This window comes from Narcine bancroftii, chromosome 13 (genome assembly GCF_036971445.1).
Source record: "Narcine bancroftii isolate sNarBan1 chromosome 13, sNarBan1.hap1, whole genome shotgun sequence".
Classification (NCBI taxonomy): Eukaryota; Metazoa; Chordata; class Chondrichthyes; order Torpediniformes; family Narcinidae; genus Narcine; species Narcine bancroftii.
Window position 1 is genome coordinate 75,839,527 of NC_091481.1, and position 134,219 is coordinate 75,973,745.

Sequence of the window (134,219 nt, forward strand, 5' to 3'; positions counted from 1 at the left end):
AGAAGGGGATGGGAGAACAAGGGTTGAGACAGGAGGCATGGACAGAGCACAAAGATGGAGCGAGGGAGAGTCTCAGAGAGCTGAGAGCAAAGGTGAGGGGGGGAGCAGCGGCCATTAGGCTGAGTAGGCTTAAGCCTCAGGGCCCGGAAGGGAGGGGGAGCCCAACAGGTGTGGGGATCTCGGGTTCCCAGCAGGAATCGATATCGACCACTTTGGAGACCCCGAAATGTCACTTCATTCTATTCAACAAAGGGTTGGGCAGGGGTTGGGGTGCAAGGTTAGAGGGGGCCTTCCTGTAATGCTCAACTGTTCATCGTAGGGGCCCAGGTGGTAGTAATCTGCCATGGGGAAGGGATGGGGGGAGGTGCCTTTCATGAAAGAAAGGAATAGAAAAGATAAAACAGACAAGGAAAAGAGGAATTGTGGAAAAGATGCAGAGGGGGTCCAGGGTGGAGTGGGGTTGCACTGGGAACCTCTGTGCAGCAGGTCACTGGGAAATCTATTGGCAACGTCAAGGTTCATTTGAATGAATGGATTTGAAAATTTGAAATGCAGGTGGAACACTGAAGGGTGAGGGGTGGAAAGAGGAATAAATAGAGAAAGCAGGAATGGGGAAAAGAAGGATTGTAAAATATAAAGGAGGATGGATTAGAAGGGAAGGAATAAGTTAGAAGGGATGAATGGCCTCCAGTTGTGATGGACAAGGCCCTGTATCTTGTTGGATGAATGGCCTCAAGTTGTGATGGACAAGGCTCTGTATCTTGTTGGAGGAATGTCCTCCAGTTGTGATGGACAAGGCCCTGTATCTTGTTGGAGGAATGGCCTCCAGTTGTGATGGACAAAGCCCTGTATCTTGTTGGAGGAATGGACTCCAGTTGTGATGGACAAGACCCTGTATCTTGTTGACTGTCCGTCAACACTGAACCAACAGCAGAAATCAGGCACGGTTTGAAAGTGTCGGGCTTTGTTAGACCTGTTGTGGATCAGAATAAAAGGCTCCAGATTCTGCCAGGGAGAGGGTCTGTGGCCCCGTTTTTGGGACGTTTTATTGATGTGTGATGTAGAGGCTGTGAAGAAAAGAGGGAAGATTTCAGGTCAGGAGAGGCCAACCTTTTAATTTTTAATTTAGACATACAGCGTGGTAACAGGCCATTTTAGCCCACGAGTCTGTACTGGGGGTGTAGGTTAATTGGGCAGTACGCTCCCTTGGGCCAAAATGGCCTGTTACCCTGCTGTATGTCTAAAATGTTAGCCACCCCTGTTCCAGATCCTAATCCATACTTGAGATTACTGTGGGGAGAAGCTCCAAGAGGTCTCCAAACATGACCATTCGTCAAGGATAGTGGGAGGGGGCAGATGTCCGCTGTGAATTTGTAAACCAGAAACCTTTTTGCACATTTCATGGAGAAGATGGGGTGGAATTCATTGATGGTAGGGTTTGCTTGGTGTGTATCTAAGTCTGTGCGTGTGGACATATGTGCATGTACATGCACGTGTATGTGTGTCTGTGTGTACTCGCAAGCATAAATGCATACACAATTGTGGGTGCATGCCAGTGTATGTGTGTGTGCCTGCATATGTGTAAAACATGTTTCTGTGTGTGCACATATGTGTGCTCATCCAGGTTTGTGCTCATCCAGGTTTGTGCACATGTGTGGGTGCATGCATGCGTGTGTACGTGCCTCTGTGTGCGTGTGTGCCGCCGAGTGTGGATCCGCACAGATTTCTGGGCTGTTGGCTGCAGGGGTCAATGCAGGAAAATGGTGAAGTTGGAAGAGCCACAATTCCACTGAATGCAGGACAGCCTTGGAGCTGCCCGGCTACTTCTTACTTCCTGCTGTAGTGTTCACCACTGGTTCATTTTGACCGTTCGTTGGCCAGGCTGGGATGAGGAGGTGAGCCACTCAGAGGAATAATTCTCCAAACAAATTGTACCAGGTTGTACTGAATCTATCTCTGATGAACATTAAAGCAGCTGTGATCTTGCAGAAGTGACATGTCCACCTGCCCCTGCTGCTCCCTCCAGCAGCTCATTACAATAGACCATAGGATATAGAACACTACAGCACAGTACAGGCCCTACATCCCTCAATATCATGCTGACCTATATATTCCTAATAAAAAAAAAACAAAATCCTTCCATAACCCTCTATTTTTCTTTCATCTATGTGTCTAAAAGTCTCTTAAATGCCCCAAATATTTCAGCCTCCACCAATATCCCTGTTGAGGCATCCCAGGCACCAACAACTGTGTGAAAAAATGTCCCCCTGATGTCTCCCCTAAACTTCCCTCCCTTCACTTTCTACAGATGTCCTCTGGTCTTTGCTACTCCTGCCCTGGGAAGCAGGTGCAGGCTGCCCACCTTATCTATAACTCTCAGAACCTCTATCAGGTCACCTCTCACCCTTTTTCGCTCCAAAGACAAAATTCCTGTTAACCTTTCTCCATACCAATCCAGGCAACATCCTGGTAAATCTCCTCTGCACCCCCTCCACAGTTTCCACATCCTTCCTGTAATGAGGTGACCAGAACTGAACACAATATTCTGTGTGGTCTCGCCAGAGATTTGTAGAGTTGAAACATGATCTCTTGACTTGAACTCAATCCCCCTATTAATGAAGCCCGGCATCCCATGGGCTGTCTTAACTATCCTAGCAACCTGCGTGGTAAACTTGATAGATGTATGGATTTGGACCCCAAGGTCCCTCTGTTCTTCTACACTGTTAAGTATCCGACCATTAACCCTGAACTCAGTCTTCAGGTTTGACCTCCCAAAGTGCACTTATCCGAATGGAACTTCATCTGCCATTTTTCCGCCCAACTCTGCATCTCGTCTATATCCTGTTGTAACCCCTGATAATTTTCAACACCATCCACAACTCCTCCAACTTTCGTATCATCCCCAAACTTACTGACCCATCCTTCCACCTCTTCACCTAGGTCAGTTATAAAAATCTTAAAGAGCGGGGATCCCTGGGTAAAACCGTTAGTCACTGACTAGGTCCCTTCTCACTGCTCCCCACTTCATGATGGAAACCGGTGTAACCGTTGCCTTCAGCCTTGTCTGCCACAATGTATTTTGAAAGTTACTTAAAATTTACAAAATCTTGTTCAACGTTCGATGATTTTGAAAACTTGGCGCTCACTTCACAGACTTGTTGATTAGTTACAGCACACTGAGGGAGGCCATTTGGCCCACTGCACCCCTGCTGGTTCTCAATGAGCAACCCTCCAGTTGTGCCTCGTAACTTTGCAAATGTTTCACTGCAATATATTTATCCGATTCCAAGTGAAGCAAGTTAGACTAGCTGCTATTTATTGTCAAACTGCAGGTTATTTAGTCATGAGCTGAACCATTTCCTCACTCAGCCCCCCTTCCCGGCCTTCTCCCCATAACCTTTGATGCCCTGGCTAATCAAGAAACTAGCAATCTCTGCCTTCAATACACACAATGACATGGCCTCCACAACCACCTGTGGCAAAAAATCCCACAGATTTACCACCTTCTGGCTGAAGGAATTCTTCCGCAACTCTGTTCTAAGCGGATGCCCTTCAATCCTGAAGTTCTGCCCTCTTGTCCTAGACTTTCCCACCGTGGGAAACAACCTTTCCACATCTATTCTATCCATGCCTTTCAACATTCAAAATGTTTCAATGAGATTCCCCTTCTCATTCTCCTAAATTCCAACGAGTCCAGGCCAAGAGCTGTCAAACGCTTCTCGTATGATCACCCTTTCGTTCCCAGAATCATCCTGGTGAACCTCCCCAACGTCAGCACATCCAGGTGTAGGTTTGGTGTTTAAATGACCAGATTCTTATTTCAAAACACCAGAGTCATGAGTTCAATTCTCACCACAGCAGCTTTACCTCTGTGTAAAAACATTCAGACTCCTGTTAAATCTCTTCTTACCTCCCACAGCTTAAACCCCTGGTTACTGGTTCCCCTACACTGCATTCACCCTATTTATTGCTCCCATAGTTTTGTACAATCCATCACCTGCTCTGGCAAGGAGGTCTCTGGGTTAAAAAAAATACCCTCCCCTCAGACCTCCCCCTCCCCTTAAAACTCCTTCCACCCACCCTAAGCCTGCACCCTCTTATTTTCCGCTACCCTACCTCGGGGAGAAAGGATGGAAGAGGAAACCGGAAGGCAGTGGCAGGGAGAGCATGCGGCGCGGACGGCGGCATTGCATTTAGGGACGCGGGTGCATCAGTGCTACCTGCTGCACCATGGTTTCACCCAGAGCCGTGCAAAGCTGGTAACAGGCCCAGGCCAGGTGGGAAATGTAGGCCCTATTTCAGACTGCTCATTGTAATCAGTGCTAAATGCGTATGATTTATATATGTGTATGTACATGTACATGATGTACTTACAAGTACTTACAAGTAACAGAACAGAATAAAAGAGCGAGAATGATTCATAATAAAGGTGAGGGCAAGAAATTTTATTCAAAATGTACATAAGACAATAGAGTTCAGTCCTGTAATAAGGAGAAGCAAATAAGTTTATTCTGTATTCGGAATTTAAGAATGCACAAATGTTCATTACTTCTCGAAATTGAGAAATGGTTTCCGTGCTTTACCTTGGACAAATTAATCATTTACACCAGAAAAATCAAGCAAATTTGCCATGTTGCTGTTAATTGCTCATCCATTCAAATGTTCTAGCCCCATCGTGGACCAAAATTATGACGATTCATCTTCGGACACTGACACTCCCCTCATTAGTGGCCACTTATTGCTGGCGTTGGCAGAAAAAACGCGAAGAGGACCTTTGGGGAAACACTGCCCAATCTCAAGTTCAATATTTGACCATCAATTTTCTTTGGTCACACAGTAGCGAGTTTGAAATTCACATCAAAGAAATTCTTGGAAAGAAAAAAAAAAGAAATTCTTGGAAGACTCACTTCACTCTGAAGAAACACACAAATGCCGGAGAAACTCAGCAGGTCAAACAGTGCCTATATGTAGCAAAGATACAGAACCGACGTTTCGGGCTTGAGCCCCTTCGTCAAGGGGTGGGAGAAACTCAGCCAGGGACGCATCGTCACCTTTGTTGCCTAAAGGCACTGTTTGACCTGCTGTGTTTCTCTAGCATTTGTGTGGGTTTTTTTTTCACTTAACCACGGTGTCAACAGAATCCTGTGTTTTACCCCCTTCACTCTGAATGTCACTTGAATCATGGATATCCCAGCTGAAACGAATTAGCTTTTAGTAACAGCTCATTCTCCTCTAACGGCTTAAAGTGCAAGAAAAAAATTCCAAAAGTCCACCAATGTCCCTGACTGCAGAAAAGTGATGTGAAAGGCCATCGAATACAAAGATAATTCTGTTGAAGAACACGTTCACCCTGAAGTGATTTTTCGGAATCTTTCTGAGTTGGGAACTGCCTGCGAGTACCAAAACAATCCAGCACACCAACGTTGATGGACAGATGCCGCGCTTCCTCAAGAATAGTATTCCATTTCTCTCCCACTATCGAGATATCTACCCGCAGTTGATCAATGTTGTCCCTTTCTACATCTACGCGATGTGCATGCATGGTCATGGGAAAAGATATATTTTTATGTGTGTGTGTGTGTGTGTGTGTGTGTGTGTGGCCACCACAACAGGATACATGTAATATACTTGGAACATAACAGTTATCTGCATTTATTTATCTATATTTTATCTATTAATCTTTCATGAATCTTCTTTAAAATATTGATGTTTTGTGCTAAAGGATCCCCCCCGACTCTCTTTACAATATCAATATTCTTTAGCAAGGCAAAAGGTCCCGGATTTGCCTCTCCTGGGGGAGTAGGGCCCCTCAAAATCGTAGGCCCATGCCAACTAGCCCACCCTCTGTCCTGGCCTATGTGGACCACGTCAGAGTGTAATTGCATTGAGAATTAGGTTAGAAGCTTGCTCAGTGTTTGGAGAAGGGAACTGTAAAGAGTTTTGAGAGGGAATTCTGGACTCTGGGAGAACTGTATTGAATTATTTCACTCCCAACTGCAGGCAGTGATGAAACGGAAAGGAGTGGAGATTTGTGCATCGGGCGAAATCTAATACTGATGGAGCCCTTGATTCTTAAAGTTGTTCCAGCTGAGACAGAGTGAAAGAAAGATCTGCATTTCTATAGCTCCTTGCACATCCACTGGACATCCCGATCAGTGACCCCCCCCCCCACCCAGTGGAGTGGCCAACCATTTTAATTCCCCACACTGATATGTCTGCCATGGCCTCGTGCTCTGCCAAATCAGAGCCGTCGGCAAATTGGAGGAACAACATCTTGTAGTCCATCCCAGCAGTTTCCACCCAGATGGCATCAATATTGACCTCCGATTTCCGTTCACCTCCCTGCCCCGGTCGGTTTCCATCTTTACTTCATCCCCTCTGTCTCCTTTTCTCCAACTCCTCTCCCCCTTCCCTCGGGGTGATACCCCCCCCCCGTCCTCTCCTCCATCACTTCTCAGCTCCTCCCACCTGCACCCACCTCTCAGCCCATGCTCTTCCCCTGCCCCCTCCTCCCTCCCACTACCTTTCTAATCAGACGTCCACCTGATTCCTGGCCCAAAACACCTTTTTCTTCCCGAGGATATCGCGTGACCTGCTGAGTTCCTCCAGCATTTTTATGCATTGATCTACCTTTTGAAAGCATCCTGTCAGGGTGTGTCACTCCCTGGTGTCTGGAATGGCTCCACCCAAGAAACTGCAAAGGGTTGTGGCTCAGCCCATCACACACCAACACCCCCCTCACCCCCCCCCCCCCCCCCATCTACTCCATTCACAGCTCCCGTAGCCTTGGAAAAATAGTCAATGTTCTAAAACACTCCTCCCACCCCTGTCAGGAAGGAGATTCATGAATAAGATCACTATGTATCCCAGATTCTCACCATTAACAGGCTCTTGAATGAGATTATCAGCTTCTTCCCACAGGCAGTGAGAATGCTGAATGACCAAAGGAACCGTTCGCACTGACCACCCGAGACTCTACGATTTATTAAACTATACTTACTTATTTATATATATGTATCTAGGTCCTGCATATATACGGTTTGTCTGTATGTGTGTTATGTCTGGATGTGTTTTGCACCGAGGACCAGAGAACATTGGTTCATTGAGTTGTACTTTACATTTAAATTTTAAATTTTTGACATATAGCACGGCAACAGGCCACGGCAACAGGCCATTTTGGCCCACAAGTAACAGGCCATTTTGGCCCACAAGTAACAGGCCATTTTGGCCCACAAGTAACAGGCCATTTTGGCCCACAAGTAACAGGCCATTTTGGCCCACAAGTAACAGGCCATTTTGCCCCACAAGTAACAGGCCAATTTGCCCCACAAGTAACAGGCCAATTTGCCCCACAAGTAACAGGCCAATTTGCCCCACAAGTAACAGGCCACGGCAACAAGTCATTTTGACCCACAAGTAACAGGCCATTTTGGCCCACAGGTAACAGGCCATTTTGGCCCACAAGTAACAGGCCATTTTGGCCCACAAGTAACAGGCCAATTTGCCCCACAAGTAACAGGCCACGGCAACAGGCCATTTTGGCCCACAAGTATGTGCCTCCCAATTTATACCCCATTAACCTTATACCCCATTAACCTATAACCCTTGGTGCATTTAAAACAGGAGAAGGAAACCGGAGCCTCCCCCCCACCCCACGGGAAAACCCACGCAGACACGGGGTGAATGTGCAAACTCCTAACAGTGCAGGATTCGAACCCCAGTCCCGATCGTGGCGCTGTCAAGGCATTGGAACCGTGCCGCACTTGCAATCGGATGGTAATAAACGTGAACTTGGAAACCGTGTTGCCTCTTCTCAGTGACTACACTTTCCCAAGTGTAAACCACCTCTAACTGCCGATGACATTGAACTTGAATGAGGTAGGTCCTCTGCATTCTACGTCTATCATAATGTACGGGTGATTAACATCTCACAGGGGCCTCGATCTCCCTTTGCTCTCGATGCTGCCCTTGTCCCCTCCTGTGAACTTCCAGAGCTTTCCTCTTCACAGATACGCGGAATGTTACTTTGTACAGGGACCAAAGCTACAGGCCACAGCAAAATAGTGGAGAGGATGTTCAAGGCCATTCCTCGCAGGAAACTCTAATGAATGGAGATGCTGCAGTGTGTTTGAAGAACAGAAGGCCATTCAGCCCATTGAGTTTCAGTGGAATAATATGCAGGTAAAAGACCTTTTTAGAATGTTCCTGAACACAAAATACATTGACCATGTAACCATTGGTGTAAGATATATTAAAAAAATAACAGTGGCCAATCTGTGGTTGGTGACGTTCAGAAATAATGGCCAGGACGACGAGGAATTCTCACATGTCTCTTCAAAGGTGAAACTACATCCCCTCCACCCCGACAGTGTGGCACTCCCTCCTCAGTACTGCCACCCCCATCTGTGTGGTTCTCCCTCAGTATTGCCTCTCCCACAGTGTGACATCCCCAGTACTACCCCTCCCACAGTGTAACCCTCTAGTTCTATCCCTGCCATAGTGTGACCCCCCCTCGGTACTGACTCCCCATGTACTCCCCACCCACATTGACCACCCCTCAGTACTAACCCTCCCACTGTGTGTTCCCCTCAGTACTGCCCCTCCCACAGTGTGACCCCACATACTACCTCTCCCATAGTGACCCCCACCCCTCAGTGCTGCCCCTCCCAGAATGTGACCTCCCTCAGTACTGTCCCTCCCACAGTATGACCACCCCAGTACTGCCCCTCCTACAGTGTGACCCCCAGTACTGCCCCTACCACAGTGTAACCCCCTCAGTACTACCCCTCCTACAGTGTACCCCCCCCAATACTGGCCCTCCTACAGTGTGACCCCCCCTTAATACTGCCCCTCCCACAGTGTGACCCCCCTCAGTACTGCCCCTCCCCACAGTGTGACCCCCCTCAGTACTGCCCCTCCCACAGTGACACCCAGTATTGCCCCTCCCACAGTGTGACGCCCCTTCAGTACTGCCCCTCCCACAGTGTGACCCTCCCTCAGTGCACGGTCTTGGGAGTATGAGCTGGTGTTTTCTTACAGCTGTGGGGAAAGGGGGTGGACCCGTGCTGCCGCCCACAGTGGAATGTAATGCATAAAGATGGCAGGGAATGAGCCACCGGTTATTGTGACAAGAGAGAAGCTGAGTTCTGTGGGCGGTTGATGGCAGTGCCATGCTTACAACACACTCGTTCCACTTCACAACAGGCAGTTCAACATTCTCTCGACCACAGGTGGGTCCTGGGCCACTCCCTGCAATAATATATATAAAAAATTCTGAACAGTTTTGAGAGCTTCCTAAATCTGAAACACTGTAGAAGGTAAACAGGAAGAGTAGCCGCGAGAGGTGTCGGGATGTAGAGACCTCTGGGGTTGTGGCTCACCTCACCAACAAGCACTGCTCCTGGACATGGTGAGGCCTGGGGCACTGCTGCCCTCTTTTGGGCGCTCTCTGCATGCCAGTTTGTTGCAGGCTGACCTCCATCCTTCCCCTCCCGCAAGGCTCAAGTTTGCTGTCGCAGGTACCCATATGATGGGGGTTGTTTGGCAAGTGGGCCAGTTGGATATCTCTTCCAGAGGACAACAAGCAAGTGGGAACAAGGTGCTTTATTGGAAGGGGGCGGCGCGGTTAGAGTTGCGGCTAGCGCCGTGCCATTACAGCGCCAGCGGCCACGACTGGGGCTCAGGTCCCGCGCTGTCGTCAACGAGTTTGTGCATTCTCTCCGGGGGGTCCAGTTTCCTCCCACCATTCAAAACGTACTGGAGGGTGTAGGTTAATGGGGTGTAATTGGGCGTTAAGGGCTCATGGGCCGGAAGGGCCTGTTACTGTGCTGAATGTCTAAATTTTTTTCAAATTTAGAATCAAGGTTTATTGTCATGAACATGTCACAAAATTCGTTGTTTTGCGGCCTAATCGCAGGGCAAACATTTATATAAACCACCTCACAAAATAAATAAAAATAGTGCAGGAAAAAGTCAAGGTCAGGCAGTGTCTGTGGTTCATTGTTCCTTCAGGAATCTGATGACGGAGGGGAAGAAGCTGTCCTTGTGCCGCTGGGTGCTCATCTTCAGGCTCCTGTACCTTACCCGATGGTATTAGACTGAAGAGGGCACGGCCTGGGGTGGTGGGGGGTCCTTGAAGATAGAGGCTGCTTTCTTAAGACACCTCTTTTTTTGTAGATGGCCTCGATGGAGTGGAGGCTGGTGCCCACGGTGTGTCATATTGTAAAAATAAAGGTACATAATCAACGTTTTGGGCCTGAGCTCTTCATCAAGGTATGAGCAAAATGTGGGCAGGCGCCCACAAAATGGTAGGTGGGGGGGTGCAGGAGGAGGAGCCCACTCCTACAGGCAGGAGGTAATGTGTGGATGAGGGAGGGAGGGCACAGCTGCAAACAAGGGGAGGGGGGAAAGCTCTGTGAATGGAGAGGGGAAGGGGGTGGAGAGCTGGAGGAAAGGATGGGGAAGGGAGGGAGAACGGGGAGTGGGCCAGCAGAGACCGGAGACGTCGGTGTTCATGCCCATCCAGTTGGAGAGGGTGTAGACAGAATATTAGGTGTTGATCCTCCAGTTTACGGGCAGTCATGGTTGGACAGGATACGAGGCCGTGGACTGACACCTCAGCGCGGGAGAGGAGCGCAGAATTGGAAGGGTCGGCCACTGGGAGATCCCTGTTACTGATGCGGACCGAGCGAAGGTGCTCGGCGCAGCGGTCTCCCAGTCTGCGTCCGGTCTCGCCAAGGTAGAGAAGGCACCGGATGCAGTGTGCAACTCCCGCAGATTCCCAGGTGAAGTGCTGCTTGGGAAGGACTGTGTGGGTCCCCGAATGACAATGGCGGAGGAGGTGTGGGTGCAAGTGCGACCGTGGTGGGGTGGGGGGGGGGAAGGTGCTGGATGGGGGAGCATTTGGTGGGAAGGGATGAGTGGACAAGGGAGTTACAGAGGGAGTGGTCGCTATGGAAGGAGGAGAGGGGAAGAACGTGGGATCATGTTGTACCATGACCAAGACCCAGTAGAAAAGAGCATATCTGTTGATATGGAGCCGGGGAGCAGAGATTTACTATTTTTGGGGTTCATTCTGATAACGGCAGGAAAGAAACTGTTCTTGAATCTGGTGGTGTGTGATCTCACCCTCGGGAATCTTCTTCCTGACGGGAAGGGGATGAAGTGTGTGTGTGTGTGTGTGTGTGTTTGTGTGTGTGTGTGTGTGTGTGTGTGTGTGTGTGTGTGTGTGTGTGTGTGTGTGTGTGTGTGTGTGTGTGTGTGTGTGTCCATCCAGGGTGGGAGAAGCCTTTTAATAGGTTGACTACTATTACAAGGCAGAGGGAGATGCAGACACAAGGGGGAGTGTATATAATGGTCTGAAGCACATTTACAATGCTCTACGCTCTCTTGCGGCCTTCCCCTGCATTTTCCTTGCCTCCTTTCCATCAGCATAGAATCCCAAAGTTCCTCATGGCCAAGGACGAACTGTCAAAGTCCATGCAGTTCCTGCCATGTACGTTGCTTGCAGCAGATTCCAGCTTCTACAGGCTCCTTGTAATTGATCTTTCCCTCCATTTCTGGGATGCAATGCCTATCTCTGACTGCCCCTTCTGGGGGTGATAATGGCCCTCTGTAGTCCTGCGGGGGCAGATGCTCCCAGTACTGATGGAAAGGAGGGGTTTCTGGATTTAAACCCAATGACGACAATTCGGGAGTGTGCAAGTCTTTGAGTTGCGGGTGGTGGTGTCCCCTGCCCTTGCTGCCTTTGCCCTGTTACGAGCCCAGAGATCCCCAAAACCCCACAGCAATAGAAATTCACTAAGACAAATGGTTACTTAAACAAAAGTTGCTTTTAATTATCTTTAAACATGAAAACAGAATCACACTTTAACATCACTATTGACTTAACTAACCTACCTTAACCCTCTTCTAAGCGCACATATGTGTAATGTGTGTGTAAGTTCAGAAAAGTTATTTGATTCACAGTCCAATCTCACTTCTCATTCCTCCAAGTTCACAGGTTGCAGGCAATTCTTATTCTGTGCACAGAATTTAACAGTTAAAAAATTCACCAGGCTTTGGTACCTGAAAGGTAAATAGTTACCACTCAGGAAGGTTCTTGTCGGTTTTCAGAGAGAGATTTGTTGTACGCTGGACACCCACAACTGATTCCTTTTTAATCAGCCACTTCAGTGTCTTGCTGAAGAAACTTGTCCCCTTCAGGGTTCTCCAGATGATAACCTCTTTCTTTCAGGTCACCACAGAGTTCCTTTTTTTTCACTTATTTCAAGTGAAACATTAGACAGCCAGTCCTCTCCTCTTGGATGAACCACAAGGGCTTTGACCAGGCTGAACTAAGCACTCATAACCCGTCTTCCAAATGAGGTTTTCCATAAGCTTGCCAGCTTGTCCTGTTCCAGTCCCAGCTGCTGCTGCTGTAGAACTGCAGAACTGATATCTGACTGTTGGTCTCTCTCTCTCTGAAAGAAAAAGCCTGTTTGACTCTCTCTGCTTGCTAAACAACATGACCCTCCAAGAACAGCAAGTTCCCCAGCAAGTTCCGACAAGCTCTTTCATCTGTTGCCTTTTTTGTAAATACAATCCATTAGTGAAGTCTCTTGGGCACTCTCCAAAGCTTTTGCAAAGTCTCTAGGCACCAACATGTCTAGCATGAGCAGAGCTCCAGTATTTTAAATAAGATCTGTTTTAAAGAGTTTGTTTGTGACCTACACTAAAAAACCTTCCCCAATTTATCTCCCAAAAAAAATCTATATACAATACAAACACAACATCATCTGTTTCAGTTCTCAGCATAATTTAAAGTTCAACATTCAGATTTATTGTCAGAGTACATACATGACATCACATACAACCCTGAGATTCCTTTTACTGCGAGCGAGGCAAAATTTCCACTTGCTGGTTGTGCAAAAATAAGACTGTACACAGTGTAAACAAATAAATACGGAACAAATGTAAACAAATTGACTGTGAAACACAGAGAGAACAAAGAAAATCAATAAAGTTCACAAATAAGAGTCCTTAAATGAGTCGCTGATTGAGTTTGTTGTTGAGGAGTCTGATGGTGGAGGGGGAGCAGCTGTTCCTGACCCTGGTGGGTGGGAGTCTTGTGGCACCGATACCTCTTTCCCGATGGCAGCAGCGAGAACAGAGCGTACGCTGGGTGGTGTGGGTCCTTGATGGTCGCTGCTGCTCTCTGACAGCAGTGTTCCCTGTAGATGTTCTCGCTGGTGGGGAGGGATTTCCCTGTGATGTCCTGGGCTGTGCCCACTACTTTTTGCAGTGCTTTACACTCGGGGGTATTGGTGCCCCCCATACCAGACTGTAATGCAGCTGGTCAGCGCACTTTCCACCATAAATCTGTAAAGAATTGCTGTTGTTTCTGATGTCACACTAAACCTCTGCAAACTCTTGGGGATGTAGAACTGCTGATGGGCTTCCTTCACGATGATGTTGGTGTTTTGGGTCTAGGAAAGATCCTCCGAGATAGTGACTCCCAAGAACCTAAATTTGCTCACCCTCCCCACCTCTGATCCCCCAGTGATCACTGGATCATCCACCTCTGGCTTTCCTTTCCTGGAGTCAACAATCAGCTCCTTGGTTTTTGTGACATTGAATGTGTTGTTGGTGTACCATTCAGCCATGTTTTCAATCTCCCTCCTGTACGCTGACTTATTGCCCCTTTTTATACAACCCACTACCGTGGTATCGTCAGTGAATTTGTAGATGGTCCTGTCGTACTGAGTCACACAGATGTAGACGTAGGGGGCTAAGACCACAGCCCTGTGGTGCTCCGGTACTGATGGAGATTGTGGAGGAGATTTTCTTACTAATCCTCACTGATTGTGGTCTGGATGTGAGGAAATCCAGGATCCACGGTGGGGCATTGAGTTCCAAGTCTTGGAGACTGTGGAGATGTTACTCACTGCTGCAGGGGGCTATGAACACAGCCCTGTGGTGCTCTGGTACCAGAGTACCGGTAGCAGAGGTCACAGGTTGGGGAGGAGGTGTTGAGGAGTTTGAGTCACTGCAGCGCAGTTTGTAGACACAGCCACAGGCTGCCAGTTGTGGAGTGGGCGATGAGTTTGCAAAAATATACATGTATAAGCCGAGACCTAGAAATATTCTCATTCACTGCACCATGCACACTGTCCGTTCACTTACAATGGAGTCGCGAAGTCACAACAGTGTGGAACAGACCCTTCGTCCCAGCCTGCCAATACTGACCAATATGTCCCACCCACATTAATCCCGCTGCCTGTGATTCATCCGTACCCTCTCAACCCTTCCCATCTGTGTAGCCTTCCAATTATTTCCAAAATATTGGAGAGATACATGGGTGAGAGAGGGAAGGAGGGCTATGGACTGGGTGAAGGTCATGATGCTGGAGAAACACAGCAGGTCAAACAGTGTTCTTTATGGTTGTGGTTGACCATGGGTAATGCATCTAAAGTGAAGCTGGGGTGGCCACTCCAGGGCACAAGCCAGGGCAGAGTTGAGATGGAGATCCATCTGTTGCCCATGCAGTGGAGACCCCCCCCCACCCAATGCTAATGACGGGTCCAAAGTCAATACAGTTTGGTGCCAGCAGCACTGCAGGAGTTGCCATGCTGGTGCTGGGTACAGCAGTCCACTGCCTCCGGGACTCCGACTCCAGAGTTTTCCTCGGCGTTTACTCCCAAAGCCTTTCCCGTGAGCGGGTGTAGCCACAAGGCAGCGGAGGTTTGAAATCGGAGTCTTCCTTCTCCTCGATGAGTTACTATCCGTGGTTAATGAGCCCCATCTGCCCGGAGCAACCTGTGGCCAGTGGCCCCCACTGTTAGTGAGAACAGCTCTGCCGGGCATAAGAACTTCACCACTTGTGAAGGCCAGGAGTCGGACTTGGTTGTCAGATGTGAAGAGCGTTTGTCTAGCAGTGGGAGCTCGTCCCCACCACCACCCTTCGGCTATGACAACCTTTCGAGCCAGTGGTCTTTATAGGTAAAGATACATAACCAATGTTTCAGGCTTGAGCCCTTCAACAAGGTAGTTTATGAAGGCCTCAACCCTGAACTTCATCATTGATGAACTTCATCAATAGGTTGGCACAGACTAGAAGGGCCAAATGGACTGTTTCCTGTGAATAACATTCTATGGTTTGATTGGAATAGTCCCTGCCTCAACCACCTCCTCTGGCAGCCTGTTCCACACACCCACAACCCTCGATGTAAAAAGGTTGCACATTAGCTCCCATAGAGGCAGTGGGCGACTGGAATGGACTGGTGGTGCAGGGACAACTGTATCATTTAAGAAAAAAATTGGAGGAATACAGGGAAGGTCACTTCCTTATAGGAAGAATGTGGAAGCTATGGAGAGGGTTTGGGATGTTGCCTGGATTGGGAAATAAGTCTTATGAGGTCAACATTAGCAGAGCTGGGACTTTTCTCCTTGGAGTGTAGAAGGATGAGAAGAGAGTTGATAGAGGTCTACAAGACGATTGACAGGGTGGACAAGCCAACGCCTGTTTCCCAGGGGCAGGATCAGCAAACACCAGAGGACATCTTGAAGGGAGGGAAGTTTAGGGGAGACATCAGGGGTACCCAGTGAGTTGTGGGCGCCCGGAATGTATTGCCAGGGGTGGTGGTGGAGGCTAGAATATTAGGGGCATTTAAGGGAATCTTAGACAGACACATGGATGGAAGAAAGAGATGGTTATGGGGGAGGGAGGGTTTAATTCAACATTGAGGGTTGAGGGGCTTATATTCTGCTGTTATGTTTAATGTTCTAGGGATATGACAGGTTTAGAGGGGTGTGGGCCAAATGCAGGCAGGTGGGTCTAGAGTGAGAATGGAGGTTTTAAAATACTGTCTGGAAGGCAAAAGATGTCTGCATTCCATTCTTTCTTTTGAGCTGATAATGACCTTATTTGGCAAAGTGGTATTAATCCCTGGCAAACGAATCCCACGAGAAGTCTAAGGAATATGCACCTGTATGGAGCAGTCTGTTCACATTATTTGGAAACCTAGGGGAGGGGTCTGAAGGGATAAAGCCAAGAGGAGCCTCTCTGCGCAGCAAGATTAGCTGCCCATGGCAGTGCTTCTTGCTGTAATGGAATTCTCACACTTTGCAAAGTGATATGAATAAAAATTTGTTTGTGCAACCATGTTTGTGTTTGCTTTCAAACAACCAAAGGTCCACTTTCACAAGTGTGGGTGGGATAGGTTGGTCAGCATGAACATGGTGGAGCAAAGGGGTGACTATGACTTGAATGTCATTTCACAAGTGTGGGTGGGATAAGTTGGTCAGCATGAACATGTTGGGGCAAAGGGCCTGTTTCTCCAATGGGTGACTATGACTTGAATGTCATTGACTTCCTTCATTGTGATTGCAGTTCACCCAAAAAGGGAACTACTTCTACCACATGTTGGTGATCTGGGTCTTGTGATACGTCGCTGGAATTACCTCTTTCCATTGATATGAATAGTTTTGCTTTGTCAGACCCCAGCTTGGAAACTCCAGTTGGCAGGCAGATTGGAAATGTTCTCGGAACATCAGAATCAGAAATAGAAAATGCTGGAAGGTCTCAGAGGGTCGGGCCGCACACATGGAGAGAAAGAGAGAGAGGCAGAGTTGCCACTGAGGTCCGGACAGTCTTCGTTGGAACTGGGAGAGAGAAAGAGAGGCTCAAGATGGTGGAGAAAAGTTGCAAGAGGGGTGGAGAGGACAAAAGGATGGGGCAAGACCAGATCAGGTGGATTAACGAGGCTAAAGGCAAACTACTGGAGGAAACCAACGGGGCAGTGGTGAGACCGCACTTGGACTATTGCGAGCAGTTCTCAAGTCAAGTTTATTGTCATCTGATTGTACAAGTACAATCTGACAAAATGGCGTTCTCTGGTCCTCAGTGCAAAGACACGCAGATGCACAACCAGAATAACACACACACACATAGACGAACAATACATAAGCAGGATGATTATTATATCAATTAAAAATAAATAAATATTGTTTGTAAATATGAGCGTCTCGGATGGTGAGTGTGAGCAGTTCCTTTGGTCGTTCACCATTCTCACTGCCCCTGGAAGAAGCCGTTCCTCAGCCTGGCAGTGCTGGCTCTGATCCTCCTGCATCTCTTCCCCGATGGGAGCAGTTGAAAGATGCTGTGTGCAGGGTGGAAGGGGTCCTCAATGATTTTGCGCGCCCTCTTCAGACAACGATCCCAGTAGAACACGTCATTGGGCTGGGCTCCTCACTGAAGAAAACGTGTGCTGACGTTGGAGAGGGTTCAGAGGAGGTTCACTGGGATGATTTCAGGAATGAAATATGAGGAGCGTTTGACAGCGTTTGACACCTCTTGGCCTGTATTCATTGGAGTTTCGAATGTTGAAAGGTGTGGACAGAGTAGATGTAGAAAGGTTGTTTCCCACGGTGGGAGAGTCTGACAAGAGGGCACGACTTCAGGATTGAAGGGCGTCCGCCTGGAACAGAGATGCGGAGGAATTTCTTCAGCCAGAGGGTGGTGAATCAGTGGAATTTGTTGCCACAGGCAGTTGTGGAGGCCGGGTCATTGAGTGAGATATCGGATCTTGATTAGCCAGGATATCAAAGGTTATGGGGAGAAGGCCAGGCAGTGGGGCTGAGTGGGGAAATGAATCAGTTCATGATTAAATAGTGGGGTAGACTCAATGGGCTGAATGGCCTATTTCTGCTTATGGAGGGAAATAGTTGATGTTTTGAGTTGAGACCCTTCATCTGAAGTCATGGGGAAACAGTATAAATAGGAGAAGGGAGCTTCCAAGAGATTAATGGATCCAGACGAGGAGGTGTTAGAACATAGGATGTTACTCAAGACATAGGAGCAGAACTAGGCCCATCGAGCCGCTCCCCCATTCTAATCATGAGCTGATCCATCCACCCACTCAGCCCCACTTCCCAGCGACCTTGGCAACAAGTTCCACCCTCTGACTAAAGACATTTTTCCACATCTGTTTTAAATTTATGCCCTTTTATCCTGAGGTTGTGCCCTCTTTTCCTAGACTCCCCAACCATGGGGATCATTCTTGCGACATCTACTGTCCAGGCCTCAGCACAGTATAGGCCATTCAGCCCACAATGTGGTGCTGACCTAGGTAAACCTCCTCCACCACAATCTAATCCTTCTCTACCTTCCTCTAGTTTTTTTCCATCCATGTGCCAATCTAAGAGTATTTTGACTGTTGGAGCTTGGGGTGGGCTCATGAGTGGCACTGTGCCAAAGCCTATTTGCAGATATCCCACTGAATGCCAGGTGGAACGAGGGTCTGTGTTAGCTCACAGCTCTGCACCTTTGATCCAGTGAAAGTAAGTGGGTTATTCAACATGACAACCAGTTCGGGAACTGACGGAGCGTTTCTCGTGGAGGGAACGGGTCTGGCCTCTGTTCAGGGAAGAAGTACAAGCTCTGAAAGGCATAAAAGGGGGCTGAAGGCCACTCTGCCCCTTTTAACGTCCCATCACTCAACATTATCCTGGATTTTAAGTCTTAGCACCTCTTCTGAGCCAGTTCCACATAACCCTCAATTCCCAGGCTTTTAAAAATGTAACAAACACCCCTCTTTCCAGAGATTTCACACTCACTCCAAGAAGAATTTTCTGACCTCTTATCTTGAAATCAGTCTGATGCTTGGACCATAAGAGGTAGAGATATACTGCATTACTGATGTTTCAGGGCTAAGCCCTTCCTCAAGGTATAAGCAAACACAGGAAGGTGTCAGAATAAAGACTGGTGAGAGAAAGGGGGAGGGGTTCCACCCAACAGCTTAAAAGGTGTTAATTGGATCTGATAAGAGGATTGATTTTGGATCTGTGAAAGGAGACTGAGGGAATGGGGGGGGGTAGTGGGAGAGAGAGAACTAGAGGAAAGGAGACAGGGGAAGGAGATGGGGAGGGCGTTTAATGGAAACAGGAGAGATCGATGTTAATGCCAATCCGATTGGAAGGCGCCCAGGCAGAAGATGGGTGTTGTTCCTCCAATTTGCAGGTGGTCTCAGTCTGGCGGTGCACCAGACCAGGGACAGACATGTCAGCAAGGTGTACGGTTTGGGGAATTGAAATGAGTGGCCACTGGGAGATCCAAGCTATCGTAGTGGACTGAGCTGAAGTGCTCAACAAAGCTGTGGTGATATGACCACCAGCCACCTGTGGGGGGCGATCTCTGTACCTGCAGGAAGACCACCTAAGGGGCTGACTCCACCTGGTCAATCAGCCGACCTGAATATAGACCTGAGCCAGCCCCTCCTGAGCCAGTCATGCGGGAGCCACCAAAGCATGAACTGGTGTTCAGACTTTTACCTGAATAAAGCCTGTTTTGAGTTTTATGTTTGCTTGCTACTACCTCAGTGCACCACAAAAGTGATCTCCCAGCCTGTGCTCAGACTCTCCGATGCAGAGGAGACCATAACGGGAGCAGCGGATGCAAAAGACAAGCCCCATAGGTTCACAAGTAAAATGTTAAAAACCAGGATTGTTAGATTGGGAAACAGCCTCCTCCTACAGGCAGTGACTCTTGAACAATTCTAGAAACCCTTGTTATTTTAAATTATTTTAATATACTGTAGCGTACGCGCTACAACGAGTGTGGAAGGAAGGCACACATACGAAGAGTCGAAATCGAAGACTGCTTCATTGCACCGGAAGCTCTGCTTATATGGGCCCCTGGCACTAATGTCAGGGGCTCGCGTTGTCGAAGCTCCTACCTCGGGTCGGCCAGATTTCCCCGTTTTCCTGTCATGCAGAGATCACCTGGGGCGACGGTCAGTATCACCCCCAGGTTCGCGCAGTCACCACACTTGTTGGCCATTTTGCCAGCCGGATCGCATCTCTTGGTGTAGTGTCATGTCACTACATGACAACAACCCACCCACCGCCTCCCACCCTGAAGTGCCAGTTGATGAAGTAGACAAATAAAATGTGGTCAAACAATAACCATGGCTTTTATTAGCAGAAACTCATGGTATAATAATGAAAGACAATAGGTGCATATACAGTTATACCCAAGGGGAGTGTCCTTAACAGTAGAGATAATGGACAGCCAATGTTAGTACAGCAAGGCTCACCAGAGGGGAGACAGGCAACTTGGCAGACCTTCACCACACACCCCCAGAATCAGCGACCGGGGAATTGTCCGTAGCCTTAGGTGGCCTGCAGGGTTGGGGTGCAGACTGGCTCATTACAGTCCAGATATGCTGGTTTCAGGTGGGCAACAGTAAAGGTTTCCACTTTACCGCCAATGTTGAGGCCGAAGGTGGAAACATTGTCCCCAATGACCTTGTAGGGCTTCTCAGGATCGTTGTAAGGGTGGTCTGTGTGTGCCCCTCCTCACAAACACATACCGGCAAGTCCTTAGGTCATTCGGAACACTATGCTTGGGCTAGCTGTGCGGTGGAGGTTGCCGAGGTGCGATATGGATTCCCAGCAGGACCCAAGGTAGTTTGTCCACCCAGTTGCCTTGAAGTTCCTGTGGAACTGCTCCATCAACCCATTGGCCTGAGGATGATGTGCCATGGTGTGGTGGAGTTGTGTCCCCAGAAAGTTAGCCAGCGCCACCCAGACCCCGGAAATGAATTGTGGCCCCCTGTCCGAGGTGAGGTGCTCTGGGACCCCGAATCAGGACACCCATGTGTCAACGAGTGCCCTGGCACAGGTTTCTGTGGTGGTATCAGCCGGCAAGACCACCTCATGGAGTGGTCTACCATGGTCAAGAGGTATCTCATCCCATGGGAAACTGGTAATGGTCCCACTAAGTCAATGTGCACATAGCTGAACCTGCGACGCGCTGACTCAAAAGTCTGTGTGGGCATTCTGGTGTTAACCGGCACTTTGGAGGACTGACAGTTCGTGCAGTCTTGGCCCACTTGCTGACCTGTTTACGGAGGCCATGCCAGACAAACCTGTCAGCCACCATTTTAACTATGGCGCAGATGGCCGGGTGCACCAGGTTGTGGATAGCCTCGAAAACCTGGTGCCTACATGTGGCCAGAATGATGGGGCGGGGGCTGCCGGAAGAAATGTCACACAGCAGTGTCAGGTTACCAGGACTTCCTCCACCCTGAGACTGGAGCCGGCCGTCCTATATGCGTGGATCTCAGGGTCCTGCTGCTGCACTTTGGCGAGGGCCAAGTTATTGACCCCTTGGGACAGGGTGCGTATGGACTCAATCGTGGGGCGTGACAGGGCATCGGCCACCACTTTGTTTTTCTCTGCAATATGCTGAATGTCCGTGGTAAATTCGGACCTGTAGGACTAGTCTCTCTGCTGTCGGGCCGACCACGGGTCTGAGACCTTATGGAAAGCGAAAGTCAGTGGTTTGTGGTCAGTGATACCCGGAATTGCTGACCTTCCAAAACGGAAATGTCTTATCGCCAGGTACAGCGCCAACAGCTCTTGGGCGAAAGTGCTGTATTTGAGTTCAGGGTGGGGGGGGGGCAGAGGTGCCTGGAGAAGAAGGCCAAGGGTTGCCACTGGCCCTCGATGAGTTGTTCCAGCACAGCCCCTACCGGTTTGCTGGAGGCGTCAACAGTTAGAGCGCTAGGTGCCTCTGGGCTGGGGTGGACTAGGAGGGTGACGCTGCCAGTATGAACCTGTGGTAAAAGTTTATCATACCGGCGAATTCCTGCAGGCCTTTCACCGTACGTAGCGAAGTGCCGGACCGCCTCGAACTTCTCAGGGAGGGGTGTAGACCCGTGTCTGTTAATCCTGTGTCACAGGTAGTTGATGGTGCCCGGACCGAACTGGCACTTAGCGGGGTTGATGGTCAGCTCGAACTTGCTCAGCCGGGTGCACAGTTGTTTCAGGAGGGCGACATGGTTTTTGCGGCTGCAGCTGGCGACGAGGTTATCGTCCAAATAGATGAATCTAAATGGGAGGTCACGGCCACTGCGTCCATCAGCCACTGGAAAGTTTGTGCCACGTTCTTTAGACCAAAGGGCACGTGGAGAAATTCAAACAGACCAAAGTGGGTTATAATTGTGGTCTTGGGGACGTCCTGAACTGAGATTTGTTGGTACCCCCAGATTAGGTCCATGCCCTGTGCAGGTTGGAGGGAAAGTCTTGGATGTGGGTCACGGGATATCTGTCGGACATGATGGCCTCATTGAGGTGGCGGTAGTCACCGCATGATCTCCAAGCCCCTGCTGATTTGGGCACCATGTGGAGGGGAGAGGCCTGGTGACTGTCGGAGCATTGCACAATCCTCAGATCCTCCATCTTTTTTTGAACTCCCCCTTCGCCAGGCTGAGTTTCTTGGGTGGGAGTCGGTGCGCTCTGGCATGGAACGGGGGGCCCCTTGGTTGGTATGTGGTGCCTTATCCCATGCTTTGGCTTGGCCGTGGAGAACTGTGGCACCGCTATCGAGGGGAACTCCACTGGGATGCGGGTGAATTAATTGTCAGAGAGTGTTATAGAGTCTAGGTGAGGGGGTGGTTGGGTAGCTTGGCATCCCCCAGAGGCAGAGTCTGAAAAGTTCTGGTGTGTACCAAGCGCCGTCCCTTGAGGTCGGCCAGCAGGCAGTGGGCCCGAAGGAAGTTGGCCCCCAGGAGCGGTTACGCCACTGCCACGAGGATAAAGGTCATATGAAGCAGCTGTTACTAAAATGAAGGGGAATGTTGCGGGTCCTGAAAGTCTGAATGTAGGAGGTGTCAGCTGCCCTCACTGTTTGGCCCTGTTTGCCCCAGCGGGTGTCGAGGCCTGCAAGGGGTAGGACGCTTATATCGGTGCCAGTGTCGACCAGGAAACGCCGGCCCGACAGTGAGTTCCAGATGTGGGGGAGGCTATCACATGAGCCAACTGCCACAGACATCAATGACAGTTGGCCAGGGCTTTTCCAGAAAACCCTCAGGCCTCTGCACCCCATCACTGGTGATAGTAGCAGAGCTGTCCCGGGGTATTCACCTGCCTCTCCGCTGGCCTTGATCTCACCGGGGGTTGTTCGTGGGGCTTGCTGATGTGGTCTATGATGGTGCTGGCGTCCATCTTCGCTCTTCAGAGCATGTCTGTCCAGGTGGTGACCCTCCGAGGGTCGCTGAAGTCCTCATCTGTGAGCAAGAGTCTGATATCCTTGGGCAGCTGCTCCAAGAAGATCTGCTTGAAGAGCCGGCGAGGCTTGTGGCCCTCAATTAGATTGAGCATCTCACTCCTTAGGGCGGGCGGGGTCCTGTCCCGCAATCGGTCCATATGCAGCAATTGGACAGCGCGCTCGCACCAGGAGAGCGCGAAAGTGTGGGTTAACAGCTCTTTGCTCCGGAGGCTGTTGTAGGAAATCTACAACCTTTGCCGCTGTGCCCTGATCGAGGGCGCTCACGATGTAGAAGTAGCGAGTGTTGTTGGTGGTGATGTGGCGAAGCTGGAACTGGGCCTCGGCCTGCTCGAACCACATGTGTGGCTGCGACACCCAGAACGTTGGGAGCCTGAGGGAGACCACATGGATGGTCACTGGCTCCGTCTGGTCCGTCATCTTCAGGCCCAACTGCCCGGTTAGACCTGTCAGGGTCACCAATGTAGCGTATACACTACAACGAGCATGGAAGGGAAACACACACAAGGCATCGATATCGGAGACTGCTTTATTGCACTGGCACCTCTACTTGATGTCAGGGGCCTGCGTCATTGGAGCGCCGACCTCAGGTGGGCCAGAGTTCTCCATCTTCTCGCTGTGCGGAGGTCATCTGGGACGACAGCCGGTGTCACCCCCAGATCCGTGCGGCCACTGCATTCATCGGCCATTTTGTGGGCTGGTTCGCATCTCAAAGCGCGGGCCGCTACAATATCTTTCCCTATTCTGTATGTCCTTTGTGTGTAGGATGTACTCTGTGTGTGTGTGTGTGTGTGTGTGTGTGTGTGTGTGTGTGTGTGTGTGTGTGTGTGTGTGTGTGTGTGTGTGTGTGTGTGTGTGTGTGTGCGTGCGCGCGCACTATGGTCCAGAAATGTACAGTTTTGTTTGGTTGTATATGTACATGTACAATCAGATGTCAATATACTTGAATGAGCCTTTCCCACAAGTCAAAGCCCATTCTTCAAAACTTCAGCGACAACCTGCTTAACCTCTCTCAGTACGTATCTCTCAGGATGATTGGGTGAGTCGATGTAGGGATAGTATGACTAAAATTAGAAATGTAAGGTATCAGATAGTTCATTATAATTTTATTCATCAATTATATTAAACCCCGGAAAAATTAAGGTGATATAATTTAATTCTTTTTTACATTCTACTTGGTTATGTGAAACAATTAAACCTTTTTGGAATAGACTTAAGGAACTCTCAGAAGTTATTTTGAAAGTGAAACTTTGGAGCCTTTCGTATTTTTGTGGGGTAATATTTAGAATTAAGATTAAATAGCTTTCAAGACGCATTTTTGAGATTGGCTGTGGCTAGAAACTGTCTGGCAATTACTCGGTAAAAATGAGACTGATTTGAATATTCAGAGATGCCATATAGAGTTGAGGTACTCCGTTGGAGAAGATAATATATAATCTGCGTGATAATTATTTTTTCTATCGTTAAACTTGGAACCCGTATTTGGATTGTATGGGGCTGAGTTTTTGAACCCCCTGGCTGCACAGTGGTGGTGTTTCTCTAATCCATGGTAATTCACTGGTGAATTTTATTGTTATGGTCGATCTCCTTTCTTTCTTTTTCCTTTTCTTTGGATAGGTTAGTGGGGAGTGGGGTTGGGTGGGTGGGTAGGGGATGGGGGATTGTAGGGGGTTCGTTTAAGTTATATAATGTATGTTATTATTTTGTTTTATCTATTAATTGTATATGTTTGGCTTATATGCATTCATGGTTTAATAAATAAAATATTCCAAAAAAAAAATCCTCTCTCTGTAATACCTGATGGACCTGGTTTCTTTTTTAAAAACTTAATTTAAGATTTTCAAATTACATAGAAACAAAAACAAAATAAACTAAAAACACACCCACTCACCCTTCCCATCCCCCTCCCCCAAGGGGAGCTAAAAAAAAAATCAAATAATTACAAACTTAAAAATAAATAATACAGTATTTTAAAATATTTCTAAACCCATACATTCCAAATGAGGCAACCACATCTGGACAAAGAAAGAATAATTATCATGCAAATTATATGTTATTTTTTCCACATAAATACAAGATCTCAATTCATTCTCTTGCCACCGAACCATATTAACTTCTACATATTTCCGTGCCACTGATATTCCTAAGCGAACAAAAGCTCCCTGAAACTTATCCAACCCCACACCAGTCAATGAAACAGTATAACCCAACAGAAAAATTTCTGGGTCTAACGTTAATTTAATCTTAAATAATTTTTCAAAAATACTCTAATTTTTTCCCAAAATGCCTGAACTTTATCCACAAAACCAGACTGCATGTAAAAATGCTCTAGGATGTAATCCACATCTAAAACATACATCTGAATTATTAAAACCATATTGTAAATGGCTAATGGCTTACATTAAAGCAATTTAGTGACCCCTTTTTCTTTGGCTTGGCTTCGCGGACGAAGATTTCCCAATCCTCCTGAGGTATATCATAAGATAAATCACTTTCCTATTTATTTCTAAATTTCTCTAAATTCGGTTTATCCATACCATCTTGTAACAACACATCGATATCAGAAGTGAATCTAGTTTCTGATTTCAGATTTTTTGCCAGAGAACTTACATTGCATCACATACAACCCTGAGATTCCTTTTACTGCGAGCGAGGCAGAATTTCCACTTATTGGTTGAGCAAAAATAAGACTGTACACAGTGTAAACAAATAAAAAAGGAATAAATGTAAACAAACTGACTGTGCAACATTGAGAGGCAAAGAAAATCAATAAAGTGCACAGTTAGAGTCCTTAAATGAGACCCTGATTGAATTTGTTGTTGAAGAGTCTGATGGTGGAGGGGGAGCAGCTGGTCTTGAACCTGGTGGTGTGAGTCTTGTGCCACCTAGACCTGTTTACTGATGGCAGCAGCGAGCACAGAGCATGTGCTGGGTGGGGTGGATCCTTGATGATTGCTGCTGTTCTCCGACGGCAGCATTCCCTGTAGATGTTCTCGATGGTGGGGAGGGTTTTTCCTGTGATGTCCTGGGCTGTGTCCACTACCTCTTGGAGGGCTTTACGCTCAGGGATTTTGGTGACCCCCCATACCAGACCCTGATCCAGCCGGTCAGTACACTTTCCACCACACATCTTAGACATTTGCCGGGGTTTCTGGTGTCGTACCGAACCTCCGCAAACTCCTGAGGAAGTAGAGGCACTGACGGGCTTTCCTCACAATGCCATTGGGGTGTTGGGTCCAGGAAAGATCCTTCTAAGAACTTAAATTTGCTCACCCTCTCCACCTCTGATCCCCCAATGATCACTGGATCGTACCCTTGTTTGAACAGCCTCATAAGAATAGAAGCAGGAGTCGACCATCTGGCCTGTCGAGCCTGCTCCATCATTCCATGTGATCACGGCTGATCTAACCCATGGACTCAGCTCCACCCACCCGCCTGTTCGCCAGAACCCTTCATTCCCCTATTATTCAAAAATCCATACATCTATGTCTTAAATACATTATTGAGGCAGGCTCTTATACTTCCTTGGGCTGTGATGAATATGTAGAATTCTCTACCCATGAAAGCAGCAGAGACTACCTCAGTAAATATATTTAAGACATGGACACAGGCTTTTGATGAATGCCCCAGTTCCTTCCAAATGTTTCTGAAGAAAGGAGAACTACACTTTGCACAGTACTCCAGGTGTGGCCTCATCAACACACCGTACCTCCCCTTATTTCTAAAATCCAACTCCTTTTTGTTTCCTCTTGCCTCTTTCTCCCTTTGGCAACCTGCCTCTGTCCATCATCCACCTCTGATCCCCACTGTCACCTCTCCAACCTTTCCCTCCCTGCCACATTGCACCAGCTCTCTATCCTCTACACTCTCAGTCCTGATTTTATTGTCATGAACAAGTCGGTGTTTCGCAGCAGCGTCACAGGGCAAACATTCATTTTATAAACCATCTTGCAACATTACTATAAATAAAAACAATAATATTGCACGAAATGTCAGGCAGTGTCTGTGGTTCATTGATCATTCAGGAATCTGATGGCAGTGGGGTAGAAGCTGTCCTTGTGCCCCCTGAGTGCTCGTCTTTAGGCTCCTGTACCTTTTCCCCGATGGTAGCAGAGAGAAGAGGGCATGGCCTGGGTGGTGGGGGGTCCTTGAGGATAGAGGCTGCTTTTTTAAGACACCGCCTCTTGTAGATGTCCTCGATGGAGTGAAGTCTGGTGCCTGTGATGTCGCAGGCCAAGTTAACCACCCTCTGGAGTTTATTCTTGTCCTGAGAGTTGGCGCCTCCACACCAGACAGTGATGCCACCAGCCAGAATTCTTTTGACGGTACACCTTTAGAGGTTTACGAGAGTTTTCAGTGATATACCGAATCTTCTCAGACACCTCCCAAAGTGTAGCCGCTGGCGAGCCTTCTTTGTGATTGTGTCAACAGGACAGATCCTCGGAGATGTTGACACCCAGGAATTTGAAGTTCTTGACCCTCTCCACTACTGAGCCCTCGATGAGGACTGGGCTGTGCTCCCCTGACTTCCTCCTGAAGCCCACAATCATCTCCTTGGTTTTGTAGAGTGCTAGCTCATAATGTATCCCACAGATGCTGGTCGACCTGTTGATCTCCTCCAGCAGTTTATTGCCCTTTCAGATTTCAGATTTATTGTCAAGAGTACATGCATGACATCACATACTTTCTTCTGCGGGTGAGGCAGAATTACCGCTTATTGGTAATGCAAAAAAAAACTGTACAAAACGTACACGTGTTAAAAAATAAAGAAATGCAAACAAATTGACTGTGCAATATGGAGAGAATAAAAAATCAATAAAGTTCACAAGTAAGCGTCATTGAATGAGTACCTGATTGAGTTTGTTGTTGAGGGGTCTGATGGTGTGAATCCTACATTGTCAGATAAGTGTTTCTGCTGTTATCGGAAATTGGTTCAATATTATATTCAACTTGGACATGCGCGAAAGTGACGTTTTTCTGGGAAGAATTGAGTTTAATATTAAATCGAATAACAAAAATGAAAATACCTAAAGACCCAAACATCTTTCTATTAAATAATATAAATGATAAAGATTTATAAGTTGGAGAAATTTCTAAAATGATTTATTGTGACTGTTTTAGCAAATGATAACTTGGAAAATGGAAACTTCTTGGAAAATACAGCATTGAATATAGAAAAAAAATTACCGATGATTTTGGACAATTTCAAAAACACATGGGAACCATATATAAACTTGATTAGTGATCGCCAGATACAAACTCCAACTCTTAATGAGTTAATAAAATATGTTATATTCATTGAGTCAATAAAAATTAGATAATAACCAGATAACACTTTTTTTTTTGTTTTCCTTTTTCTTTCTCTTTTCCTCTTTTGGGTTTATTTTGGGGGTGGAGAGGGAGGTTGGATGTGGAGAAAATGAAAATGTCACTATATATACATATATATGAATTTAAACATGTAAAATCTATAATCTTGAATTATTGTGGCTTATTAAATAATTTTTTTTTGAAAAAGAAGAGTCTGACGGTGGAGGGGTCACAGCTGTTCCTAACCCTGGTGGTCTTGTGGCACCGGTATCTCTTTCCCGATGGCAGCAGCGAGAACAGAGCGTGCGTTGGGTAGGATGTATCCTTGATGATCGCTGCTGCTCTCTGACAGCAGTGTTCCCCGTAGATGTTCTCGTTGGTGGGGAGGGTCTTGCATGTGATGTCCTGGGCTGTGTCCACCACCTTTGGTAGGGCTTTCCTCTCAGGGGCATTGATGTCTTCATACCAGACCGTGATGCCACCGGTCAGCGCACTTTCCACTCCCCAAACCTTCCACTATTTATTTTCCCTCCACAGATGCTAACTGTCCCATTGAGGTTTCCACTAGTACATTTTTGCTCCAGGATCCAACATCTGCAGTCTTTGGGTGGCCTGAACCTTCAAGTGCAATGTATGAAACTCAGTGAGCCTCCTGTGCTAAGCAAGGTTCAGTAAAATGCAGTAATATTAATCTGTTTTAGGAATGACCATGGGCATAGAACTCTGGGGACAACATAGCTACATGTTCACTGTGTGGTCTCCTCTACATTTGGCGCCAACTGGGAGGTCGCTTCATTGAGCACCTCGGCAGATCTGACCGCCGCAATAGCGTGGATCTCCCAGTGGCCCTCCATTTCAATTCCCCACCCCATTCCCTTGCTGGTATGTCTGTCCATGGTCTCATGCACAGCCAGATTGAGCACCTGTAAATTGGAGGAACAACACCTCATTTTCTGACTGGGCTCCCTCCAACCGGATGGCATTAATATCGACTTCTCCAGCTTTCGTTAAACTTCCCTCCCACCCCAGGGTCAGGGCCAAGGGGAGGAAACCATGGGCATTGCCACCCCAAATGAGGTGGTGTGTTTCCAAACCACCCCCCCCCCCGCCACCATGGTCACAGCCATCCCTGGCTGTCAGACCCACCCCTACTCCCTCTCACGTCAGTAGCATCTAGGTTGATGCACGCAAGCAACTCTCCACCTACCCCCAGCCATGCCTCTAGCTTGCGTCGAGCATCACAAGATGCTTGACACAATAAACAGAGCGCCCTCCTCTACCACGTCAGAGGGGTGGCCTCAACAACAGGTGGGCTCCAGCTAGCAATCCCACACCTCCCCCCTCACCCCCCCCATCGACAGATCAATTCCTGCCACCCTCTAACTCACTAATGCCCCCCCTCTAACATATGTTCTGGCACCGACCCTGCCCCACCCCCCGTCATCTCTCCATTCCCTGCCTCCTTTCGCACAGACTACCTAGTCCCTTATCAAATCCAATTAACACCTTTTGTTGGTCTGGATTCCTCCCCTGTGGTTGGAATTCTGAGACTTTTTGATATATCCTGCTTCTCCTTTTCTGCTTGTTCTTTGAAGAAGGGCTCAGGCCTGAAACATCGGCGATGTATCTTTGTCTTCTATGGATGGTGTATAGACTGTCTAAGTTCCTCCAATGTTTACTACACGCTCACAATGTCCACCTTTGACCTCATCTGCTGTCAGGCTGAGGCCAAACATCAAACTGAGGAATAACATATATAAGTGATTAAAAAAATGGCTGTGTTACCAGAGCCTGCTGTAACGGTGTCACTGCCATCGCTGCGGATCCACGGAAAGTGGCGAGTAGAGACATGGCACTCCTCTGCTAACGGTGGTTTGTTTTAAAATCCTGCGACCGCGTGGTCTGGGACAACAGTGTCTATGTACAGCACCAGCCGGGTGGAAGGTGTGGCAGACTCTGGGGAAGCAGAGGATTGGAACAGGGCACCAGAAAACACCCACCACCCCCCCCTCCCATTTGAGAAGGAGAAGCAGAGGGGATGAACCATGGAACGGTGACCATGGCGGTGGGCAGGGGCTCTGAGGCCGAAGGACATTATGCGGCAACTGCAGTCGAGGGACTGGCTGAAGGGGGAAACAGGTATGTGAACCAGGATGCCAGGGGGTGCCGAGGGCGCTGGAGGTTTCCTGACCATGTCGGAGGTTCGGATCTGGAGTTCGGACTGCTAATGGCTTAATCTGGGCTCTGAGTGGCTGTGAAGGCTACGGCAGCACTGGAGGCAAATCCACGGACACTCAGTAACTCTGGAGGGCCCCCTCATTTGCTTCTCTCCCTCTGACTGTAAGAGGCAACTTGTGCTGATGGCAAATCTGTCTGCTGCACAGCAGGCTAAAGCAAATTGTGTGTAATATTACATCTGTGTTATTACATGGCAATAAAGGAATCCTCCTGGACAAGAGTAAAACCACATTTCAGATGTCAGGGCCTCTCTTTTGCTTCTCTTTTTCTTATTGTCAGGGGTGTGGGCAAATGCTCATGGTGACTCTTTGCCTTATTACAGACAAAAGTTGAAGTTTACCTCCTTTGAAGAAGACCACAGAGCCCACCTCACTGTCAAAAGACAAAGGAGGAAAAACCCAACACCCAACCCCAACCCACCAATTTTCCCCTGCAACCGTGTCTGCCTGTCCCGCATCGGACTTGTCAGCCATAAACGAGCCTGTAGCTGACGTGGACATTTACCTCTCCGTAAATCTTTGTCCGCGAAGGCAAGCCAAAGAGAAGAGAGACATTTTATGTATCAACACATGACGATCAAAGGCCACTTGAACGCCCAGCCCATTTGGCTTTGTTTCCACTTGTTCTTTCCCTACTTAATTCCCCCTCTTTTTTTCTACTTGACTTCACCCCCCCCTCCCTCAACCTGCCTCCCACCTGCTGTCTTCTACCTTATAACCTGTGGGCCCCTCGCCCACTACTGACCCCATCTCAATTCCCCCTAGCCTTGATGAAGGATCCAGATCCAAGATATTCACATTTCTCCCCATGGATGCTGAATCCCTCCACTCATTAATAGTGGATGAAACTTTAAATCTCTTTCTCTTCCCCAAAATACAATATTTGTAATTGCTGAAGGTTCTTGTTTAAATTCAGGTTTGGTTTCTTTGTGGATCCAGTTTGGGTTTTCCTTTGGTCCCGGTCCGATTGCTAGGAAATCCAGTTCGGGATTTCCGCCGACCGTACTTTCTACGTCATACGGGCGGCGGAACGAGGTGTTCGCAGAGGGGAATCCCCGGCGGCGCGCGACCTTCGCCGTCCACCAATCAGCGCAAGCGCTTCGACTGGGAATTTCCAGACTTGTAATCAAAAAAAAAGGAAGTGGCTGAAGCGGAGCAGTCGCGGCATGAAGAGCAGAGAGCAGGAGCTGCCGGGGCCCTACTGCCCCCCAGGTGGGTGTCAGCTTCACGCAGACCGCCTCCGGCTCCCTGTCTGGGTCCCGTCACCCATCCAACACCCCCCCGTCACCCATCCAACACCCCCCCCGTCACCCACCCAACACACCCCTCCATCTCCTTGTCTGGGTCCCGTCACCCATCCAACACCCCCCCCCCCCGTCACCCACCCAACACACCCCTCCATCCCCTTGTCTGGGTCCCGTCACCCATCCAGCTCCCCCCTCCGGCTCCCTGTCTGGGTCCCGTCACCCATCCAACATCCCCCCCGTCACCCACCCAACACACCCCTCCATCTCCTTGTCTGGGTCCCGTCACCCATCCAGCTCCCCCCTCCGGCTCCCTGTCTGGGTCCCGTCACCCATCCAACATCCCCCCCGTCACCCACCCAACACACCCCTCCATCTCCTTGTCTGGGTCCCGTCACCCATCCAGCTCCCCCCTCCGGCTCCCTGTCTGGGTCCCGTCACCCATCCAACAACCCCCCGTCACCCACCCAACACCCCTCCATCCCCTTGTCTGGGTCCCGTCACCCATCCAGCTCCCCCCTCCGTCTCCCTGTCTGGGTCCCGTCACCCATCCAACATCGCCCCCGTCACCCATCCAACACACGCCTCCCCCGTCACCCACCCAACACACCCCTCCATCTCCTTGTCTGGGTCCCGTCACCCATCCAACACCCCCCCCCCCCCCGTCACCCACCCAACACACCCCTCCATCCCCTTGTCTGGGTCCCGTCACCCATCCAGCTCCCCCCTCCGGCTCCCTGTCTGGGTCCCGTCAGCCATCCAACATCCCCCCCGTCACCCACCCAACACACCCCTCCATCTCCTTGTCTGGGTCCCGTCACCCATCCAGCTCCCCCCTCCGGCTCCCTGTCTGGGTCCCGTCACCCATCCAACATCCCCCCCGTCACCCACCCAACACACCCCTCCATCTCCTTGTCTGGGTCCCGTCACCCATCCAACACCCCCCCCCCCCGTCACCCACCCAACACACCCCTCCATCCCCTTGTCTGGGTCCCGTCACCCATCCAGCTCCCCCCTCCGTCTCCCTGTCTGGGTCCCATCACCCATCCAACACACGCCTCCCCCGTCACCCACCCAACACACCCCTCCATCTCCTTGTCTGGGTCCCGTTTCCCATCCAATACCCCCCCCCCCCCCCGTCACCCACTCAACACACCCCTCCATCCCCTTGTCTGGGTCCCGTCACCCATCCAGCTCCCCCCTCCGTCTCCCTGTCTGGGTCCCATCACCCATCCAACATCCCCCCCGTCACCCATCCAACACACGCCTCCCCCGTCACCCACCCAACACATCCCTCCATCTCCTTGTCTGGGTCCCGTCACCCATCCAGCTCCCCCCTCCGGTTCCCTGCCTGGGCCCTGTCACCCATCCAACACACCCCCCCCACCCTGTCACCCATCCAACACACCCCTTCTGCTCCCTGTCTGGGTCCTGTCACCCATCCAGCTCCCCCCTCCGGCTCCCTGCCTGGGTCCCGACACCCATCCAACAACCCCCTCCGGTTCCCTGCCTGGGCCCTGTCACCCATCCAACACCCCCCCCCCCACCCTGTCACCCACCCAACACACCCCTCCATCCCCTTGTCTGGGTCCCGTCACCCATCCAGCTCCCCCCTCCGTCTCCCTGTCTGGGTCCCGTCACCCATCCAACACACGCCTCCCCCGTCAGCCACCCAACACATCCCTCCATCTCCTTGTCTGGGTCCCGTCACCCATCCAGCTCCCCCCTCCGGTTCCCTGCCTGGGCCCTGTCACCCATCCAACACCCCCCCCCCGCCCCCGTCACCCATCCAACACACCCTTCTGCTCCCTGCCTGGGTCCCGTCACCCATTCAGCTCCTCCCTCCGGCTCCCTATCTGGGTCCCATCACCCATCCAACACCCCCCTCCGGCTTCCTGTCTGGGTCCTGTCACCCATCCAGCCGCCCCCTTCGTCTCCCTGTCTTGGTCCAGTCACCCATCCAGCTCCCCCCTTCGGCTCCCTGTCTGGGTCCCGTCACCCATCCAGCTCCCTGTCTGGGTCCCGTCACCCATCCAGGTCCCCACTCCGGCTTCCCGTCTGGGTCCCCGTCACCCACCCAACTCTCCCATCCCCCCCCCCCCCCTCCACTGGTTCCCTGCCTGGTTCCTGTCACCCATCCAGCTCTTTTCACCCTCCCATCTGGCTCCCTGCCTGTGTCCTGTCATCCATCCAGCTGTTTTCTCGCCCACCCCCGCCACCTGGCTCCCTGCCTGGCTCCTGTCACTCCACCAGCTGTTTCCCCACCCCCTCCCCCCCACCCCTCCCCTGGCTCCCTGCCTGTCTCCCACCCAGCTCTCCTCACTCCACCCAGCTCTCTTCACTCCACCCTCCAGCTCCCTGCCTGGGTCCCTTCACTCACTGAAACCCCCCCCCCCCCCCCCGGCTCCCTGCTTTGGTCCTGTCTTTCAGCCTCCTGCCTGAATCCCATCACCGGCCACTTCCCTGCCTCCTCCCCTCCTCACTGTCAACCTCCCCCTCCACTAGTGACTCATTCCCCTCCTTTCTTAATGCCTCCTCCCCTGCTGTTTGGCTGTTCACCCTCGTCGCTGTCTGGAGGTTTCTCCCACTTTCTCCCTCCTGCCTTGTCTCCTGCCCCTCCACCTGCTTCCCATCCTTAACAGTGTCCACCCCATCTCTGCTCTACCTCTCTCCCTGGTCCCTTCCTTTCACTGGTGCCCCTGATCTATCTGAATGCATCCCTCTTTCCTCTCTGCCTAGTTTACCCTGCGCCCAACTGAGTCTTCCCCCAAAGCCCATGGTATCCCAGGCTCATGATGTCTCCATGCTTTGATGTTGCACTCAGAATCCTGCGTGATTGTTAGTGTGTGCACCTTGTGAGGGTTAAGCTGCTGCACTAACATCTTTGAAGGTGCTTCGTGACCTCAAGTAATGGTGCCCAACACTGGGGCATTGAGAATTGGCATTAATTTTCCAGTGAAGTTTGGGAGAAATCTCTCCCGAGAGGGAGTGGGGCTGTGAAACTTGTTCTCAAACTCAGCAATGGTGCGACAGGGTCGGGAAGGAAGTGAGCGAGACTTGTATTAAGGCAAGTTTCAATGCTGGAGACGGCCTCTAATGGTGGCAAGGAAGAGGACACGTTTGCTTATGTGTCTGCAATCTTTCAACTGAGTGTTTGAGAGAATCAGAGTTTATCGTCATGAACATGTCGCGAAATTCGTTGTTTTGTGGCAGCGTCACAGTCCAAACATTTATATTACAAAATAAATAAAAATAGCGGCAGAAAAAGACAAAGTCAGGCAGTGTCTGTAGTTCATTGTTTAGAGGGAGCTTTCCATCCAGGTTTGTCATTTGCTCAGTAGTAAAACCTTGCTGTCTTCGCTCTGAACTAACTGATCTCTGTATATGTTTTACTGTACTATGTATTGGGTGTCTAGCTAGACTGCTTGCAAAATAAATTTTCTCCTAAGGCACCCATGAGACCTCACTTGGAGTATTGGGAGCTGTTTTAAGAAAGAATGTGCTGATGTTGGAGAGGGTTCAGAGGAGGTTTGCTGGGATGATTCTGGGAATGAAAGGTTATCACATGAGTGTTTGCTCTTGGCCTGTATTCACTGGAATTTAGGAGAATGGGAGGGGGGGGGGAAGAATCTTTTAGAAAAACAATGTTGAAAGGCATGAACAGAGTAGAAAGTGGGAAAGTCCAGGACAAAAGGGCACAACTTCAGGATTGAAGGGTGTCCGCTTAGAACAGAAATGAGAAGGAATTTCTTAAGCCAGTGGGTGGTCAATCTGAGTAATTTGTTATCATGGGCGGCTGTGGAGGCCGGGTCTTTGGGTGTATTTAAGACCGAGACTGATAGGTTCTTGATTAGCCAGGGCATCAGTGATGGGTAGAAGGCCGGGCGGTCTTGCTGAATGGGGAAATGGATCAGCTCATGATTAAATTGTGGGGCAGACTCGATGGGCTTCTTGTGTCCTATGCATTTTGGTATTCGGGACTTTAAACTTAAAGGTGAACAATAGTAAAGAGCTGACTTCCTTCAGTAGTTTTATGTGTTAAAACGACACCCACAGCGTCTGCCCATTTTCTTGCTTCAATAGCATCTTGGCCTTTTTTCTGTCTGAATCCATCCTAATCTGGGAGATTTGGGGGCACTCATAGGTGCTCTGTGATTAGAAAGGGATTACTTGGGAGATGGATGTGGGGGGAGAGAATTGAGGTAGAAATTCAACCCTGGTGTTAGTTGAAAGGGTGGTAAACCCAGGGCAGGTGTTTTACCTCCTTTTCCTTTTTGTGATTCAGAAAATAAGGCTATAACTTGGACAGGAAAGGTTTAGAGGGATTTGGGCCAAACACAGGCAAACGGAAGCACCTCAGGGAGTAGTGATGGGTCAAAGTGCCTGTTTTGTGCTGTACACTGTATTTAAGACTGTAACAAGATGGGCATTTAGAAGGTTCTGATTTCTGGAGTGTCCTAGGCACGTGCACCAAGCCTCCTGTTTATGCATTGTAGCTATGTTGTGTTTCTGCTAACCTGGCCTGTACAGCAATGCAATGAGTTCAGAGAAGATTTACTAGGATGTTGTAAAAATGCATAATGCTGGGGGAAAAAAACTCAGCAGGTCACACAGTGGCCCTTACATAACAAAGTTAAAGATACATCACCAACGTTTCGGGCTTTTTGAGATATGGAAAAATGTCGGCAGGCGTCTGAGGAAAAGATTAGGGGGGAGAGGTGGTCACAAAGGCAGGAGGTGAAGGAAGGGAGGGGAACTGGGAAGGGAAGGAGGGAGGGGGGAGAGGAGGGCAGGTTAGCAGAAACCAGAAAAATCGTTGTTAATTCTATCTGGCTGGAGGGTGCCCCGACGGAAAATCAGGTGTTGTTACTCCAATTTGTGGGTGGTCTGGGTGGGATAGTACATAAGGCCACAGACAGACATGTGACACAGAACTGAAATGGTTGGCTACTGGGATGGTGCCCGGACTTCAGGAACTACAGGGAAAGTTTAAGCCAATTCGGACTTTATTCCCTGGAACATAGAAGAATGGAGGGGAGATTTGATGGAGGTATTTAAAATGATGAGGGGGCTAGAGAGAGTAAATGTAGACCGGCTTTTTCCACTGAGGGGAGGTGAGATGCAAACCAGAGGACATGGGTTAAAAGTGAAAGGGGAAAAGTTTAGGGGGAAATTTCTTCACATAAAGAGTGGTGGGGGTGTGGAACGAGCTGCCAGCTGGTATGATGAATGCGGCTCCATTTTAACATTTGGACAGGGATGTGGATGGGTGGGGTATGGGGAGTCTATGGACTGGGTGCAGGTCAGTGGGATGAGGCAGAACAATGTTCTGGCACAGACTAGAAGGGGCCTGTTTTTGTGTCCAGTTGGATATATTGAGCCAAATGTGAGTGTGTGGTTTTTTTTTTAAAACAGTTTGCGCCTACAAATGAAAATCTGTACAAATGTTATTTAAAATGTGGTAGAAATGACTGATGTCACTTGTGTGAAGATCAATATATGAATGAGTCTGAAACAAAAACAGAAAATGCTGGAAATATTCTGAAAGGGATGTGAGTGAAAGTTGGAGGTCATTGGCCTTTTATTTCGATGTAGGAATATTAACTCTTTCTGTCTAACTGGTGCTCCCTGACCTATTTCCAGAATTTCCTGTTTGAACTAGGATTTGCTTTCAACTGGCTGTGAGTGTGCGGGTTCTGTGGTTAAGGGACTGGACTGGGATTTGGGGACCTGGACTGTGGCCAAAGTTCAAGTCCCACCAGGGGAGATGACAAGCTTTAATTTGCCTGCATCTGAAATGAACAAGCAGTCTTGTGGTGAACTAACTAACTGGGTTGTTAACCCGAGCTGACCTCAGTCTGGATCATGTTTTGAACCAAATGGGGGGGGGGGAGACATAGGAGCAGAAATAAGCTATTCAGCCCATTGAGTTTGGCTCATGAGCTGATCCATTCTCCCACTCAGCCTCTTCTCCCTGTGACCTTTTGATGGGCCGGAAAGTGGTCAATAAAGTCACCCATTTAAGTTGCCTATTCCATTCCCTCACTGACATGTCTTTCCATGGTCTCGAGCACAGCCAGACTGAGACCGCCTGCAAAGTGAAGGAACGGTACCTCGTCTTCCGACTAGGCGTCCTCCAACCAGATGGCATTAACATTGACTTCTCTGACTTTCATTTAAACCCCCAACACCACCACACCTCTTCTCCCTGTTGCCTCCTCCCCCCCCCCCCCCCACCCCTGTCTCCTTTTGCATGGACGCGATGAATTCTTGCCTCTCCTCTCATCGTATCCCATTTGGTTGGCCTGGATTCTCCCCTCCCCACCCCCCAGCCAGTACTGTCTGTATTCTGAGATTTCTAGCTTTTGACCTCATTCTGCTTATTCCCTGAAGAAGGGTTCAGGCCTGAAACATCGGCAATACAACTTTTCTTTTTACACACAGCCACTGCATTCCGGGAAATTATTCCCAGGACACGGTCTGAATAAAGAGATCCGAACAGAAATGAGCGGCTCGTTCCCTTTCCAAATTTTACCTGCGGCACTCCTAGACAATTTTGCGGTCTGCCTGCAGTGTCAACTGAACTGCAGGCCGTCCAGAACAGTGGGCTATAATGAATGCCGCGTATATGATGATGCGATCAGTTTGCGGCATTGCAGCGCGGGAGAGTTAAATGGGCAGCAAGGAGGCATTTACTCACCAGCGGCTGTCAAATCGTTGGAGTGATGCTGGTATTGACAGGATCTGTGCCCGGAGCCACTTTGCTCTTCTGTCTGGAGGCTTTTTGGGGACGCAGGTGAATGACGTCACTGGCGACGTCAACGCAGTGACGCCGTGCGTCGCACACAAGTTGTACGTCACCTACGTAAGTGCCGTACCTACGGTACTTTGTCTAAACACATGGGTCGTTCTGTGTGTATGGACACTCCGGAAGGTAAATGTGAAAATTGACTACGAAAAAATTGTTATTTATTTGTGGGAAAAAGAAACCATATTTGCCTTGAAAGACCGGCTGAGGTCCTCCAACACTTCAGTGTGTTTTTACTCTGGTCGATAAAGACGCCAGAAGTGGGGGTGGGGGAGGGGGTCAGCACTTGCATCCTCAAGCCTGCCCTGCCTTTCATTGTGCTAGTGGCTGATTTGATTTGCCACAGGCCTCGTCCCTTCTGTGCCAGTTCCCCATCGGCCTTGGTTTCTTGACCTTTCAGACGTTTATCTACTCTGCCTTTAAATATTCCAACTCATCCAGTCTCAACAACTCGCCGGAGTTCTTGGGAAAGGCCTGTACGCAAAACCTTCTGCCAACGGTGTGGGGTTGGGAGAGTTGAGGGAGACTCTGCTATCGTTTCTCTCTCCCTTGCTGTGAAACGGGGGTGGGGTTCATCTCCTGCGCTGTCTGTAAGCAGTTTGTACGTTCTCCCCGTGTCTACGTGGGATTCCTCCAGGGGCTCCGGTTTCATCCCACCATACAAAACGTACAGAGGGGTTGTAGGTTAATTGGGTGGCACGGGCTCGTGGGCTAAAAATGGCCTGTGGCTGTGCTGTATGTCTGAATTTTAAAAAATTAATTTATAATTTAAAATCTCCCTTTCTGCTGAACCTTCGGGGAAGTTTTCTTTAAAATTTGGCAGACATTGGAATGACTTTATTGGTGACGAGTTTTCTTGGGTCAATGCAGTCAAGACCTCAAAATGTGGAGAAGAGTTATCGGAGACTGATTTCCCCACCTTCACGGGGAAGCTGTTCCTATCAGATGGTTCAAAAGGGGCACAGTTTAAAAATGTGGCCAGGGAACCACAGGGTGGAGTCCAGGGCTGTCTTACTGCCATACACTTAGGATCTGGAATTCACTGCCATACCAGTGTGAGGTTTGGGAAGTGAGAGAGATGGAGGGAGAGCAGTCTGGGGCTGTTAAAAGCTGGAAACTGGGGTCACTGGGTCAAACTCAATGGTGTAAATGTAGTCTTCAAACCCAGAGTGATTCTGGGTCGGGTGCCACGAGGAGTGACTGATGAAATGGTTGCATCTGGGCATAAACTTGACCTTGTCTTAAACGGCTCAGGCCCAAAATGTTGATTATAAATCTTTCCCTTCTCTGGACCTGATGAGTTCCTCCAGCTGTTCTGTTAATAAGCCTCTTGTCTCTGCCCCGTCTTTTAATTTGGTTCTGTTTTCCTCTGTGGTTGACCCCAGACTGTCTCTCTCGACTGGTTAATTCCAAGGGGACACCAGGGCCTGCCTTAGACCACGGGACCCATTTTGAGCAAAGCGTCCTAGGGGCTGAAAGCTGAGGGGGTGGCGGGGGGTGGGAGGAACCTCATTCACATTCATTCTCTGCTTTGCTGAGCTGCAGTTTCTTTGACCATTGTATTAAATGTAGACATAGAATGTGGTAACAGGCCCTTCCGGCCCACAAGCCCGTGCTTACACCCAATTGACCTACAACCCCCGATATGTTTTTGAACGGTGGGAGGAAACTGGAGCACCCAGAGAAAACCCATGCAGACATGGGGAGAACGTACAAACTCCTCACAGACAGCGCAGGATTCGTACCCAGATCGCTGGCGCTGTGATACCATTGCACTAACTGCTACATTAACCCTTTTGCCTTCCAGTTTGATCCAACCCAACTGCAGACTCCGATCTCCCTTACAATGACCTCTTCCCCACCACCTTGCTGGTCTACCAATGCCCCAGTGTTGTCTTGTCAGTTCTTCTGTCTTCAGATTCTTGCTCACTCTCATTCCCCTGCTCTGGACCTCTCCCCAGCTCTCTCTCCTCTGTCACTTCTGGTTGCCTGTCTCAAATCTATTCTCCTCTCTCTGGATGTGCATAGCCCTGTCCCGATCTCTGGAATCCCTTGAATGGCAGAGCATTCTCGGAGGGCCGAATCCCAGAAAGTGGAAGTTTAAATGTTTGGAAGATCGGGGAATTGGGGGAACTGGAACGGAAGAAGAGATGGGGCCCGGGGGTGGGGGGGGGGGGAGATGGGGCTTGGGGAGGAGAGATGAGGCCTGGAGGGGGGGTGTGGGGGGGAGATGTATTTGAAGCAGAGATTCTTGATTAGCCAGGGCATCAAAGGTTATGGGGAGAAGGACGGCTTAGTGGGGAAATGGGGAATAAAGTCACCCATTTAAGCTGCCCATTCCATTCCCTCACTGACATGTCTGTCCATGGTCTCGAGCACAGCCAGACTGAGACCGCCTGCAAAGTGAAGGAACGGTACCTCGTCTTCCGACTAGGCATCCTCCAACCAGATGGCATTAACATTGACTTCTCTGACTTTCATTTAAACCCCCAACACCACCACACCTCTTCTCCCTTTTGCCTCCTCCTCCCCCCCACCTCTGTCTCTCCCTTCCCTCTCTCCTTTCGCATGAACGCGATGAATTCTTGCCTCTCCTCTTATCGTATCCCATTTGGTTGGCAGACCCAATGGGCTGAATGGCCTTTATCTGCTCCTATGTCTTGCAGTGTAGGATCGTATTGAATGGGGGAGTAGACTTGAGGAGCTGAGAGGCCTACAATTTTCTAATTCCTGATGAGCAATGTTTTCTAATAATTGAATCATTTGCTGGTACATGTGCGGAGTAATGAAGCAGAGCTGCAGGGTGTAGAGTTCAGGGTACAGGGTTACACAGAAAAGGTACAGGGTATAGAAAAAAGTACACTTAAACTGCACTCACTTTTACCAGTGAGAGGTCCATGTGTGAGCCTGATAACAGCAGAATATCATCTGTTCAAGCTCTGTTTCAGAATGGCTCTCTGGCTAAGTTTATCAGTAGCTGGGAGTTGCTTTTAGTTTGATGACATGCAGGGCGTTTTGCAGTGTTTGGGTGGCACGGTTCGCACAGCGCCAGTGACCCGAGTTTGAATCCCACGCTGTCTGTAGGGAGTTGGAATGTTCACCCTGTGTCTGCGGAGGTTTCCTCCCACCCTTCAAAACGTACAGGGGCGTAGGTTAATCGGGCGCCGTGGGCCGAAAGGGCATGTTACTTGTGCTATTTGAAAATGATGCAGGCTGTTTTTGAGACACCTCCTTTGTGTAAAGTGACTTTTGTGTGGGTGTTGACGATTGATTGTCCCACCAGCTTATTGGTGGGTAACAATAATCACCTCTCTGCCTTGCAGGAGACAAAAGTAGAAGAATTTTGTATGTTACATCCTAAATGTAGTATTACACGATGATAATGGTACCTTTACTGCTTGAGAAAAGCACGAATGTCTGCCAACACCATGGTTGAAGTAAAATCAAAGCTGGAGAAACTCAGCAGGTCAAACAGTGTCCTTATGTAGCAAAGATAAAGATACAGAACCGACGTTTCGGGCTGGAGCCCCTTCATTCAAATGTGAGCAAAATGTCGGCAGGTGCCCGAACGAAATGCTGGTGGGGGGGAGGGGCAGGGGAGGAGCTCAGTCCCACAGGCAGGAGGTAGGGAGGGAGGACACATCAGTATACGGAGGAGGGGGGTTGGCTCTGAATGGAGAAGGGTGTGGAGAGCTGGAGGAAAGATCAGAGAGCGGTCCAGCAGGAACCAGAGAGGTCGATGTTAATGCCATCCAGTTGGAGAAGGCCTGTCGGAAATGTTCCTCCAATTTACGGGTGGCCTTAGTGTGGCAGTGCACGAGACCATGGACAGACACATCAGTGCAGAGTTCTCCGAGTCCACGTAACTGCGTTCTGTCACCCTGCCCGCGATCTTCCTTCCACTCCCTTCCTGTGTCAATAACCGGATGCCAACCCTCTTGGAGCTCTGGCTTGGAAGACCCAGAATGCCCAAGGCCCACAGTAAAGAGGGTGCAGGGGCACAGACAGCCTAGCAGCTGACATCTGGCTCCAGTGACCCAGGTTCCATCCTGGTCTCTGGCTGCTGTCCATGTGGAGTTGGCATGCTCCCCCTGTGACTGCGTGGAGTCCCCTCCTGATGCTCTAAATTTCTCCTTGCGTCCCAAGACACATCAGTTCTGTTGGCTTCTGTAAATTGCCCAGAGAGGGTAGGTGAGGGCTAGAACCTGAGGAAGTGGGAACGTGGTGAGAATAAGATCAATTCACATGGAACAGTTGAGTTTTATGGACCAATTTTTCTGGTCAAATTTGTAGGGGGGGGGGGGGTGTTGACTTGTACGTGGGTCAAACTTTTGACTGAGATGAGTACCTGCGCCATTCAAGGTGTTGGGAGCTTGGATGGCCGGGTCTGGGTGGTAACTTCGCGATCGGGAGCTCTGTTGGGTGGCCGGCAGGGACCGAGGAAAGAGTCTGAGTCGTTGGGCAGGCGGCTGGGGTGAAGTTTTGCAGTTGGGGCATCGGGATCTCTGGTGTCCGGGGCGAGGATCCAGTGTCAGGGTGTCGGGAGCTCGGGTGGGTGGAAAAATTGGGGGGGGCGGGTCAACTTTTACTCAGGATTGACAATAACACAAATACTCTAGGGTTGGGGCAAATGGTGTGTGATGGTTAGTGTGGACGGTGGGCCAGGGCCTGTTTCCATGCCAAATCTTCCATTGTGATATTAAAATGGTTCCTTTTTTAAGATGCTGGACGGTATTGTAATAATACCACATGGAACGGAGTGAGGACAGGAATTGGATTGGTCACATGAAGAGTGATAGCAAGTCAATGGGCTGAACCACCCCCATCCATGCTGTAAGCATTTGGTCAGTTACTGTAAACCCCCAGAGTGTTCTCTTCGTTGTGAAGAGGAAGGGCTCAGGAATGTTGTTCCGCAGGTTAGGTTGCTGGAGGCAGGGATCCGTGTAATTCAGCCTTTGGGAAGAGGGCCAAGAGCTCACGCCAGCTCCGGGACTGTCAATTGTTTCCTGGAAGGGGTGGCAGTTCTCGTTTCTCTCCCCTCAGCCTCTTTGCCCTCGCGGACGTGGAGTCTTGACGATCGTGCCTCACAGCGCCGTCAGGTGATCCGCGTGCCAATGTTGGCTGTTGGTGATGGTCTCACCATGCACAGGGGCCTGCCCCAATCCACAGAGAGGTGGCCTTTTGGCTCTCCCTGTCGTGCAGTTGGGAAACTGGGCCCTTTGCCCTTCTGAGCCCGAGCACAAGCACCCGTTTTTGCCAAGGCCATTGCATTCTCCCAACTCTGTCCCAGATCCTGCCACTCAGAACAGCGCTGGGGGAGGGGCGGGGTCAGGGCAAAACGATGGACCGCGACACCTGGGAGATGGCCCACGTGGCTAGACGGAGAATATGAAAATCGGAGTTAGGGATCGAACCCGGGTCTATGAAGCTCTGAGGCATTCGCATTACCTGCTGGACCACTCAACTCTCTGGACAAAGCCAGATGGGCTTTCCTACCTTCATTTTGTTGCAGAGAGTTCTGTCTCCAGTTGACCTCCACACCCAGCTGAGTCTTCCACACCCTGGCTGACGATCCCACTGCCTATGAAGACTCCTCGGGAGATTGGGATTTATTGTCAGAGTGCGGACGTGACATTACGAAGGCAGGATTACCACTTATTGGTCGTGCAAAAAGCTACTCAACTTACACATCTAAAGAAATGTAATCCATCTGCAATAAAGTCCTTAAACGAGTCCTTGTCAATGAGGGGTCTGATGGTGGAGGGGTAGCAGCTACTCCTGAACCTGGGGGAGGGGGGTGCGAGTCTTGTGGCACCTAGACCTCTTTCCTGATGGCAGCAGCGAGAACAGAGCGTGTGCTGGGTGGTCCTGATCCTTGATGATCGCTGCTTCCTTCAGATGGTGAGGAGGGTTTTTCCCGCGATATCCTGGGTTGCGTCCACTGCTTTTTGCGGGTTTTATGCTTGGGTATTGGTGTTCCCCGTACCAGACCGTGATGCAGCTGGTCAGCACATCCCTGTTGAAATTTGCCAGGGTTTCTGATGTCGTACCGAATCTCCACAAACTCCTGAGGAAGTAGAGGTGCTGACGTGCTTTCTTCACGATGCCTTTAGTGTGTTGGGTCTAGGAAAGATCGTCCGAGATGGTGACTCCCTAGAACTTAAATTTGCTCACCCTCTCCGAGGAGGCAGGGAGTTCAGCAGCTTGTGCTTCCCAAAAGTTCCCTTTTCTCTGAATTCTGCCCTGCCACCTGCTAAGAAACCACCTCCAGGAAGCAAATGTCCCTCAAATTGAGGGCGGGGAGGAAACCGGGGAATTATTGCTTGTAATTTCAGTCAGAGGTTGAGTTGCTGGGTTTTGGTGGGGAGGGTGGTGGTGGTGGGGAGGGAAAACTGAGCAGAAATTTGGCCTCTCATTGACGTCGGTCGAGAACTGTTGCCCATTCCATAGTTTTGCTTCCTGTTCCAGGCGCAGTTTAAAGAGGACCACATCCTGGCCGGTTCAGTCTCTGCTGTCCCATTGCATAGGAAGGTCCTCCACTGTGCACATGAAGCTGTGTGGAGAGTGTCTGCTTGGAGCGAGAGGTCTCGATGTTGTCACAGGCCAGTAAGGCGAACGCTGGCGGCTGTTAGCATCATGGACGAGTGAAGCTAGAGCTGGGAATCTGAGATCGGAGGGTGGAAACGCTCAGCAGGTCAGGCGGTGTCTGTGGAGGGGAATCAATGGAAAATATTCCAGGCTCTTGACCATTCGCTAGGCGTGATCTGACAAATTTTCTCTCTTCCCCTTCTGCCACCATCTGAGATTTCTGCTTTGAATTTTGTCTCTGGTGCCTGAACGGGGGTGCTTCAGGGTACAAAAGAACCCCCGCCTCCCCATCCCCCCACCCTTCCCAAACTGCTGGAGAGACTCAGTGAGAGAGGACATTCGATGTTTTCGGGTTGAGAAATGGGATCAGGAGTCAAACCTGCTCCAGCATTCTATGAGATCACTACTGATCTGATGATAGGTTCATCTCCACCGACCTGCCTTTTCCCCATATCCCTTAATTCCCCATCTATGTAAAAATCTATCCAAATGTGTCTTAAATATGTTTACTGAGGTTGACTCCACTGCTTCAATGGGCAGCGAATTCCACAGATTCATCCCCCCTCTGGGAAAAGCAGTTCCTCCCCATTTCCGTCCTAAATCTACACCCCTGGATCTTGAAGCTGTGTTCCCTAGTTCTGGTCTCCCCCCCCCCCCACAAATGGGAACAACTTTCCTACCTCTATCTGTGCCTTTCATAATTTTGTATTTCTATAAGATCCCCTCTCATTCTTCTAAATTCCAGACAACTCAATCTCTGCTCACAGGCCAACCCCTCTCTCACCTCTGGAACCAACCCAGTGACCCCCCCCCCCCCCCCCCCCGCACCACCTCCAAAGCCAGTTCATCTTTCCTCAAGTAAGGAGACCAGAACCGCACGCAGTTCTACAGATGCGGCCTCACCAGGACCTTGTACAGTTACAGCAGAACCTCCCTGCTACTAAAGTCGATCCCTCTAGTGATGAAGGCTAATGTTACATTTGCTTTTCTGATAGCCTGCTGCACCTGAAAACCACTCAATCATTCACCAGCATTCCCAGGTCCTTCTGGGCAGTGTTAAAACTCTTCTTGCGCTTCCCCTCTGGGAAACCCCTCAGTCCCACTCCCAGTGCTGATCGAAGCGGCAGGTCCAACCCTTGCTGCAGATCTGCCATCATCCCTGGATCGACCGTGAGAGCTGCATGGTGCGTCCGGTCGGCTGAGTGGGAGCGCGAGCAGCGGCACCCGTCTTGAGACCCTCCTCCGTGGTAGCGCCTGTACGAGCTGGAGTAATGCCTGGAGCGGGAGTACTGCGTCGTCCTCCGGTGGCTGCGGGGACCAGAACACTGGGAGCTGCGACTGAGGGTCTCCCCCTCAAAACAATGACCGTGCTGTCCAACCTGCTGACTCCCCCCCCTCCCCCCCACCAGCAATGTTTTTTGCCCCATATTATAGCATCTTCAATCTCTTGTGTCTCAAACTTTGGGTGTCGATGTTGAGGAAATTGAGCAGAAGCTGTGAAACTAGATGTAACATATCATCTTGGATTTCCCCCTTGACCGATTAACATAGCGATGAGTGTTGTGAGCACCCTGCCTCGCAGCTACATTTCAAGCCTGATCGCCGGTGCTGTCTATGTGGAGTGTGCAGTTTCTCCCCATGACTGCATGAATTTTCTTCTGGGTGCTCCAACAGCCCAAAAAATGTGGAGGCTGGAAGTTTTGTCGGCCCTGGATGTAGAGTTGAGCGGTAGAATCTGGGGTGGGGTGGTGGGGGGGGTGGGTGGAGAGAGTTGATGGGAACATAGGCAGATTAATTAGGACCAGCACAAGTGTTGATGGTTGGCACAGACTCGTTGGGCTGAGTGGCCTGGTTCTGCGGTGCAGAATGCTGGCTGGATGTAGAGACAGGAATGGGCCCCGGGGTGGGCGAGTGATGGCCCTATGAGTGCTTCCAGAGGCTATAAACTATGTGAGGAGTTTAAAGAGACGCGGTACGTCTCCGAAGGCGCTCAAACACTTCCACCGGAGAGCATTCTGGCTGGTTACATCGCTGCCTGGTACGGAGGTGCAACGCTCAGGACAAGTAAAACCTCCAGAGGGTTGAGAACTCGGCCTGCGACCTCACGGGCAGCAGTCTTACTCCATCGAGAACGTCTACATGAGGCGGTGTTATAAGAAAGCAGCCTCTATCCTCAAAGGCCCCCACCACCCAGGCCGTGCCCTCTTCACTCTGCTACTGTCAGGAACCTAAAGATGAGCATTCACTGGCACAGGGACAGCTTCTTCCCGCTGCCATCAGATTCCTAAAAGATCAATGGACACTGCCTTCGCTTTGACTTTTTCGTGCATTATTTTTATTTATTTTGTCAGGTGGTTTATGTGAATGTTTGCACGGTGACGCTACTGCAAAACATTGAATTTCATGACCTGTTCTAGACAATAAATTCTGATTCTGAGGATGGGGGTGGACCTCCAGTGAGGAACATCAAGAAGGATTGATGTTTAAGCAACAGTTGGTCTGGTTTGAGGAGATAAATGGACTTAATCATTGTTGCTTCCAGAATCTTCCACAGTGCACAGTCCCTCCTGTGGGACGACACCATAAAATTAACCCTCTTTTTTTTGTGTGTGTTTCCCTGACTCTCTAGGGTCCAGTTCGTTCCTACAGGCAGATCAGAATTTTGGTGAGTAGATGCACGCCTGTCGGAATTTCTCAGCGGGTAAAGGAGGGTTCCCCAGAGGACCCGGTTACTCAAACCAGGGTCTTTGGACCAGGCAGGGGAATTCACCGTCTCAAAGAAAGGTGGGGGCTATTTATGACAAGAAATTCCTTTCACCCAGAGAGGCGAATCCTCGGAGCTCTCACCAAAGGGGCATGGTTGTAGAGTTCTTTGAGAGCGGAGGTCTCTGCACATTGCAGAAATCGGGGGCTATGGGGGATACGGCAGGTGATCCTAGTGAGTGGAGAGACGAGCATGAGGGGCTGCATGGCTTCCTGCTCCTGCTATTTCTTCTATTAATGCATCCTCAGTTTGCAGGTTAACGGTCAGGAGCTCCTCAGGTCAGGAACCCTGGAATAGATTGTTGTGTCTCTATATTCCCCTCCCGTCGTATGTGATCAACTTCATTAAGATAGCGTCTATCACTGCCCAAGAGGTCCCAGGGTCATTCAGGTAAAGAGCAGGACGATCGCCTTGTAAATAGCAGCAGCTAATGGACACACAACAAGATCCCACAAACTGCAAGTGTGAGCTGGGGAATCTCCTCATTTCTTTGAGAGAAGCTTCGCTTGATAGAAAGTTTTTTTTTGTCGTGTAATGAAACAGAAAATGTGATATGACACCAAATTTCCTCTCCTCTACCGTCAGGCAGACAAAGATTCGGCATCAGCTGAAATTGCCCGGCACCCCTTACAGTCAGAGAAAAATGCAGAGTCCCCCCCCCCCCCCCCCCCCACAGTCACTGGGTGTCCGTGGATTCACCTCCACAGACACACAGAGTCCAGTCTAAATCACCGGCAACTCCAGATCCGAACCTTCAAAGCATTCGGGGCGCCTTCTCGCATCTCTGTTCCGATACCTGATACCCCTTCACCCAGACACGAGCCAGTCTCCAGCAAGAACCTTGACTACAGTCGTCAGCAGCCTGCATGGGTTCCTTGCCTCAATTCGCCGACAGCTCGCCGCCCGTGTGTTCCTCTGCCTCCAAGCCCCTCGCTGGTTTGCCCCCATGGGTCGTCTCTTCTCAACCGGGGGGGGAGGGGGGGAGTGGTCTCCCTGTTTTCTGATGCCCTGCTCCAGTCCTCTGCTTCCCCAGGGTCTGCAACCCCTCGAGGCCTGGGTTTAGCGTCCCGCCCAAAAGAAGGCTCCTCTGACGATGACACACTCCCTCTGGATGGTACCGCTCTGTCGTCTGAGGGAGGAGTCGAACCCATGTCACTCTGCATCGGAGATGAGTTATGTGCCTACTGAGACACAGCTGACACACTGGTGCCTGGTTACCTGATTCAAGTGCCTCAGCCCTGACTGGTGGGGGATAGGATCGGATCCAGATCATGACCTCACAAAGGAGTGATATTTACAGGGGCCAATAGTGGCTCGAATGAGCCCATAGATCAAACATGTGGAAATGGCCTGGGGAAAACCTCTGGACCGACCATGGAACCATCGAGAATCATAGTGTTTACACCAATAAGGGCAGACAAACTGTTTCCAGTGGAAGTTTGCTTAGGAATGTTTTACCACACAAAAGGAGGCCATTTGGTTTATCGTCTCGGAGCTGGTTGGGAAAGAGCTTTTGGGTCATTGAGGTCCTTAACCTTGCAGGTTCACACCCAGGTTTGATGAAGATTTGAACCCTTGAAGGGAGGGGGGAAAACTGAGCTCCCAGAGGAAACCCATGAAGAGAACGGACAAACTCCTTGTAGACAGCACCGTAATTTGAATCCGGGTCACTGGCACTGTAACAGCGTGGCACTAACAGCTATGCTGACCGTGCCCCCCCCTTCCCCGTTACTGGGGGGGGGGGGGTCTCTGACCCATGTGACCCTCCCACATTATCTTTTACCCTGCCCTCCCAATCATTCAAAGTGAGGTAAATGCAACTTGGACCATGGTTGTGTCACGGGGCAGAGGACACGTGCTCGCCAGCATTCAGACGGGGAGTGAGAGAGCAGAGGAGTGGCTCGTACTGGAGATGGATCTGATTTTACTGGACAAAAAATATTTTCAAACAGTTTGTTTCCGTGGGGGGGGGGGGGAAATAAAGAAATTGGGGATGATGGTAGACAATTTCAAGCTGAACACAAAGATAATTTCACATTTTCTGTATCACGTAGGAAATTGGAGAAACATTAAATGCAACTTTTATTGAATTTACCGTGTTTAATCGCATAATGATGCTGAGACTTTGTGTTAGTTCGACTGACCTAAAAATGTTTGGCCGCTGATTTTTGTTTGTACTCAGCATCTGATGCCTCTCATGCCAGTGTCCAACAATAGTCGGCCAGCACTGATGGATCCCAGTTGCCCTGATGCCGCTTTTCCATAGTTGCAATGTCCTGGTGAAACCTTTCACCATGTTCGTTACCGACTGCACCGAGACCAAGTGCAAATGCAGAAAATGAATTTTCAATGACCTGTTGTACTTCATGGTTTTGTATACTTGAAATAGACTTAAAATATGACAGGAAATCACCAAAATTGGTTATATCTTTTTTAAAAAAAATGTTTGTGATAGGAACATTTTAAGGTGATTTTCCTGATCAGCAGGTCAAAATCCATAAACTATACCCAAAAATGTTCAGGAAGCAAAATCTTCGTTGTCCAGTGTTCCTGTAGTCACAGCACAGGCAGAAGTCCTTCAGCCCACAGTCGGTACTGGGCATCACTGCCCACCTACCCCAATTCTCTGCCAATGCCATTTTCCTCTAGGCCACATCCTTTCTCCAGATTCTACCACCCACCTGGACTTGGGTGGGGGGTGGGGGGGTTGGGGAGCCACACACGGCAGCAGATTTGACCTGACAGCCCATCTCTCTCCAGCTGACATGACAACAATTGTTTTCTTTTATCTTTCCAGATCTGAACATATTAAATGATTACATCTTGAAGGACCTTGAGGTGGGGGAGTTTCCTCACACACAACCCTACGACTTTAATCACGACCAGATTGGGGAAATTAGGAACCAGTTGATGGACCAGGTCCCTGCCTGGGAGAGCTCTGCCCCAGATCTCCTGTTGATGGGTGCGGCATCTCCCCAGCTGGTCCCCAGGGGCACGGGGCCTCCCCAGCTGGTCAGCAGGGGCACAGGGAGCCCCCAGCCGGTGGCCAGGAATGCCTCCGGCTCGGCAGACGGGAAGCCGAGAGTGGCGGGGCGGGTGACCCGGAGCTCTTCCTCGTCCTGCCCGCCCCCCAGGACCCTGCCCATCCTGACTCTGCCAGGGCTGTTGGATGGGGAGACCCCCAAGCTGGTCATCACGGAGCAGCCAAAGCAGCGAGGCATGAGGTTCCGTTACGAGTGTGAGGGTCGGTCAGCTGGCAGCATCCCCGGGGAGAGCACAACGGAACTCAGCAAGACCCTCCCCACCGTGCAGGTGAGACCTGGGCCTGTCTTGGGGGTCAGGGGGTGGATGGGCGATGGTGGTGCAGCGCTAGCATCCACCCAGTGGGAGGGTTGGTGAGACTTTCAGGAACCACCTCCCTGCAGAATCAGTGGCACACCAAGCGTGAGAACATAAGAAATAGGAGTCGGTCACCCGGCCCGTTAAGCTTGTTCTGCCATTCAATGAGATCATGGCTGATCTGACGATGGGCTCATCTCCACCTACCTGCCTTTTCCCCATCACCCTCATTCCCCAACTATGTAAAAACCTCTCCAACCTTGTCATAAATATATTTACTGAGGTCACCTCCTCTGCTTCAATGGGCAGCGAATTCCACAGATTCACCACCCTCTGGGGAAAAAGCAGTTCCTCCTCATTCCCATCCTAAACCTGCTACCCTGAGTCTTAAGGCCATGTCCCCTCGTTCTGGTCTTCCCCCACTAACGGAAACAATTTATCTACCTCTATCTTATCTACGCCTTTCATAATTTTATACGATCCCCTCTCATTCTTCTAAATTCCAGCGAATACAGTCCCAGAAGACTCGACCTCTCCTCATAGGCCAACCCCCTCATCTCTGGAATCAACCTGGTGAACCTCCTCTGCACTGCCCCCAAAACCAGTCCATCCTTCCTCAAGTAAGGAGACCAGAACTGCACTCAGTTCTCCAAATGTGGCCTCACCAGGACCTTGTACAGTTACAGCAGAACCTCCACGCTCCTAAATTCCATCCCTCCAGTAACAAAGGCCAACGTTCCATTTACCTTCTTGATAACCTGCTGCACCTGTAAACCAACCTTTTGTGTTCGCAGCTCAAAGCAGGCCATTTGGCCCATGGGATCTGTGATAGTTATTGATTTTTAACATAGGTCACAGGAGAGACTCCAGACACCAAATCTGGAGCAAAACCTGTCTCAGTGGGCCGAGCTGCATCAGTGGGAGAAAGTGAATTGGCCAAAATGCTGACCAAAGCCATTAATTTTAACCAAAAAAAAAATTAACTCCTGGTGACATAGATGGGGGGGCACTCTGCCCCATTCTGCTCAAAGAACAGTCTCATTGTGTTCAAATGATGAGGGGCTTTTTCCACTGAGATACAAACCAGAGGGCCTGGGTTAAGGGAAGATGTTTAACGGAAGTTTCTCAGAGAGCGGTGGGAGTGTGGAACGAGCTGCCAGCTGAAGAGATGAATGTGGGCTCATTTTTCACATTTAAGAAAATTGTGGACAGGTACATGAAAGGGGAAGCTATGGACTGGGTGCAGGTCATCACAAGATTGGTCCAAGTCAGCATGGGAAAATCGTGCCTGACAAACCTACTGCAATTTTTTTTTGGAGGCGATAACAGACAAGATGGACAGGGGAGATGCAGTGGATGTTGTGTACTTGGACTTTCAAAAGGCCTTCGACAAGGCTGCTAAACAAGATGAGAGGCCGTGGAGTTACAGGAAGGACACGGTAGCGCGGGAAGAGCACTGATTAATGGGCAGGAGACGGGAGGAACAACTCTTCTGGTTGGGTACCGGTTACCAGTCGTGCTCCGTAGGGGTCGGTGTTGGGGCCGCTTCTTTTTTCATTGTATACAAATTATTTGGATCATGGAATAGCTGGGTTTGTGTCTAAATTTGCAGATGACACCAAAACATGTGGTGCTGAGGTTACGGAAAGTCTGCAGAGTGAGGTGGGTAGATGAGGTGGACGGGCAAAGAGGTGACAGATGAAATACAACGTTGGGAAGTGCACGGTCATGCACACTTTTCCATTGTGCTGAGATACAGTGAGAAGCTTTGTTTAGCGTGGAATCCAGGCAAGTTGAGTCGTATTTGAGGACAATTTTAGTGCAAGAATAAAGAGACTATTATTTAGATGGGGAGAAAATTCAGAGGTGTAAAGGGACTTGGGGGTCCTTGAGCAGGATGCCCTAAAGGTTGACCTCCAGGTTGAGTTGGTGGTGAAGAAGCCGAATGCAATGTTGGCGTTTGTATCTGGAGAAATAGGATACAAGAGCAGGAACTTAATGTTGAGACTCTATAAAACACTGGTGAGACCTCACTTGGAGACTGTGTACAGTTTTAGGCACCTTATTTGAGAAAAGATGTGCTGGCTTTGGGGAATGTTCAGAGAATATCTACTAGAATGATACCACGAATTAAAGGGTTAGTGTATGAGGAGTGATTGTCGGCTCTTGGATTGTACTCGTTGGAGTAGAGAAGGATGAGGGGGTCCTCATAGAAGCATTTCAAATGCTGAAAGGCCTGGACAGAGTCGATGTTGCAAAGATGGTTCCCCAATGACAAGAGGGCACAACTTCAGGATAAAAGGGCATCAATTTAAAACCGAGATGTGGAGAAATTTCTTTAGTCAGAGGATCGTGAGTCTGTGGAACAAGTGGCTGTGGAACAAGTGGCTCTGGACAGGAGGTTGTTGGATGTATTTAAGACAAGAGATTGGCAGGTATTTGATTAGTCTGGGCATCAAGGGTTACAGGGAGAAGGCCGGGGAGTGGGGCTGAGTGATAAACATCAGGTCATGATTAAATGGCAGAGCAGACCTGACAGGCCAATTGGACTACTACTGCTCTTGTAACTTGTGAGGTCAGTGGGACGAGGCAAAATAATGGTTCAGCACCGACTAGAAGGGCCAAAGTTCTTGTTTCTGTGGTGTGGTTCTAATCTCCGGCTTCCCCATCGTCAGCCCAGATTTTACTTCCCCTCCCATGGGCAATTTACAGCGGCCAGATCTGTTTAATGAGTTGAATTTAAGTTCCACAACGACTGCCGTGGGATTTGAACTCGTCTCTGGATTAACACTCCAGCACTCTGGAACAGTGACTTGACCACCATGCTACCTGTCTGGGGAGACAGCAGTGTGTGGCAGTCGGTAATGGATCCAATCAGCAATGGAACAGCATTGTTTATTGCCACTTGTGCTGAGGTACAGTGAGAAGCTTTGTTTAGCGTGGTATCCAGGCAAGTTGAGTCGTATTTTGAGAACAATTTTAGTGTAAGAATAAAAGACCAGAGGGTAGTGTTACAGATAGAATTCTCAGTCACAGCACAAAGACATGTTGCTCAGGAAAGATCTGTTCGGCAGTCAGATAAATATCCTCAATTTGATGGTGCATCATTTCAATCTCTTGTATCATATGCGTGACGGCGGTGGGGGGGGTTTGAGGAGTGAAGAGAGTGTGAACAGCATGGGTGGGTCTCTGTTTTGCCCAGAGATATAGATGGAGTCGATGTAAGAGAGGTTACAGTTTTAAATTTAACTTTTTAAAAATAAAAAAAATTTAGACATACTGCATGGTACCGGGCCCTTTGGGCCCACGAGCTCCTGCCGCCCAATCCCCGGTACCCTTTTGAACGGTGAGAGGAAACCCAGGCAGATGGGGAGGCGGGGGGGTAGAGAATGTACAAACTCCTTACAGCACGGGATTCGGGTCCCGGTCCCAGTTGCCCAATTGCACACTGGCCTGTGTTAACAGCTCTCCTCTGCAGTCTTGGACAGAGGAGTTCCTGGGCGTCTGGAATTTGGGAGAAGCAGTAGGAAACAGACCATCGAGAGGGGCCAGGAAGATGTGGGGGGGAGGATTTGGAAATGGATCAGCACGAAAGGGAAATGCACAAAATTGCTGGAGAAGCTCTGGAGAAACTCGGCAGGTCTTGCCGCATCCATAGGAAGCAAAGATGTACCTTGACGAAGGCCCAGGCCCAAATTCTTTGTCTCCCATGGATGTCACGAGACCTGCTAAGTTCCTCTGTGTATTCACGACAATCGCTGCCCCTCCAAACTTGTTTCACAAACGCAAAATTAAACCAGAAAGTTTTCAGATGCAGGGGTCGAGTGCGATACATTTGTGCTGGAGAGTGGGATGGAGACTGGTGTGACAGCTGGTCTCCACGTTCAATGACTACTCCGTCGGGCTTTCTGGCCCCCCCTCCTGTATGGGGGTGGGGGGTGGGTCCGAGGATTTGCTTCTTGAATTACTACTTCATACATCACTGCTGCGATTTTGCTTTGCAGAATGATGCAACCTAGAAGGTCCAAGAGGTTGTGGTGATCGAGAGTCTTCGCTCGTCCTCCACATTTTATAGGGTTCCTTCTTCTGAACTGGTGGATCGTTTTCAATGTTTGTGCAGATGTTTGATTTCTATCACGGTAACCTGTCCATTTAAAACAAAGTCTCCATCTCTCTTTCTCCCCCCCACCCCACCCCAAATCTCACTCCGCAGAGGCTGCGTTGTTCCATCTTTTCGTGGCTTGCTTGAGATCCTGGCATTTGCAGTTTTTTTTTTATTTTCAGAGGGGTTTATCTTGTTGGTTCCTACCAGATCGAAGCACTCCGCCAAGGCGGACAGAGCAGTTAGAGGCAGGGTGCCACTCCCTCCACGCTCTGGGCAGGGGGTGGCATGGAAGAGAAAACGAGGAGTTCAGTGCTGACTTGGACCGTGGCCCTGACGAGTACTGGGAGGACGCTTGCAGATCGGTTTTGACAAGCGTGAAATCCCTTTGGTCCTCCGTCTCCCAATGTGCAGCGCCCAGCGTAAAGGATCGCGCTGTCACAGGCGTGAAAATGGGCCAGACTTTCTGCTGCAGTTGTGTACTGCATTGCAGGATGAAGGGGTGTGTGTGTTTACTGATCTCAGCTCTGCTTTGTCAAGCATTTCATCAAATCTGAACTTTGTTTTGAAACAATTCTTGCAGGAGAACTTTTGAGCTGGATTTATTTGGAGAAGAAGCACTCGGGGGATTTTAGATGAGAGTTTGAGGCGTTGCTCTAGGTGGATTCCAGTTTCTGGGTGTGACCCAAGCAGGGAGATTTTGTGGGGGATTCCGTCACACCTGTCTGTCCTCCGTTGCCCTTGGTGGATGTGCAGGAGAGCGTAGAGGGAAATTGTGGATGAATGAGAGCTGCAGAGGAGATTTACAAAGATTCTTAAGGATCAGAAGTCCACTCAAGGGTAGTCAGCATGGCTTTGTGAAGGGAAGGTCATGCCTCACAAGCCTAATTGAGGAGGTAACAAAAGAAATGAAGGGTCCGGCAGTAGATGTGGTCTCCATGGATTTTAGCAAAGCATTTGACAAGGTCCCCCACGAGAGACTCGTTCAGAAAGTCATGAGGCGCGGGATCAGTGGCTTGCAGGGTTAATGGTCGGTTACTTAAGAGTGTGGATGAACAGAGGGGCCTTGGGGTCCAAATCCCTACATCCTTCAAGGTTGAAGGCCTGTGGGATGCTGGGATTCATTAATAGTGAGGTTGAGTTTGGGAGTAGAGAGGTCATGTTGCAACTCTACAAATCTCTGGTGAGACCGCATTTAGAATATTGTGTTCAGTTCTGGTCACCTCATTATAGGAAGGATGTGGAACCTATGGAGAGGGTGCAGAGGAGGTTCACCAAGATGTTGCCTGGATTGGAAAATGAATCCCACGAGGCCAGGTTAGCAGAGCTGGGGCTTTTCTCTTTGGGGCGTAGAAGGATGAGAGGAGAGTTGATAGAGGTCTACAAGATTGTGAGGCATTAATAGGGTGGACAGCTAGTGCCTGTTTCCCAGGGCAGGATCATCAAACACCAGAGGTCATCTGGGAAGGGAGGAAACTCAGCAGGTTAGGCAGTGCTTAATGTAGCAAAGACAAAGATGTACACCTAATGTTTTGGGCTTGAGCCCTTCATCAAAGTATGGAAAAATGTAAGCAGGCTCCTGAACAAAATGGTGGGGGGAGGGGTGGGGGGGAGGATCACAGGCTCTCAGGCAGGAGGCTTTTCCTTCTTCTTCCATGGGCCAGTCTACAAGTCTCTTAAGTGCCCCTATTCTTCCAGCCTCTACCATGAGTCATGGCCCTTAGTACTTGGGAAATGGTTGGGGCAAAACAAAGTATGGTTGCAGATGACATGAAAGTGGGTGGTGATGTGGATAAGTCTGGAGGGTTGCCAGAGGTTACAGATAGACATTGGCAGGATGCAGAGCCGGCTGAGAAGTGGCAGCTGGAGTTTAACCCAAAAGATGTGTGAGGTGGTTCATTTTGGCCAAATGCGCAGGTGGAATACAATGTTAATGGGAGTGTGGACAAACTGAGAGATCATGGGGTTCATGTACATGGGACACTCAGAGCTGCTGCTCAAGTTGACTGTGTTGTCCAGAAGGCGAACGGTGCATGGGCCTTCATCCGCCGTGGGGTCGAGTACAAGAGCAATGAGACCTTGGTTAGAACCCACTTGGATTATTGTGTCACAAGAAAGATGTGAAAAGTAAACAAGAAATTTGTGTCTTCTACTTTTACATACTGGGTCAGTTCATTTCGTCTTCTTCTCCTTCTGTCATTTTAGGTGGTGGAGGTCCGCGGTTTATTTTCACTGTGTGATGACATTGTTTAATGAGTTTAATGTATCGTATATGTTGAATGTTGAGTGGGTGGGGAGGGGGGGGGGAAAAGGGGAGAAAATGAAGTGTATATTCAAGAGGGAAATATTTGTGTGTATTTTGGTCAGTATGGTTCATAGTGTGAAAAATAAAAATTTAAAAAAGAAAGATGTGGAGAGGAGATCTACAAGGATGCTGCGTGGCTTAGAGAGCAGGCCTCATGAGGATCGGTTGAGTTCTCCGTGGAGCGACGGAGGATGAGGGGGTGACCTGATAGAGGTGGACAAGATGATGAGAGACACTGATTGTGTGGACAGCCAGGGGCTTTTTTTCCCCCAGGGCTGAAATGGCGAACACGAGGGGGCATCGTTTTAAAGTGTTTGGGAGTAAGTCCTTCATACACAGAGCAATGGGTGCATGGAATGTGCTGTGGTGGAGGCAGGTTCAGCAGGGTCTTTTAGATGAGTACATGGAGCTTGGAAAAATTCAGGGTTATGGAGAAGGGAATTTCCCAGCAGTTGGTCGAGTAGGTTATTTAAAAACGCACAGAAATTTCGGGTGGCCTGGTGAGCATAGTGGAGTGGTTTTCAACCTTTTTCTTTCCACTTACATAACACTGTAAGTAATCCCTATACTACAAGTGATTAGTAAGGGATTGCTTAAGGCGGTATGTGGGTGGAATCAAAAAGTGTGAAAACCACTGTTTGAATCGTCCCTCATTGACTCGTTATGTGCACGGTTTCAGAACTCCAAAGGAAATGGGCCAATGACCATTTTTCTCCAGCAAAATATTTTGGTAACAATTGGGTCTAGAGCAATGATTCTCAGCCTTCCCTTCCCACTCACATACCACCTTATGCAATCCCTTACTGATCACGGAGCACCGACAGCCTAGGGATTACTTCAAGTGCCACATGAGTGGAAGGAAAAGGTTGAGAACCACTGCCCTGTGTGATCTGCGACCATTGAAAAACCTCCAGCAAGCGCACAATCCATTTGTGTGCAATGAGCTCTTACAAAGTAGAAATGACTAGATTAATTTTTAGTGAATCTGGCACTGGGATCAGTATTGGGTTCTAGAAACTTGTGGAAAAACTGGTATGGATTTTGGTTTGCATCAGTGGTTCTCGTTCTCGACCTCTTCCTTTCCACTCACGTCCCACTTTAAGTAATCCCTAGGCCATCTGTGATTAGTTAAGGTGGAATGTCAGTGGGGAGGAAAGATTGAGAATCACTGCTTCAGACCCAATTGTTACTGAAATATTTTGCTTGAGAAAATTTGTCATTGGCCCATTTCCTTTGGAGTTATGAAACCATGCACATAACGAGTCAATGAAGTACGATTTTAAACAGTGGTTTTCAAACTTTTTCTTTCCACCCACATGCTACCTTAATCAATCTTACTAATCACAGAGCACCGATAGCACAGAGATTACTTAAAGTGGTCTCTGAGTGTAAAGAAAAAGATTGAGAACCCCTGGTTTACATTCACCTGAGAGAGGAGGCAAGAGGTGGCCTCTGTCACAGTGTATTCTCTTTGCATTGGAACCAGAGTCAAGGTTGGTGCTTAGAAACACTAGGGCTCTGGTTGGATCATGGATGCAGATTAGAGTTTTCAACATTAGTGATGCCCAGTTGAAATCGCAGCTCAGCAGCTGTGAGGAATTTAAATTTGGGTGATTAAATACATCTGGTCTTGCAGCAAACAAGTCGGGTGCTATCTTTGCTTTTCAAAGCCCAACTGTTCTTTGCAAAAGAACCTGCTGTCCTTGGTGAGTCTGACCAAGGTATGACTCCAGATCATGCGCTTGGCAGGGTGCTGAAAATCTGTGCCAACTAACTAGATGGTGTTCACGGGCATTTTCAACCTCTTATTGCTGCAGTCGGAGATTCCCACCTGCTTCGAAACGGCATCATTCATCCCGGAGCCCGAGAAGAGGAGAGTGAGCTGCCTCAGGGACTATCGCCCAGTAGCACTCACATCTTCTGTGATGAAATGCTTCGAGAGGTTGGTCATAGCCAGAATTAACTCGTACCCGTGTAAAGATCTGGGCCCTCTGCAATTTGCGTACCTCCACAATCGCTCCACAGCAGATACAATCTCATTAGCTCTGTGTCACCTAGATAACAGCAACACGTGCTGTACAATAAGCCACTCTCCTTCGCGTACTGCTCAGCCTTCAAGACCGTTGTTCCCTCAGTACTGTTCCACAAGCTCCAAGAACCGGGCCTCTGCAATTGGATCCTGGACTTCCTCGTCGGAAGCCCACCAGCAGCCATACTTCATGAAGAATCTGAGGAGATTTAGGATGTCCCCAAAGAACCTTGAAAACTTCTACAGGTGTGCCGCGGAGAGCATTCTGACTGGTTGCATCACTGTCTGGTACGGAGGTGCCAATGCACAGGACAGGAAAAGACAACAGGGAGTTGTGAACTTGACCAGCGCCATCATGGCCATCAGTCCCCACTCCATCGAGGTGGTGTCTTAAGAAAGTTACCTCTATCCTTAAGGACTCCCAACCACCCAGGCCAGGCCCTCTTCACTCTGCTACTGTCGGGGGGATGGGGGAAAGTGCAAGAGCCTAAAGACTAGTGCCCAGCAGTACCAAAACAGCTTCTTCCCCTCTGCCATCAGATTTCTGAATGGACAATGAGCCACAGACATGGCCTCATTTTTCTCTTCTTGTACTAATTTATTTATTTTTATGTAATTCAGAACAATATTTGCCCCTGTTACACTGCAAAGTAATGAATTTTGTGTCGCGTTCATGACAATAAATTCTGATTCTGTTCAATTTTTACCTGATTCTTCTGTGTAAAGGCGTTTCTAACCAGGGATAAGTAGTAAATGCTGGCATCACCAGTGAGCCCCAGATTCCCTGGGGCAACACGGTTAGCGCAACACTGTTACATGGTTCTAATCTGACGCTGTCTGTAGGGTGTGTTTAAACGTTCTCCCCATGTTTGCGTGGGCTCCCCTATAGGATTCCTCCCACTCTTCAAAAGCGTACAGGATTTGTAGATCAATTGGGCGACACAGGGCTCGTGGGCTGGAAGGGCCTGTTACCGTGCTGCATTGCTGAATTTAAATAAATGGAAAAATTGCCAAAGAAAATCTGGCATCAAATCGGATGTGGGAATGTACGAGGTGGTCGCAGGTTCAGGAAATGTGGCCGTGCGGGCGTGAGATCTGTCGATGGTGCAGCAGATTGTTAAAGATCTCATGGGGTAGATTTGCAGAGCAAGGCATTTCCTTTCCGTTGTCCTGACCAATATTTATCCAGAAAATCCGATTGTGGGGAATTCTTCATACTGTGGGAGCTTGTGGTGTACGAAAGGTCTTATGCCAATATTAGAGACATTGCTTGGACGTGCAGTGTCCAAAAGTTCAAGTTTTATTCATGCAATTGTAAAGTTCATCTGGACAAACTTCAGTCCTTGGCGTAAAAGCATGCAAACACATAGAGAGAGCACACCTATTTACAAACAATTCACCGTATACGCAATGCATATAATAAACAAATAAATATTGTTAAATAATAGTCATCTTGGATGGTTAGTGTGACTCGTTCAGCTTCCTCACTGCCCGTGGGAAGAAGCTGTTCCTCCGTCTGGCATGCTGCCATTGATGCTCCTTCCCTGACAGGAGCAGCTGAAAGATGCTGTGTGCAGGGTGGAAGGAATCCTTAACAATTTTATAAGGTCTCTTCAGACAGCGATCACGTTGATGATGGGAGGGGGGGAAGGAGACTCCAGTGATCCTCTCTGACACGCTTGTGGTCCTGTGGATTGGCTTCTGTGTTATGAGCCCAGCAGCAATAGATATTCACCAAGACAAATGGTTACTTAAACAAAAGTTGTTTTTAATTATCTTTAAACATGAAAATCAAATCAAACTTTAACTTATCACTACTGACTTACTTAACCTAACTTAACCCCCTTCTAATTCTAAGCGCACATGTATGTAATATTCTTTGGTTCACAGTCCAATCTCACTTCTCATTCCTCGAAGTTCACTGGTTGCAGGCAATTCTTATACTGGGCACAGAATTTAACATTTATAAAGTTCACCAGGCTTGAAAGGTAAATGGTTACCGCTCAGGAAGGTTCTTGTCGGTTTTCAGAGAGAGATTTGTTGTTCCAGGACATCGACAACTGATGTACCTCCACCAGTCACCCCAGTGTCTTGCTGACAAAACTTGCCCCTTCAGGGAATTACAGATGATAACCTCTTTCTTTCAGGTCACCACGGAGTTCCTTTTTGTTTCGCTTATTCCAAGCTTATTCCTCTCCTCTTGCATGAACCACAAGGGCTTTGATCAGGCCATCTTTCAAATGGGCTGTGAACAAGCTTGCTAGCTTGTCCTGATCCAGTCCCAGCTACTTCTGCTGGCTGTAACACTGTACAAGTGATCTCTCTCTCTCTCTCTCTCTCTCTCTCTCTCTCTCTCTCTCTCTCTCTCTCTCTCTCTCTCTCTCTGAGAAAGCCTATTTGACTCTCTCTGCTTGCAAAACGAAACCACATGACCCTCCTACAGCAGCAAGTTCTCCTTCCAGACATCAGCAGCTCCAGCCTGCTCTTTCATCTATTGCCTTTGGTAAACAACAATCCATTAATGAAGTCACTTGAGCAGTCTTCAAAGCTCTTCCCAAAAGCTGTGAGGCCCCGATATGTCTAGCATTAGCCGAGCTCCAGTAATTCAAATAAGTTCTGTTTTAAAGTGTTTGTTTGTGACCCTCTCTAACAAACCTTTCTCAATTTATCTCCCAAAAACATATCCATATACTCTGTCACATCTGATCCCCATGCAACCATACAAAAACTGATGCAGCCAGCCAGGACACTCTTGATAGAGCTCCCGCAGAAGGGTGACGGGTTGGCAGCTGGTAGCCTTGCCTGCTTCAGTCTTCTCAGGAAGTGCAGTCGCTGTTGCGCCTTCTTGACACATGAGATGTGTGTCCAGGATAGGGACACTTTGTGCTCGCCTCTCTCTCCACTACAGATGTGTAGTGGAGGGTGGTCGTCTCTCGTCCTCCTGACCTCCATGTTGAAGCTGGTGTTATGTAGAAAACCAAGATTTTCCCCCTCTGCTCTGTAGGGCGACTCATCGTTGTTGCTGATGAGGCCGACCACAGTCGTGTCATCCGGCGATACAGCTGTGGGTCAGTAGCGTGAACGGGTGTGGACTGAGCACAGCCCTCAGGAGCTCCAGTGCAAGACGGTGCTCGACGTTCTGCCACTGACCCGGACAAGCTGATCTTTCTGTTAGGAAGTCTAGGAACCAGTTACAGAGAGGAATGTTGAGTCCCATTGAGCACGGCTTCTCCACCAGGCTCTGGGGAATGATGGCATTAAACGCCGAGCTGAAGTCGATGAACAGCAGCCTGGTGTATGAGGAAGGCTAACCTTCCATTCCCTTGGAGGTGATTGACAGGTCTTCCTCCAATTGGATCCTTCCAAGTAGGTGGGCCATTATCTGTGGGGGCAGTTGGTAATTGGTGTGTTCTTCTCCCCTCCCACCCAGATCCAGAATTGGCAAGACGAGGTCAAGGTGGTCATCTCCCTGGTAACCAAGGACGAACCGTACAAGCCCCATCCGCACAGTCTGGTGGGGAAGGACTGCCAGAACGGCATCTGCGAGGTGACCGTCAGCCCCAAGTGCAACATGAAAGCCAGGTGAGCAGGGGGCCTTTAGAGGTGTCTGCTCCCCATGGCCAAGGCTAGCCCCATGATTGGCGGCGCGCTCGTAGCGCGGGGATGTGCCCCTCAACAGCACTCGTGTTATATTTCAGCTGTGGGAACCAGCACTGTGGCTTTTCCATAGCTGAAGGAGTCATAGACTGAGTTATTTATTGAGGATCTACTTCTGGTGTACAGATGGACCCATGCCAGTCACGTGTAGGCCAGACCCAGGTTCACACAGCACCAGAGGAACCCATTTGGCCCACAGAATTAGTACTAGGCCCTTGGAACCTAGAACACGACAGCACTGAAACAGGCCCTCAGCCCTTCTATCCAAACTAGTTTTGTTCCTAGTCCCACAGACCTGAACCCAGTCCATACCCCTCCCATCCAAGTTCCTGTCCAAATTCTTCTTAAATGTCAAAATTGAGCCCACATTCACCACATCAGCTGGAAGCTCTGTGTGAAGACGTTCCTCCTAAACTTTTCCCCCTAACCGTTCTCTGGTTTGTACTTCAACAACGTTCAGTGGAAAAAGCGATCTACATTTATTCTGTCTATCCCCCTCATAATTTTAAATGCCTCTATCAAATCTCCCCTCATTCTTCTATGCTCTAGGGAATAAAGTCCTAACCTGTTTAACCACATCCTTGTAAATCTCTACATTTAAAAAAAATCTTATTGACTTCCTTCCTGTAATTAAATGTCCAAAGCTATATACAATATTCCAAATTTGGCCTAACCAATGTCTCATACAACTCTACCATAGCATCCCAACTCCGAGTATACTTGATTTAAGAACCCCAATATGCTAAAAACTCTCTTTACTACCCTTTCTACCTGTGACACCACTTTAAAGGAAAAATGTATCTGTATTTCCAGATCCCTCTGTTCTACCGCACTCCTCAGTGCCCCACCATTCACCGTGTATGTCGTACCTCAGTTTGTCCTTCCAAAAATGCAACAGCTCAACCTGACTTTATGAAATTCCATTGGCCATTTTTCAGCCCATTTTTCCAGCCAGTCCAGATCCCTCTGCAAGCTTTGAAAACCTTCCTCGCTGTCCACAATGTCTCCAATCTTAGTGTCATCTGCAAACTTGCTGATCCAATTCACCATCCAGATCACTGATGTAGATGACAAACAATATTGATCCCTGAGGCACATCACTAGTCACAGGCCTCATCCACTACCACTCTCTGGTTTCTCCCATAAAGCCAACATTTAGCCCAGTTCACTACCTCACCACGAATATTGAGTGTCTGAACCTTCCTGACTAACCTCTCACGTGGGACCTTGTCAAAGGCCTTGTAGGCAGCATCCACGGCCTTTCCTTCATCAACTCTCCTGGTAACCTCCTCAAAAAAGACCTCTGGGATTGGTTAACCATGACCTACCTCACCAAAAGCCACGTCGACTATCCAAACACTTGCACATCCGGCCTCTGAGGACCCCTTCCAATAACGAGCCTCCTACTGATGTCAGGCTCACTGGCCTGTAATTTCCTGGATTATTTTTGAAGCCTTTTTTAACAACAGAACAACCTGAGCTACCCGAGCCCCTCCAAATCCTTTGGCCCCTGTGGTTGAAGGGTGACTGGCTCCTTTGGCTAATCACTTTAATATCGTCTATTGAGGTCATTGCTTGTGTGGGATAGGGGTCAACTGATTAATGCAGAGATTCAAGTTCAAATCCCACCATTAGAGCTGGGGAACTTGCATCTAACTAATGTTGAAATTGGCCATGAAATAACTGGATGGTTGTATGACCCTGTTTGGTTACCACTGCCCTTCGAAGAGTAAAATCGGCCATCCTTACCGAAGGCAGCTGGGAATGGGTAATAAATGGAGATACCATTGCTCAGTGTATTCGGTTTTCATTTTAATTTTATTCCAGCTTTGCTAACCTTGGCATTCAGTGTGTGAAAAAGAAAGAAATTGTGAAAGCCGTGGAACACCGACTGAAACTTGGGATTGACCCATTCAACGGTAAGCCAAATTAGGCACCGTCTTGTGATCACGTCCTGCAAGAGTTTGAGAGAGTGGAAAAAAGTTGCGAGGCTGTTTCTGTGAAACGAGAGCGCACAGGATTTTTAAAAAAAAAATTAGGTGTGAAACACGGAAACCGTGATGACTCAAAGCAAAATGCCGTTGAAATTCTGAAATCTCAGAAAGCAGAAAATACCCTGGAGAGATAATGGTTCACACTTGAGGTTGCGAAGATGGCCATACACTCCCTCTCCTTGGTGTGGGGGGGGGGGGTCCTGTCTTGTGTGTGGCCCTCTGTGTGAGTGTGTGGCCTTCTGTCGTGTGTGTGTGAGTGATGGCGCTCTGTCGTGTGTGTGTGTGTGAGTGATGGCCCTCTGTCGTGTGTGTGTGAGTGTGTGGCCCTCTGTCGTGCGTGCGTGGGAGAGTGGTCCTCTGTCGTGCGTGCGTGGGAGAGTGGTCCTCTGTCGTGCGTGCGTGGGAGGGTGGTCCTCTGTCGTGCGTGCGTGGGAGGGTGGTCCTCTGTCGTGCGTGCGTGGGAGAGTGGCCCTCTGTCGTGCGTGCGTGAGTGTGTGGCCCTCTGTCGTGTGTGTGTGTGTGAGTGATGGCCCTCTGTCGTGTGTGTGTGAGTGTGTGGCCCTCTGTCGTGCGTGCGTGGGAGAGTGGCCCTCTGTCGTGCGTGCGTGGGAGAGTGGCCCTCTGTCGTGCGTGCGTGGGAGAGTGGCCCTCTGTCGTGCGTGCGTGGGAGTGTGGTCCTCTGTCGTGCGTGCGTGGGAGGGTGGTCCTCTGTCGTGCGTGCGTGGGAGGGTGGTCCTCTGTCGTGCGTGCGTGGGAGGGTGGTCCTCTGTCGTGCGTGCGTGGGAGCGTGGTCCTCTGTCGTGCGTGCGTGGGAGGGTGGTCCTCTGTCGTGCGTGCGTGGGAGGGTGGTCCTCTGTCGTGCGTGCGTGGGAGGGTGGTCCTCTGTCGTGCGTGCGTGGGAGGGTGGTCCTCTGTCGTGCGTGCGTGGGAGGGTGGCCCTCTGTCGTGCGTGCGTGAGTGTGTGGCCCTCTGTCGTGCGTGCGTGAGTGTGTGGCCCTCTGTCGTGCGTGCGTGGGAGGGTGGTCCTCTGTCGTGCGTGCGTGGGAGGGTGGCCCCCTGTCGTGCGTGCGTGGGAGGGTGGCCCCCTGTCGTGCGTGCGTGGGAGGGTGGCCCCCTGTCGTGCGTGCGTGGGAGGGTGGCCCCCTGTCGTGCGTGCGTGGGAGGGTGGTCCTCTGTCGTGCGTGCGTGGGAGGGTGGCCCTCTGTCGTGCGTGCGTGGGAGGGTGGCCCTCTGTCGTGCGTGCGTGGGAGGGTGGCCCTCTGTCGTGCGTGCGTGGGAGGGTGACCCTCTGTCGTGCGTGCGTGGGAGGGTGGCCCTCTGTCGTGCGTGCGTGCGTGGGAGGGTGGCCCTCTGTCGTGCGTGCGTGGGAGGGTGGCCCTCTGTCGTGCGTGCATGGGAGGGTGGCCCTCTGTCGTGCGTGCGTGGGAGGGTGGCCCTCTGTCGTGCGTGCGTTGGAGGGTGGTCCTCTGTCGTGCGTGCGTGGGAGGGTGGTCCTCGTTAATTTGCTGAATGTTTCTCAAAGTTTCTGAAATAACAATCAATCTTTCCAAAACTGAGCTGACGATGAGAAGCTGGAGTCAGTCGACCAGGCAGCTTCCATGGGGATAAATAGGCAGTCAGCCTTCAGGTAGGCCCCTTTATTGAGATTCAGGCCCTGACCTGAAACCTTTCTCTCCACGGACCTGCCTGACCCACTGATTCTCTCCAGCTCCTCACAGTTTGCTGATGGGTCCAGCTTTAATAGTTTCAGTGGTTCTCTTTTCCAAAACGATAATTGGCCTGATATGGAAGGTGGGGGTGGGGAGGGGAGAGGAGGGGGAGAGGATTGGAAAAGGTACGTGGTCTGATATTTGGTGGTGGTGGGGTTGTGACCGATTGTCAGCGTTGCATTTTAGGAAGTCCGTCCAAGGCCTGGAGAAGACATGAAGACAATTTTGTAAGTTGGGTTACAGGGATTGGGAAAGTTTGTGATGCAAGATCTAGCCAGTCAAGAGGCCAATTTGGATTAGTAATATTCTGAATAGATTTTGGAGTGAATGCTAACAGGTTTTTGATGGGCTTTGTTTTTTTTCCCTCCCCGAGGTCTTTCTTTCACCTCGCCTTCGAGTAGAAAGTCCTGGATCGCTCTCTTGATGAAATAATTAATTTCTCCTGGAATTCCTTGTGAACCTTGAATCAAACGCCTCGTTAATTAATGAAGTAAAACGCAAAAGTCTGCAGTGGTTGAAGTAAAAACACGACGCTGGAGAAACTTAGCAGGTCAAGCAGCAGGCTTTATGTACGAGCAAAATGTAGGCAGGCGCCCAAACACAATAGTGGGGTTACCAGTGGGGGGGCGGGGGGGGGAGGAGCCCAGTCCCACAGGCAGGAGGGTATAGGTGGATAAGGGAGGGAAGGAGGGCACACCAGCAAATGGGGAAGGGGGTGGAGAGCTGGAGGAAAGGAAACGGACGGATGGGGAAGGGAGGGAGAACGGGGAGTGGGCCGGCAGAAACCAGAGAAGTCGATGTTGATGGATCTGGTTGGAGAGGGCCCTGTTGGAAGTGTTGCTCCTCCCATTTACGGGTGGCCTCGGTTTGACGGTATATGAGACCACGTACATATACGTCGGAGTGGAAGTGGGGTGCAGAATTGAAATAGTTGGCCACTGGGAGGTCCCCGTCACTGGTGCGGTCAGAGCGAAGATGCTCAGCAAAGCGGTCTCACAGTCTACGGGTTCAGAGGAGGTTCACAAGGATGATTCCAGAACGAAAGGGTTATCATATGAGGAGCGTATGACAGCTCTTGGCCTATATTTGTTAGAATTTAGGAGAATGGGGTGGGGTGGGGGGGGTGGATCTCATTGAAACATTTCAAATGTTGAAAGGTGAGGACAAAGTAAATATAGAGAGTGGGAGAGTCCAGGACAAGTGGGCACAACTTCAGGATCGAAGGGCGTCTGCTTAAAACAGAGATGGGGAGGAATTTCTTCAGCCGGAAGGTGGTAAATCTGTGGAATTTGTTGCCACAGGCGGTTGTGGAGGCCGGGGCATTGGGTGTAGTTAAGGTAGATTTTGATGGGTTCTTGATTAGCCAGAGAATCAAGGTTATGGGGAGAAGGCCGGAGAGTGAGGAAATGGATTAAATGGTGGGGCAGACTCAATGGGCTGAATGGCCTATATCTTGTGGGCCAACCTGCCTGTCCTTGGGGTGTGGAGGAAAACCCCCACAGACACGAATAAGCTGGCAATATTTTTTTTTAAAAAGCCTGCAGAGACTGTGAATCTGAAAATAAAAACAGAACATGCCGGTAACTCTCCGCTGGCCAGGCAGTGTCCGTGGAGCAGTTCTGGCCGACATGCCAGGGTGCCCCAACTGCTTGAGACTGGGGACCTGTCACAGAAGATGGTTGAAATGGGATTGTGCAATAAGAAACTAGAAGGAATTGTTTTGAAAATCTAGCCATAGAGCAGGGAAACAGGCCATTCTGGCCCACAAGCCCGGCTGCCCAATTAACCTACAACCCCGGTACATTTTGAAGGATGGGAGGAAATCAAAAGACTGGCAGAAAGAACAAAGTAGATAAATATATGGTTAAATCGATGCAGGAAATGCAACTTATCGATATATGGAGGAGACAACACCCAAAGGAGAAGGAATACTCATATTATTCGGGTAGACATAAAACATACTCAAGGATTGACCTGTTCCTGTTGTCAGCCCACATCAGAAGGGAGAGTTAGGAAAACGGAATATAAAGCTAGATTGTTATCGGATCACTCACCCCTGTTATTAGCAATAGAGCTGGAGGACATTCCACCGAGAACGTATAGATGGAGATTAAACTCCATGCTACTTAAAAGACAGGATTTTAGAGAATTCATTGAGCGCCAAATTAAAATGTACTTTGGGGGAAAAAAAAGGATGGGAGGAAACCGGAACCCTCGGGGAAACCCCATGCAGGCATGGGGAGAATGTGCAAACTCCTTACAGACAGCGACTGGTGTTCGAATCCCACGCTGGCACGGTAACAGTGTCGTGCTAACTGTACAGCCCACATTCTTTGTAAATGGTGCCAGGTTATTTTGTGAGAGAGAAAGAGAGCTTTCAAGCACTGGGGAGGGGTTTCTGGGCTGCCCTCCCAGCAGCGTTGAAGCAGTGGCGATGTGCTTCCCAGTCAGGCTGAAGCATGGTTGAGAGTGTGGGCTGCAACTCGTGGCAGCCTTCTGCTTCTGCCGCCCTTGAACCTCCTGGCGGCAGAGGTTGTGGGTTTGACAGGTGCTGTCAGCAGTCTGTGAGAGTGACTGCGGTATGTTTTGTGGAGGGAAATGCTACATCCATTATGGTTCAAGTTCCAAGTTTACTATCATCTGACTGTACATGTACAACCAGGCAAATCAGTGTTTCTCCCAAAGAAGGGCCTGTACTGTTCTGGAGTCTCCCATGGTACTGGCGCTGGATGGAAAGGGTGGAGAGAAAACATTTAGAGAATGGTGTGACAATCAGCAACAGGAACACGTGTCTGCAAGTCAAACCAGCGATGTGCTAGACCTGTCTGCCCCAGGGTCTTCCAGTCTTTACCAACTCCTTTATGCAGCTGGGTGCTAGTTTTTTTAAAATTGGCATGCAGATAGCCTTGTGATTTGGAGGCAGGTGGTTTAACTTGCTGTTGGTTTCTAACGGTTCCTGTTGCTATGTGACAAAGATAGAGAGTTAAATTTAACGGCTGCCGACCACACTGGCTCCCCCATAGGCTGTGGCGAGGAGCCAAAACCCCAGGAGCAGAGAGCGAGCAAACAGGAAATGTCCCTCTCACAGATTGCAGCCCAGGCTGCTGTGGCCTCTGGTGACTGAGGGCAGCACCGACAGGAGCAACACCCCTGTGACAAAGCCCCCTTCCTCATCTGCCCGCCACCCCTCTCGGGCCGCCATTCCCCCTCCCTGCACCGCCAGCCTGGGTCGCTACACACTGATGCCAGGATGCTGCACCCCTCCATTCTCTTTCTCTTCTCCCATCCCCCCACCCCCTGCTGATCTGTACATAATTTCGGCCTGCCCTTCAGCGAAGTGAACATTGTCTCGTGATTCAAAACAAGAAAGTTGTTCATCGGAAGTGTTTGGAACCAAAATGAGTCACAGGAGCAAACAATGCGCTGGTATCAGAACTGACATCTCGGGATCGCCACCATTGGCGGGCAAGTGAAGTCGGGGGAAGTCCCTCGCCTCTCGTTGCCTCTCCAGCCCATTTTGTAGCTTCAGTTTGATCCTTGACTGGGTCGACTGTCTACGCATCCTATCAACACCGTATATACCCGTGTAAATGTCAAATTTTGTCGTCCGTGGCCAGATCAGCCATGATTTCATTGAATGGTGGAACAGGCTTGACAGGCTGGATAACTTACTCTTGCTTCTAATTCTTACATTCTTGTTTTATTCAGTGCCCTTTAAGAAAATAATGTTACAGCACAGAACAGGCCCTTTGGCCCACAATGTTGTGCTGGCCCATATGTTAAATTTATGGGGAAGACTATTACGTTTGAGGGGCTGAAATTCACACCAGAATCCAAAATGCTGTATCAGTACTAGAAGGCCAATTTTTTTAATATTTAAATTTTAAATTTAGACATACAGCCCGGTAACAGGCCATTTTGGCCCGCAAGTCCGTGCCACTCAATTTACACCCAATTAACCTACAACCCCCGGTATATTTTTGAAGGGTGGGAGAAAACTGAAGCCCCCCAGGGAAAGCCCATGCAGACACGGAAAATGTACAAACTCCTTACAGACAGCGTGGGATTCGAACCCCAGTCATGATCGCTGGCGCTGTAAAGGCATTGCTCTAACCGTTATGCAACCATGCTGCCTTAAATGAATAAAGAACAAAAACACAATGAATTAAAGTAATAACGGAGTCTGCGCATCAAGGCACACGTCCTACCATGTAACAAAAACTATAAAAGTCTGCAGATACCCCGATTGAAGTAAAAACGCAATGCTGGGGAAACTCACCAGGTCAAACCAGGTATTTTATACAGCAAAGATAAAGATACATAACATTCCTGAAGATTCTTGGAACTCTATTTCTAAATTGGTTAACACATCATCTCTATGTGCCCGTCACTCATTACTACAATTTAGTAATATAGAACTTGTATGTCAAAAGTTAAATTAACCTGTATTTATTCTAATATTTAGCTCTTATTATGACAGATTCAGGAATGAGGTCAGTTCACTAATTCATATCTTTTGGTTTTGTTCGAGTCTTGTCAAATATTGGGAAATGCTCTTCTGTACTTTATCAATAATTATTAATGTTAACCGAACACCAGATCCTTTAATAGCCTTGTTTGGGGCAGGTGAACGTCAATGCCTCTCTTATTGCAAGCTGTGTTCTTTTGATCAGTTGGAAAGATGTTGTCTCACCCACTCATGATCCAATGGTTAATGATTTGATGTCATATTTAACTTTGGAGAAAATTAAATATTCAGCATGTTTTAAATTTAAATTTTTAAAGTCTTTGGGGCTCCCTTTTGAATTATTTGCATAACCTTTAATGGTTAAAGTGGTCTGAGTGGGAAGGTTGAGAATCACTGCTCTAGATCCATTGTTACTGAAATATTTTGCTTGAGAAAAATGGTCATTGGCCCATTTCCTTAAGGAATCCCTTACTAATCACAGAGCACCTATGGTATAGGGAATACTTAATGTGGTATGTGAGTGGAAAGACAAAGGTTGCGAACCACTGGCTTATGGGGAGAGGGCCGAGAGGGGGTGAGTGGGAAAATGGATTGACTCATGATTAAATGGTGGGCATTTCTGCTGCTATATCTTGTGGTCTTAACCTGCCTTTATTCCCAAGCCTTTGAGATCACCAACACTTTTGTACATTTGGAAGGACGTGGAGAGCCCCCCCCCCCTCCCCCTCTTCTTCCAACACCTTCAATAGGGGCATTGCGGTTAGCATAATGCTATTGCAGTGCCAAGCGACCGGGGTTCAAATCCTGTGGTGTCTGTAAGGAGTATGTACGTTCTCCCCTTGTCTGCGTGGATTTCCCCTGGGGGCTCAGGTTTCATCCAAAAACGTACAGGGGCTGTGGTATGATTGGGAGGCACGGGCCCATGGGCTGGAAGGGACAGTTACCATGCTGGATGTCCAACTTTAATTTAAAACATAGCTGACGTTTGATTCTGTGAATGGAGAACACCCTCAGAATGATTCTCTGTCACCAGGGGAGGAGTTTGTGGAGGGAAGGGTAGTTCTACTTGTTTTCTCCACCCACTCTTGGACACTCACTCGAGGCCACCTGGTGCCTGTGTTTGGAAGCTCTGGTGAAATCAGTCCAAGATGGCGGCGCAGCAGCAGCGCACAGTGGCCTCTCTGGACCTGGTGCTACAGTAACTCCCTAAGTAAGGCCCTGCTCAACCTTTGATTGGATGAGGACGGACATTGCAGCGCCCGTCTCCCGGTGTTCCAATCAGGGAATCGCCAAGCAAGAGTAGACCTCCAAGAAGAGGTTGCGAAGTTGGGCAGGCTCGACTGCTGAGGGAACGGGAGCTTCCGTTGCGGCAGCCTCGATGATCGCGGGTCCATGCCTCTGTTGGGAAGATCCGGTCTTTGGCGTCGGCGCCACTTGTTGCCAGTGGTTGAGGAGATGGCGCAGAGTAATCGGAGGAGGCGTTCAGGAGTGCCGGAGTCCTGAAGGATGTGTCGTCCTGGATTGCAATGCCTCGTGGTGTACGGTACCGAGGCTTTGGGCTCAGAGGGATTGTGAACTGTGAGGTGATTTCCTCTCAAGCTGGCAGACTTTTAACATCCAGAGTCCAGCAGGTTCTGGTAAACCTAGCCCAAGATGGCGGCATGGCAATAACCCTCAGCGGCCTCTCTGGACTTGGTTCTGGTGTACTTGTGCATAGTTTTGTTCTGCTTTTATGTAGAACCGTGGTCTTGGAGAACATTGTCTCCTTTTACTGTGGCACTGCTTTGCAGGATGGTTTTACAGGGACAAATAAAAGTACTTGAACTTGAGTTAGTCGAGGGTCGGACTTGGTGGGTTTTTGGGCGCTGACGAAGGTTTTGTTTCGTCCACAGTGGGCGACTCGTTGAACTACTTGGAAGACATCGACATGAATGTGGTCCGCCTCTGCTTCCAGGCCTACCTCCAGGAGCCCCATTTTGCCCTGATGCCGGTTCTATCCGAACCCATTTACGACAAAAGTAAGTCTTCGTGTTTTTTTTTTTTTTTTTTTGAAGCCTCTTCATTTGGAAACAACCCAGTTATGGCCCATTCTGGCTTGCGAGCCTGTGCCGCCCAAGTACACTCCTGTGACCAATTAACCCACTAACCCCATGTGGAATGTGGGAGCACGTAGAAGTCCGTTACAGATGGTGGTGTGGCGGTCCCTGGGTGTCCTGCCCCCAGCCCCTCTCGTGCAGCCCCTACCCTCACCCCTGCCCTCTCAACACCAGTCTGTAACCGACGATGCCGTAACCTTCTTTCACCAACACTCGGTTGCATGACCTTGCTCCCATTTCCACCATCCCTCTGCTGCTCTTCCCTCACTGCTATTTCCCCCCTCCACTGTGGCCCTTCATTCTGTTCACCCACCAACCTTCCTATTGATCTACTAACCCCACTCCCTCTGCTCCCCCACCCCCACTATGCCCCCTTTCACTACCCCTACCATTGCTCTACCCACTCTTTCTGCTTCCTCCCTGATTGTTGTTTACCCCCCTCCCTGTTCCCTCTGCTCCCTCCTTCCCCACTGCGTCCTTTAATTCTGTTCACCACTCCCGATCTCCCCTCTTCTGCTCTCCCCCCATTGATCTTTCCCTCTCCTCCCTCTAATTCTTCTTCCACCCCTTCAGCTCCGCTCCCTCTCCTCCCACCCCTGCTCCTTCTGCTCACCCTACCCCACTGCAGCCCCTCCTCTGACCCCCTACCATTGCTCTGCCTCCCCTTCAACGTCCCTCCAATTGGTCCCTGTTCCCTCTGCTTCCTTTCTCCACTGCGGTGCCTCATTCTGCTCCAACCTCCACTACCCCTCGCCCCTTCCCTCTGCTCCTCCCACCCCCATGCTGACTTTGAGAAGTCCAATGTGTGTTAATCCTGGGTGGATGAGACTGCCCTGGCACTGGGCAATGGAGGACATTGCTTTCGATCCCAGCACGTCTGCTGGGACTAGTGGGGCACCTCGGGCTGTGTATCTGTGGTCTTTGGCCACATCCTCCCCTTGGTCAGTGTATCACACTGGGGTTCCGGGAGGCTTGGGACTTGGGGGAAGAGGGGTTTGTCCGCTGCTGTGCAAGACGTTTCAGCGGATTGAGGACTCCTAACTCATTATCTCCATCTGCTCTTCCTTCTAGAGGCTACCAACACTTCTGAGCTGAGAATCTGCCGTCTGAACAAAGACAGTGGTGTGTGCACAGGCGGGGAGGAGCTGTTCCTGCTGTGTGACAAGGTGCAGAAAGGTACTGGTCCTCCTGTGTCCTTTCCCAAAGCTGTGGTTACACTTGCTGCTTCCAGCGCACCAGTGTCCTCTTGCGAGTGCCTGGAGCTGAGGCCATTCAGCCCAGTGGATCTGTGCTGGCTTCCGGCGGAGCAGTCTCATTTCCCCCCGCCCCTCCCCTCAATCTGGATGGAAGGGTTTATTGTCACTTGTACCGAGATACGGTGGGAGAGCTTTGTTTTACACGCTCTCCAGGCAAATCAACTTCCACAAAGTATGGAATGAACAGCAGAGTATAAACAGAAAATTACAGTTGAACTGTGAAAGACCTCCCATTAGGGAGGTCAATTCAAGGCCAAAACCTGAGAGCATTGCAGTAAAACCCTTGGTATCCGCCACCGATGGGATCGGTAGATGCCAGATATGTGAGTTTTCTGGTTCCTTTCTCACAAACACAACAACCAAAAACAAAACAGTCCCTCCCTCCCTACACCCCCCCCCCCCTTCTATCCATACAGATCCGTTCACCGTCAGAGTTTACATATATTTTAAGTACATAGAGTACAGTTGGGGAAACTAAATTTTTATATATAAAGTAGTTACTTATGTTCCTTTTTATTACTGTATATGGGCCACTATGTAGTCTGGGTCTGGCAGCCAATCCTTTACAAAGGTGTCATATTTACTTTTTTAAGTTAGATGTGATATTTTTTTCCCCATAGGTTTACAGCTATTCATTATCACAGTCCATCGTGCTATAAGTAGAGGGGAGTCAGACTTCCAAGTAATTGCGATGTATTTTTTCGCTTCCACCAGTGCTATTTTTATAAATGAGATTTGATATTTGGCCAATTTGTTCCTTATGTCCATGAAATTACCTAATAGATACAGCACCGGGTCGCCCGTGAAGGCCTCTCCTGTTATCCTGGTTAATTTATCTGCGATTTCTTGCCAAAATGGCCTCCCCTTCATGCATGACCACGTGGCATGTAAGAAAACCTGTCTCAGTCCCACATCTGAAACTTCGGCTCAGGAGCGGAGGACACCGCTTTCGACCACCACCTCGAGCGGACAACTCCTTCCCTTGAGGAACTAGCAATTAGTGGCAATTTCGCCTATTGTTCTGGACCCCCCCCCCCCACCCCGAGAGAGGAAGACCCTTCACTAACCACACCGTCTCTGCCTTGGTTAGAACGGTCGCCTGACCTTTGCTCGGGGAGCCATGTAACCACATCCTCTTTAAAAATGCATCAAGGATCTTTGCGGCCAAGGTGCCATCGCAATACAGGCATGACCATGGCCACTTTGTATGCAACAGAAAGGAGGGTGAAGAGAGAGTGGCTGGAGGGAGGGATAAGTCTTTTAACACATTGGCCGCTCTTCCAGAGAAGCGAGAGTTGGCTCAGACCTTCACACACTCTGTTGATAAGTTCACAACCCTCTGCAGTTTCTTGAGTGGATCAGTTCCCATCCCATGCAGTGAGTTTTTAATAAGCATTGCAGATTGAGACATGGCTTCTGATGGCTTTTCTCTTAAACGCACGTTATGGGATATTTCTTTGGACCTTCTGGTAGAATGGACAGGGCTTGGGGAAAGTCTCCATCCACCTCATCGTTTAAACCAGGTGTTTCCCAATCTGCAGTGATGCTACTGATTATAACAACAAGTGCAGTAAAACCCTGCTATCTGGCACCTATGGGATTGGTAGATTCTGGATAAGCGTGTTTTCTGGTTACTTGAGTCTTGCTCTTACAATGCCTAACTAATACACCTGCATTAAGAATAAGCAGTTTAAAGGACAAAAATACATATTGGGTAGCATGGTTAGCTGTCCGTGAGGAGTTTGTATATTCTCCTCTGGGGGCTCCGGTTTCCAAATGTTCCACTCTTCCAAATGTTCAGGGGTTGTAGGTTAATTGGGTGGCAAGGGCTGAAGGGCCTGTTACCGTGCTGCAAAAAAAAGACTCATCCCACCCAGGCTATGCTCTCTTCACACTCTCGTCCCGTCAGGAGGAAGATTCACAAGAGTGAGATCATACACTCCACAGATTCCAGGACTGTTATCAAGCTCCTGAATGAACCCCAAGATGGTGAAATTGCGCTGCCTTTGCCCTGTGTTTACTGACCTGCTCACAAAATAACATCTTTCACTGTATCACATGAATGAACTGTATGCATACATAACGGGGGCAGGAGGAGGCCAGATCTGCCCCAGGACCTGTCATCTGTTGGGAAGGTTTTGTTTAATTCCGATCTCTTCTACCTCCTCAGAGGACATTGCTGTCGTCTTCTCTGCAAATAACTGGGAGGCCAGGGGAGTCTTTTCCCAAACCGACGTTCACCGACAAATAGCCATCGTCTTCAAGACCCCGCCATACTGTGATATTGACATCCAGCAGCCTGTCTTCGTCCACCTTCAGCTCTTCCGTCCGTCCGATAAGGAATACAGTGACCCCTTCAAGTTCCGCTACTTCCCCAAGGAAATAGGTGAGTCCCTGAAATGGGGTTTAAGCCTTCGCGTGGTCTTTGATCCGGAGATAATGCATTTTGGAAGGTCAGACTTGAAGGCGGAGTATATGGTTAACGATCAGATACTTTACAGAGCAGAGGGACCTTGGGGTCCAAATCCATCGATCTCTCAAGATTGCTATGCAGTTAAGAAGGTCAATCAATCTGGACATGTGAGAAAGTAGAAAATTTTGGGAAGATCTAAACCAAATATTAAATAAAATTACAGAAAACAATATACCAAAGAATCCAGAGATCTTCCTCCTAAGTAACATAAAAAACAAAGAATTTGGAATTGATTTGGAGGATGCACAAAAAAGATTTGTTAAGATAGCTCTAGCCGTAGCAAAAAAATGTATTATGTCAACCTGGAAATCGGAAGATAATTTGAAAATACAACAATGGTATATAGAAATGAATAAATGTATTCCATTAGAAAAAATAACATATAGTTTTGTTTTTTTTTTTGTTTTTTTTTATTATTTTTTTAAATTTTTTATTTTTCACACCATAAATCACATTGGCCATGATATACACTATTTCTTTTTCACACATATACAGTGACTTTTTCTCCCCCCCCACTCCTCCCAAGCCACCCCCCACCCCCCCCTCATCCATTTTAGGTATACAATCGAGGTTGCATTAAGCCAGTCAGACAATGTTGTCATTCAACAAAAATACACCAGAAATTCTACTGAGTCCATTCTTTTCTTTCCTTCTCCTTCCATCAACTTAGGTAATGTTTGTCCCCGGTAGGTTTTCGCTATTGTATTTAATGTAAGGCTCCCATACTTGTTCGAATATTTCAATATTATTTCTTAACCTATATGTTATTTTTTCTAATGGAATCCATTTATTCATTTAAATTTAGTAGTTTCTTCCTTTTAATTTGGTTATGTATTCCATTAATATTTAAAGTCATATAGTTCAGCGTAGCCATTTTATATTTTGTTTATCTTCTCTTTCCGTTTTTCCATCATTACCTTTCCTCCTTTTCCATTTCTGTTTTCTTATTTTCAACTCTTTATAAGACAACATTCCTACAACATCCAACATTTTCCTTATTCTCCTATTTCTATCTTCTTTATCCCCAATCTCCCCTTCCCCTCCTGAGTTGTCCTTTATCCCTTGTCGGACAACCACATCTCCCCTCTCCATTTGGATTTCCGAATCCACTCGCAAGCGTCAACTGATTTTGCAGTGACCGCTATTTCCCCCCACCCAGCCCCCCCCAGAAAAGATTTCACTTTTCATATGTCACAAAGGTCACTCTTTTAATTCCCTCCTTATTCTCTCTATTCCATTACCTTCCCTTATTAATTCTTGTCTATACTATCTATATTTTCCTCTAAGTACAGATACATTCACGTATGCACATTGTCTCTATTCACTCTTATACCTCTTTACCCACTACATATAAATCGTGGTAATTTTTACTCTCATTGCACGTCTTCTTCCCTCAGTCTATTTTGTAATTGTTCTGCAAATTTTCGTGCTTCTTCTGGATCCGAGAATAGTCTGTTTTGTTGTCCTGGAATAAATATTTTCAATACCGCTGGATGCCTTAGTATAAATTTATACCCTTTCTTCCATAAAATCGCCTTTGCTGTATTGAACTCTTTTCTCTTCTTTAGGAGTTCAAAACTTATATCTGGATAAATGAAGATTTTTTGCCCTTTATACTCCAGTGGTTTGTTGCCCTCTCTTACTTTTTCCATTGTCTTCTCCAGTACCTTTTCTCTTGTAGTATATCTTAGGAATTTTACAACAATAGATCTTGGTTTTTGTTGTGGTTGTGGTTTAGAGGCCAATACTCTATGTGCCCTTTCTATTTCCATTTCTTGCTGTAGTTCTGGACATCCTAGGGTCTTAGGGATCCACTCTTTTATAAACTCCCTCATATTCTTGCCTTCTTCATCTTCCTTAAGGCCCACTATCTTTATGTTATTTCTTCTGTTATAATTTTCCATTATATCTATTTTTTGAGCTAGTAGTTCTTGTGTCTCTTTAGTTTTTTTATTAGATTCCTCCAATTTCTTTTTTAAGTCTTCTACCTCCATTTCTGCTGCTACTGCCCGCTCTTCCATCTTGTCCATTTTCTTTCCCATTTCTGTTAAGGTCATCTCCATTTTATTTATTTTCTCTTCTGTGTTGTTTATTCTTTTTCTTAAATCCTTAAATTCCTGTGTTTGCCATTCTTTAAATGACTCCATGTATCCTCTAACAAGAGCAAGTATATCCTTTACCTTGCCTTTCTTTTCTTCTTCTATTTCACCGTACTCTTCCTCTTCTTCTTCCTCTGGGTTGAACATCTGTTGTTTCTTTGCTGCCCTTTCCTCCTCTTCTTTCTTGTTTCCATTGTCTTCTGTGGTCTCTTCTTGCTGCAGGTGTTCTGCAGCTGTCGTTGCCGGCTGTGGAGATCGACTCCCCAGCTGGTCCCCCCTCCCGTCGGTGTGTTTCTTTTCATTCGCATCGCGCATGCGCGAAGTATCGCGCATGCGCGGTTGCGCACTTTTACTCGGCTCTGCGAGCCATTTTTGTAGTCCATTATTTACCGACCTGAGGGAGCGGGTTTCTCTCTCCGCAGCGGGCCTCTTCGGACAGGTAAGGCCTTCACCTTTTTCCTCCTTTGTCTTCTCTTCCTCTCTTCTTACCGTTGCTTTCGATTTTTCTTTTTTTGTCGCCATCTTCTTTCCACCTTTATACTCACTTTTCTGTAACTTTTATTTCTGTGCCTTTGTGTTTTCCTTTGTTTTTCCCGACTTTTCTGGAGAGGGCTGGAGTTCACCGTCCGGCCACTACTCCATCACGTGACTCCCCCAGAAAAAATAACATATAGTTTAAGAAATAATATTGAAATATTTGAACAAATATGGGAGCCTTACATGAAACACAATAGAGAAAACCTACCGGGGACATTCACTACCTAAATTAACGAAAGGAGAAGGAAATGAAAAGAATTGACTCAGTGGAATTTCTTGTTTATTTTTATTGAATGACAACATTGTTTGACTGGTTTAATGTATCTTAGATTTTGTACTTTAAATGGACGGGAGGGGGGAGGTAGGGAGGGTGGGATGGGAGGAGGGAGGGGGGGAGAAAATGGCACTGTATATATTTGAAAAGGAAAAATTATGTATCATGGTTAATGTGGTTTATGGTGTGAAAAATAAAAAATTTAAAAAAAAAAAGGTCAATGATATTCTGAGATTCATTAGTCAGAGGGGTTGAGTTAAGGAGTCATGAGGACATGTTTCAACTCTATAACACTCTGGTGAGACCACTGAGTATTGTGTTCTGTTCTGGTCACCTCATTACAAGACGAATGTGGAAGCTGTGTAGAGGGTGCAGAGGAGATATTGCCGGGATTGGAGAATACGCCTCATGAGGCAAGATTATCAGAACTGGGACTTTTCTCCTTGGAGCGTAGAAGGATGAAAGGTGTCATAATAGAGATCTACAAGATTCTGAGAGGCATAGATAGGGTAGACAACCAGCGCCTTTTTTCCCAGGGTGGGAGTAGAAAGCACCTGAGGGCATCTGTACAAAGTGAAGGGAGAAAAGTTTCAGGGAGACATCAGGGGTAAGTCCCCCCCCCCCACCCCCACCACGCAGAGAGCTGTGGGTCCCTGGAGTGCATTGCCAGGGATGGTAGTGGAGGCTGGAACATTAAAGAGGCCCTTAGACAGGTACATGGATGAAATTAAAATAGAGGGTTGCAGAGTAGGGAGGGTTTAGTTATTTTGTTGTAGGTACGTAGGGGTCTCCACAACATAGTGGGCCAAAGGACCTATAATGTTGTACATGTACTCGCAGGGCAGCCCACTGGTTGTCACAGTAACTGAGAGTTCCACGAGGCTCGTTTGGTTCACTGTTAGTCTTGAACAGGCCGGTGTGCAGAGGGCAACTAAGGATGTGTTTAGCAGGTCAGCCAGCATCTGTGGAGAAAGAAACTGTTAACGTTTTGGGGGTCCAGGACCCCCACATTGAAACTGGAGAATGAGAAAGCCAGGATGGTTTTAACTTTCAGAGAGGGGAAGGGGTGGAAGAGTGCAGACCAGATTACAATCCAGTGGTTCGAGGAAAATATAACATTAATAGAGATCTGCAATCACAATTGTCCTGGATGCTGGCCAGGCCAGCATTTATTACTCATCCCCCACAGTGCGGGTGAACCAGCCCCTTAAAGCCCTCTGGTAAAGGTGCTCCCAGCGTCACTGGGGAAGGAGTTCCAGTCTCTGAAGGACGGGATTTGTCTCTGGGTTGCTGGAGAATGGGATTGTGATTGGTGAGCGAATGTACTCTGTGTGATTAGCTGATTCCTGACAGTTTTTACTTTCCGTGACAGATTATTATGGCATTCATCGCAAGTGGAAAAAGAGGGTCAAGTTCCCACCAATCAGCACGTTCATGGGTGAGTTAACAAACTGAAATCACACCTAGTGACAACATAACTGGCTGCATCAGTAACTCGGCAGACATTGAGTTGATGGGGGGGGGGGGGGGGCGGTCCCAATTTAATATTGAGGCTGGACTATGTAAGGAGATGTTCATAAAGGGGAAAGTTCTGGGTGTTCCCTGTAAGAATCGAGCAAATAACACCCAGTGATTGAAATGACTTTCGTCCATTGCCTGTACTTTTTTCTGCTCTTACTCAGAGTTGATGCTGTATTTTTCGTGCGAGGTCCCATTTCCCCAGCTTAACTAGGCAGTATTTAGTTTCCAACCAGAAGACCCAGGAGCAGAAATAAGCTATTCAGCCCATCCTTGCCATATAATCATGAACTGATCCATCTTGAGGGAGGCCATGGGCGAAAGCTGGAACCCGAGGCAGCCAGGACAGTGCGATCATCTGATTCTGCAGCACTGAAACCATCTGATCATCAACACAGGCGCACCCCAAGGATGCGTGCTTAGCCCACTGCTCTACTCGTTAAGACACCCATGACTGTGTGGCCGGGCGCAATCCCAATGCCATCTACGAGTTTGCCGACGACTCCACGGTTGTCAGCAGATTCACAAATGGCAATGAGGAAGCGAACAGGAGGGAGATAGATCAGCTCGTTGAGTGGTGTCACACCAACAACTTCACGCTCAATGTCAGCAAATCCAAGGAAATGATTGTGGACTTCAGGAGGAAGCCAGGGGAACACGACCCAGTCCTCATTGAGGGGTCAGTAGTGGAGAGGGTCAAGAACTTCAAATTTCTGGGTGTCAAGATCTCTGAGAATCCTATTTGGAACCTTCTTGTTGATGCAATCACGAAGAAGGCTCGCCAGCGGCTACACTTTGTGAGATGTCTGAGGAGATTCGGATTGTCACAGACTCTTGTGAACTTCCACATGTGGACTGTGGAGAGCAGTCTGGCAGGTGGCATCACTGCCTGGTATTGAAGTACTAACTCTCAGGGCAAGAAAAAACTCGAGAGGGTTGTGAAGGCGGTGTCTTTAAAAAAAGCAGCTTCTATCCTCAAAGACCCCCACCACCCAGGCTGTGCCCCCTTCACTCCGCTACCATTGGGGAAAAGGTCCGGGAGCTGAAGGCGAGCACTCAGCGGCACAAGGACGGCTTCTTCCCCAACACATTCCTGAATGATCAATGAACCAAAGACACTGCCTCACTTTTCGTGCCGATTATTTTTATTTTTCAGAATAAAGTTGTAAGATGCTTGTGCTGCCGCAAAACACTGAATTTCATGACTAGTTCATGACGATAAATTCTGATTGTTTTTAATCAACAGGAGCTAATGCATCTGTGCCAGAAGCAGCCACGCTACCGAAAAATTCCATCAAGTACAGAGGTAACTTTTAAATTCAGTGATGCTGTGGGGAGTGGGATCCGGTTAAATGGACAGTAGATGTGGGAGCACCAAGCTCCCGAGGCTGGACCTGGGAGCCAAAAGCAACTCTTAGAGAAACTCCGGCCGGTTGGACAGCATCCGTGGAGGTTGAGGCGTGACCAGGCCCCATGTCCAGGTCCGGGTTCAAGTCCAGGCCCCATGTCAGGATCTGAAACCTTGACTGTCACTGCCTCAGCGGATGCTGCCTGACCTGCTGAGATCCCCCAGGATTGGCGCAGTGCAGGCCCTTCGGCCCACAGGGTCGTTCTGACCTTTATATACGTTTTAAATTTAAAAAAACAAAATCCTCCCTGCCTCATTTCATCCATCCTGAGAGTCTCTTAAATGCCCCCTCTTGTTCCAGCCTCCACCACCACCCCTGACGAGGCATTCCAGGCACCCACAATATATAATTTAAAAAAACTTACCCCTGATGTCTCCCTTAAACTTTCCGCCCTTCACTTTGTACAGAAGTCCTCTGGTCTTTGCTGCACCCACTTTGGGAAATGCTGCCCACCCTATCTATGCCTCTCATAATCTTGTAGACCTCTATGAACCCACCTCTCGCCCTTTTTCACTCCAAAGCTCTGCTAACCTTGCCTCAACGATAACGTTGTGTCCTGTGGTGATGTCCTGCCATCTCTGCGTTGCCTGAAGAATTTATGAGCCTGTTTTTCCTATCCTTGCTGAACCTCTGACCTCTCATAATAACCTGTTCATCGTTCTATTATCCCAGCCGTCTCCCCACCGACCGTCCGAGTAACACGGCCTTTACTAACCCGGACCTGGGTTTGGCCTAATTTCTCAGGAAAGCACTTTGCGGTACATTTTCCCCGCCCTGCCAACCCGACTGACCAATATTATGACACTTTGTGTGACACTTGTGAGATTATGCAGTTGTTTAATTTTTCTTTTTGACCAAATCCGGTCATTTTGTTTGTGTTATGTGGTCAATAATTCTTAAAATGTATATCGAAGGTTGAAAATACGGTTAACCACAACACTATTATAGCACTACCGGCCCGGGGTCAAATCTAGCTCTGTCTGTCAGGGGTTGATAACAATGGAATTTGTTAAGAACATCAGCTGGGATGTGAACGGGGTGAAGCGCCAGTGGTTGTTGGGTACCACGGGTTTCTTCTATCAAGATCCTCATTGGTGCTCATCGTCCTGGGAGTGTCCCGCACTGTGCTCGCTGACATTGCCCTCCTTGTGATACGTGGGTCGTTGAACTGCTATAACAACTGCATGCAGGGTGCAGGCGATGGGTTCGGATAGCTCTGGACACGTGAATCTGGATGATACGGGCCCCTTGTGGGGCTCCCAAATGGTCTGGTTCTCAGGTCATTAACACTAGGCAGTGTCGTTTGGGGGGGAGCGCTTGCGCTTTTGTGCCATCTCCTCCAAAAATAAATGTAAATAGCAAAGATAAAGATGTATAACTTTGGTTATGTACCTTTATCTTTTATAATAAATGTTAAATTTAGACATACAGCACGGTTACAGGCCATTTCAGCCCACGAGTCCGTGCCACCCAATTTACACGCCATTAACCTACACCCCCGATATGTTTCGTACAATGGGAGAATGTACAAACCCCTTACAAACAGCGCAGGATTTGAACCGATTGCTGGTGCTGTAATAAAGTGCACCGTTTCACTTCAATTACAGTGCCCGCAACCATTTGTGTTTCACTGCTGTCTATAAGGAATTCTCCCTGTGTCTGGGTGAGGCTTCCCCTGGGTGTTTAGGTTTTCTCCCACCCTTCAAAACGTTTGGTTAATTGGGTGGGTACGGGCTCATGGGCCGGATGGGCTTGTTACTATCTGAATGTTTAAATTTTAAAATCATCTGAGCTGAGAGAAGACACTCTAACAATTTGGCTTACTGGCTGTTCCATCAGGAACCTTTGGAGTGGAGGTAGAGTGGTAGCGGGCTCGGTTGTGCTGTTACATGGAGGATTATCACAGCTGAGGATCATGCAGGTTGATGGGACAGTTAAGAACACCTATGATATGCTGGGCTTCGTTTTTTTTTATTGGGGGATTGAGTTCAGGAGTCATGAGATCATGTTGCAACTCTACAAATCGCTGGCGAGACCACACTCAGAATATTGTGTTCAGTTCTGCTCACGTCCTTACTGGAACGATGTGGAAACTTTGGAGTGGGTGCAGAGGAGATTTGCCAGGGTGTTGCCTGATTTGGGGGAGACATCAGGGGTAAGTGTTTTACACAGAGAGCAGGGATTGCCTTGCCAGGGGTGGTGGAGACTGGAACTTTCGGGGCATTGAAGAGGGGCACGTGAATGAAATTAAAACTGAGGGTTATGAGATAGGGAGGGTGTTGTTTTGATTTTGATAAGTATATATAGGTTGGCATAACATAGGCCAAATGGCCTGTACTGTGCTGTAATGCTCTGTTCTTTCCCACCCTTCCTGCCTTTGGGGGCAATTAGGGATGGACAATAAATGCTGGTGTTGCCAGCAAGATCCTCGTCTTGAGATCAAATACTGTAGTCTTTGAAATGTACATAAGCTGCAACTAAAGTGAATGAGAAATCTATTCAGACATCAACGTCCTCCTTTAATTCCTTGTTTTTCCTGGTCTGGGGTTCTCCCTGTCCCAACTTCCCCAGTTCGATCACTAAACAGTACTTCCTATTATAAATCCACAAGTTGATAGTGGTTTGATAGTCTGTGCACTGCACCTGTATTTTTAAAGCCATAAAGTTTATTGACAAAACTATTAGAATGATGTTTCACATTAAAAACATGAGAACTAGGAGCAGGAGTCGGCCATTTGGTCCGTCAAGCCTGCTCCGCCATTCAATGAGATCGTGGCTGATCTGACGATTAGGTCATCTCCACTGATCTGCCTTTTCCCCATATCCCTTAATTCTGTAAAAATTTATCCAACCTTATCTTAAATATATCTACTGAGGTTGCCTCCACTGCTTCACCACCCTCTGGGAGACAGGGGAAGGGAGTCACGTAGAATTGGGAGATGGGGCTGAATCAGGGGATGGTGGGGCGGGGGAGGGGGGGAGTCGGGAGACTGGAAAATCAAGAGATCCAAGATCTTTTTATCAACCAAATTTGGCCTCTTTTGAACAATTATCTCCTAAATTTAAAATAACTAAACATTTTTTTAGATATTTACAGATTAGGAACTTTTAAAATTCCTTAGTATTAAAACTCCTTCAAGGTTTGGAATTAAAGATGATAGAAAAGATTTATAATCTTAAACCAAATACTAAATGATTGTTATCAGTTCTCTGAGTTATTATTGACGTCTAGTGATGATTCCCTGGACAAGACTAGGAACAAGATTTTCAACAAGAATTTTCTGATTCTATCTTGAAATTCGTTAATTCATCTTCTCTATGTGCCCGACATTCATTATTACTTATTTAAAGTATTACATCGAGCATACTTATTGGCTAAATTTTATTCTAATTTCTCGTCAAAGTGAGATAAATGTAAGACTGAAGAAGGTTCATGATCTCATATGTATTGGTCGTGTTCCTCACTTTCCAGTTACTGGGAAAGTATCTTCCATCCCTTGTCTTTAGTTCTTAATGTTAATTTGGCCCTTAATCCTTTCTTGCCCTATTTGGAGTAAGTAAGTCATCTGATTTAAATTGGTCTGGGCTACAATCCCATGTCGTTGCCTTTGCTCCTGTTACTGCCAGAAGAGCTAGATCTGTGCGATGGAAGGATGCTGTCCCTCCGACTCACACTCAGTGGTTCTCTGATGTGATGGTATGTTTGACGCTGAAAAAAAATTAGATGCTCTATTAATGTCATGAACCTTAATTTTCTAAATTTCTGGGGTCCTCTCCTTAATTATTTTCAGAATTTATAAGATTATTGGATCCCATTTTACAGTTTGCTTGTCCTTTCAGACATTAATAGAACACGTTTGTTCAATCATGTCTTCACAAGGGAAGGCACCCACACCCCTGCACGATGAGGGAGACAGGGATAGGAGCAACTGAGGGGTAGGATGGGAGTGTAGCCAGAGACAGGTTGAGGCGGGGGGTCAGTGAGGTGGGAGCTTGGGAGGGGGGGGTGTGGGAAATTGAGGTGGGATGGGTTTGTGGGGGAGCCGGGGGGGGAGGGGGAGAGGAGAGAATTGGGAGATGGGGAAACAGGAGACGGGGTCAGGGGGAATCGGGAGATGTGAAATTATGGGATGGGAGTGCAGAGATGGGGTGGGGGGGGGAAATGGGAGACCCGGGGAGAGTGGTGGGTTGGGTATGCAGCCAGAGATGGAAGGTGGATGGGGGAAACCAGGAGATTGGGGAGGGGGTAGAATACAGCCAGGCAGGATTTCAAGGTTGGCATTTACATAGAACAGTTCAGCGAGGGGGCCTTTGACCCACGCATCCACGTCGAACATGTTGCCCACATCTCACTAACACTCCCCTTGCCTGGAATGCTGGCTTCCTGGGGTTGCTCTGAGCTGGCTGGCCCTGATAGATAGCAATTTGGCGAGGAGGTGAAATCGGTGGGGTTCAGGAGCTCGCTGCCTGGCGTGGTCTGAAACCCCCCCCCCCCCCCGGCGCAACTGAAGAAGAGCTGGGAAGCAGGACCAGTCGGTCATGCTCAACTTAGACCAGCGGTTCGACTGCCCAAGTGGCCTCCTCCCTTTGCGAGAAGAATCACTGGTTGACAGAATCCTTAGATTTCCAGGCCCCTGTTGAGCAGATAACCACGTCAACTGTGACCTACCCCCCATGTAGCCCAGACACTGATCAGGGAAATGGACACAGCCCTTCTGATCAGGCTGGTCTTTCAACACTGACTGGAGCTTGCCAATTTTTAAATGTCCAGTCAGTCCCACTCCTCTAGTTTCTTGCCAAGCCCCATCTTCTCCCTTTTATTCACTTTCATGCTGTGGTTCAAGCCAGTTCTGACTCGCCAGTCAGCGAGGTTTGTTCATTCTCCCTCTCCTCCCCTGGTTTCACCTTTCTCCTGTCATCTCAATGCCAATGGTTTTTAAAAAAAAAAAATAATTTTATTTATAGCATGGTAGAAACCGATTTGGCCATTTAAACCCAGTTACCTCCAAATTAACCTCCAACCCTGTGGGTGGGTGGGGAGGGAGTCCTGGAGTGTTTCAGAAAACTACCTTGACCGAATTCTGCCCTATCCAGGATCTGAGCGCCAGGGTAGTTGAAATGTGGCCTTTTTTTTTAACCACCCTGTTATTCTTGCAGTTTTGAAGGGTCGGAGGAAAACCTAAGCAGACACGGGCTGCCGCAAAAACCGAGCGTGACTTGTTCACGGCAGTGCACTTCTGATTCTCCTTGCCATCAGCGCCGGATATGAACCCAGTTGCCGGCGCAGTATTGGTGTTGGCCAACCGTTACACCAGCTGTGTCACCCCCAACACGGTCTTCCTTCCAAACGAAGAGCCGGAAGGGTTCGTGTTCACCTTGTCCCTGCTGCCAACTCGCGCCAATGTCTGGCCCTATCACCACAGGAAGTGGCCTCTTTATCTGCCTTATCAAAAGGCTGATCAAACCGAGACATTAGTGTTCAGACAGCGATGTCGGAAAAATCCAACATAAATGAACACAATTACTCACCTTGTGGTCGTTAACACTGCACCCCTTAACTTCCTATGCGTGTTAGCCCCGGTGCTTTTATGTGGCCTGTGTCATCAGCCGGATATCAGGTTCATGAGATGATTTTTTTTTTTTTGCGGGCGATTTAGACTGCAGGCTTCCCCCAAAAAGTAGGAGGAGTCCTGCAAGACAAATCGCGGTGCAAAAATTGACTAAAAATTCCCGCGCTTTCCTTTTTAGATGGCTCGTGTGGCGGCAAATTTAGTTGATTGTGCCATTACAGGCCTGCGGTCTAAAAACCATAATTATCTCTCTCTCCATTTGACCAGCCAAGTATTTTCTGGGTTTTTTTTAATTTCATATTTCCAGCCCCTGCTATTTAGATTTTTTTTTTCGATCAAAACCCCACTTGTTTTCTGAACAATCTTCCCCTGATCAAATGAGGAGTGTTCTGTGGATTCCAAAATTCCACGCACTTGAAATAATGTCATTTACGAAATTGCTGAAATGTTTTTAGATTTTTTTTAAAAAAGCGGCAAGGTTAGCACGACACTGGTGCAAGCGCTAGAGACCCAGGATTGAATGCGGCACTGTAAGGAGTTTGTACGTTCTCCCCGTGTTACCTCCCACCTTTCAAAACGTACCAGGGGGTTGTAGGTCAATCGAGGGTAATTTGGCGGCACAAGCTCGTGGGCTGGAAGGGTCTGTAACTGTGCTGTCTTATTTATTTATATATGTGTGTGTATGTGTATATGTGTATGAATGTATGAACACTCCTCATCCACGTGTGTGTGTGTGTGTGGAATAATGGTTCAGATCATGATGGAATGGTGCAGCAAACTCGACAGGCCAAATGGCCTCTTTCTGCTCCTACATGTCTTGGACGTGTTATACAAATGTTGGATAACAGAGTCCACCATTAGTAAGGGATTCTCTGAAAATGTTTTAATGCAAAGTTCTCTCTTAATTTCACAGCAGAGGAAGATGACTTTTCCCAAATACGCAAATCCTGGTATCTTAACCCAGGGTTCCCTCCCTTCTGCCTCGACATTACTGGAGCAGATGCATCCAATGACTTGTACGGCACGGGCTGCAAGAAGGAGGAGCCATTGAACTGGAGCCAAGTGGAAGAGGTGCAGCCCCGAGGGGATGAGATCTTCCATTCCCCCTTTGGCACTTCCAGAATGCAAGACGACCTGGGTATTGAGACCCCCGCTGACCCCGTTTATCCCAACGCCTATGGCTTCGAGGAGTATTCCAACATGGATGATGCACTGCCTAGCGTCCTGGCCAGCAGCATAACCATGCCAGGTGATCAAGCAGGAACTAAAGGCTGAGACCTTGTGGATGAATGGATCACTGGGTGGGGACAGAGCTAGAGGGTGCATAGTGGAGGGGGGGGGTGCACAAGGGAGGCTTCATCTGCTCCTGGGTGTCTGTCCTCCTCCTATTTGCCATCTCCAATAATCTGAATCTGCTCCCAATGGCCGGTGACCCCCTCAGAGTGAGGAGGTCAATTGTTGGCCTAACTCGCCCTTGACTTTGTATACAAGAAATTGGGGAGGTTTTCATTTCCAATTTATCTTCTCTGACCATCCTTGTGCAGGAGTATGAACTCTAACTCAAGGAAAGTTTAGGGGAGACATCAGGATACATTTTTACCAAGTTGTGGGTGCCTGCAATGCGTTGACAAGGATGGTGGTGGAGGCTGGAACAATAGGAGCATTTAAGAGACTCTTAGACAGGCACATGAATGGTAGAGGTAGGGAGGGTATCAGTTTTTTTGGTATATATAGGTCAGCATAACCTCGTGACCACCTATATATACCAACGTACTGTGCTCTAATATTCTAAATAAACACCGAACAAGCTAAGCAAAGAGAGAGAAAAAGATTTGACTGCAATCGTAATGTCCTGTTGGTCTCCAGCCACACATTCTCCAGGCCAGAGCTCCAAGGATGTGGTTTGAAAATTATCGTGGCCCCAGAGTTGTCAACGGAGGTTCCGTCGGTTAGGAGAACTGACCTGGGAGTGGTGGGAATATGATCCGGGGGCTTCCTCTACCATCCCTTCCCCAAACGTTTTTCTGAGATCCCCCTTGCAGAAGAATACTCAACAGCTTGGGGAGTATTTATTAGGTTTACAGTCTGTATGCGGAGCCCTCCGAAGCTCATCTTGTTCAGGCCTAAAGTAGGCTTCACTCCTGAGTCGGGATCTATGCTAGAAATTTCTTGTTTTCACTTAAGAATGTAATTTTTCTAACTTTTTGAAAGTTTGTTTTTAATTCTAAAGAATTTAAAAGTTGATAATTTCAACCTGTTGTGTTTTTTTTAATTTAGACACTTCAGCACGGTAACAGGCCCATCAGGCCCACAAGCCCGTGCCGTCCAATTTACTCCTAATTGACCTACAACATCAATACATTTTTGAAGGGTGGGAGGAAACAGGAGCCCCCCGGAGGACGCCCACGCAGACACGGGGAGAGCGTACAAACTCCTCACAGACAGCGCCAGATCCGAACCCTGGGTCGCTGGCGCTGTAACGGCATTGCGCTAACTGCTACACTAACCGAGCCACCCAGGTTGTATTGTCCTGGAATGTTTGCATGCATGAGGGCCGACGAGCAGGTTACGATGGGACAGCGTGTCCTGGTGTCGTGCTGTGTTCCTGCTTCTCGCTGTTTGCCATGCATCTGGGTCACGTTCCAGACCATCAACCTCCTCGTTCTTCCAACTGAATTATGAAGTCTTGGCCTGAATTCTAAGAAGATCCTTGTGGCCTTCAAGTTTCCAAATTCTTCCTCCCTCCCACCCCCACCCTCAGCCACATTACTCTCTAGATCAGCCATTCTCAACCTTTTTCATCCTTGGAACGGCCCCCTTCCCTGTGAATGAAAGTCAGTAGATGCTGTGATTGTAGTAAAAATACCAAAATGCTGGAGGAACTCGGCCAGCCTTTCCAGCGTCCATAGGAGACAAAGAGCTATTGCTGCCAATTCCCTTCTTTAGGGAATCTCAGAATTCAAACAATTTATTTTTAATAAAAAAGGAATCCAGACCAACAAAAGGTGTTGGATATGATAAGTGGCAAGGACAGAATTTATCATCTTCATGCGAAAGGAGATGGAATGGAGAGGCGGGGGGGGGGGGGTGTTGGTGGGGTTGGAAGCAGGTGGGTAGTGGCAGAGAAGTCAGCGTTAATATCATTGGGTTGTAGTGTGCCCAGACGCAAGATGAAGTTCCTCCAATTTGCGGGTGGTCCCAGTCTGGCCAGGCACAAGACCATAGACAGACACGTCAGCAAGGGAATGGGTTGGAGAATTGAAATTAGCCACCCATTTGATGGGCAGCGGGAGGGGGCGGGTGAGAGGATGGAAGTCACATTGAGTACAGGAGGAGTGAACCACAGAACATTACAGCACAGAATCAGGCCCTCCGGCCCTTCTCGTCTGTGGTTATTCTGCCTAGTCCCTCCGACCCAATCTGCAGCCCTCCATACCCCTCCCATCCATGCACCTGTCCAAATTTTTATTAAATGTGAAAATTGAGCCCGCATTCACCACTTCAGCTGGCAGCTCGTTCCACCCTAAACTTTTCCCCTTTCTTCCTTAACCCACATTCTCTGGTGAGTATCTCATCTACCCTCAGTGGAAAAAGGCCTGCTTGCATTTACTTGTATCATGTCCCATCATAATTTTGTATACCCCTATTTCCCCCCCCCCCCTTCTAATACACTCCAGGGAATAAAGTCCTAACTATCCAACTTTTCCCTATAACATCCCAGTAAATATCCTACATTTTTAAAAATCTTATTTTTGATATGTTTTCTGTAGTTAGATGACCAAAACTGGACACAATGCCTTGTACAGTAACATCCCAACTCCTCTACTCAGTAATTTTGATTTATGAAGGCCAGCGTGCCAAAAGCCCTCTTTACAATCCTATTTACCCATAATGCCACTTTCATGGAATTGTGTTTTTATAATATTCCCAGCTCCCCCTGTTCTACTGCTCTCCTCAGTTCCATACCATTCACCGTGTATGTCCTACCTTGGTTTGCCCTTCCCAAATGCAACACCTCGCCCTTGTCGGCATTAAATTCCATCGGCCATTTCTCAGCCCATTTTTCCAACTGGTCCTGATCCCTCTGCAAGCTGTGAAAGCCTTCCTCGCTGTCCACAATGCCTCTGCGCTCTATGTCAGCTGCAGACCAATTCACCACATGATCATCCAGGTCACTGATAGAGATGACAAACAACAATGGTCCCAGCACCGATCCCTGAGGCCCACCACTCGTCACAGGCCTCCAGTCTGAGAAGCAATCATCCACCACCACTCTAATGTTTAAAATATTTATGTTAAGTGAGACGGAAAGAAAATCAGGCTTTTACTTAAATGTGCCCCCCTTCCCCCCCCCCACCAGTTCTTGATAACTCTACAGATTTGAGTTGTAAAGGGCTGCAGAGGGAGCGAGATGCTATGATGGTCGTCATCTCCAGCTTCTGCTCTCCTGTCCCATAGAATCGTCAAACATCACAGCACAGAAACAGCCCCTTCGGTCCTTCTAGTCTGTGCTCAACCATTTTTCTGCCTCGTCCCACTGACCTGCACCCAGACCGTACCCCTCCCATCCACATACCTGTCCAAATTCTTCTTGAATGTGAAAGTTGAGCCCACATTCACCACTTTGGCTGACAGCTCGTTCCACCACTCCCACCACTCTCTGTGTGAAGTTCCCCCTAAATTTTTTCCCCTTTCACTCTTAACTCATGTCCTCTAGTTGGCATCTCACCTCCCCTCGGTGGAAAAAGCTGACCTACATTTACTCTGTCTGTCCCCCTCATAATTTTAAATATCAAATCTCCCCTCGTTCTTCTACGCTCCAGGAAATACAATCATAACCTGTATCTCTGAAGCTTCGTTCCTCAGGTCGTCCCTGGTGACCATTCTTCCCACCCAGCTTCAGCTGGTGAACGGCAGACCTGATACTGCTTACTGTGTCGGCATTCTGGGGAGGTGGTGAACTGAAACGGGTGGTAATGTTGTTGGAGTTTCAGAATAAACAGCCCCTCCTTGATCTCCGGGACCCAACAAAAAATAAACTGTTGCGCTTCTTCCTGGAACACAGGACCAAGATCAGGCACCTCCAGGTTCAAGGATAGTTTGTTTCACTATTATAACGTAGAAATTTACAACACAGTACAGACCCTTTGGCCCCCAGTGCTGTGCCAAGCTAATAAATCTGCTCTAAGAACTTCCTAGAATTTCCTGACTGCATAACCCTCCATTTTACCAGTTCCATGCACCTCTCTTAAAAATAGCCTGTTTTCAGTCTCATGAATGATTCTCACTATATTAAAATTGTTGCCTTTGCTCCATTCTATCCGATCTCTCTCTCTCTCTCTCACATTGTACTATGTGTGGGATATCTAACTTCACTGCTCGCTAGGCCAACTTTCTCCCAACATCTTGGTGCAAGTGGCAATTATTTTGCTATTTAGACAGACAGCACAGTGACAGGTCATTTCGGCCCATGTTGCCCTATTGACCTACAACCCCCTCCCCCGCCCCGGTACATTTTGAAGGGTGGGAGGAAACTGGAGCCCGCAGAGAGAATGGACAAACACGGGGAGAATGGACAAACTCCTTACAGACAGCACCAGATTCGACTGTGGGATGTTAGCGCTGTAATAGCATTGCACTAACCGTGCCTCCCAGATTATATTGTTCCGGAACATTTGTGTACACAAGGCTTTATTGTCTGATGAGCAGGTTGCAATGAGGCAGCTGTGTCCCAGGTGCTCTGCCCATGGTTCCAGAAGTGCAAAACCCACCTGCTTCTCACCATTTGCCTCTGGGTCATGTTCCTGACTGTCAATCTCCAAGTCGGGGAAGCTCGTTCTGCTTTGATCTGTTCTCATTCTAATCTGCCGATTATCGCCAGTGTTAATCCCTCTACCACTGGCAGCCGCCTGGGCTCTGAGCTCGGGAACCCCACCTCCAAATGTTAGCCCTTCCCTTCCCTTCCCTTGAGACTGGACCACCTTCTCTATCTGTCCCCTTGTATGACCTGGGTGTCAAGTATTCAACAGCACTTCAATGGGGGTTAAAGGGTACTAACTGGTGGAGGTAACCGAGTGAATAGTATTCCTCCATTGGTAGGGGGTGGTGGGGGGGGGGGGTTACAATTTGGAGGTGCTGTAAATAACGTAACTGTAGCAGATTTGGCAGCAAGCCCCAATTATGAAGACATTCTTTGTAAATAATGTATGTACTGTAAATAATTAACTTAAGTACGGGTTTGTAACGGTAGGAGGCAAGTAGATGCCCACACAATTTCTTTTTTTGGCACCTTGCAACAGAATGTGAACATTTACAAACAAAATAAATGAATAATTCTTTACATGTGAAGATGTATCGTGTCTCATTTCCAGTGGGAGGCCATTTGGCCCAGAGTCCATGTTGGATCACAGTACATTCTCATTCCTGCACTGACTTTTCTCTGCTACCCATTCTTCCCACATTCCCCTCTGATTTTTTTTTTTACCCCTCACTCACACGCTGGAGGCGATTTGCTGGAATTGAAAGGGACAGACACGGGCACTAGAATCTGAGGCAAAATTCAAACTGCCGGAGGAATACAGTGGGTCAAGCAGCATCGGTGGGGGAAGGAATTGAGGATGTTTTGCATTGAGACCCAGCTTCAGGCTGGTGGGAGGAACTTGACCTTCTGGGGTGGGGGGAGGGGGCGGTGGAGAGAACCTACATGGTCACAGGGAGAATATGCCAACTCCACACAGACAGCACCTGAGCTCAGGAATGAGCCTGGGTGTCTGCCATGGTGCGGCGACCGTGTACTTTCACAGTATAGTTTGTGTGAGTGGGATAGGTGTTGAGAGCTGGGGGGTGATGGCAGCTTGTAAATAAAATGCACTTTCTCAAACACAAATGATTATTGTCATATACACAAGTACAATTTGCCAAATCCTTGCTGCAGCCACACGGCTCCACGAGATTGTTAACACGGACCTTTGGTTATTTGAAAGCAAACACGAATACAGCTGCACAACTTTTAACCACTTTGTAAAGCACAAGAACTCTGTTACAGCAAGAAGCATTCCCACGAGCAGTTTCACTGTCCAGAGAGCCTCCCCTTGGCTGACAAATCATGTATATTTATATCTTCAGACCCCTAGGGTTTTAGAAAATTTGAACATATAAGCTCATGATCCTTAGAATTCTCTTAGGATTCGTTAATCAGGGTTGTGTTCCTTACCCAATGTTGAATAGTCCCTTACTTGTGGCCACTGGAATTGCAGTGGACACGATGAAATAACCAAACAAGGTATTTTTCGAGAGAATCAAACGGATTTATTCTTCATCACCCGCACAAATTTTTAAAAGCCCGAATCACACATTTGACACGTGCTGATGTCATCACGCACTAATTCAATGCCTTCTGGGAGTTGTAGTGCCACCATAGCGCTGCTACATACCCACCCCCGTCCCCGAACCAGCAGAAAGGTTTGGCTTTTAGATTGTTGATGTCTGTGTCGTACATGAGATCCACAGATAAAGCTTGGAGGTCCTCCTTTGGAGTTGATCTAATGCCCAGTAATACCCACCCCAACTCATCAGCCTAGTTTGGGCCCTCTAACTGAGTCATCAAGGCCGATTTGAGATGTCAATTAAACCTTTCCACCATTCATTTGGCCTGGGGATGGTAGGCATTCGTATGATGAATTGTTGCACCGAGCAAGCGAGACAAGGCCATCCACAGCGAGGCAGTAAATTATGGTCCTCTATCCAAAGCAACATACTCCGGTAAACTAAACTGAGACACTCAGGAACTGAGGAACGGCCGAGCACAAGTGTCTGCAGTAGTATCTACCATCGGCACAGCCTCGGGCCATCGCGTAGACCTGTCTATTACTGTAAAAAGATAACGGCATCCTCTTGAAACAGGAAGTGGACCCACGTGGACATGAGCAAAACACTGAATAACTGCCGGGAAGGACTGCAGTGGTGCCTTAGTATGGCCGCTAAACTTTTGCTTTCTGGCAGGCAATGCAGGACCTCACCATTTGTCTTCTTTAAGACTGTGCCACACGAACCTGTCTGAAACCATATGAACAGTTGATCTAATCGATAGATGTGAGAGACCAAGCACAGGGTTGAATATTCGATGTTTCCATCATGCCGGAACTACTGGGCGTGGGTGTCCCATTGATATATCACAGAGGAGTAGTTTGCCAAACTGGACATCTTTCAATTGCAGGTTTGTGGTTGCAGTCCGATAAGCATTCATCTCATGGTCATGTTCTTGGGCCGCGGCCAAAGCTGTATAGTCAATATCTCAAGTGGAGCAAAGTGGGACAGGGCATCAGCTATTATATTGTCTTTTCCAGAAATATGTAGTATTTTTGTAGAGAATTCTGAAATGAATGATCATTGCTGCTGTTGTCACGCTGACTTGGAAAATGCAAATGTTAAGGGCTTTTGGGGTCAGTGTACATAGTAAAATCTCTGCCCTCCAAAACATAATGGAAGTGCTGAATAGACAAGTAAATGGCCAAAAGCTCATATCAAAAGCTCTGTATTCTCTGCATCATGAAGATGACGGCTGAAGAACGCTAACGGTTTCCATTGCTTGTTGACGTATTGATGAAGTGCACCTCCTACAGCCATACTGGAAGCGTCTGTAGAAAGGGCAGTGGCTTAAAACTGGGTAGCTGAGCCGAGTGGCATGACCCAGCAAATCTTTCGTCTTCAAGAAGGCATTGTTTCCCTCTTCAGTCCAATGGATGGTTCTGGCGTTTCCCAGCAATAAATCGAAAAGAGTCTTCTTGATGTGAGCTGCTCTCGGAAGAGACCAACGGTTAAAATTTACCATTCCCAAGAATTCCTGCCGGCTTTTAACCGTAGCAGGTCTTGAGTACTTGGTAATAGCCTCAATTTGGATGGCAGCGGAGTCGTGCCTTCCTGAGTAATTCTATGCCCCAAGAAATCAATAATTTCTTGTCTAAAAAACGCATTTATCTGGATCGATGGTCAGTCCAAACTTTTGAAGATGAATAAAAAGTGGATGAAGTGTTCCAAATGTTCTTCCTTAGTCCCACTAGTCATCACTGGTTGAAATGATTGAGCGGCATTCTTTAATCCGAACGGCATTCGTAAAAATTGGAACAACCAAAACGGGGTAATTATTACTGTTTTTGGAATGTCTTCTGGTACTCGGTGATGGCCACGCACCAAGACTATTTTGGAGAAGATCTTCACTCTGGGCAAACTAGCTAGGTATCAGATAACGATCTGGGATGGTGGCATCGCTAAGGGGCCTGTAATCTCCGCAAGGTCGCCAACCTCCATTGTGTTTCGGGACCAGGTGTGATGAGGATGCCCAGGGGGCTGTCGAACCTACGAATTTATGCCTAGTTCCTCCATCTTGGCAAACTCTTCCTGAGCTAAACGCAGCTTCACTGGAGGCAAATGACGTGCTTTAGCATGGAAACGCGGGCCCTTAATACAAATGCGATGAGTAACACCGTGCTTTGCAGCGGAGGCAAAAAACTGTAGAGTAATAATCTCAGGGAAATCTTCCAACTCAGAGAAATTCATCCACTGGAGGCGCAGAGCAAGGGTAGAGGCATCTGCCGGAGGAATGGTCTGAAAAGTAGTTCCATCTATTAGCCAAGTCAATGAGGAATGAATAAGCCCAGCAAAGGTCGGGATCCTACTCCTATAATAAATGGCCAAGTGTGGAGATGATTCTCAAATTTGACATTCATCTTCCTGGTGCCGAAGGTCAGAATGTCGGAACTGTTAACTGGTCGTAGTTGCAGGTTTGGGGTAGGATGGCAGGTGTCAAAACCGGTGGGTGGAAATACACTAACATCTGAACTCCTGACTACCAGAAATTTTTACTGGGACAACTGGTCCTGTACATACAACAGGCTTGCAGGTTTCTCACCACCCACACACCCCTTACTGGTGGTTGGCCTGGTCGTTTCCTCCAAATGAGCAGAGTGGAAGGTGCTTGTGCGCATTTCTCCCCAATGCCTGTGGTAATAACACCAAGACGAGGTGTCCACAGGCTGCTTGCTTGTCTTGGGACCTTGCTGCTTATAGGGGGTGAAGTGCTAAGAGCACTAGAGTGTGACATGGGGTCAATGTCGAAAGACATGGGGTCTTTCCTCGCTGTGCTTTTTAACCAGCCATAGAATGTCTGCCTCTGCCACTAAAGTCCTTGGGTCTTCAAATCAACACTTAGATAACAAGAGCCTAATATCATCTGGAATTCGCTCTAAAAAGAGCTGCTTGAATAACATATTAGGCCTTTCGCCAGCTGCCAGGAACAGCATTTCATCCATTAGTTCTGAAGGGGCTCATCTCCCAGCCCATCCCTACGGGACATACCATATACATGTAATAAAAGTGCTTTTAAAGTGTCGTACTTGCTGGTCTGTGGTAGGTCCCAAAGGAAGTCACCGAACCTCTTAGTTACGGCTTGGTCTAGGGCAATGACAAGATGGTAATAACGGACGGTGTCCATCTCGACTTGGCGAAGGTGAAATTGTGCTTCACCCTGTTGGAACCATAGTTCGGGCTCAGCTGTCCAGAAAAGTGGCAGGTTCACAGCAACAGCTGCAGAGTCCACATTTGTCCAAAAATACGTTTTTGGGCTCATCAGGGTCACCAATTGTGGAATCGCTGTGGACGCAACAAAATAACTGCTCAAGGCGCTTACCGAGCAAATCAAACGGATTTACTCTTCATCACCCGCACAACCTTTTAAAAGCCAGAAACACGCACTCGACACGCGCTGATGTCAGCACGCACTGATGTCATATGGCTGGTTCGATGCCTCCTGGGAGTTGTAGTACCACATACCTGATAAGGCGGTCGATATCAGCTCCAGATGGTGAGAAAGAATGGAATGAAGCTCTCTTCCATCTACCAATCAGCATTTTAAAACTTGCCCTCTCAATATGGTGCAAATTGAATTAACATCGTGACCATGAAGCAAAAAAATATATTTTTAAATATTTAAATTACATTTTTAAGTTTAGACATACAGCACGGTGTTACAAGTTCAGAAGTCCCCAAAACCCAGCAGCAATAGATATTCACCAAGACAAATGGCTACTTAAACAAAAGTTGCTTTTAATTATCTTTAAACAGAACTGCACCTTTAATGCCTGACTCAGTTTGGTTCTGGTCTCCAGGGGTGAGGCTTCAACCTGTGATTTCTTTTTTTGAATGTTTTATTTATAATTTTTTAATCATATAACATTAATTATAATATATTCATCCAGAAAGTATATAATTGAATTTAAAAAAACCCAACCTCCCTCTCCCTCCCCACTAACACCCATCCTCCTACCCCTTCCACCCACTAAGAAAGAAGAAAGGAAACCATCATTTAAAAAACATTCAACTATTTAGCTGTGGAAACTGAGATATCACACCAGAACCGATTAAATCTTCAAACCAGGAATTTTTAGGTTATGGGCTCCACACTTTTACAAAAAAATGGTATTTATCCCTCAAATTATACATTATCTTTTCTAAAGGAACATTTCATTTCAGTTACGCCATCTTTGCATTCCTAAAACTAAATCAGATTTCCAGCTGATAGCCGTAGAAAGAGCCAAAGCTGGGAGTAGAAATTCAATTTGATACATAGTCAATCTTAATCCTAAGGCAATCGACTTAATATCCCCTAATAAAAACAACATTGGATCAAACAGAAGAATCATTTTTAAGACTTTCTCCAAAAATAATTTAACTTCTATCCAAAAAGTCTTAACCTTAGAACAGGTCCAAATTGAATGAAAAATTTTTTATTTCTTTATATTTAGGTATTAGAATTGAAAGAAATTTAGATAATTTATACAAGTTTAAATTGTGTTCTGCTATTTAACAAAATTAAAGATGATTTAAATAAATGAAAGACTTACCTATTACTTTAACAGGTAGAGTGAACTGTATTAAAATAAATATTTTTCCAAGCATTCAATATCTTTTTCAATCTATTCCTTGTTCAATACCTCAAAAAAATTTTAAGGCTCTTAATTCAAGTGTAAGGACATTTTTATGGAAAGGGAAAATTAATAGGGTACCTTTGGAGAAATTAACTTGAAAATTTGAGTTAGGTGGTTTTCAACTTCCACATTTTCAGAATTATTATAAAGCTGCACAATTGAATTTTATTAATGGAATGTTTGATTTAAATAAACCTTTAATTTTGGCGATTATAGAATTAGATAAAATTGATGAGAAATTTATGTCAGAACCTTGATCTGACTCGCAATCCACCGACCAACAGCTCAACAAGGTACACAGACCACCCTCAAGTGAGTTCTGTTCCAGTGCTCAGGCAAGCAAATGGCTTGGGGGGCATGTGGGGTGCAGGTGGTCTTCAGCTCTGAGCCCAGCTCAAGAAGGAGATTCTCTTCCTGATGAGTTATTTGTGGTGGAATGTTGTGCACTCGTGAAACACGACCCGAACCCCCAGCAAAAATGGCCCTTAAATAAGTCTGAAGTTCATTTGCCAAGTGTGAACTCTCAAGGACTTTCATTCCTATGGCACATTTTGGAACCTTGATTATCCCAAAGGCATTTGGCTTATGTCCTTATTCTTAGAGTGGAGTCTTGTAACTTGAGCTCCTCCCCACCTAATCGTGATACTGTGTGAGGGGTTGGCAGGGACGTAGACAGGTTTTAACATTAGAAGGAGCAAGCATGACTGCTATCCCCTCAAAGCTGTGCATGTGTGCGGGCGCACGCACTTGTTTTGCCACCAGCACACAAAGGAAGTTAATGGGTGCACATCCACAATGCAGACCAAATAATTTTAAATTCATTATACTTTTTTTAATTTTGTTTTATCATCAAATCACAAGGAATTTATAAACATATAACAATCTCAGCATGGAAACAGGCCATCTCGGCCCCTCTAGTTTGCACCAATTTAAGTGATCTCTAGTCCCACCTACCTGCGCCCTGCCCATAACCCTCCAATCCCCTCACATCCATGCACTTATCCAACCTCCTCTTAAATGACAAAATTGACCCTGCTGCAACCACCACTTCCGAAGGTCATTCCACTCAGCCGCCACTCACTGAGTGAAGAAGCTTCCTCTCATGTTACTTCTAAACTTTATACCCCTAACCCTTAACTTATGTCCCCTCGTTCCAATCTCCCCTACCCTCAAGGGAAAGAGCCTATTCACATCTACTCTATCTATCCCCCTCATAAATTTAAATACTTCTATCAACTTTCCCCTCAACCTTCTACACTCCAGTCTACTCAGTCTTTCTTCATATTCTAGATACTGCAATCCAGGCAAGATTTTAGTAAATCTTCTCTACCTTATTGATATCCTTCCTATATTTTGGGGTCCAGAACTGCACACACTATTCCAAATTTGGCCTCACCAAAGCCTCGAACAGTCTCAACATCACCTCCCAGCTCCTATATGCTATGCTTTGATTTATAAAGACCCACTATACGAAAAGCCTTCTTCACCACCCTATCTACATGAGAATCCACTTTCAAAGAATGATGAACCATTATTCCAAGATCTCTCTGTTCCTCTGCATTCCTCAATGCCCCCCTCCCCTTCACTGCATATGTCCTGTTTTGATTATTCTTCCCAAAATGAAGCACCTCACACTTATCAACATTAAACTCCATCTGCCACCTTTCAGCCCACTCTTCTAAGCAGTCCAAATCCTTCTGCAGTCCCTGAAAACCATCTTCACTATCCACAACTCCCCTTATTTTTGTATCACCTTCATATTTACTCATCCAATTTACCACCCCACCATCCAAATCATGAATATAAATGGAAAACAACAAGGTACCACAATCCCTGAGGCGCACCGTTCATCACCGGCCTCTATCCTGACAGAAAATTATTCACCATGACTCTCTGGCATCTACCTTCTAACCACTGTTGAACCCATCTGTCTATCTCAACATTAATTCCTTGCGCCTGTACCTTCCTTACCAACCTTCCATGTGAAACTTTATTGAAGGCCTTACTGAAATCCAAATACACCACATCTACTGCTCTACCCTCATCAACCTTCCTAGTCACCTCCTCAAAAAATTCAGTAAGATTTGTCAAACATGACCTTCCCCACACAAACCCATGTTGGGCGACCCTGATCAGTCCTTGCCCCTCAAGATACTTATATTATCTATAAGAATACTTTCCATTAGTTTTCCAACCACCAACATCAAACTTACAGGCCTATAATTGCTGGGCCTAAACCTGGAGCCCTTTTTAAACAGAGGAACCACGTTTGCGAAACTCGAATCCTTCGACACCATGCCCCTCTCCCGTGACTAATGAGGAAGATACAGTTTTAAAGGAAGTACATAATTGTTATTTGTATTTAAAATCAAAATTAAAATCGGCCTATCGCACGCCAGAGCTCCTGATGCCTGATTTCGAATCCTCCCCTCGGCCATCCACACACTGGAATTCCCAATTCTGAGCCCTCCCCTGAACCTACCACACACCGGAGCTCCCGGCGCCTGATTCCAAACCCTCCCCTCGAACTACTGCACCCAGGAGCTCCCGGCGCCTGACTCCAAACCCTCCCCTCGAACTACTGCACCCAGGAGCTTCCGATGCCCAACTCCGAACCCTTCCCTCAGCCTACCGCACACCGGAGCTCCCAAAGCCTGACTCTGAACCCTCCCCTCCGCCTACCTGAACTGTGGGGCACAATTTGCATCTAATAAATTCAGCTTTAAAATAAAACATCTTACTCACAGCTCTCCGATTTACTTTGAAAATAAATCAAATACTGTTTCTCATGCAAACCCCGATCCATGCCAGCTAACAGGTGAAGGGCTGAATGTGCTCAATCAGCAGGGAGCTTACATTGTTGACTCCCAAGGAGAAGGCAGATGCCATGGACTGAAGCTGAACACAATTCGCAAGAGGAGCTCAACGGGAGGAAATAACGTTCGACATTTTGAGCCGGGGCTCCAATCGATGACAGGGCTGAAAAACTATCTTTCACCAATCAGCGACTGCTATAACCAATTTGCGGTCACTCACCCTGCTATGCCACTGGGGGTGGGGGGGGTGGTTGACCAGTGTGAAGGGGAGGATGGAATTAAAGGCTCTGATGGCAGGGTTGACATCAAACTGGGCAGGGGCAGGTGGCTAGTGAAAAGAGGGTCACACAATGTTGATTAAAATCAAGGGGGGGGGGGAATGCATTACACAGTGAGGCAAAGACTTGCATTCCGAAGCCAACTCTGCATCCCTTTCAGAACATTCCTTTGGACGTTAGTCACTGAGGTACATCTGCAGTGAAAATATTATCCAGATCTGTACATGGGAAGATCCCACAGACTATCATATGGTAAAATTGACATCGTCTGGTGTAGAATTGTTGATGGCTGGACACCATTTCAGGACCTCTGTAGCTGGATCCTGGACTTTCTAACATGGAGACCATATTCCGTCCAGGTCAGTAGCAGAATGGCGAGCACCGTCAAACTCAACACTGGCGCACCTCAGGACTTACAGCCCGCTCCAATTCATGCTACTGACCCGCGACTGTATCACCACATCCAGCTCCAACAGGGTCAACAAGTTGGCAGATGGCGCAATAGTCAGCAACAACGATGAGTTGTATTATAGAGAAAAGGTGGAAAATCTTGTGATGCGACCCGAGATTACCGAGCTGAGTCTCAACGCGACAAGGTGAAGAAGAGGATCGTGGACTTCAGGAGGATGAGGATTGGCCACCCTCCACTACGCATCAACAACTCTGTAGTGGAGTTCATTTAATTAGTGACCTATCATGGACACACAACATCTCCTCACTTGTCAGGTAAGCACCACAGCGACTGCACTTCCTGAAAACACTGAGGCGGGCAAGTCTACCGGCCACCATTATGTCAACCTTCTACAGGAGCTTTATCGAGAGCGTCCTGGCCAGCTGCATTATAGTGTGGACCGGTTGCTGCAGAGAAATTCATCGGAGGACAATGAACAAGACCAGAAGAGTGGCCGAGGTGATCACTGGAGTCTCCCTCCACCCTCCCCACCCCCCCCCACCACATCGACGTGATCTACTGAGATTGTTGCCTGAAGAGGACACGAAAAATTATTGAGGATCCCTTCCACCCTGCACACAGCATCTTTCAACTGCTCCCGTCAGGGAAGAGATGCAGGAGGATCAGAGCCAGCACCGCCAGGCTGAGGAGCAGCTTCTTCCCACGGGCAGTGAGAACGCTGAACGAGCAAAGGACCAGCTCACACTCACCATCCGAGACTCGCATATTCATGAAACAATATTTATTTATTTGTTTAGATTGTTACGAGCCTAGAGGACCCCAAAACCCAACAGCAATAGATATTCACCAAGACAAATGGTTACTTAAACAAAAGTTGTTTTTAATTATCTTTAAACATGAAAACAGAATCACACAAACTTAACTCTATTGACTTACTTAACCTAGCTTAACCCCCTTCTAATTCTAAGCGCTCGTGTATGTAATGTGTGTGCAAGTTCAGAAAAGTTCTTTGGTTCACAGTCCAATCTCACTTCTCTTCTCATTCCTCCAAGTTCACTGGTTGCAGGCAATTCTTATACTGGGCACAGAATTTAACAGTTAAAAAGTTTACCAGGCTTTGGTGCTTGAAAGGTAAATGGTTACCACTCAGGAAGGTTCTTGTCGGTTTTCAGAGAGATATTTTTTTGTTCCAGGACATCCACAACTGATGTACGTCCATCAGCCACTTCAGTGTCTTCCTGAAGAAACTTGCCCTCTCAGGGTTCTCCAGATGATAACCTCTTTCTTTCAGGTCACCACTTATTCCAAGTGAAACATTAGACAGCCAGTCCTCTCCTCTTGTATGGGGCTTTGACCAGGGTGAACTAAGTACTCACAACCCATCTTCCAAAAAGGGGTTTCCACAAGCTTGCCAGCTTGTCCTGTTCCAGTCCCAGTTGCTGATGCTAACTGTAACACTGTAGAACGGATCTCTCTCTCTCTCTCACACACACACACAGAAAAGCCTGTTTGACTCACTCTGCTTGCAAAACCACATGACCCTCCAAGAACAGCAAGTTCCCCTACAGACTGTCTGCAGCTTCGATAAGCTTTTTCATCTGTTGCCTTTTTTGTAAACAACAATCCATTAGTGAAGTCTCTTGGGCAGTCTTCAAAGCTTTTGCAAAGGCTCTGAGGCCCCAACATGTCTAGCACGAGCAGAGCTCCAGTATTTTAAATAAGATCTGTTTTAAAGTGTTTGTATGTGACCTACACTAACAAACCTTTCCCAACATATCTCCCAAAAACATATCGATATTCTGTCACAAGATGAATACTTGTCCTGCATACGTTTTGTTTGTCTGCGTGAGTGAGTGTGTGTGTGTGTGTGTGTGTGTGTGTGTGTGTGTGTGTGTGTGTGTGCTATATCTGGTTGGGTGTCTGCGTGTTTTTGTACCAAGGACTGGAGAACACTGTTTTGTCGGGATATATTTGTGCAATCAATGACAATAAACTTGACTTGACTGTCGAGACCCAGCTCACGGAGCAGAAGAGAATGTTTTATAATCCTCTGGGGTAACACTGAACAGGTAGATCTTGCAGGAAGTCATTAAAAGGAGCTGTAAGGTGCTTGTTCATTCTCCCCGCATCTGTGTGGGTTTTCCCTGGGGGGGAGGGCTCCAGGTTCTTCCCACCGCTTAAAATGTACCAGTGTAATTGGGCAGCATGGACTTGTGGGCCAAAATGGCCTGTTAACATGCTGTATGTCTACAATATTTTTTTAATTAAAGAGTTGTGGAAACAAGTTTGAGAATTTTAAAACAGCAAGGTTGAGTGGGTAAATGTGGGTCAGAGAAGGGTGGTGTTGAGGGATGGGATCTTAGTCTGCAGTAAAGTGCAGATAACAGAACTCAGTAGGGATCATTTCAGGTTGGAAAGGGGGCAAAAGGTTTGGGTTCTGTGACCACATGCAAATTGTGGTTGTGAGCTGCACACCGCACGTTGTTAGTTAGATGCTCAGTTTCCACGGCAGCGAGTGATTAAAATGTTCCAGAAACACACAGCCTTTTGCTCGTTGCTAAGCATCACCTTGTTGGAGGAAGTTTCATAAGCCGTTAGTCGCTTGCGCATTTGTGCACCCCAGTAGCAATTAACCATAGTATTACTTGGGCGGAAAGCCCCAAACTGGGGGATCCCCACGGGAGCAACTATCCAGGGAATCTCTCAAACAAAACTAGAACTCCATGGCCATTAACCCCTTGCGGCCAGAGGTTTCCAAGTGGTCATCCAAAATGACACCGTCAGCAACATTTCAAAAGCAAAACGTTATCCAGTGTCGACATGTGGGAAGATGCCAGTAAACCATCCCAGGGAGCACGACCGAGCAGAATGTGGCACTATGGAAAAAGAGGTCAAGATAGGGATCGGAGCTTGGAGAAAGAGAGAGATTGTGAAGACGCCTTGGAAAGGAGGAAGAAGGACAGATGAGGTCCAACGTGGAGCCATGTTGCCGGCCAGTGTGAAACATAAGAGTCTATGACTGTGGTTAAAAACACACACAGAAATGCTGGACAAACTCAGCCGATCTCGTGGCAGCTATAAAAGATATTTTACTGCCATTCCAGTCCTGAGCCCTTCCTCAATGTGTATACAAAAAAAACCTGATCTTTGGACAAAGATTGAAAAATGGGAGGGGGTAGAATCCAGATCCACAGACAAAAGGTGTTAATTGGACATGATTAAGAGGAGAGGTGAAAATTTATTTTGGCTCTGTGAAAGGAGACAGAGGGAAAAGAGAAGAGAGAGAGAGACATAGGTGGGGGAAAGGAGACAGGGGAAAGATGGGGGGGGGGGGTTTAACAGATGTCGATGTTAATACCATCCGGTTAGAGGGTGCCCAGACGGAAGATGTGGTGTTGTTCCTCCAGTTTGCAAGTGGACTCAGTCTGGCTATGCATGAGATCACAGACAGACATGGGAATTAAAATGGGTGGTCACTAGAAGATCCCCACCTTTGCTCAACGAAGCGATCTCCCAGTCTGCGTCCAGTCCAGACCCCAATGGGAGCACCAGATGCAGTAGATGACCTCTGCAGATTTACTAGTGAAAAGATACTTCAATTCCAGAGTTCAGGCTGTGGCGTGAATAAAAGCTCTCACGACTGGAGGGGGAACCAACGCTTTTATTACCTTATAGGGTAGGGTCTCACAGTGGTCTTCAGAAGGGTTCTGGGTTTAGGCGGGAAACCAGGGTTATATGTGAGCAGATGGGGGCGGAGCTGGAAGGCGGGGCCAGCCACAAACACAACTCCCTACCAGTGAATCCCAGTTCACTGCAAGGCCCCAAGGGGCTTAAGGCACAATAGCGATTATGTATGGAGGTAATCGATGAACTGGAAAACTTGACCTTGTTCTGCCTGGTTTCATTTCTGACAAACATTGCAGTAAGGAAAGGCATTGCTATCCTTCGAGGCAGACTTTGATGAGCACCTCGGTTCTTTCCTCTCGTTGTATCCAATTAACACCTTTTGCCTGTTGGTCCGGACTCCTCCCCCTTCCCATTCTACCCCCTTTCTCTCCTCAGTCTTTATTCAGATGCCTGCCTGCTCTTTACCGCATATATCCTTACCTTCTGTGGACGCTGCGAGACCAGTCGGGTTCCTCCAGAACTTCCAGCTGTTTTTACTACAATCTCAGCGTATGCAGACTTTCGTATTTCAATCACTAAATACCAACCTATGTCAACTTGTTTCTCTGCATCAAGCAGCATCTTGTGGGGGTTTCTTTGTCAAATTTTGATGCTGAAACCAATTCTGGGCACAATGGGGTTGGGAGCAGTGGATGAGAAAGAGTGGGCGGAAGATTTCCTCTCTCACTCTTTCTGTTGTCTGCGGTTAGCCCTGACTCAGGTTGAACCTCTGGCAGGAGTTCATCATCTCTGACAGCCCCTCATCAGTATGGAAGTAATTTGCAATCCAATCACGGTAAAAGGTGACAAATGACTTCTCCTGCCAAGTTACTGCACAATTAAATTAACCACCGAACAATAACCTCTCAAAATCACTAAAAGTAAATAAGGTTCAGATCACCTGATAGAACTGCGCTAACGCTATCTTTAACACTGAGATAAAACAGGACACCGTGCTTGCTGGAGACAGTGTGGTGTTCCCATTCACAAAGCCGCCCCCCCCACCCCGTTTGCTGCTGTGCCCACCCTCCCTTATCAGCCTATGACCTCCCGCCTGTGGGACTGGGCTCTTCCTCCCCACCATTTTGTTCGGGCCCCTGCCTACACCTTCTCCACATCTCGATCAAGCCTGAAATGCCGGTTCTGTATCTTTGTCTTTGCTCCACTGTTTGACCTGCTGAGTTTCCCCAGCCTTGCGTTTTGACTCATTAGCCCTGGCCCTTGTTCATTTATCTCTCCCTATTGGCCCACTGGACTCCACCCCTCGCCTGACTCCGGGGGTCAATTGCAGCCGAAAATTTTTTATTTGGAACATGGGAGAAAACCGGAGCATTGGCGGGGGAAGAAAGGAGAACATGCAAACTCCACACAGACAGCATCAGATTTGGGATCAAAGCTGGGTCTCAAGAAAGCTTGAGACAGCAGGTCCACTGTCTGAGGCACCTTCAGCCATTCCAGCTCCTTGAATTTAACTTCTTTATTTAAGTGTCGAGCAGGTCACTGGAATAAACTCCCCCTCCCTCTTCAAAATGAAGCCACAGGGTCTTCGTAAACACCCAGGGGCCAGCCTGTTGGGGTCTGCTGTGGAACATAAACATAACATCAGCGGTAGGTTCGGAACAACCTTTCAACCCAGTTGAAAGGCAACCTTGCTTGTTTCAGACAAATTTAAATTTAAATGTAGACATACTGCTCAGTAACTTTTGACTCTCGAGCCCATGCACCCAATTAACCTACAACCCTCAGTACATTTGGAAAGGTGAGAGGAAACTGGAGCACCCAGAGGAAACCCCAGGGATTCGAATCCCAGTCGCTGGCGCTGTAACGCCATTACGCTAAATGTGCCCTGTGCCCTAAACTAGTCTAGTGCTGAGAGGCCACCTGCAAAATGGAGGAACACCGGACGGCATTAATATCAACCTCCAATTCCCGGTAACTGCTTTCCCTCGCTCCTCTGACTCTTTTCCTACCCTACTCTTTCCTCTGTCCTTCACCCACCCCTCCCTTCCCCCTGTCAGCCCACTGTCAAGATAGGCAGTAGATGTTTGAGGTGAGAGGAGAAAGATTTATAGGGGATCTAAGAAGGTGGTGGTGTGTGGGTAAAATCGAGCAGGTAGACTGAGAGGACCACATGCAGGAAGACACCTTGGTCAGCATGGATGAGTTGGGCCAAAGGACCGTCCCTCGTGCTGTACAACTCGAGGACTCGGAAATAACCCCAGAAATCATAGAAGCGGGCCATTCAGCCCATCTAGTCTGGTCCGCCATTCCATCGCGAGCTGATCCATTCTCTCAGTCAGCCCCACTCCCCTGCTTTCTCCCCATAACTCCCTGACTATTCAGATACCAGTCAATCTCTGCCTTAAATACACCTGGCCTCTACAGCTGCCCGTGGCAGCAAATTCCAGAGGTCTCTGGCTGAAGAACTCCCTCCGCATCCCTGTGTTAGATGGGCGCCCTTCAATCTGGAAGTTGTACCCTCTTGTCCTAGATTCCCCCACCATGGGGAACAAGTCTACTCTGTCCAACCTTCAAAATGCTTCCATAAAGATCTGTGTCTGTTCTGTAATTCCATGGGCTCTCATTTTGTCAAAGGCCTTCCACAACATCCCTTTATCCAGCCTGCTGGTGGTTTCCTCAAAGAATTGCAGTAGTCTTGTCAGGCAAGATTTTCCCTTAAGGAAAAGCAATGCTGATTTTGTGCACCTCCAGGTTCTCCTGGACAATCAATTTCCCAAGCCGCAATGTTAAGCTTGCGGCTCCATAATTACCTTCCTGCTGCCTCCCTTACTTTTTTAAATGGTGGAGTGACCTTTGCAATTTTCCGGTGCTCTGGAACCATACCAGGATCTATTGATTGTCGGAAGATCATTTCTATTGTCTCCACAATCTCTACAGTTACCTCCTTCAGGAGCCAAGGGTGCATTCCATCTGGTCCGGGAGACCAATCTACCCTTAGACCATTCAGCCTCCCAAGCCCCTTCCCTCTGGTGGTCGTGACTGCATTCACCTCTCTTCCCTGACACCCTTGAAAGTCCAGTCTATTACTAGTGCCTACCACAGTGAATAAGGATGCAAAATACTCATTCAGATCCTCTGCCAGCTCCTTGCCTCCTTGACTCCAGCGCCATTTTCTATCGGTCCTATAATCTAATCTTGCCTCTTTTTTGCTCAATATACTTTAAAAAACCTTTTAGTATCCTTCTTGATATTATTTGCTAGCCTCCTTTCAACGTTCATCTTTTCCTTCCTAATATAGCCTGAAAACATCTGATCTCAGAAGCTAAGGCTCGGGCCTGGTCAGTCCTTGGAGGGGAGAGCGTCTGGGGACACCAGGTGCTGTCGGTCTCTGTGAGGGGCACTGGACAAAGTGCATTACAGTAGACACAAGTTATATGTAGGTTACATTCTAAATGTAGTATTGCGTGACAAATAATGGAACCATTAACTTTACCTTCTTAGTTTCCTTCTGCATGCTTTTAAAAGCTTCCCAGTCCTCCATCTTCCCACCAATTTTTACTTCCTTGTATGCCCTCTCTTTTGCGTTTACTTTGGCTTCCCTGTGTCATTTTTTTTCCATTCCAATTTTTCTTCTTTCTTGGAATATACCTGCCCTGCACTTTCCTGATTTCTCGCAGAAACCCCAGCCATTGCTGGTCTGCCGTCCACCCTACTAATGTGCCTTTCCCATCAACGTTTGCCACTTCTTCTCTCATTCATCTTTATTCCACTGGTACAGAGCAGGGATATACTGTTGAGACTCTATAGGGCCCTGGTGGGCACCTTATTTGAGAAAGGACGAGCTGGCGTTGGAGAGGGTTCAGAGAAGATTTACTAGAATGATACCGGGAATGAAAGGGTTAGTGTATGAGGAACAGTTGTTGACTCTTGGACTGTACTCGTTGGAGTACAGAAGGATGTGGAGGGGTCCTCATCGAGACATTTCGAATGCTGAAAGGCCTGGACAGAGTAGATGTTGCAAGGATGTTTCCCCATGGTGGGGGAGGCCAGGACAAGAGGGCACAACTTCAGGATAAAAGGCCGTCAGTTTAAAACAGAGATGCGGCAAGTTTCTTTAGCCAGAGGGTCATGAGTCTCTGGAACTTGTTGCCAAAGGCAGCTGTGGAAGGGAGATCGTTGGGAGTCATTTTTATTCTAATCTGCTTTATTTCAGAACTTGCACAAATGTGTCATCCTTTTGTAAGCAAGAAATTCCCTTGAAGGCTACCAAATGGCACTAATGCACATTTTAAATTTAAATCAATAATTGTGATGCAATACATTATGTGCAATTTCAAGAAAAGCATAGGAATCAAATCCCTGTACTTTACAAATACTGGGACCAGTTGATACAATCATCTGTCAAGCAAATAGTTGGCCTATTCCAAATAACAGAATTAGTTGACACAGCCCGACTTGATACACCATTTTGTCTCAATTCAATGCTATTAAAACGATATGCAACAGCGCTCAGTTTTTTTTTAAAAAGTACTGAAAAGTAGCGTTTATTCCATAATTTAGAGTTACTTTACTACATATGAAAACACAACCACGCCCATTTTAGTTTAGCCGGCTACTTTGGACAAATGTGATGAATTGGATGTTCGATGGCATACTGGAAACAAATTAGCACCTCTTCAGAAGGTCACAACAAACACGGGGTGCCATCTTTCATTACTGCCCAAATGCTTGAAGTATTTTGTACATTAAAAAAATCTTTAATTGGAAATGGGCAGCAGGCAGTGGTTAAGAATATCTTCCAAAAAAATTAATGCACATTGTATGGAAAAAGTTTCTTTTTTTTTTAAACGTAGTCTGTTTAGGCAAACAAGCCACAAAAACCATGTAGTCGAGCATGGCCCCAATTAACAATTGAACCCAATAGCTTTCCGAGATTTTTCAATTAAGTAATTTTAAAAAACAGCTTCAGGACTGACATACAAAACACAAAATGGGGAGCCTTCGTTAGAAAACAGTAATATTTAAATACAAAGTTCAAATTTCTGAGACCTGCAGTAAATAGGCATAAAAGGGACAAACAAAAATTAACCATTTCCTACCATGTTGGGTGTATTTAAGGCAGGCATTTGATTAGTCAGGGGTGACGGGGAGAAAGCCGGGGACTGGAGCTGAGTGGGAGGATGGATCGTCCTTTTTTAAATTTTAAGTTCAGACATACGTTCAGCACGGTAACAGGCCATTTTGGCCCACAAGTCCACGCCGCCTGATTTACACCGGCCCCCCCCCCCCCCCCACCGGTAACACAGGGGGGATGTACAAGATCCTTACAAACAGCGTTGGATTCGAACCCTGTCTGGTCCCGATCGTTGGCGCTGTAAAGGCATTGCACTAACTGCTGCGCCAAACTTGCCGCCCAGATAAAAATGTCTCGGCCAATGGCAAATGCTATTGTATGAAGATCACTGCCTCTTTAAAGCTTCCCTTACCTTCAGCTCCCTGTTAATCATATCTCTCTCCACAGATGCTCCCTGCTGAGTGTTCCAAACATTTGCTGTTTCACATGTTACCTCCTGTATTTATTTGACTTTTTAAAAAAATATTATCCCTTGTCATCGTTCCTGTATGTTTACCTTCCAGGATAATGATTGATCCTCATCCATCTACGGAACTCAACAGATAATCCAGTTCTTTACAAGCTGCTCGCCTTACTTCACAGCAGTGATGAGAGTCCTTGATTTTCCATAAAGACCAGAAGCCACAGAAGTAGAAATAGGCCATTCAGCTCATTGAGTCTACCCCACCATTCAATCATTTTCCCACTCGGCCCCACTGCCGTGGCTAATCAAGAACCTATCAATCTCTGCCTCCACAACCGCCTGTGGCCACAAATTCCACAGATTCGCCACCCTCTGGCTGAAGAAATTTCTCCCCATCCCTGTTCTAACCTGAAGTTGTGCTCTCTTGTCCTAGAGTTTTCCCCCGCCGGAAACAACCTTTCCACATCTATTCTGGCCACATCGTTCAACTTTTGAAACGTTTCAATGAGATTTCCCCTACCCCCACCCCCCATTCTCCTAAATTCCAACCAACACAGGCCAAGAGCCTATGCTATGGAAATGCAATCTTTTCTCTGCCTGGTTATACACCCAGAATCCCCAAATTCTCTCTCAAGTTCAGACACCAGGCATAGGGTGTCAGAAAGGAGGGAAATTTTAATCAAATGGTGGTGAAATTACAGGGGATGGGATCCCTGCAATATTGCAAAATTCTTAAAACATTTTGGTACCAAAAATGTCTCATGGCATTGCACAGGAGTGTTATCCAACAAGGACAAATTGATGTGAAATGCAAAAGTCTGCAGAGACTGTGATTACACTGTAACTGAGTATATAGATATATTTTTGGAAGATAAATTGGGAAAGGTTTGTTAGAATAGGTCACATACAAACACTTTAGAACCGATCTTATTTAGAATGCTGGAGCTCTGCCCCATGCTAGACATATCGGGGCCTCACAGGTTTGGCAAGAGCGTTGAGGAGTGCTCAAGAGACTTCACTCATGGATTGTTGTTTACAAAAGGCAACAGATGAAAGATCTTGCTGGAGCCGCAGATTGTCTGGAAGTTGTTCTAGGAGGGTCATGTGGTTTTGCAAACAGAGAGAGTCAAACAGGCTTTTCTCTCTGTGAGAGAGAGAGAGAGAGAGAGACCACTTGTACAGTGTTACGGCCAGCAGAAGCCACTGGGACTGGAATAGGACAAGCTGCCAAGCTTTTGGGAAACCTCATTTTGTAAGACACCCTGGTCAAAGCCTTTGTGATTCATGCAAGAGGAGAGGACTGGCTGTCTAATGTTTCACTTGGACTAAGGGAAACAAAAAGGAACTCTGTGGTGACCTGAAAGAAAGAAGTTATCATCTGTAATACCCTGAAGGGATAAGTTTCTTCAGCAAGAAACTGGAGTGGCTGATGGAAGTACATCAGTGGTGGATGTCCTGAAACAATAAATCTCTCTCTGAAAACTGACATGAACCTTCCTTTCAAGCACCAAAGCCTGGTGAACTTTATAAATGTTAAATTCTGTGCACAGTTTAAGAGTTGCCTGCAACCAGTGAACTTTGAGGAGCGAGAAGTGAGATTGGAATGTGATCCAAGAATTTTTCTGAACTTACACACACACATTACACACACATGCGCTTAGAATTAGAAGGAGGTTAAGTTAGGTTAAATAAGTTAATAGTGATAAGTTAAAGTGTGATTCTATTTTCATGTTTAAAGATAATTAAAAACAACTTTTGTTTAAGTAACCATTTGTCTTGGTGAATATCTATTGCTACTGGATCCACTGGGCTCGTAACAGTAGTAAAAATACATAGAAATGTTGGAGCAACTCAGCATCCACACAAGGTAAAGATATATCACCAATGTTTCAGGTCTGAGTCCTTCTTCAAGGTATAAGCAACAAGCAGGCAGGCGTCAGAATAAAGGCTTGGGAGAGAAATAATGGGAGGGGGAGGGGTCCAGTTTATTGGATGAGATAAAAGGACCAGTGAGAGAGAGAGAGAGACAGAGAGAGACAGAGAGACAGAGTGAGTGAATGTGAGAGAGAGAGAGAGAGAGAGAGAACAAGAATTAGAGGAAATAAGACAGGGGGAAGGTGTTTAATGGAAATTGGAGAAATTGATGTTAATGCCATCCGTTTGGAAGGTGCCCAGACAGAAGATGAGGTGTTGTTCTTCCAATTAGCAAGTGGTCTCAGTCTGGCAACGCATGGATGGACATGTCAGCAAGGAATGGGTGGCCACTTCACCCATTGGACAAATTGACGCTGAGCCTCAGTGGGGGCATTAGGTAGGGCAGCATCCGAGCATGCTTGGTCAAATTTTTATCTTTTTAGAGGAGCGAGGGTAGGAGAAGTTTAGGAAGGTAACAGTACATATTCCGATTTGTCATTGTCAGAGAACAAACATAACATCACACACAACCCTGAGATTCCTTTTTCCTGCGGATCACTTATTGGTCATGCAAAAACCTGTACTCAACTTACACATGTAAACAAATAAAGAAATGTAGACAACCTGACTGTGCAACACAGAGGGAGAAAAATTAATAAAGTGCACAAGTAAGAGTCCTTAAATGAGTCTCTGATTGAGTTTGTTGTTGAGGAGTCTGACGGTGGAGGGGGAGCAGCTGTTCCTGAACCTGGTGGGTGTGAGTCTCGTGGCACCGATACCTCTTTCCTGATGGCAGCAGCGAGAACAGAGCATGTGATGGGTGGCGTGGGTCCTTGATGGTCACTGCTGCCCTCCGACGGCAGTGTCCCCTGTAGATGTTCTCGATGGTGGGGAGGGTTTTGCCCACGATGTCCTGGGTTGCTTCCATTACCTTTGGCAAGGCTTTACGCTCAGGGAAGAGAATGGCAGCCATGCAAAAGAATCATCAGTGGATTTGTGTTAACGTCACAAAAACCAGCTGGGCCAACACTTCAGATTCCCGTGGCAGAGTCAGGACAAAGAATGAACTGAGTCAGGGAGGAAAGCTAGCCCCAGATACCAGCCTCAGGTGTTGTAATCCTTCGCTTCCCTCAGTGCAGTCTAGGGCTTTGCTGATTGTTGAATTCAGTGGCTTTATTGAGGGAGGGTCTGTTCACTAGCAATCGCCCAGATAATGGAGTGGAACTGTTCCACTGGACATGATCCAGGGTCCCCTCCAGCTGTCCTTGTCAAGTCAAGTTTATTGTCAACTGCTTGTACAAGTACAACCCGACGAAACAGCGTGGTACGGTCCTCGGAGCAAAACGCACAGATGCACAACCAGTCATAGCACACTGAGAGACAATGCGCCCCCTACATACACGTGTAATAGTCGGTACTGTGTAAAAGTTGACCCCAAAACTAGTATTTTCCATATCGGGTGTAAAGGTTGACCCCCCCACTTCTATTTTTGGCCCCGCCCATCAGAGCTACAGTTGCCCCAGCTCACCCCAGCTGCCCACCCATCTGAGTTCCTGACGCCCCGACCCCAGACCCTCGCCCACCTGAGCTCCCAACACCCCGAACCCGGAATCTCGCCCTGGCTGCACAACCCTTCCAAGCTCCCAACGCCCAGAATGCGGACTCCCACCAGGTCCCAGCCATCCGAGCTCCCGACACCCCAAATGATGCAGTTAATACGGTTGAAAATAGCATGTTGTAATAGTCCACCCCTACATTTTACCAGAAAAAGTGTTCCCCAAAAACACGACCATTACACATGTATAACACGATAAGCAGCAATCGTTGACACAAATATTGAAATAAATATTGTTTCGTGAATATGGGTGGTCAGTGTGAGCAGTTCCTTTGGTCGTTCAGCGTTCTCTCTGCTCGAGGGAAGAAGCTGTTTCTACTGGCTCTGATCCTCCTGTATCTCTTCCCTGACGGGAGCAGTTGAAAGACGCTGTGTGCGGGGTGGAAGGGGTCCTGAACGGTTTGTACTCAGTGGCAAGTGAATTATTTTGCTTTATCAATAGCTGTGATCTCATCCGTTCCTGCTTGCTGTCTTGGCACGTGTCCAGGGAAACTCCGCACAATCAAACCACTTCCATTAACATTCCACTCCTTCCAAGGCTGTGACGCAGATTCCAGTAACAATGAAAGAAAAGGAACCAGTGATATAGATGGAAAGTGGGACTGTCCTTTGCTATTACTGAGGCAAGAGGACAAACAAATAGCAATGCAATTGGAAAGAACCTAGAGTGAAATACGAGAGTCTGTATACACTGGTTTAAGTAAAAACACAATAGGTTGATGAAGCCCTCAAGCCCGAAATGTTGATTAACTTTGCCATATAAAGTACACTGGAATGAACCCGGGTTCATTTAGCAGGCTCAGAGTCCACAAGAGTTTTACAACCAATGCCAGGTGTGAACTTTCCTCTGTTGTGTTGACAGCATAATGAGATAGATGGAGGCCCAGAGACTTCGATCGCGGAAGCAGGTGCCTGACACGCCACTTACATTCTCCGACCATTGCCCAGAGACTGGTGGGGATGCTGTTCTCGGCTGGGACTCAACGCCCCTCTCTGTAAATGGATTCAGGACTTCCTAATGTAAAGGCTGTCTGGTCGGTAGCAGAATTTTGAGCGCCGTTATGCTGTGTAATGGCACGCTCAGCCCGCTCCTGTTCACGCTACTGGTCTGAGGCTGCTCCGCCAGATCTAGGTCCAACGGAGTCATCGAGTTTGCAGGTGGCACAACAGTGGTCGGCCTCATCAGCAACAATGATGGGTCGCGCGAAAGAGAAGAGGGGGGGGAATCTCGTGATGTGGGGGCGAGAGTAATGACCTGAGTCTCAACGTGGACAAGATGAAGGAGATGATCATGGACTTCAGGAGGACCAGGAATGACCACCCTCCACTACACATCAACAACTCTGTTGATGTAACAGAAGGGCCTGTTACTGCGTTGGATGTCACTCAAGGATGCAGCATCCACATTCTTTGTTTTCCCATTCCACTGCAAATCCTTAGGGGTGCACCCATCCCTCTCCAAAGGGAGATCTGTGAAGTTCTCTCACCATCAGAGGTAGGAGCAGAATTAGGCCATTTGGCCCATTGACTCTGCACCGCCATTCGAACCATGGCTGACATAGTCTTCCTCTTCGGCTCGACGATGGTGGTCTCGTCAAGACTCAACACCACAAATGTTTTACTTCTCCTTGATCTCTTGTTTAAAGAAAGTGGAGAGTACCAGGTTCCTTGGAGTTCACTTAACTAGTGACCTATTGTGGACACACAACATCTCTTCACTTCTCAGGAAGGTGCAACAATGATTGCACTTCCTGAGAAGACTGAAGGAGGCAAGGCTACCGGCCTCCATCACATCAACCTTCTACGGGAGCTCTATCGAGAGGGTCCTGACCGACTGCATCACTGTGTGGGTACGGTTGCTGCAGAGAAATGGATCGGAGGTCAATCCACAGGACCATAAAGGTGGCAGAGAGGATCACTGGAGTCTCCCTCCCCGCCCCCCCCTCCCATCAATGTGATCTACCGGGAAGTTGTCTGAAGAGGGCGCACTGTTACAGCGCCAGCAATCCAGGTTCAAATCCTTCACTGTCTGTAAGGAGTTTGTATGTTCTCCCCGTATCTCCGTATCTGTGTGGGTTTTCCTCAGAGGGGCTCTCATTTCCTCCCACCCTTCAAAGCGTACAGGGGTTGTAGGTAAATTAGATGTAATTGTAAAATTCTGGTCCCCAAATTATAGGAAGGATATCAATAAGGTAGAGAGGGTGCAGAGAAGATTTACTAAAATGTTGCCTGGATTGCAGTATCTAGAAAACAAAGAAAGATTGAGTAGACTGGGACTTTATTCATTGGAGCGCAGAAGGTTGAGGGGGGATTTGGTAGAGGTATGAAGGGGATAGATAGAATAGATATGAATAGGCTCTTCCCCCTGAGGGTAGGAGAGAGTAGAATGAGGGGCCATAAGTTAAGGGATGGGGGAAAATCTTTAGAAGTAACATGAGGGGAAGCTTCTTCACTCAGAGAGTGGTGGCTGAGTGGAATGATCTTCTGGAAGGGGTGATTGCAGCACGGTCAATTTTGTCATTTAAGAGGAGGTTGGCTGAGTGCATGGATGTGAGGGGGTTGGAGGGTTATAGGCAGGGAGCAGGTAAGTGGGACTAGAGGAGATCACTTAAATCGGTGAGGACTAGATGGGCCGAGATGGCCTGTTTCCAAACTGTAATTGTTATATGGTATGGGCCCATGGGCCAGAAGGGCCTGTTACTGCGTTGGATGTCACTCAAGGATGCAGCATCCACATTCTTTGTTTTCCCATTCCACTGCAAATCCTTAGGGGTGCACCCATCCCTCTCCAAAGGGAGATCTGTGAAGTTCTCTCACCATCAGAGGTAGGAGCAGAATTAGGCCATTTGGCCCATTGACTCTGCACCGCCATTCGAACCATGGCTGACATAGTCTTCCTCTTCGGCTCGACGATGGTGGTCTCGTCAAGACTCAACACCACAAATGTTTTACTTCTCCTTGATCTCTTGTTTAAAGAAAGTGGAGAGTACCAGGTTCCTTGGAGTTCACTTAACTAGTGACCTATTGTGGACACACAACATCTCTTCACTTCTCAGGAAGGTGCAACAATGATTGCACTTCCTGAGAAGACTGAAGGAGGCAAGGCTACCGGCCTCCATCACATCAACCTTCTACGGGAGCTCTATCGAGAGGGTCCTGACCGACTGCATCACTGTGTGGGTACGGTTGCTGCAGAGAAATGGATCGGAGGTCAATCCACAGGACCATAAAGGTGGCAGAGAGGATCACTGGAGTCTCCCTCCCCGCCCCCCCCTCCCATCAATGTGATCTACCGGGAAGTTGTCTGAAGAGGGCGCACTGTTACAGCGCCAGCAATCCAGGTTCAAATCCTTCACTGTCTGTAAGGAGTTTGTATGTTCTCCCCGTATCTCCGTATCTGTGTGGGTTTTCCTCAGAGGGGCTCTCATTTCCTCCCACCCTTCAAAGCGTACAGGGGTTGTAGGTAAATTAGATGTAATTGTAAAATTCTGGTCCCCAAATTATAGGAAGGATATCAATAAGGTAGAGAGGGTGCAGAGAAGATTTACTAAAATGTTGCCTGGATTGCAGTATCTAGAAAACAAAGAAAGATTGAGTAGACTGGGACTTTATTCATTGGAGCGCAGAAGGTTGAGGGGGGATTTGGTAGAGGTATGAAGGGGATAGATAGAATAGATATGAATAGGCTCTTCCCCCTGAGGGTAGGAGAGAGTAGAATGAGGGGCCATAAGTTAAGGGATGGGGGAAAATCTTTAGAAGTAACATGAGGGGAAGCTTCTTCACTCAGAGAGTGGTGGCTGAGTGGAATGATCTTCTGGAAGGGGTGATTGCAGCACGGTCAATTTTGTCATTTAAGAGGAGGTTGGCTGAGTGCATGGATGTGAGGGGGTTGGAGGGTTATAGGCAGGGAGCAGGTAAGTGGGACTAGAGGAGATCACTTAAATCGGTGAGGACTAGATGGGCCGAGATGGCCTGTTTCCAAACTGTAATTGTTATATGGTATGGGCCCATGGGCCAGAAGGGCCTGTTACTGCGTTGGATGTCACTCAAGGATGCAGCATCCACATTCTTTGTTTTCCCATTCCACTGCAAATCCTTAGGGGTGCACCCATCCCTCTCCAAAGGGAGATCTGTGAAGTTCTCTCACCATCAGAGGTAGGAGCAGAATTAGGCCATTTGGCCCATTGACTCTGCACCGCCATTCGAACCATGGCTGACATAGTCTTCCTCTTCGGCTCGACGATGGTGGTCTCGTCAAGACTCAACACCACAAATGTTTTACTTCTCCTTGATCTCTTGTTTAAAGAAAGCCAGGACAAGGAGCTGACAGGGTCAGTGAGGGATGGCCCTACCTTTCAATGACTGGCCAGTGCACTTTCAGCATGTGGTCACAGCCATAGTAAAGACCAGGTAGTCACCAAGCTTAAGACCCTGAGGAAGAAGGTCCACCCTGTGCTGGATCTAACAGGAGGATGTTTGGACTGGCCGTATTGGGAGCAATGTCACAACATCTGGAGGACTGGCTGCTCTGCCACATCACGGAACGTGGTTAGTACATTGGGGAGCCCCGATTCCCCAGTGCTCATCCCCGAGTCATCTCAGGTGGTAACCAGCAGCGCTGATGGTGGAGACCCGCCGGGCGAGGAGGGGCCGGTCATTTCTGATGTATCTACAGGTCATCTCCAAACACAATGACATGGTGGCTGAAATCAATGTCACTGGCAGGATCGACGCCTGATGAGACAGGTTTAGTATCATCAATGTTCCGTGCGTGGAAAGCACCACTGATCCCCTTTTCCTGATATGACCCTCAGTACCCAGTCCGAGACGCAAGCGTCAGAGGTTGACGAAGGCGCAGGTTCTCTCAAAGGAGCTAGAGGCCATGACAATGTCACTGGCCAAGGAGGACAGAGAGGGTGATTGCCTGCATGCTGAGATGCAGCTGGACTAGGGGAGAGCAACGCTTGCCCATCTTAGGGAGGGTGGAAGTTGACAGGCAGGCACAGGCGGTGAATGCCTGTGGGAACTCAGTGCTGCAATGGACAGGCAGTCCTCCACATTCCACAACATGGTCCCTTGATTCGAAAATGGCCACCCTCCTCCGCGGCCATCCCCCCCACCACCTCCGCATGCCATATACCAATCCCTCCGGCCATCAACGTGCCGCTTCATTCCACACTGCCACACGGAGAGGAGTGAGATGGCGGGGGTCATTTACAGAGTCCCACCAGCCCCCCAACCCTTTGCACCTCCTTCCTCCCCATGCTTGAATGATGTGTAGGTCTGAAATGACTCCGGAAGGGAGTTATGTTTGTGTTGCTCAGGCACTTTCCACCTTGTTTTTAATGTGCATCACTTTACGAATTAAACACTGATGCACTGGGCGCTTTTCAATGGAATGACGTGCCGTGAGTGCGATATTGTGATGGTGGGTCATGTTGTTGGCTATTGCTGTTTTCATCAGTGAGATGGTTTTAAGCTAAGCAGCATTCGTGGGTCGTGATACGCATGACGTGCACATGTGATTGAAGAAAGTGCCCATGTGTCCCCTTGTCCTGTCATGTGTCCCCTTGTCCTGTCATGTGTCCCCTTGTCCTGTCATGTGTCCTTTGTCCTGTCATGTGTCCCCTTGTCCTGTCATGTGTTCCTTTGTCCTGTCATGTGTTCCCTTGTCCTGTCATGTGTCCCCTTGTCCTGTCATATGTCCCCTTGTCCTGTCATGTGTCCCTTTGTCCTTTCATGTGTTCCCTTGTCCTGTCATGTGTTCCCTTGTCCTGTCATGTCCCCTTGTCCTGTTATGTGTTCCTTGACCTGTCATGTGTTCCCTTGTCCTGTCATGTGTACCCTTGTACTGTCATGTATTCCCTTGTCCTGTCATGTGTCCCCTTGTCCTGTCATGTGTTTCCTTGAGCATAATTATCTTTGAATAATTTTTTTTAAAACCATACACGTGCACAATGGGAAACTATTTTTATTAAACTTCAAAAAGGTCGTAGAGTCCCTTGTGTTTTATTTCTTTCACACTGCATCACGAGATGAGAAGAACAGAAAACACGCCACACAGCGGGCTCATGCCACCACTTTTGGGAATAAGTGGGTGGGTTTAGTGGTGGGCGAGGGACATTTCCCGTTGATACTGATAACTCCTGAGAACCCCCCACCCTCCCCTTTACAGGATATGCACCGTGCAGCATGGATGGCCCAGGGTCCATGTGCCTGCCGATCATTACGATCGTGGCTGTTTGGTGCTGGGAGACCTGTTGCAACAAACGCCCACTCTGGCTGAAAATGATCCTTGTTGGTCCTTGTGCAGTTCGCAGAACAATTCGGAACAAAAGCGATACAAATATCAAAATGCTCGGACAGGCACTGCCATCAACTTTTCAGACAGCCAAGGACAAGTTCCACCACTATCCTTGCAGAACTCAGGTTAAATTTTCACTGTCCCGGATCCAGTGTGTGGTGCTGCGTGAACCCCTTCATCAGCCACATTCTGAGGGGGTTCGCCATGTCGCCCACAAGATGTGCTGGGACCTCCACTCCATTCACATCTTGGGACACCTGTGGTCACAACAAGGCAGATATGATGTCAGTTCACCAATCTGGAGCCACACTGGTCTCCACGCTGCAGGCCTGCGCATTGTGGGTCCTGCCAGTGTTACTTCACACCCCCGGTCTGCAGCCGTGCACTGAAAACACAACAGCCACCTGGCCGAGGGAAATGGAACCTTGAAAAATGTCAGCGCAAAGGGCTTTGAAGGGAGTACACTCACGTCATATGGGAAGAGGTATCTGCCTTGGTCCTCTGCCTCTCTGTACAGGGAAGCGTTGGCAAGCCGGGCCACCCCACGAACACATCTGTGAAGCTGGAAAACGGAAAACAGAGTGTAATTATCTACATGGAGACACGTGAAGTGGGAAACATCGAAGACGCAAACTCACCAGAACCTGTGGTCAACAACCACTTGCAGAACGACCAGGTGCGCTTGTAGTCAGCCGTGACGGGGGAAAGAATGGGAGCATGTGACCCATCAATGGCACCAGCACACATTGGGTAGCCCCATTCCACAAAGCCATCAGTTGTCTCCTGGAGACGCTTTCCGCTTGGCAGGGAGATGAAACGTTTACCAAGGACCTTCTTCAAGGTCCTGCTGCACCATCATGCACACGATGCTGACACCTGTACCAAAGATGGTAGTGATGGATCGATACTCGCAAGGACTGGCATACCACAAGGCGACAGCCATTCGGAGTCCAGTTTGTCGTCTGAAGCCTTAGGTGAGCTCTATGAGTTCCAGTACAACGTGAAAGGCATCACATGACATACAAAAGTGTCTCCTCCTCACTTCGTCATCAAATTTGGTGAGGACATTACTCCAAAACTCTGCCCCCTGGGATCTCTCCAACATCCATAGAGTCTGGTTTGTTATCAGAGCTATTTGTCTAACAAGCAGCGTTCGCCTTCGTCTGCGGAGCCTACGCTCTGCGCACCTTTCCAGCTCAAATTGCCTCCTGATCTGAATGACACGGTTCTCTGACCTCACGGACATCAGAGTTCTAATGGCATTAATGGCCTTGCCGAGGATGGGCTGGATCTCATTCTGAGCACCAAGACAGACTGAGAAGATCATTTGCCTGGCCTGCTCCAAGGCTGCCATGATCCAGTATTTAGGGCTCTTCTAATTCAGCGCGCTTTGACGATGTTACATCGGCAGGTGGAGCAACGGCAGCAGTCGGCCCACCTCAATGGGGCTCCAGAGGGCGGTACGAGGCGCCTCTCCTTTGATTGGGACACTTTAAGGCCGCAGCCTGAACAGTAAGTTCCCATTTTTCCATCCACTCCATAGCCCAGTCTCAAGGCAGAGTCCCGACATGAAATGGCTAACGGGAATAGAGAGGGAGACAGAGCTGGGAGAAAGGAAGATGAGGCGTTGTTCCTCCAATATATGGGTGGTCTCAGTATGGCAGTGGATGAGACCATGGACAGACATGTCAGCAAGGGAATGGAGCAGGGAAGTGAAATGAGTGGCCACTGGGAAATCCATGCTATTGCGGCTGACAAAGCTGATGTGCTCAACCTAGTGATTTTCCAGACTGCACCCAGTCTCTCCGATGTAGAGGAGACCACAACAGGAGCACTGGATGCCGTAGGCGGCCCCCTGCAGATTCACAAGTGAAATGTTGCATCACTTGGAAGGACTGTTTGGGGTCGCTAATGATGGTGAGGGAAGAGTGTGGTCACAAGTGGAGCATCTCTTGCCTCCCCGGCCAGTCTTCAGTCTTTATTCTGATGCCTACCTGCTCATTGCTTACTCCTTGAAGAAGGGCTCAGGTCCAAGATGTCAGGAATATACCTTTACTTCCTGTGGACGCTGCAAGACAGGCTGAGTTCCTTCAGCGTTTCTGTGTGTTTTTACTACAATCACTGTGTCTGCAGACTTTGTGTTTCACAGTGAGATGTGTCAGAGCCCCTTTCACTCTGGCACCTTGTCCTAGTAATTGTCAGGCAATGTACTGGTTAAGGGTCCAGGGTACATGAAGAAACCAAAGATTAAAAGGAAGATATAAACTTTGCTGACTTACAAATGTCTAAAGGACCATGGGAAAGTTACAGCAGGAGAGAGGGTGATGGAGGATCTGCCCTCCTAGAATTCCATGCAGCAGAGAAATCCCAGTACATACAACTGTTCTCTGCCGCATGGAATTCTGGGAGGGCAGACCCGCCATCGCTCTTTTCCACGGTGTTTATAAATTGTGCGCTATTGCCGCTAGGACTTTCCCACGGCTTTATAAATTGAGCAGCTATGTGTTTTATACCACTTTCGCAAGCTTTTATAAATTTATAAAGGTTTATATAGGTTGGCACAACAACAGGGGCTGAAGGGCTCATACTGTGCTGTATATAAAGCTTAAAGATCTTATAATTAAGTGTGATTAATTTTGTTTAAATACCAGATCATAGGAACATAGGAAGTAGGAACAGGAGTAGGCCAAAAATGGCCCATCGAGCCTGCTCCGCCATTCAATACGATCATGGCTGATCTAATTTATGACCTAACTCCATCTACCTGCCTTCTCCCCATATCCCCTAATTCCTCTATCATGTAAAAATTTACCTAACCGAATTTTAAATATGTTTAATGAAGCAGCCTCAATCACTTCCCTGGTTGGAGAATTCCAAACATTCACTACTCTCTGGGAAAAACTATTTTTCCTCATCTCTGTCCTAAATCTACTCCCTCGAATCTTGAGACTGTGTCCTCTCGTTTTAGTTTCCCCGGCCAGCTCAAAAAACCTTCCTACATCTATCCTATCCATACCCTTCATAATCCTATATGTTTCTATAAGATCTCTCATTCTTCTGAACTCGAGCGAATACAATCCTAGACGATTTAATCTTTCATCATAAGTCAACCCCTTCATCCCAGGGATCAACCTAGTAAACCTCCTCTGGACCGTCTCCAAATATCCTTCCTCAAATATGGAGACCAGAACTGGACACAGTACTCCAGGTGCGGTCTCACCAGTACCTTATACAGTTGCAACATTACCTCCCTACTCCAGAATTCAATTCCTCTAGCGATGAAGGCCAACATTCCATTTACCTTCTTAATAACCTGCTGTACCTGCAACCTAACTTTTTGCGATTCATGCACAAGCCCTCCCAAGTCCCTCTGCACAACAGCATGCTGTAGTTTTTCACCCTTTAAATAATATTCAGCTCTTTTATTTTTCTTGCCAAAGTGGATAACCTCACACTTACTAACATTGTACTCCACCTGCCAGACCTTTGCCCACTCATCCAGCTTAACTCTATCCCTCTGCAGACTCTCCACATCCTCATGACAATTTGCTCTTCCACTCAATTTGGTGTCATCCGCAAACTTGGCTACACCACATTTTGTCCCCTCCTCCAAGTCATCAGTGTAAATGATGAACAGTTGTGGGCCGTGCACCGACCCCTGCAGCACCCCACTTACCACTCTCTGCCAACCTGAAAAACTCCCATTTATCCCGACTCTCTGCCTCCTGTCAGACAACCAATTTTCAATCCAGGCCAATAGACTTCCCCGGACTCCACTTTCCTGTAACTTACTGAGAAGTCTCTTGTACGGCACCTTATCAAACACTTTCTGGAAATCCAAATAGACAACATCAACCTGTTCCCCTCTATCCACCGCACCCATTATATCCTCAAAGAATCCAAACAAGTTTGTCAAACAAGATCTTCCCTTTCTAAAACCATGCTGCGTCTGCCTGATTGAACCCTTACATTCCAAAAGTTTCACTATTTCATCTTTAATGATGGCTTCAAGCATTTTTCCAACTACAGACGTCAAGCTAATTGGCCGATAATTTCCAGTCTTCTGCCTACATCCCTTCTTAAAAAGTGGCGTGACATTTGCTGTCTTCCAGTCTGCCGGGACCTGCCCAGAATCCAAGGAATTTTGGTCTATGACCACCAATGCATCAACTGTAACTTCTGCCATTTCCTTCAGAACCCTTGGATGCATATCATCAGGACCAAGTGATTTGTCTGGCTTTAGTCCCATTAGTTTCTCCATCACTACTTCCTTTGTAACAACTATTTTATCAAGGCCCTCCCCAACATTCGCATCCTTAACTCCGCACTTGGGCATGCTGGACGTGTCTTCCACCGTGAAGACTGACACAAAATATTTGTTCATTGCCTCGGCCATTTCCTCATTTTTTGCTACCAGTTTTCCTTTCTCATCCTCCAAGGGTCCTATGTTAACTCTGGCCACCCTCTTCCATTTTATCTATTTATAAAATTTTTTGCTTTCTGTTTTTATATTTTGTGCCAATTGACTTTCATAATCCTTTTTCCCATTTCTTATTACTCGCTTTGTAACCCCTTGTTGTCTCTTAAAGTTATCCCAATCTTCCAGTTTCCCACTGCTCTTTGGAGCTTTGATAATGCATTGATCAGATTTAGGGTGTCATGTCACCGGTGGAGGATAGGCTTCCCTATCCCCAGGGATGAGTTTGAAAGGACACAGAGAACCAGTTATCAGGGGTCCAGTGTGAAAGGCAAACCGGATTCCTTAACCGGTTCACTGAACGGCCAATCTACTGGTTAGCCAGTGTGGAAAGGAGACTGCTATCGTACGGTCTGAGCTACATCAGAATTACATTGAGGCATGCTTAATATGAGCAGAGGAAGTTTATCAGGAACTGTGAGCAATGTGGGATATACTGTTTATGACATAGGTCTGTGGTGAACCGTCAGCCAGAATTAGACACACACAAAGATAAAGACTGTACAACAGGCTTTAATCCACAAAGACAACTCTGAGTGAGGCCTCAGGAGGCCGGTGCAGGCTTATATCCCGGATGGTGATTGAAACCCGACCAGGTGGGGCTTGATCCATTCAGGCTGACTGATTAACAGCTGGCTAGGTTTTGTCCTGTCCCCTTACACTCCTGCAGGTACAGAGATTGCCCCCCTGAAGTAGTCTGGTGGTGTACCACCACAAGGTCCTAGAATTTTAAATTCAGGGCCTATCAGATCGATACCCTGGATCACTGGAGTCTCCCCCCCCACCTCACCATCCACGTGATCTACTGAAAGGGCCGCGCAAAATCATTGAGGACCCCTTCCACCCTGCACACACCATCTTTTTCAGCTGCTCCCATCGGGGAAGAGATGCAGGAGGATCAGAGCCAGCACCGCCAGGCTGAGGAACAGAGAATGCTGAACAACCAAAGGAACTGCTCACACTAACACTCCGAGACTTTCATATTCATGAAACAATAGGTGTCTATCTATCTATTTATTTATTTATCTGTATAAAGGAAATTCTTGCCCTGCATATGTATTTTTTACATGTGTGTCATGTCTGGCTGTGTGTCTGCATGTTTTAAAACCACAACGCTGTAAAAACTCAGCAGGTCCTTTATAGATCAAAGGTAAAAGTATATAACTAAAGTTTCGGGCTTGAGACCAAAAATGTCGGCAGGCGTCCATAAAGGTAGGGAGGTTTCGTGTTGGGAAGAGTATCAGGTTCAGTGGGTTCACAGAGACAAGACTGGACATGTAACTTTTATTAACACACAGGAGACAAACAGGGGAGAACATTAAATGGTACTCGATCACTAATTTCACTTAAGCAATGACATCGGCATTCACCTCGGATTTCGGTTGGACTCCAATAAAGGTAAACCTATAATCAACACACCCACACCCTACAAACAGGGTCTTTTACACACACACCCGGTTCCCCATACCAATGAAGTTGCAGCCCTCTGCGAATATTGATCGATCGCAATACTGACGGACCAGCCTCAATGAATTGCACACCATACTCGCAACACTTCCAAGGTTATCCCACGGCAGCAACCTGGCATGGAGCGATATCTGGGGCTTGGACCATGAGGCAGAGAGAAAGAATGTGCTGTGTGTCGGTGTTATATATAGTGCCAGCCTGTGCTTCTAGCCAAATCACCCAAGGTGATTTGAATTTGCCAATGGCAAGGGTGGTGCATCCTTGATTGACAGGTGATGTGACTTCCGAAGAAGTTTCAGATGGAGAAGACACGTGACCACATTCCAGACAGGCAGGGAGGCCGCGTTTCCTCCACACACAACAGTATCCCTCGAAGACACATTACTCTGCCACCATTTTGAAGACAATCATATATATAATGTTATAACTATAAAAAAAGAGAAAAAAAACTAAAAGACCATATAAATCATATAACGTAAAACAATTACAGTATGGAAACAGGCCATCTCGGCCCCTCTAGTCAGTACTGATCTCAGTGATCTCCTCTAGACTCACCTACCTGCATTTTGTCAATAGCCCTCCAACCCCCCTCACATCCATGCCCTCATCTAACCTTTCCTCAAATGATAAAATTGACCTTGCTGCAACCACCAGAGAAAGAAATTTGTCTGGTCACCGACTCGTGTGTCTGGTCCCTCCGGCAATGTGAGCACCCCCACCACCACCGCCTACATGGGCATCCCAGCCTCCTCTCAACCTGTGCATCCCACGCCTGGGGCTCCTTCTTGGGCCCAGGTGGCCAATCACCATGCTATCCTGTGGTGAGGCAGGGGGCAGGCCAGCAGATGTGTATCCAGGGTGTACCCGAGGGTGCCCTGCTTCCCTGGGCCATTGTCTGAAACCAGGATGCCCTTCCCGCTTGCGTTCTCTTTTAACGGGCACCACAGGTGTTGGATCCCTGCAACGATAGCCAGGAGGAGTCAGGACTGAAAGTTAGCCAATTAGTGATCTTAAATAAAGCCCCCAAAGCCACACCCCATGAGGTGTTTGTAGTCTCAAGTGAAACAAAATATATACAATATTTCTTTCTATAGTGTGGCAGAGTATATGGAGGTGTTTGGGAGATAAATTGGGAAAGGTTTGTTAGAGCAGGTCACACACAAACACTTTAAAACAGAATTTTTGCAGGAGCTTTTGCAAGAGACTCGTGATGGACAGTCATTTGCAAAAGGCAACAAATGTAACAACAGGCAGTAGCAGCTTTGTCTGGGAAACAGAACTTGCTGTCTGGAAGGTCATGTGATCTTGGCAGGCAGAGAGCAGAAAAGAAGAGGCTTTTCTCTCAGAGTTGGAGAGAGTGAGAGAGAGGAGAGACACAGACATCAGTTCCAGAGGGACAAACTGGCAAGCTTTGGAAGACGGCCTGATCAAAGGAGAGGACTGGCTGTCCGATGTTTCCCTTAGAATATTCTGTGGTGACCTAAAAGAAAGAGGTTATCATCTGGAGAACTCTGAAGGGAGCAAGTTTCGTCAGCAAGACACTGGAGTGGCTGATTAAAAAGGAATCAGTTGTGCATGTCCTGGAACAACAAAAATTCTCTCTCTGAAAACCAACAAGAACCCTCCTGAGTGGTAACCATTTACCTGTTAAGCATCAAAGCCTGGTGAAGTTTATTAATGTTAACTTTTGTGCACAGGACAAGAATTGCCTGCAACCAGTGAGATTGGACTGTGAACCAAAGAACTTTTCTAAACTTGTCTAGATATCACGCACATGTGCGCTTAGAATTAGAAGGGGGTTAAGTAGGTTAAGTGAGTCAATTGAGATAAGTAAAAGTTGGATTCTGTTTTCATGTTCAAAGATAATTAAAAGCAACTTTTGTTTAAGTAGCCCTTTGTATTGGTGAATATCTATTGCTGCGGGATTTTGGGGTCCTCTGGGCTCGTAACAATAGTTTGATCAAGGACACTCTACTTTGTCAAAGGGCCTCAAGCCCGAAACGTCGGTTCTGCGTCTTTATCTTTGCTATATAAAGGACACTGTTTGACCTGCTGAGTTTCTCCAGCCTTGTGTTTTACTTCAGTCTAGGTGCCTGCAGACGCTTGTTTTACACTACAGGTTTATTCTGTTCCGTAAGGTTTCCTTAGTTACAACTGGCACAGTTTATGCTGATTTCAAATACTCCTGACCAGAAGGTGAAGGTTTAAAGTGGGAGCGAAAAGATTTAAAGGGGATCTGAGGGAGTATTTCTTCACAAGGGAGGATAGTGAGCTGCCAGAGGAGATGGGGACAATTACAACATTTAAAAGGCATGAGAGTGGACACGTGGATGGGAAAGGTTTCAAGGGATATGGAAGAGTTAGGCCAAAAGGGCCTGCTTTCATGTTACGTAACTCTGCGAATCGATCAAAACCAGCTGCAAGACCGTAAATCACAAAATTTAAGAATGTTGGTGAAGTTCTGGTTGAATGAACTCGAAACTGATAAATTGTGAATCCTGTCCAGATGTTATTAATCAGTGCACAGGGGACAGTGCAAGAGTGGCTGGGCTTCTGAAGGGGTAACTCCAGCCGATCTTATACCGTTGCTACATCAAGCTGGCGTATTGTTTCAGAATCAGAATATGTTGTCATGAACGTGTCACGAGATTTGTTGTTTTGTGGCAGAAATGACAGGGACAAATATTGGAATAAATTACATTAAACAACAAACTAGTGCAAGAAGAGAAAGTGAGGCAGTGCCCGTGGTTCACTGTCTGATCAGGAATCTGATGGTGAAGGGGAAAAAGCTGTTTTTCTCCTCGTCTTCAGGCTCCTGCACCTCCTCCCTGATGGCAGCAGAGTGAAGAGGGAATGGCCTGGGGTGGTGGGGGGCCTTGAGGATAGAGGCGGCTTTCTTAAGATACTGCCTCTTGTAGACGTCCTCGATTAAGTGAAGACTGGTTCCCGGGATGTCGTTGGCTGAGTTCACAACCCTCTGGAGCTTTTTCCTCCGTACCAGACAGTGATGCAACCAGTCAGAATGGTCTCCACTTGGAAGTTTGTAAGAGACTTTGATGATATTCTGAATCCCCTCAAGTTCCTCATGAAGTATAGCCACTGGTGGGCCTTCTTCAATGTGAATGCATCGACATTGAGGCCCCAGGACAGATCTTCAGAGATGTTGACACCCAGGAATTTGAAGTTCTTAACCCTTTCCACTGCTGTCCCCTTGATGAGGACTGGTTTGTGTTCTCCAGATTTCCTGACCTCCTCCCCCCCCACCCCGAATTCCACAATCAGTGCCTTGGTTTTGTTAACGTTGAGTGCAAGGTCATTGCACTCAACCAGCTGATCTGTCTCCCTCCTGTACGCTTCCTCATTGCCATCTGTGGTTCTGCCGTTGACCTTGGTGACATTGGCAGATGGCATTTGAATTGTGCCTGGCCACCCAGTCATGGGTGTAGAGTGAGTAAAACAAGGGGCCAAGCATGCATCCCTGAGGTGAGCCCGTGTTGATCATCAGTTTTTTCCGATTCACACTGACTGTGGTCTTCCAACGAGGAAGTCCAGGATCCAGTTGCGGGGTTTGGTGGGGGGGGGGGGGGAGGGCGCCATGTGCAGAGGCCCAGGTTTTGAGGGAAAGATCGTGTGGAAAGCTGTGCTGCAGTCGATGAAGAAGCAGCCTGATGTACGTGCTGCTGTTGTCCAGGTGATCCAGAGCCAGTAATTACCGAAGCCCTGCATGTGGGGAAAGAGCATTCCACACCCCCACCCCGTGGTTAATGTGCTTGAACGGCAGTCATATGGTTGTTCGCCAACATTACAACAATACAAAGGATTTCATGAGAAAAGGGAAGTAGAGATGAGTATTGTTGTCATTCCTTTCAAGACATCCCAGCGAGATTGTGGTGAAAGGCATTTGCATAGATGTACAGGCTGGCCAGTCCGAACCTCCCCATCCCTTCCCTTGGCTCGTCCCCAATTTCCCAATAAAGGCTGGCGAGCCCGGATTGCCCCCTCTTGCTCCTGTAACCTGTAACCTGGTTAAGTCAGTAATGCTCAGGTTTTTGGTAATTAAAGCCATTTAATCTCTCCATCGTATCGACGTAATTATTGTGTGCTCCAAAGAGATTTATCGTGAACTGCCTTTTTATTGCGTAGGGAGGGCAGAAACATGGACGGGAACTTGAACCCACAAAGTTGATGCACAGCAGTGTGATACGGACCACGCGGGTTACTTTTACTGACCGTGAGCTCAGGCTCGATAGTCGTTTGGGTGGATGGACTATCCCAAAAGTACAAAAATAATCACAGGTGCTGCAAGTCAGAAATATAAGCAGAAAACCTCGGGACTTCTCACGTCTCACTTGTTGTTCACTGTAGCCTCTCATACCCCACACTCCTCGTGGCCATATCCTCATCTAGTTGTACATCGACTACAGCTCGGCCTCCGCTGAGGCCTCCTCCGGTTTCTTTGCTGGGACTCAGAATTTATTGTCACGAACAAGCAGGGTCGGAGCCAAGGGGGTCGTCCACGGGCATTGCCCCTCCCCCCCCAAGCAATGTGCTGGGACCCTCCGAATGGTTGCGGCTACCACTCTCCACCAGAATCAGCCCCGCTTGCGTCACTAGCATGCGCCAACCGTTGCAGACAACATCCGACGCCATAAAAGCAGTGCTCTCGTCACCTACATCGCAGAGGGGTGGATGATGGTAACAGTGCCTCACCCCCCATCCCCGCTGAGTGAGTTTATAAGCTTTACCTCCCCAACATGTTATCCCCCTCTAACATACGTTCATGGCACCGACACTGTGGACAATTAACAAAATTTGGCCAAGTTTTCAATCTCCCTCCTGCACGCTGACTCATCCCCTTCCTTTATACAACCCACTACCGTAGTATCGTCGGCAAATTAGTCATTGCGTCACTGTACTGAGCCAAGGGTGTAAAGTGAGTAGAGTGGGGGCTAAGACCG

The 134,219-nt window shown here is 48.0% G+C and overlaps 1 protein-coding gene across 3 annotated transcripts; it reads left to right on the forward strand.

Moving 5' to 3' along the window:
• Window positions 1-31,577: 31,577 nt before the first annotated feature.
• Window positions 31,578-95,175, forward strand: LOC138748777 (transcription factor RelB-like). 3 transcript variants are annotated; one of them, XM_069909496.1, is made up of 12 exons: window positions 31,578-31,806; window positions 47,864-47,899; window positions 50,796-51,310; window positions 63,204-63,355; window positions 65,258-65,349; window positions 73,494-73,619; window positions 74,769-74,873; window positions 77,124-77,339; window positions 81,709-81,774; window positions 83,101-83,160; window positions 89,747-90,082; window positions 91,111-95,175. In XM_069909496.1, exons 1-12 carry the CDS (start codon window positions 31,761-31,763, stop codon window positions 91,125-91,127), a joined length of 1,767 nt encoding a protein of 588 aa, XP_069765597.1. In that variant the 5' UTR covers window positions 31,578-31,760; the 3' UTR covers window positions 91,128-95,175. The 3 variants fall into 3 exon arrangements, with proteins under 3 accessions (XP_069765597.1, XP_069765598.1, XP_069765596.1); XM_069909497.1 differs by lacking the exon at window positions 47,864-47,899; XM_069909495.1 differs by lacking the exons at window positions 31,578-31,806; window positions 47,864-47,899 and adding an exon at window positions 49,322-49,552.
• The last annotated feature ends 39,044 nt before the right edge of the window (window positions 95,176-134,219 follow it).

Excerpts from the sequence above, each read along its gene's own strand:
- LOC138748777 (XM_069909495.1), top strand. The coding sequence starts at position 49,336 with ATGTGGAAATGGCCTGGGGAAAACCTCTGGACCGACCATGGAACCATC. Across the intron at positions 63,356-65,257 it reads AAGTGCAACATGAAAGCCAG|CTTTGCTAACCTTGGCATTC; the intron begins GTGAGCAGGGGG and ends ATTTTATTCCAG. Across the intron at positions 77,340-81,708 it reads CTACTTCCCCAAGGAAATAG|ATTATTATGGCATTCATCGC; the intron begins GTGAGTCCCTGA and ends TTTCCGTGACAG.